The sequence below is a fragment of the Acartia tonsa genome, chromosome 8, assembly GCF_053477335.1.
Source record: "Acartia tonsa isolate MP-2025a chromosome 8, ASM5347733v1, whole genome shotgun sequence".
In the NCBI taxonomy this organism is placed as follows: Eukaryota; Metazoa; Arthropoda; class Copepoda; order Calanoida; family Acartiidae; genus Acartia; species Acartia tonsa.
The window spans coordinates 7,717,716-7,861,894 of record NC_137267.1 but is presented as its reverse complement, the minus strand read 5'-3'; the positions used below and the strand labels follow the sequence as shown (position 1 = coordinate 7,861,894).

The window sequence follows — 144,179 nt, the reverse complement described above, 5'->3', positions numbered from 1 at the left end:
CCCCCATAAAAATAGTATTAAATTATTGCTTGCCCTCCCCCTCACTCTTAAGCTACCCTCCATAAAATCTCACCACCTGTGTTTTACTCAGGAACCGCTAAAGCATTAAGGAGCAAACTTTGGAATAAAGCTTTTAGATTTCCAAATTGCTCTAAATGTATTACCTATTCAATGTTTGGGGAAGGAGCAATGGGTTGACAATATTTCTTTTATTAGTCCAATAGGTTGGAGGAGATTATGCAGCAAATAATTGTATTTGGAATAGATATTAGGGTTGTAGTTGAAATAGATATTTATCAAAGTAAATATGGGCCTATATAAGTTAAAATAATAACCCTGAATATCTCTAGAGGTTTCTAAATGATACAAAATATTATTTACCTATGCCACTAGCCACTATTTCCAACAGATAGAGGGGGTTGGTTGCATCAATATTTGTAAGAGATTTTGATGCCTACTAAAGTTTATGTACTAAAGCTTATATATTTCTTTAGTGATGTCTAAAGAACTCTGCCCCTTGACCCCCTTCCTATTAGATTTCATTAGGGGGGGGGGGGTGGGGGGTAGTCAACAATATTTCCAGAAACTTGGGGCCTAAGAATCTTACATATAAATTTTTCTCACAATACTTCAAGTAGTTTTGAGTAAAACATAATACTATTACTTTGCCCCCCCTGCCCCCTTCCCCGTTAAAATTATGGGCTGTATGGGGTGGGGTTGAAGGGGGGGAGGGGGTTGTGAGTATTTTAAAAACTAACTTTAGCTATATGTAAACTTGAACTGAGGTTTTTTCTACTGGTTCCAGGGTAACAGATTCTAGCTTAAAGTTATAAACTAGACATTGTACCTTTTTCATTACTCTTGTTAAAATAATTTTTTTAAAGTTTTAAAATTTTGTAAATGGGGAGGGACTGTGTATTTTACATATGCAGAGACATCTAAACTCCTCAAATGTTAAACTCACCTTTTTATTTGATGAATTAAGGTGTTCATGTATGCATATATCCTTGGAATTCTTGTAATTTTAGGCATTTTTACCGCAAAACTTCAAATTGCAATAACTGGCAAGAAGGAGCAGCTAAGATTTAATCTCCAACGGATTCTAACCACCACTGTGCCCTATTTGAAGGCCCCGTTGTCCATTTCTTTGGAGATTTTTTTTAATCTAAGGTTTTGTTAAGGAGACCTGTGTTTTATAATCAACTTTTCTTATTAGTTGGCTCAACATTAACAACTTTGGGGACTTTTATTGAAGTTTGATTTGTTGGTTCATTAAATTATGTGTCTAGACGTTTCAACCACTCAGAACTGCCCTAATTGTATAGTTGCTATGCTGCTAAAAAAAGGTGGATATAAAAATTTAATGATAGCTTTCATAACAAAGTAGCAGCCAAATGCGGAGCTCTGAAATTTATGTAAGCTAACAAAATAAAAATACTCATTGCAGGGATCTTAAGGGATAAGACAATTGACGAAAAAGGGAAAAGTAGGTTGCGGGTAAAATCCGTAAAAGTGTGTGTTTTAAGGCCTAAAAATAGTAGTAGAACGATAATATTCACTAAATATGAGTACTTCTTATTGAAAAAAACTATAAACATTTTTTTTAAGTTGACATAAATTTTTATCGTTCTACTACTGTTTTTAACTTAAAACTCACAACTTTTACGGATTTTACCAGCAACTTAATTTTTCCTTTAATTGCAGTAAAATGTACACAACTATTATGACTAACAAAATTTTTCTGTCTTCAGATTAGAATTTTGGAAAGGTTTAAGCACTTAAATTTTGTATATATATAATAAATATCCAATAAAGGTCCTCTAAGTTTTACAGAATAGTTTAATGTAGTATACTAGCGGCTATGCCCCTAGAAGCCTCTACGGCGGGAGGGGGAAAGTCGACCCTTCCCTCATTTTCATTTTGAGTTTTCAAAGTATAAAGAAGAAAAAATTTGGCTGGAAAAGCCTTTTTTATTGGGAGGGTTGAGATACCCTACCCCAAAATAGTTTTAAAACCCTCCTTGCACCTATAAGCTTCATTGTACTGGTTCAGCGGTTAGTGAGATCCTTCACTACAGACAAAAAAACTTACTACTTTATATAATAGAATGCCGGAAGGAAACCAGCATAATTGATTGTACAATGTCCTCTCCTTCTCTAGCTTAGTTTGCTATTTCCCCTGTCATTTATTGACCAGTTCGTTCATCCAGTAGGTGGGGGGGGGGGGGGGAGGACATAATAAGTAATAATAAATCCGTTGTTGTAAGATCAATTTTGATATTCATTAACTTAAAATCAGCTGACGACATAGTCAAAGCTTTCCTAAAAATTGAAGCCATAAATGAGATCCAGAGACGCTGCTCTGTCCCAATTTTGTATTGACATATTTGAAATCAGCCAAAAGCGTCGGAAATATAAACTCGGCCGAGTTCCTACAAAAGACGGGAAAGCAGACGAAAAAGGTCTCCACCACTTGGGCCAGGTAGTTGTCTAGATTACGCATTTATTGTTTAGTATCATGTAGAGGGAAAAAGTGTCTTAAAAATCAGCCATGTGACGTCATAAAAATAAGGGATTATCCATCTCTATTTTAGGGGTTTTCTTTCCCACATCTCCTCTCATCTCCCTCAATTTTATGACGTCACATGGTTGATTTTTGAGACACTTTGTCCCGCTACTAGTATCATAAACAAAAAATACTTGCACTTTTTTTATCATTTTTTACAATGAACATTTTTTTTCTTGTTTTAATAGATAAATTTGATATTATACTGATTATACTTTGGATGGATTAAGATAAGCAACCTTTAAAGGCATTCAATTATAACAAGGATGACAACATTCATAAGCAGCGATGTACAAACGGACAAAGAGAGTTGTAGGGTAGATATTCAATATAAAAAAGAGGAAGAAAAAGAAATATGTAGATAGAAGGAGTTATAATATTAGAAAATTATAATCAAAAATGTTTTTTTATTGGATGATTTTTTGTAAGGGGTTATCTTTTCAAAAATATGAATGTATCGTAAAAAGCATAATTAACCCAATGATATAGTGACAGACGAACAGACATAGTAAGTTATTGAGTAGCTGCGCTACTAAAAATCGAAGCTCTTCTATGAATAGTGTCGGTATGTCTCTACGTAATCTATTATAAAAGGGGCAATTAGGAATTTTGTATTATGAAATTTCATGTAGCTTTGCTTTTATGGAAGTTGTCATTCTACTGGTCCTGGGATAATTTTAAGCTATTTTTGGGGGGTTTGGACACCCTCAACCACCCCAAAAAATGAAAAATCCCCCCGCCACAAAATTTGTTTTCTTACTTTTTCTTTTTAAATCTAAATAACACAAAAATAGTTTGATTAAACCTCTTGGGTCAAAGCCCCTAGAGGCTAGGGGCGAAGCCGCTAGTGATGAATAGAATAGCTTGTTTGACATATTAGTTTACTAGATTCAGGCAGTTTTATATTTCATTTTTGATACTCTATTCAAATATCATATCTAGATTAAAAAGCAAGGCTTTTCTGAAATAATCGTCTTAACTATATACATTTAAAATATTATATATTAGATTTTTTCTTTCGAATAAAATTATTTTTCTAAACTCTACTCCCATAATATGATCTACAAAAGGCAGAATTTTGTATCTCCGAAATTGTTAAGATTAATCGATTACTCATGTATTTGATTTGATTATTCCTCTAACACTTAGGTACAATTTTCGAGCTTCGCTTTTATGGATGTTGTCATCCTTGTTTTCCTATTTTTTTACCTAATTTTTCTAATTATAGATGAACTAATAAAAATTTGTAAAGGCTTAAGTTGAATGTACTAGTTTATTTACGCCACATATATTTTCAATTTTATTGTAATAAAGTAAATACTTTGAATGAAACATGAAAGATAATATAAATACGGAGCGCACCACCAAAAAATTATGAATGGAAAACGGCAAAGTGCAGTTATATTTATCTTTTGTAGTGCTACCGACAGACCAACCGCTAATGCTGAAACAGGGACGTCATAGCTTTTTTTTGGCATGCCAAATTATAGTTACTACCCATCCAAAAAAACCTCCATGATCTGAAAATTGAAATAGCAGCCAAGAAATTCACATATCCGAAATACAATTTTTAACGGTAGAAAAGGTAAAAAAATACTTTTATTAATAACTTTGAAATAAGAAAACAGAAGTAAACAACCAATGGCCGCTTCTAAATTGAATACAATACTTTGATATTACAGTAGAATTTCTGGATTAGATAGCATCATATTATAATTATTGTAATATAATTGTGACTAAATGTCCTTAGAATCTAAATTTGTCAGTACTACTACAAAAGTATGGATGAGTAGGTTTTTAACCAACCAACCTTGCAACTCTACTAGAATACCTTAAACAAATGCGCGAATAAACCTACAGGCAATATAAATAAAGGATAAAAAACTAAGGCAGGGTATCTACAAGGGATGGGCGGATATCCGGCCATTTTAAATTTCCGGTCAGATGTCGAATGTTGAAACTTTCAGGATATTGTATATATAATGCCGGATATCTGGTTATCCGGCGTTGGCCAGATAACCGACCCGAAAGGGGTAGTCTAATGTATATCTTCAAATTTTGAGGGGGGGGGGGGGTAAAATAAAGTATTTTAAAGTTATAGGGGGGGGGGGCGTCCTGCTACGTTAAGTAAAATTTTATATAAGATACAAGTGGCTTCTCCTCTAGCACATTGGGACTCTGTATTTTATAGCCAAAATCTATAAATAAAATAGCCTAAAACCATACCAGGTCAAATTTAAGGCTTCCCTTGAAAGGAGAACTGAATCAGTTCAGTATATATTGAAATCTTTAGCTTCAGACAAAAAAACCTTACTACTTTATATAATAGGATAAGATTAGTTGTGTGGGAAATAATTTTTACTGTATTCATTAGAATCCGGTGGATAAGAACCGGTTCTCATCCATACGAAAAAACTATGTCTAGCATCGTATTATATCCAGCTTTCTACGAATATAAAAATGTACAATCATAAGATTAAAACCAGTATTTTTAGCCCGTGACTTCGGCACCTCGGGGCTAAAAAACTGGTTTTAATCTTATAATTGTACATTCTATATCCGCGGAAAACCGTTTATAATACGATGCGAGAAATAATTTTTACTGTTTGAATAATCATGCTTAATTGTATAAATACCAATACTTTAGGCTAAGAAATTCTAAAAGTTGATTTTCAACCATAAGATTATACACTTTTACATATTAATATAAAAATTTTTCGTTATCCTCTTAGAAATATTTTTTTTCAATTTAAAAATTTTAAAAATAACTTTGCATTCAAAACAAGGATGACAACATCCATAAAAGCGAACCTCTAAAAATCTAGAAAAGTTGTTGTCAAAAAGTTAAAAAAAACGAATGATTAAAATGGACGCACATACTTTCTCGTATCGATTATAGAGTTCCTACTCTTCATAACTTTTTGTTATAGGAAATTATAATGTAAAGATTAAAATCGATAAGACAATTTCAACGTTTCTAAATTAACTAAACGAGCTAACCGTTAGGGACAGACGGACTGACCGAGCCTAATAATAGAAAAGATTCGATTAAAAAAAATGTACGAAAATAGAAAGCTTTAAAAAGTAGGTCAACGAGGGTAGCATGCATGGTTTTCTACCATCGATATGTCAAATATTTATACAGTTTGATGTATGAAATATTGTAGTAGCGAAGCTGTACTATATGTCTTACTAGCCCCTAGCATCTAGGGGCTCTATATTCAAAGAGGCAAGGAAGGGCTAGAAAAAATATCCTTGAAGCAGCCCAAGACTTAGTCCGTCGGTCTGTCCGTAAAGAATAGATAAGACACGTTAAATTCTTAAGACTATTAAGTACAATAGTTATTTAAGCGAAGTAACTTCATCATCTATAAAAATGTAAGTATGTCCAAGTAATTTTCGAATAGATTTTTTGCTCAAACATACAGATGTACGTATAAACTTTTGTCATAGAGTTGCTGCGCTATGGAAAAAAAACTTTAGCTTTTTCATTTAAGTACTTTTACAAATGATATTAAAATGGATTTATTATTACCTGGATCTTACACCATATCATCATGTACTCTAATAACAAGAATCCCTCCCCTTCTACTGGGTGAAAACCAATAGATAATATCCATGTTAGCAACCTATATTGACGACAATTCTTCCCCTGTCATAATATCCACGTATTATATTCTACATCAATATTGAAGAAAATTAAACTAGAGAAGATTTCTAACTTTCTCTCTTAAATTAAAAAAATAAGTTCCAATAATGTTGTTCAATTTTGCTTATAGCTTACTTAGTTGATTAATAAAGGTTTTTATGATTATAACGCCCCTAGAGGCCACAAAGGGTACTTGGGGGAAAGGGAGGGTGACTCAACCCTCAACTTTATATTTTAGTTTTAAAAAGAAAAAGTACCCTCCCCCAAAATAGATAAAAACCTTTCCTGGACTTTTAGGGAGAACCAAATCGGCTCAGAGGTTGCGAGATTCTCCGCCACTGAAATAAAAACAAAGCTATCCTTAAAAAAATACATCTTGACATTGTCTAGTACTACCAGTGATCTTAAGGGATACAACAATGGACAATAAATTAATGACTATACTCCAGATATTGATCAACAGATTTCCACTTCAGTAAAATTTAAATTGGTGTAATAGTATCAAAAAGTAGAGAATGTGTTTTAAACTTTGGGGACCAGCATGATTTACAGTTCAATATCCCTTCTCTCCCTACTTTAATAAGGATGACAACATCCATAAGTAGCGAAGGTAAAAAATGATAAAGGGATATCTGGAATTTTTTTTATATAGAGCAGTGTCATACAATAAACAATAAACTTGATAAAATAGCGAAATAATGAAAACTTTAAAATCATGGAACCTTAAAAATCGAGGAATCGATCTAGCACCGCAATTAATAGACAGATGGAGAAAACAATGTATATATTAGATACATTGTTTTACGGACGGACGGACGGACTGACTGACTGACGGACAGACAAAGTGAATTATAGAGTAGCTTCGCAAATAAAAACTAATTCTATCATTTGTATTATTGTATCTGCACCATTTGAAGTGAATCTTTGGCCAGCTTTCTGCTTTCTAAATTACATTTTTGGAATGTAACCAATAAAATTCAAACCGGAAAATAGGAGTATTAAAAAAGCTTTAAATTTATCTTATCAAAGTTTAATAATAAAGTTTTTTTAATTATTTAGTTAAACAACTTTGGGGACTTTAACTTAATTTTGATTGGTTGGTTTATTAAGTTGAGTGTCCAAATATTTATTATAGTTTTAATCTAACGATTCTTTAGATTTAAATTATTGGTTGAAAAGTTGAAACTTTACTAATAGAAACCAACCAATCAATATTTAAAAAGTAACCAAAGTTTTAAGAATAAAAACAAACTTTTAAAACCTTGGGTACCAGTAAACAATTAACAATCCAATGTTAACTTCTTCCCTAACTTAAATTAGTATAAAATATACTTTGCAGATATAGTTATAAAGAAAATCTGCCAAATAAAATTACGTAAATTTCTGTCAGTTTTTAAAAGCGAAGCTTTTCTATATTTAGGGTCGGTCCGTCCGTTCGTACGTCCGTCCTAGATAGATAGCTTTTATTTGTTAATTCAGGCATGTTAGAATTGTCCTATCGATTTCAAACTTTGCATGATGATTCCTCTAGTAGTTAGGTACGATTAAGAAAGCGTTGCAACTCTATAATCATTACCAGAATGTCCGTACGTCCATTTTAAACATGTTGATTTTTCTACTTTTTAACAACAAATTTTTATGTGATCTAAATATCCGTTTGATCTGATTTTTGGTATATTGATTCCTGGGACAATATTATAATATTACAATATTATAAGCGAAGCAACATTATAATAAAGTCCTAAGAATGTAAGTATGTCCATAAACATTATCCTGTATCAAGCAGTTTTTCAATAAATTTACTTACAATTTTGCTTTGATCTTATACTTTTATATTCTGATTATTCAGTTCAGACACTATACAAGTGTTTTTGTCCGTTTGTCCTACCGTTTCAGTGCTTTGCTTTTATGGATGTTGTCATCCTTTTTTCTATTAATATACCTACAAAAATTGATCTTTTAAAATCCATTTAAATAAGACTATTTCCTAAGAATTATCCTATAAAAATAGTTTAGTTTAGTCCTAAAAATATATTTTAATTACCTCGTACCTACCTATAAAATGAATCATTATGCAAAGTTTGAAATTGATAGGGCAATTTTAACATGCTTAGATTAACGATTGTATCATTTAAGCACAGGTGGAGGTAAGGATTCAAGGACGTCCAGGGGGTGGGGTATCAGCATATATTTAATAAGAGTGATGTAAAGCTGTTTAGAACATGTTATGCCAGTACTTTAAAACACTGGAACCACAAAACCCATTTATTTACACAAGATATCGATTTATTCTAAAAATAATATTATACATTTTTTAAAAGCGAAGTTTTTCTATAATTAGAGGCGAACCGTCCGTCCGTACGTCCATCCGGAACGGATAGCTTTTTTAGTTAATTTAGGCATGATAGAGTTGTCCTTTCGATTTCAAACTTTGCATGGTAATTCCTGTAGTAGTTAGGTACAATTGAGAAATCGCAGCAATTCAATAATAATTACCAGAATGTCCGTACGTCCATTTTAAACATGTTGATTTTTAACAACAAATTTTTATGAGATATACTAAACCGATTCATCTGATTCTTGAATACTGATTCAAAAGACAACAAAATACGATGTTATAAGCGAAGTACCCCTATAATCAAGTCTAAAAATGTAAGTATGTCCTTGATGAACATTATCCTGTATTTAAGCAGTTTTTCAACTTACCTAAATCAATTTACTTACAATTTTGTTTCGAATTTTATACATTTATATTCTCATTATTCAGTTTTGACACTCTACAAGTGTTGATGTTCGTTTGTCCTTCGTTTTTAGAGCTTCGCATTTATGGATGTTGTCATCCTTGTTTATTAGATAAAGTTAGCAAACAAAATATAAAATATCATACATTAAAACAAATTACTATTAACATTGTAAACTTACTATCAAATATTTGGTTTACAGTAAGATTATGAAATGTTAAATAAAGCCAGACATAGTGAGAATAGATCAAGGACAGACACACGGACGGACACGACCCAATTATATGGTAGCTATACTATCAAAAGTCTCCGTAATAACATGTTTGTACTTTGTAGAATTGGATATATTGTTACTTGAATCTTACACTAGATTTTTATTTGCTCTAATAAAGTGAAACACGCAGCGGGCTAAAATAACGAATCCCCCCTCCCGCCCACTTTACCCTATCTATTCTATTCCTACTGGAAGGACGAACTGACCAATAAATAAGTTTCATGTTAGCAAGTTAAATTGACGACAATATATCCCTGTCATAATATCCACTTACATTTTACATCCAATTTTTGCAGAAAAGATACTCTCGTAGATGTACTGAATTTTAGTTTCCGAAAGTGTACCTAGCTTCCGCGTCCTATCTCAATATTTACTACTAGCTAAAAAAGCTTCAAACTTCAAAAAAAAAAATTTAAAAAATTAAAATTTTGAATGTATAATGTATAAATCGTTTATACATAATATCGCTTTTCCCTTTGACCGGAGTAGCTGAAAATAGCGTTTGCAATAATTGGGTTATCTGCTGTACAACTTTAGAAATTAGGGAAGTAATAGGCAATCCATTTTCAGCACATCCTCTCGTAACAATTGCCAGGGAATCAGGAATATGTCAATTGACAATAAATTAGCTCTCCACACTCCCAATTCTAGCTGCATAATTCACAGCTAGAACATATTAGAAGGGGGGGGGGGTATTGGCTTTAGAAATTTTTTTCTCGTATTTATTGTAAACCGATTAATATCCGGTGGAATAGCACCGGTTCTTATCCATGCGAAAAAACTATGTCTAGCATCGTATTATATCCAGTTTTCTACGAATATAAAATAGCCCGTGCCTTCGGCATCTTGGGGCTAAAACCTGGTTTTAATCTTATAATTGTACATTTTATATCCGCGGAAAGCTGTTTATAATATGATGTGAGAAATAACTATTCTCGTATTTATTGTATACCGATTAATATCCGGTGGATTAGCACCAGTTCTAAGAATGTAAAAATGTACAATCATAAGATTAAAATCAGTTTTTTGGCCCCGAGATGCTGAAGGCATTATAATTGTACATTTTATATCCGCGGAAAGCTGTTTAAAATACGTTGTGAGAAATTAATATACCCTCCTTTACCCCTGATTAATGATGGACAAGTGAAAACTAAGTTGAACGACCTTATTAATAACAAGTATGAAAACATCCATAAAAGCAAAGCACTGAAACGGTAGGACAAACGAACATTACACTTGTATAGTGTCAGAACTGAATAATCAGAATATAAATGTATAAGAGTCGAAGCAAAATTGTAAGTAAACTTGTTGAAAAAAGTAGAACATTCACATTTGTAGAGTGTCAGAACTGAAAAGTCAGGACATAAATGTATAAATGTCGAATCAAAATTGTAAGTAAATTTGTTGAAAAAAGTAGAACATTCACATTTGTAGAGTGTCAGAAATAAAAAAAAAAACAGGACATAAATGTATGAATGTCGAATCAAAATTGTAAGTAAATTTATTGAAAAAAGTAGAAAAATCAACATATGTTTATAATGGACGTACGGACCTTCTGGTAAAGATTATAGAGTTGCTATGCTTTCTAAATCGTACCTACATACTACAGGAAACACCATGCAGAGTTTGAAATCGATAGGACAATTCTAAACGAAATTAACGAAAAAACTATCCGTCTCGGACGAACGGAACGATCCTAATTATAGAAAAGCTTCGCTTTTAAAAATCAAATTGAGTCTTATACATAGTTGGTAGAAATCTGAGAGAAATCTGATAACTGATAGTAGGAATACAGGAATAAGTAAATAAAAGCTAAAAAATCCATAAAAAATTATTTTACAATTGTTTCTATAAATTGATTATAAAACGTACAATTTATTTGAGGGCGGCGAATGACTAATATATTTTCCATAAAATTAAAACCAGTTTTTTTTAGCTCTGGCCTTCGTCCAATGGAGCTAACAAAGATGGTGTTGATATTATAATTTTCCATTTTTATGTCCTCGAAAAGCTGTCTTCAACCTAATTTGTCGTAGTTTAGATATAAAAGAAATTTTAAAAAAATACTTGAGTGGGGGGGGGGGTGGGGGTATTTTTCATTTTTTGAGGGGGTTTGTGGTGTCCCACCCCCCCAAAAAAAATAGTTATAGACCTTCCTATGAGAAGCTACCCTGTAAAGGAGAACTCGATCGGTTCAGCGGTTAGCGAGATCCTTCGGGACAGACAAAAAACGCTTACTACTTTATATAATAGGATAATTAGACAATAAACATTGAAATTTGAACATTAATAATAATTTGATCATAATTTGTTTTAGATTTTTTTAATAGGTTTTTGAACACAGAAAGTTTATCAAACACAATAATTCGTCTAAACTAAAAAGAATTCATTTTGAAGATTTTTGGTTGTCTAGAAGACAAACTTGTACAATGTATATATTCATATTGGTTTAAGTCTCTACGCAAAAGCGAGAATATTAAAAAAATCATTTTTTTTTTATTTCTATTGGAAGGAGAACCCGATCGGTTCAGAGGTTAGCGAGATCCTTTGGTACAAACATAAAAACACACAGACAAACAGCCACCCTGTTACTTTATTATAAAGATTTGAAATTGAGAAGGCCAGCCTTCTTCTTTCCCACCCCCCCCCCCCCTACTAACGGTTTCATATCTTTCTGGTGAATCACTGTGCAGTGCACGCCATTGCTTTTAAAGATTCTAGTTTAAAATTGTTCTACTAAAGAGTCGTGCACTATAAAATTTTAATGGCTTATTTTAACAATTGTTTTAATAGTAAAACTACTCCATACTTTATTTGAAATTTTTTCTCTAACTAAAAAATGACACCTGAGCTAAACAAATTAGGGATCAGGGAAAGAAAACGAAGTAGTGGGTTTCGTCGTATTTTCACAGTAGCTTTTCTACTATTTCTAGCCCCTCCAGGCTTGAGTGGCAATCATTACCATTTACCTAACCTAAAATAACCTATCAAAAGCTGCTGTGAAAATACGATGAAATTCAATTTTTCGTTTTCTTTCCATGATCCCAAATAAGCTACCATCGGCCAATTAGCTAATTTTATTTCAACCATCTGCAACTGCAGTCAAACTTTGCTTCGATTTTTTTCAGAATACATGTTAATTCTTATACTATAATATTTTATATTAATGGTACATTGAGCTGTTAACAAACAAGGATGACAACATCCATAAAAGCGAAGCTCTGAAACGGTAGGACAAACGAACATTAATACTAGTAGATTGTCAAAACCGAAAAACCAAATTATAAATGTTGCAAAACTTTTAAATACAGAATATTGTTCAAGGACATATTTATATTTTGGGGACTTGATTGTAGAGATGTTTCGCTTAGAACTTTGTACCTTGTTGTAATAGGAATCAGTATTATAAAGTCTGATAACTAGGATATTCATATCACATAAAAAAATTGGCGCTAAAAAGTTTGGTGAGCAATTTGTTTTAATTGGACGCCCGGACTTTCTGGTAACGATTATAGATTTGCTACGCTTTTTAAATCGTACCTAACTGTTATAGGAATCATCATGTAAAGTTTGAAATTAAAAAGACAATTCTATCATGTCTAAATTAACGAAAAGAACTAACTGTTCCGGATAGACGGACCCTAATTATAGAAAAGCCCTGCTTTTATTAACAATAAGTGATTATTTCAAATTAATTGTATTAAAAGCACATCATAGAAAAAGGAATCATGATAAATATAAAAAATCGCAAACAGTTTAAGAGCATTCATGTATTTTACTTAATTTTATTTTTTTTTGTAGGGGGGGGGGGGAGGGATTTTAAAATAGTTGAGGATTGGAAGTTTAGGCAAACTACAATCTATTTTTAAAAAAATATGTAGTTATAGTTTTCTTTTGAATATTAATATTGGTTACAATGTCGACGCAAATCAACGCTTGGAATATCATCCTTTAAGTCACTAGCATTCAGGGCTCGGCAGCTGCGCGTCAGCAACCTATAAGCCTCAGGAATATCAATCATCAACAATTTAAAAAATTGGCTCTAATCTTATTCTGACTCAAATATGGAAATCCCTCTTAAAATTTTTTTTCTTCATATCATCCAAACTGATTTGAATTTGAGGCTTAGTCTTGGCTGACTCACGGCTTTCAATCTCTGCTATCATTCAGTGCCATATGGTAGACTTATTGCACATAGATCATTACAATTGTATGTCAATGTCAACACTTTGTGTCCCGACTTAACAAGAAAAAATCGGGTGCTTTCACAGAAAGTGTCTGTTGAGCACTGATAATTATCCCCCCTCCCCTCCTATTTTTTTTTTGTGAATGTTAAATATATATTGAATTTTCTGGTGGGCGGGGGCGGGAACACAGAGATAAGACACGACTTGCAAGAGAAAAGACAGAGGTTGTATTACAAGCTGTGCCCAATCTAACCTAAAGAAAACAAATTAAAAAATTTCCCTCTCTTTTTAGTAGCGAAGCTACTCTATAATTCGAAATGTCCGTCTGTCATGCTCACTTGGCATGGGTGAGCCGGGCTCTGGCCAAGGCCTTCCTGTACAAGGTTGGATGGTACAGGAACACTTGTGACATCGCATTCAGGGCTGCCCGGACACCTCCTTGTGCTGCTGCCAGAGAAATGATGGTCAGATCCCCCAACAGTTTGAGGATTAACAACAGCAGACACAGTATGGCTGCGCCATCTCCCCACTCGTGAATAGCTTGTCTGAACCCAGCCCAGACATCCAGGGCGGCCTCTCCTTCCTCCGCCAGTCGGTCGATGTTGTAGGACACTATCCCATAATCACCTGTGGCCGAACAGCTGCCTTGCTGAACGCATGAGCCATAGGACAGGCCGGTCAGCATGGCGCTTTTATATGCTGGGAACGCCAGCAGTTGCTGCCAGTCATTCAACTCAGCCTGCGAATACAAGCCCCCTGAACTGAAGTCATCCAGGGGTTCTGTCAACAGCTGCTTAGGCGTATCCAGCGGGGGTGGCCTCTTCTTAGGAGCGGGGGTTAACTCTATCCAGCCTTCCTCCGCGTGCACAGTCAGGGGGTATGTGGAGGAGCAGGGAATCTTGGTGGCGTGGCCGCTATACACTCGTGTCACGGCGTCTACAAACCCTGTGGGCTCTACTGGCACTTTGTCCCAACACTCCTTGTGTTCACGGACAACATATTTGTTGCGTTGGCAGGTAAGCTGGAGCAGGACATCTCCCCTCAGCACCGAGAACGTGCTCCCCTGGACACGCACCGGGTGGGCCGGGTCTAGTTGCTGGAGCTTCCAGCAGTTGGCCGCTACTTCTTCTGCTGCTGTGCTTTTCATGCGGGTCTCCAGAGTAAATCCAATATAACCTGCATGTATCTGGGCCTGCAGGGGGACATCAACATCCCTGGCCGATACTCTGGGTAGCGCTGCCGCGGCTGGGTCAGCTGCCACGAACAATGCTGGGTGGTTGGTGGCATGGGCCTCAAAGTCGCAGTTCACTATTGAGGTGGGGTTGGTCATGTTGATGAAAAACTGGGCCTGATGGTCAACCAGAAACGCATCCATCACTAGGCTGGGCTGGAGGCTGCGGATCAGCCTCAAGGGGCAATCTCTCCCCAGGTGATCCCACACGTAGGTTGCTTCCCCAGTGATGCAAGACAGCTCTGAATGGGGACACTCCAAGGTCAGGTGGTCAGATTGGGACTCCACCCGTCCATCCTCTACTACGTAGGTCTCTTCCTTAACCAGCAGCCGTCGCTCCTGGAGCACTAATTCATTGCGGTACAGCTGGCCCTCGAAGTGGACGTCCTCCCCTTCACAACCCACCCCCTCGGGGCTGTTGACGAGGGCGCCCACCATGTCAAGGGTGAAGAACAGGGGATGGTACAGCTGGAACGTCAGTGGCTGGGTCTTGCCTGGCAGCATGTAGACTCGGTTCCTGGCCAGGTCTCGGCACGTTTCTGGATCTATCTTGGTTGGCCTCATGAGGGTGGGGACCAAGGTCACCTTGAGGTGACCCCATACCCCACACCTGAATGTCCACTGGGACACAGTGAGCTGGCAACTGTATCCTGTTGTTTCCCTCACCTTGACTTGCTGCAGGACGTGTACTTCATGGCCCAGGGGCACCTCCTGGTGTAGAGGTTCCGTGTTGCACATCTTTTCTTTATTGTAGGCTGTGACGTGGGTGGGGTTGGCGCAGTCCCATCCCACCAGGACGTAGCTGGTTGTAGGCCACACGGCTGCCAGCAGGAGGCCCCACAGGACCATCCACCAGTGAGAGAAGCTTCCAGGCAGCCATCTACCTCGCACACGCGGCTGGGGATCTTCGGCTCGGGTCACGGCTGCTTCTTGGGGCTGGACACGGCTGGGCTGCTCCTGGCTAGATACAAGTTTCCATTGAGCGTTATCTTTGTGTGGCCGGGGCACCCTGATACCCTCCCCAATGACAGACTGGCAAGCGACTGGCACTTGCCTGGGTGTCGGCTCCCCTAGCCCCAAGTGGTCCCTTCCCTTGTCCAAGGCATGCCCAGTGGCATGGGGCTGAAGTGCGTGTGGCACAGGCTCGCCCTTACTCACGTCCCTCCCCTGCCCTAGGAACTCAGGTGCATGTGGCACAGGCAAGTCCTTATTTTCCCAAATTTCAATCTCCCCAGCCTCTGGTGCAGGGGGCACAGGCAAGGCTGGGGTTTTACAATGGCTTGGATACAACACATTTATCAAATTTAACTTATCCTGGCTCGACTGGGGTTGCTGGGCAGCTGGGTTCCTTCGGCTGGCAGGGGGCTCTGGATGGCATGTAGTTGGGCTCTTCCTGCAGGCTGGTGGCGCTGGCTGGCTGGGGGTGACGGGTGTCACTCCTTCCTCTGGGACTGCTGGCTCGTTCCAGGATCCAGGTCTCTCGGTGGCGGCGACGGTTGTCGCCCCAGGCACCAGGTTGGAGGCTGGCTCGTTCCAGGATCCAGGTATCTCAGTGGCGGCGACGGTTGTCGCCCCAGGCACCAGGTGGGAGGCGCTGGATAGCACCCCCCAGTCATCACAGGTGGCGGCGCCGGGTGGCGCCCCATACATCGATGTTGATGCGCTGGCTAGCGCCTCCTGCCTCTCTCGTTCAGCGGCCGCCAGGGCCTCCCCGTACATCGTCTCAGTGACGCTGGGTAGCGCCCCTCCACTCTTGCTGGGTAGGCTCGGCCGAGCAGGCTCCATCATGTTGAGGCTAAAAGGCTGGGGCCTCAGGACTTCTGGCTCGGCGATGTTGTAGGGTTGCACCAACTCCGGCCCCAGGTGGTTGAGACTGAAGCCCAGGCCAACCCGGTTGGGTTCAGCCGCGCCGCCCAGTACGTTGATCCTAGCTGGAACAGTCCCAAACTGCGGCATCCCGTCGGCTCGGTCCGCAGCTTTGGGGGCGGCTGCTTGCTGCGGTGGTGCTGGGGGCGCGCTCCCTTCCATGTGGGCCACTCTGCTGGGCTTCCCTGGAGGGGCACCCTTATCGGCGGTGCGCCTGCGGCTGGCTACCTGGGCCCAGTCAGCTCTGCACTCGGCCGCCGTGTGACCGTCATAGTGGCAACGCTCGCACTTGGCAGAACGGTCACGGCGTGGCTGGGTGCGTCTCTCCTCTAGGCTAACTTCCATAGGCGTCAGGCAGTCTCGAGCTCGGTGGCCTCTCCCCTGGCAGCGGAAGCAGCGACCTGGAACCTTGTCATCTGGAGCGACCCTCCCCATCTGGTGGAGACCCGGAGCCAAGGCGCCAATCTCCATTGGCTCCGACTCGTCATATTGGGGCAACTGGATGCAGGCAGATCCAGTCAGCCCGTCGGTAGAGTCCACTAGGCACACACCCTCCTTCAGCTGCTTGGTAATCATGGTGACGGTGAACATGGCTCTACGAGTGTACTCAGGTACACTCGTGATCTCATGTCCCATCATGACGCGTTTCACATTAGCGTTACGAATGCCACGATTTAATTCGTCCACCAACAACTCGAGATCCTCATGGCTGTAGGCGTCCCTATACAAGGCACACTTAGTTGATATGTAGGCTTGTATAGGTTCTGTCGAGTGTTGCTTGTAATCCCTAAACGCTTGTTTAAGCGTTTGGGATTCAAAAGCAGGACGAAATAGCATTTCACACTCGGCCTTGACCTGTTCGTAGGTCAAGGCTTGGCCTGCCTCGCCAAACAGATTGGACGCCATTTCCGCCGCTTGCCCTACCAGTGACAGTAAAAGGGCGTTGCGGTGGTTGAGGGAGTCATGGGGTGGCACGCGGTAAGCCGCCCATGACATCTCGAGTCTGCGGATATGTGAACTCCAGGATTGCTTGGGCGGTCCTCTAAACTCCGGCAGGTTACTCAGCATCAGCTTGCGGTACTCGGCTGGAGCCGGCTGAGGGTCATCCTGGAGCCATCCTGGGGCTTGGTCGCCTCCTGGCGCTTGCGGCTGTTCCATCGGGTCAACGGGTCAACGGTTCAACGGTGGGACGCAAAGTTATAAAGTAATAGAATAAATGGTTTGTCACTTGAGGCTTTCTAGCCTAACAGCCAACACTGTTTTTATCACTAGGTTGGTAGTTTAGTTACAAAGATATAACTTAGCTGTGCTTATCACTAGTTGGATTCTGAGGTTGTAGAGTAGGCTGGTAGGGGTAGATAGATGTTGAGGGTCTGAACTGCTGTCAGGAACTGATTTGGTTTTCCTTTATCACACTATAGATAGGAGGAGGGAGCTTGTAATTCCTTATTTTCTAAAAATACCTCTGTTAGATGCTATGGAGTAGCTCCGCTCCGGTGTGTGTGTGTGTGCGTGAAATCTCCTGCCCTTGCAACGCGCTTACGCACCGTCAAATCCGCGCACACAGGTAAAACGCGCACTTATCCCTCAACTTGCTCTCTCATTGGTCCGCTTTGTCCGTTGAATTTTATGATATTTCCGCACTCCGTTGCGTTACCCGTGAATGGCGCTCTGTGTTCCCGGTCACTAGCTCCACACCGTGGACGGACTTAGTCTGGTGTGGGTAGGAGGGGAGAAGCGCGTGAGGGGACGGGGGTAAATCCGTCCGTTCCCCCTGTGAGGAAGGGGGGAGTGCTGTGGGTTTGAGGTAACTGTGTGATGAGGTAATGATGCCTTTTCTCCTTAATCCTAGGCTTATCTATTATATCACCTTGATTGTATTTCCTTCAGTGGAGAGTGGGCTCCTCCCTTTCCTCTGGAATAAGGGGTGTATTGTTGTTGTGCTGTAGGCTTGAGGGGATTAGATTGTGTATCAGGGTCCTTGTTATATTACATCTAGCTTCTATTTTTGTCCTTATCACAATTACATAACAGATTTGTTTACCAACCCTGTTCTATTTTTAGTTGTTATCACAATACACAATAAATCCAAGCCTGTTCTATTTTTAGTTTTATCACAACACAACAAATTGTTTGCCAATCTTTGCTCATAAATCTATTGTTTAGCCATCACACCAGGGTGGTAATCCCTGCAATGTGATATAATATCTGTTTTTTCTAGATGGGTGGCTGCGTTGTAGCCTCTCAGGATACTTGGAGTTGACGTAGTTTTCTCTGTTTTGGTGCACTACACTCGTATGTTGGCTCGCAGCTCGCAGCTATGTGGCGTGTTTCAGCCTATCGGCGGCAGGGAATGTCCCGTCCTGCTAGCGCCGCTGATCCAAATCCGGCTGATGGCGGCAGGGAATGTCCCGTCCTGCTAGCACCACTGGTTCGGATCCTGCTATCTCTTGCAGTAAAATTGGCCTATTTTCAGCCGTTTACACTTATTTGGCTTGTTTCAGCCGGTCCGCAGGCCTGTTTCAGCCCTTTGAGCGCTCAATTCTCCGTTAGATGTCGGCGCTTCTCGCGGTTCTTTGTCAAGTTTCGCTGTGTCACTTCCACAACTGCCGGATGCAGAGTTAGACCTTGCTGTCCAGGGTGGGTAATTCAGGTTGCTTGTGTCAGTTTTGCCAGTTTCACTGCTGGGAGTACCTTAGCCTCAGCTGCGCGTCTGCTCTACACTTGTGGTTCGCCGTAATCTCACACAGCTGTCACCAAAAGTTGTGGTATCCGCCGAGGATAAAGGGCAGACACCGGAGTTCAATTAGATTACGGCAGTGTGACAGACGTGGACACCTGACTATAGAGAAGCTATGCTTCTCTAGCATTCACCAAATAATAATCAACATCTATTTCAGTTGTCACTTTATTGCAGGTCTAAAGGGTACTAAAGCTATATACAACAAACAATAACTACACAGATAGGAATAAATAATCATAACATAAAAGCATTATAATACATACACAATAGTCAGTTTGGGCAATAATGATCCCCCATCCCTGGAAAGGGTGGGGGGAATTAACAATACAGTTAACCATAATAAACTTGGCAGATTCAATCATTAATTTTAAGCATAGGGAGGGGGTCGTCAGACCCCTTCCCCAGGACTCGGGGGAGGGCCATTGACCCTCCACCGAACCCCGGTCAGGGGTGCCATAGGCAGGGCTCACGGTTGCCGAATACCACACTGCAACATAGTTTATTTTCGCCGGATATATATCCATAATTTTTGTGCTTCGCTACTTATGGGTGATGTCATTCTTGTTTTAATTTATTTCAAAATAAGTGAGGGGTGGTGGGGGAGGGTCACAAGTGTTCAAGTAGGAGTTTTTTTTTTGTAAAAGCAATAAAACTGGTTTCAAGATTTAGCTCCAAACTTCATAATTTTAAATACTAGTCCTTTTTTCAGCGAGACCAGTTTTTCTTATTTTCATGGCAATCACTTTATCAAAAACAAAACAATCTCTTCTTAACTCTGTAATCACGAAACCTAGTATTAAAGTTACAGCTGCTCTATAAGTGTTTTTGTCTGTCTGTCCTTCTGTCTACCTCGCTGTTTGTCTATTGATAACGTTCGAGGATTACTGACCCGATTCGTTTGTGTGTGTGTGTTTTTTTTTTGGGGGGGGGGATTTTTATTTTCTAGAAGCTATTTAGGCTATTTATTATTCCCTGGACCAATAATAAGATTACCAATAAAGGAAAACCATATCGGTTAAGAGATTAGCAAGATCCCTTGCCATGTACATGCATACATAGAATAGAAGGCCATAACAAAATATCGTCTTCTATACAAAAAATTACTAAAATCCTAAACAAACATTAATTTTACAAAATTTACAACAAGAAGCTAATTATCTTATCCAGAAATATTGTAGTATTTTTAGACGAAGCCCAATCTGTACCACTTTTGACGTCATATTCTCCATATCTTTTTTAAGGATTTTCTTTCCCACCTCTCCGCTCATCTTCCTCCTTGGAAGATTAAGTTATTAGGAATTAGACAGTGCATAATAACAGACCATTGCTTAACAGTTGCTTCGCTACTTAAGAAAGTTCTTGTACTTTTGAATTAATTCATCGTGTCCATCACGTGAGATAAATTTGTCAGAACTATTTTTATTAATTTATTACTATTTTATTACTTCAACAAATATTAAAAGATTAACTCTAAAAGCATACCTTTTCTGCTACTCTAGTTTATTCTTTAAACAACTTGATGCTAACATAGAACTTATTTATTGGCCAATTCGTTCATCCGGAAGGAGAGGAGGGGATGGTGTAAAGGTGGTGGAACGGGAGAATCGCTATTGTAGCCCGCTGCAAGTTTCACTTTATTAGATAACATGAATATTTGTTGTAATATCCAAGTAATAATATATCCATTTGTTTAGCCTTCCACCCAGGTTAAAGGGAATAATATTCTGACAAACAATTCTAATGGAAAATTTCCCCACCACCCCCTTCCCCCTTTTTCCTCCCCCCTCCTTACCCACCACTCTTCAGTAACATAAAAGAATATACCTCCACCTAACCTCCAAAGGTTTCGTGATTTTTTGTAGAATTGATTGTTAGAATAGCTAGGCCTGATCCTTCATCAACCCAATTAGAAAATAATGATTTTTCTCGTATTCATTCGAATCCGGTGGATAGGAACCGGTTCTCATCCATACGAAAAAACTATGTCTAGCATCGTATTATATCCAGTTTTCTACGAATATAGAAATGTACAATCATAAGATTAAAACCAGTTTTTTTAGCCGGTGCCTCCAGCAACTCGGGGCTAAAAAAAACTAGTTTTAATCTTATAATTGTACACTCTATATCCGCGGAAAGCCGTTTATAATACGATACGAGAAATAACTATTATATTCTTAACTATTTGGTGGAAAAAAGGCTGAAGATTTGTATATCTGTCATTTTTTCATTAGCTTTTATATTATAAAGTAAAATTTCTTCTTTTTATGAGTTTAACCTTGTGGATGTTGTCATACTTGTTTTAGTTAAGTTCATTACACCTTTATATATTCGGTGTTAATGATTTATTAAATATTTGTTCTGTTTATTGTAATTAAATTTTCCTTTTAGTAAAGTACAAAAATGACACAATTATATCATGCTGCTAAAGATCATGTTACTGGGCAGGTTTTGGGCTACTAGAAACCTTATAATACCCTTTTCAGAAGCTAGTAAAAGTGGCTGACTCAGATTATGACGTAAAAAAAAATTAACCAATGAGAGGCCACTATAAATTTTACCTTTGGTCAATTACAGTGTAAACTGGCCTCTAATGATTTGCAAGGAAGCTAAAATTTTAAAAAATTGTGTGGATTAATAAAATACAATAATGACCACAACTAATGAAGCAATGTTAAAAGTTCGAATAAGAGCTAAGTAGAACACAGTAAAAGTGTAATAGCCAATGAGAGGCCACTATAAATTTTACCATTGGTCAATAATGGCCTCTCATTGGCAAACATTTTTTTACGTCATAATCAGTCCGACACTAGTACTTAATTTTACTACAAAATTGAAATATTAGGGGGTGATTGATATAAGTACCCCAAGAAATTTTGGGAGATGTAATTCTTTGCCCTCTGCCTCCCTTCTATACCCTCATACAAATTTTTTTTTTTGGCCCAAGCTTTTTTTTAATCAGCTGAATTTTTTTACTTTTCATACACCAAAATATGGAGTTTTACACCCTCACTCCCTGACCAAAAATAAATTAAGTTGCATTGCCCACTAGCCAATCTTGATTTTTTACCCACCTCGAAATAAAACTTTTTGACCTCGTCATCTTCTTTCATCTTTGAAAACAAAATTATCTCTGAACAACAGTAAATTTAATTTTGATACTGAAATAAAAAAAATTTAAAATCGAACCAAAAATATGGGGAAATATGTGAAAATATAAAAGCATAGCTAGAAACCTGCCTGATGGATATTTTATACTTAATCATGCTCCATATTGATGGGAATATTGACAAGAAATTTCAACCGTCTATCTTTTACAGAAGCCGAGAAAATAACGTTTCCCCCCCAAAAAAAACGTTTCAGACATACGGACATTTCGAAGTATAGAGTTGCTTCACTAATAAAAACCTTGCAACAAACACTAAACTAACAACAATAGAAATTCTTCTCTTTTAATAAAAATAGACCAAGATATTATTTCTTGTAACCAAAACATATGTAGGAGTATTGCGCTTTAATTTTAAAAGCAAGGCTATTCCACACTCTATGTCTTTCATGATGACTCCTGTAACCATAAGGTACAATAGGAAAGTATGGTAACTCTTTGATCATTATCTAAAATTCAGCACTTCATTTTAACAAATTGATTTCTTACAATTTTGACATCAACTTTAACCTGATTTTTATAAAGGTGATTACTTAGACCATAAGGCACATTTTTATAAGCAATGTATCTCTATAAAGATAAAATATGCTCTAATTGAACATTTTGTACTCAAGCAATTTTGCTTCTTATTTCAGCCTACCAAATATTATTCTTATTCTTCAAGTACTGATATATGTTTGTTTGTATGATTTGTTGGGGTTCGCTTTTGGGGATGTTGTCATCCTTGTTTCTATTTTTTTTTACTTAGAATAATAATATTTGTCTATAAGATACTTATTATTGGGTAAACATAATATTTTGTTACCAAATTCATTTATTCAATTACTTGGGTTTTGTGAAACAAGGACAAAATAATCAGAAGCAGCGTTAAAATATTTTTTTTTACTTAGCATTACCTTACCTCGTGATGGTGGGATTCTCGTTCTATTTTTAGGTGATCATCTTGAGAATCCAGAGCATCATCCGCTTGTAATGGGATACAACTCGAACACCCAAGGATATTGGGTTAAGTAACATCCATCAGACAACCAACCCTTTGATTGCACGACCTTTGTCTGAGAAGTCCTACCTGGGCATGGTAAGAAGTTGAGCCTGTTTATGGACAAATGCATTCTCCCTACTATAACTATTTATGTCACGCACCTAATATAGCAGCAGTAGGAACTATTTTTAATGTCTTTAGTTATGACGCGGTGTCGGACCGATATTAGAGACTGTCACCTCTCCGACGACGAGCGGATGCGTTACGTCCAAGAGTTTTACATAGCAAATAATAACAAAAAAAAGAATTTAAAACCTGTGTAGGCCGGTTTTGTAGATGGAAAGTTCATAAGTTCATTATCTAACTGTACTGAATAATATATAATTAAGCTATGTTAGGATATGTTCAAGTATAGATTGACTTAAGGCGACGCCGCTATGCAAAGAAAGCTCCTCGTTATTTCTTTACCCTTTTGAAACTTTGAAGAAAGTTTGTGCTGACATAATCTGGATTGGATTGAACTAACTAGCAGTGTCCTAACTTTTCTAACAATATGTTTCAACTACAAAGGGGTGATTTTTCTTTCACTAATATTATAGGTTTATAATGGCGTCGTCGCCCCTAGCATTTTGTTCATTATTCTAAAAGATGAAAGATGAGGAAAAAGCTGAAAAATAGCCTGAAACCACACAAATCTAAAAATAAAAAAGCATAAAATCACCGTGGGACCTATGTTAGGCTTACCTTTTCTTTGTAGAGAACTCAATACATTTAGTAGTTATCAAAATCTTTAGCAAGACACAAAAAACGTTACTACTTTATATAACAGGACTAGCGGCTTCGCCCCCTAGCCTCTAGGGGCTATGCCCCAAGAGGTAATTTAAAAAAATAAAAACGAGTATTTCTGGTGCTGCCATTTTATGTGAAGTAGTTTCCCCAGAATTTTTTTTTTTTTGGGGGGGGGGAAATTTACATTTTTGGGGGGGTTAGGGGTGTCCCACCCCCAACAAAAAAAGCTTAAAACTACCACAGGACCAATAGTTATATACCCTGAAGAATAGAATCCGATCGGTTCAGTGGTTACCATGATCTTAAGGAACGGACGGACAGACATCAAGCTACTTTGTATTATAGATAATCAGATTCTTAAATTTTTTTTTATTTTGTCCATGTTGCTCTACATATAAATATTTTCACTTTTGTGCTTTTATTATTATTTTATATTATTCAATTCAAATATGCAAATTCTTTTATTTTCTCAACATTTATATTCAAGATATCTTTTTATTTAAAGCAAAGCTTTTCTATATTTAGGGTCCGTCTGTCCGTAACGGATAGCTTTTTTCATTAATTTAAGCATGTTAGAATTGTCCTATCGATTCTAAATTTTGCATGGTGATTCCTTTAGTAGTTAGGTACGATTTAGAAAGCGTAGCAACTCTATAATCATTACCAAAATGTCCGTACGTTCATTTTAAACATGTTGATTTTTTTACTTTTTTAACAACAAATTTTTATGTGAACTAATCATCTGATTGATCTGATTTTTGGTATATTGATTCCTGGAACAACAAAGTATAATGTAATAAGCGAAGCAACTCTATAATCAAGTCCTAAAAATGTAAGTATGTCCATAAACATTTTCCTTAATTAAGCAGTTTTTCAACAAATTTACTTACAATTTTGCTTTGACCCTTATACATTCATATTATGAATATTCAGTTCTGACACTATACAAGTGTTAATGTCCGTTTGTCCTTCCGTCTCAGTGCTTCGCTTTTATGGATGTTGTCATCCTTGTTATTTTGTATATTCTACATGTGTAAAGATTTTCAAGTGTATGGGTATGTATGTTAGGGACACCAATGAATTTTAAGCATGGTAAACCTATTTCATTTATTTGTAAGAAGCTTTGCAAAATTGTTGTTATAGCCAATTGTTGTCAATGCGAGATATTCTTGATACCTTGATAAAAGGTTTTCTCGTATTGATTCGAATCCGGTGGATAGGAACCGGTTCTCATCCATACGAAAAAACTATGTCTAGCATCGTATTATATCAAGCTTTCTACGAATATAAAAATGTACAATCATAAGATTAAAACCAGTTTTTTTTAGCCCGTGCCTTCGGCATCTTGGGTCTAAAAAAACTGGTTTTAATCTTATAATTGTACATTCTATATCCGCGGAAAGCCGTTTATAATACGATGAAAGAAATAACTATTCCCACCCCCCTTTATGAGTTTACCCGAACCCCTCGCCTGACCATGGAGGAAAGTATTGACCAATATCTGAGGACTACATATATTAGAGACCTTAATTTCCATGTCAAATATTCACGTAGTATTAATTTGCCACAATTAGGAAAATAAAAATTGGACAATGGGCAATAAAGGGGGGGGGGGGTAGGTTGTACTAAAATTCCGTAAAGGTGGGAGTTTTAAGACTTAAAAATAGTAATATTCCGATGATGTTATGTTAACTTTCAAAACATTTTTTGTCTATAGTTCTTTTCAATTAGGAATACCCATATTTAGTGAATATTATCGTTCTACTACTGTTTGTAAGCCTTTAAACTCACACCTTTACGGCACATTAGCACTTCCTAGCTCCCCCTTTAATTTTGGAGTTTTAACTTTATAATCTTCAAAACTATATTTAATAGATATATTGTCTCATCTCTATGTCCCTGGCCTCAATTTATCCAGCAAAACTGTTGGTACTTTCACTCATAACTATTTTTGGACAGTCTAGATTATTTTAATTTAGAAAGGAACATCTTTTAATAACTCTTCTAGGGTCTCTAGCTCACCAGGGCTTTTTATCAATGGGTTGTTTCAAAGGATTATTTAAAAGCAAAGTTTTTCAACATTTAATGTCGGTCCATCCATCCGTATGTAACATACAAATTTAACTAGTTTTACAATAAATGTATAAACCAGATAACTAACAGGATCCAGATAACTAACAGGATCCAGATAACTAACAGGATCCTGACAACTGCCTTGTCCAAGTTTTGGGAACCTTTTTTGTCTGCTAGCAAATTTCTTTCTACTCTTTTGTGGCGACTAGGCTGTGGTAATATTTCTGACGTTGATATTCAAAGATCGATTGAAAGCCGGCATAGGGTCCACGTGGTGGGGACATACAGTTATTAAACCCCTTAAGTAGTTATACATTAGCCGTGCTTCTTAATAGATACAAGGATGACAACATCCAAAAAAGCAAAGCACTGAAACGGTAGGACAAACGGTCGTTAACACTTGTATAGTAACAGAACTTAATAATCATAATATATATTTGTAAGAGTCAAAGCAAAATTGTAAGTAAATTTGTTGAAAAACTGCTTGATTCAGGATAATGTTTATGGACATTTTTAGGACTTGATTATAGAGTTGCTTCGTTTATTACATAATACTTTGTTGTCCCAGGAATCAATATACCAAAAATCAGATCAATCGGATGATTAGATCACATAAAAATTTGTTGTTAAAAAAGTAAAAAAAATCAACATGTTTAAAATGGACGTACGGACATTTTGGTGATGATTATAGAGTTGCTACGCTTTTTAAATCGTACCTAACTATTAAAGGAATCACCATGCAAAATTTGAAATCGAAAGGACAATTCTAACATGCCTAAATTAATGAAAAAAGCTATCCGTTACGGACGTACGGACGGACGTACGGACGGACCGACCCTAATTATAGAAAAGCTTCGCTTTTAATAACCTTTTTTCTTATTTAGTTAATGCGTTTTATTGTAAAATTAATTAATGCATTTTATCAGAGCAAATATTTGGTAGAAAAATATAGAATCCGAAAATAGAAAAATATTAACTTAAATGAATGTTTTTTCAAGTACTATAATTGCAAATACAATTCTATAATTATAAAGAAGGCAAAATCCATGAAAGCAAAGTTCAACGAATTAGAAAATAGACAAAACATACAATAAGAAAATTTACTTACAACGGCCAACCCCCTACAATATTTTTTTTAGGAGGGGGGGGGGGGGGTCTATAAAACGGTGGTACCCCCCAAAATAGTTACAAACCTTCCCAAGAACCATTTGAAGATATATTGTAAAGAATAATTTTGTAATTTGGTTTCAACATGTTTAATACTAACGGTCGTTTTGGTCAAGATTATAAAGCGTAAGCAATTAAAAATGCATACGTTTTTACAATTCATATTGCGCGGCTTGTGTTGATGGTAGAAAAAAGGTATGGATACCGTTAAAACCGCAATGAACTTTTTTTTGAAATATAAGAACCATTTATGTGCTGCGCATAGTTTAGGAGCTAGGTGTTAAAATTTCCCAACTAATTTAAAACCGGGAAATGGGATGGAAAACGTAGGAAAATATTTTTTTTCTTTTCTATTTCCAAAAACTAGAGTTCATATCGGTTTTAATGGTATGCATACCTTTTTTCTACCTTTAACACTAGCCACGCAGTTTGAATTTAAAAAATCTACGCATTATTTAATCGAACTTGCCAAAATTACTCCACACAATGATGAAATAAAAATCGTAGAATATGTATGATAGATTCCTTTTAACAATAGGTTAGTTCTAATACCATTCTTAACTAATATTAAAAAGGCCCTTTGATTGCATAACCTATTTATTTATAAAAGCTTTAACATGGCCAATCTGTATAATCATATCGTTCCTGGAATTATTTGGAACAGCATTATGAAAGCAGGTGACGTATATTTTTGTTAAAACAATGGATATATTAATACTTGGATCTTACACCAGTTTTTCATCTTTTCTAATATAGTCAAACTTGCAATGGGCTTAAATGACGATTCCCACTTTCACCCCCCTGTACCCCCATCCTTCCTCTTCTACTTAATGAACAAACTGACCAATAGACGAGTTCCATGATAGCAAGCTAAATTTCCCCTGTCATAATATCCACGTATATTTAACATCTATTGTTAAATCTTTAAATTATCTAACAGTCTAAGTTGACTCAATAAAAGTGTTTCGAAAATCTTTTCTTTGAGTCAGCAGAATTTTGATTTCTTATAACCAGGATGACAAATATATCCAAAGAAGCGAAGCTCCAAAATCATGCGACAGGACAAACGAACATAAATACTTGAAAAGAGTAAAAACTTAATAATCATTTCAAAAGTCTGAACAAAGTTATGCATAAATTTGTTGCAAAATTAAAAAATTATATTGATTAAGACATACTTACATTCTTAGGGCTTGATTATTGAGTTACTTCGCTTATAAAACTATACTCTGTTGTCCAAGGAATCAACGCTCCAGAAGTTAGATAATTATATCATACAAAATTGTTATATAAAAGTTATAAATCAATTTCTTTTAAATGGATGTTCGGACTTTATATTAACGATTATAGAGTTGCTACGATTTTTAGATTGTTCCTATCTGTTAAAGGAATGATTATGAAAGTTTTAAAATCAATAGAACAATTTTAATATGCTTAAATTAACGACAACTTTACATTACGCAAGGTCGTATAGACCAACTCTAATTATAACAAATTTTCCTTAGAAAAAGTTTTTGAGAAACAAACCATCTACACTACAGGTTTGTGCAGTTATGGAGAAACTGCCAAGTACATATACTATGTAGGATTTCAACAGTTTTTAGAATTGAACCCTATGCTAACAAACTGTTTAAATTTTGCACTTTCATATCCGGGAAAAGCTGTCTATAATACGATGCGATAAATAATGGTTTGAACATAATGGCTACTAAAGTTATTTTCAGTGTTGTGAAGCTGGAGCCCGAAGCTGCCATATTTTAATGAGGCCGGAGTCGGGGCCATTATTTTCAGAGTGGCTCCGGCTTAGGGGATAGCTAAAAGAAATATCTGGAAAAAAAATATTTTTTATACCTTGATTAAACTTAACGTTAAAATTTTATAATTTGGAAACCCTTTTAAGTGTTTTAAATCCATTTTTCTCAAAAATTTAACTTTAAAAACCTTCAAAGGTCAAAAATATTATCCATGAAAAAATATACCTTTGAGTTTTTCTTGATTTTAGGTAGAAGCCGGAGCCAGAGCTGGAGCCGCAACTAAATCTAACGGCTCCGGACCACTGGCTATATTGAACAAGGAAAAATATATGGGGAAAAATCTGTCAAAATAAAACTCAAAATTTGATTGACTACCTTATCGATATTCGTTATTTTAAAGTGAATTTTTTTTGGTTTAAGGCGTATTCGTTCGTAAAATACAGAATTAGTAAATTTTTGTTAGAATCGTCTTAATGAAATCAAACCTTACATGAAGATTCTTAGTTTTTTTTAATAGTAATGTAATTTTATCCCGCTGTGAATATCACTTTATTAGAGAACATGAAAATCTGTTGTAACATCCAAGTAATAATATATCATTACTAAGTATGGTTCTTGAAATTCTTTATATGAGTTAAGGCTCAAATTATATTTTTTAAAATCTAATATTTATCTTAGCGATTCTCCAAAACTCTGAATTAGAAGTATCTTATACGTTTCACGTTTCAAAGGAGTCAGGACGCACAGTATTATAAGGTAGCCTCGCTACCAGATAAATTGTTACGCTTCTACATAACTGCTTGACATTGCGGATTAAATAAATTTAAAAAATAACTCGACCTACAAGTTTTTTTTTGCACATTAAAACAACAATGAAAATATTAATAAAAAGGGAAGCAAAACAACATAGAAAAAAAGGTTTTTGGGGTAAAATGCAAAAAAATGTAAAAGTATAGAATTTTTATAACATCGATAAAATATCATATATCAAAAAAATATCTAAATATCGCTTTTATAGATGTTGTCATTCTTGTTTATATTTGTTAAACTCAACATCTAGACGCACTAATATATACTAGCGGCTACGCCCCTAGAGGCCTCTAGGGGGCACTTGAGGAGGAGAGAGTCGAATTTAATAACCCAATTTCTTATTTTAGATTTTAAAAGAAAAACTAAAAAAAAAATTTTTTTTTGTGGGGGGGGGCGAAATTTTTTTTATTTTTTTGGGGGGGGGTTGCCCCCCCTCATTTTTAATTTTAGTAAAAAAAAATTTAAAATTTTTTTTTCAGGGGGGGATTTTTCATTTTTTGGGGGGGGTTGGGTGTGTCCCACCCCCCAAGAAAATAGTTATAAACCTTCACGGGACCTATGAGAAGCTACCCTGTTAAGGAGAACCCGATCGGTTCAGCGGTTAGCGAGATCCTTCGGTACAGACACACAGACACACAAACACACAAACATACAAACACACAAACACACAGACAAACAGACATCCTGTTACTTTAGTATAAGGATTAATGGATTTTTCAACAGATTTTCATTTTCTCTAATAAAGTGAAACACGCGTTGGGCTAAAATAATGATTCCTACCTTCCACTCCCTTTACCCCATCCATCCCTTCCTACTGGATAAACAAACTGACCAATAAATGTTCCATGTTAGTAAGCTAAATAGACGACGATTCTTCTAATGTCATAATATCCATGTATATTCTACATCCATTACTATATTTGACAAATTTTCTCGAAAACTAAAATAATAATTAAAAGATTAATTTTACTATATTATTTTATTATTTACGACAAACTGCCTAAAATACGATTTGATTTATTTTATTGTTGAAATATATTTAAATTTTAATACAGTACCGAAAAGAAGTTATGTACGTTTAGACCTGACTTGCAGAGTTGCTGCGCTACTAGCAATATATATCTGTCAATCTAAATTACTCCGCTGTTACTAGGGTTCGAAAGGGATTAGACAATAAGCGATAAATTGATGTACATCCCCAATTATGATACACAAAATTCCCCCTACTGGAATTAAAATCATTGGTTAGATGTTTGGATACTCAATTAATTCAAAATTCTCCTAAAATCCCTAAAGTTATTAAGCCAACGAATTAGATAATGTTGTTGTAAAAATTTGGAGACTAGTGTAATAACCAGCCCAATGTCCCATACCTCACTGCCCGGTTGTCCATAGGAAATAGTATCATCTTACAGTACAAACAAAGACAACCAAACTCATTAAAAAAACAAGGATGACATTGACAACATCCATAAAAGCAAAGCTCTAAAACGGTATGACAGATGAACATTAACATTACAGTAGAGTGTCAGAACTGAATATACAAAATTTGAATATATAAGTTTTGACAAAATTATACGTAAATTTGTTACAAAACTTCTTAAATACAGAGCTGGATCTTTAAATCATTTTAGTGGTAAGCCCGATCGGGGTGTGCCAACTCTCCACCAATGAGAGCACAGCATTTTATGAAATGCCGCGCTGTAATTGGCTCACCCCGATCTGGCTCACCACTAAAATGATTTAAAGATCCAGCTTAGAATTCTGTTTAAAGACATACGGACATTTTTAGTACTTGCAGGATATATCAATGAGATAGAATTATTGTGGTCAGTAAATACACCCTTCATGTCATCAAATGTTTTGTTTAAATCAAAGTGTCATTAATTAATAAGCTTTTAGGGAAGTTTTCCGATAAACTGCTTACATTTAAGCAATAAAAAATGGCGTTGAAAATTAAACACAGTCGAGTCCCCAGAGAACAGCAGAAAGCAATTTGCCAGCAGACATAAAGGGTTTTTAACAATTTGGGCAGGTAGTTATTTACTTATAAATTCAGCTTAAAAACTTTTTGAGTTGAAATATAAGCTTTTACATGAATGAACATTCGCGAGTGTCAAACAATTGTCCACAGATGTTTTTTTCTGAAATGTTTTAGATAAAAAAATTGTAATTCTGCCCTAATGGCAAGTCTTCCAAAATAAAATTTGTAAAAAGCAGCATTTAAAATTTTAAAATAAATCCTCTTTTCTTAATATCATTAGGTAGTCTTCTATTTATAAAAATCTGAAATATTTTTGTGTATGTAAAAAAATTTTTATCAAGGATGACAACATACATAAAAAAAAGTAAGGTAAATTTTTTTTTCAAATATAAAGCTGTTTTACTGTTATAAATTTTTGCGATGCATGAATGGAAGCATAAAACCTGCGACTGTAACTTAACATAGGTCGTCGTCGGAAAGATTATAGGTTCAAATCTCGGCTTAACACTGTGTCATAACTAAAGACGTTAAAAATAGTTCTTACTTCTACCATGTCAGGTGCACGACATAAATAGTTAGAGTAGGGTTAATGCTTTGGCCTATAACAGGCGAAGCTCATTACCTTTCTAAGACAAGGGTCGTGCAATTGAAGGGTTGGTTGTCTATATGACAAATGGACGCTTTACATTTCAATTAGGACGCGTGGAGAGGTCATGAACTCGAAGCGACATTAAGCCCCCCTAGAGGTTATCACGAATGGAAGCCTATACTTATAAACGGATGCATATCATATACAATATGCATAGTAGCTGCGCTGTTAAAAATCAGAAAATTTGTGAATAAATACATAAAAAAATTGAAAGCTGCTTGCGTCAAATTTTGTCTCCAAGAAAGACTACTAAAATAATAAAGGTACTAAGAAAGAGGGGGAATGTCTGATTGAGCCAATAGGAGAATCACATCGGTACATACATTTAATTTCATTGGTTGAAATTTTGAACACATCTTGTTACGAATGCATGTTTTTTTTTCATTTCATACATAGATAAAAGTCAGCTGTAAACAGTAAATTTTCTTAGTAGAAAGCTTTGCGGAATCAGAATTAATTGCTCAAAAATTTCGTTTACATTTGAAAGCTTCGAAACGAGGTGGATTCTTAAAAAAAAGTTAGGCTGGCTACTCGCTGGTGAGGCAAAATTATTTTTGTGAAAAATCCCCCAAAATCGAATAAAAAAATTTACAAAAATTAAATAAAATCTTAAAAGGGTTATTAACATATGATTTTGTTTAATTTTTTGTAGATTTTTAATGTGCTTTTGGATGATTTTTCACAAAAATAATTTTGCCTCACTATCGAGTAGCGAGTCTATAATTTTTTAAGAATCCACATCAGCTTGAGTCGAAAGTAAACAATACTTTTGTCTGCTAGAAATGTTCCTTCTTAGATTGGACGAAAAAAGGGTTCAGAATATGCTTCTATTCTTCTATTTCTATTACTAAAATGTACTCACTGAATGTCGGTGTTTACAAAAACTAGCCAAAAACTTGCTAACTAAGAGGTGGGTAAAATAGTCAGAGTTTCTAGTCTTCTTAATTAATAATGTTTTCTCTAATGTTTCTGTATCAAAGTTTACTGTATTTTTCTAAACTATTAGATTATTCTTGTGACTGCTAGCAAATTGGTTTTTGCTCTTTTGTAGCAACTTGGCTGTGTTAATATTTCAGACGCTATTGGCTGTTATTCAAAAACCAAATTGAAAGTCGGCAAAGGGTCTCCACCCCGTGGGTAAAGTTTTATATATCTTTTGCCCCTTGTATTATTCTTTTACTTTAAAAAATCAGCTAATTATGCATTTTGGCGCTATATTGTCTAAACAATAGTATAAGCTTTCAACAATGTACTGAATTTTAGTTTCCGAAAGTGTGCGTAGCTTCCGCGTCCTATCTCAATATTTGCTACTAGCTAAAAAAGCTTCAAACTCCCCCCCCCCCAAAATCAAAATTTAAAAATTATATCGCTTTTCCCTTTGACCGGAGTAGCTGGAAATAGCGTTTGCAATAATTGGGTTATCTGCTGTACAAATTATTGAAGAAATAGGCAATCCATTTCAGCTCATCCTTTCAACGGTCTACAACTCCTACATGGATATATTATTACGTGGATCTTACACCAGGTTATCATATACTCTCATAGAGTAAAACTTTTAGGCGCAGCTAAAATAACTATCCCCCCAATCCACCCTCTTTATTCTATTATCTCATATCCTTCCTTCCTACTGGATGAACTGACCAGTCCATGTTAGCAACCTGAATTAATGACAATTTTTCCCCTGTCATAATATCCACTTTTCCTGTCATAATATCCACATATATTTATTCTATATCCATGGACATGATATAAATGGTAAAGTTAATGTTCCAACTCGGATCTTGGCGAACACACTCACACATACACACACTCACGCACACAAAATGGCTTTAGATGGCTTTAAATAAGAAATAGGAAATTAAGAGAGAGAGAGAGAGAGAGAGAGAGAGAGGAGAGAGAGAGAGAGAGAGAGAGAGAGAGAGAGAGAGAGAGAGAGAGAGAGAGAGAGAGAGAGAGAGAGAGAAAGAGAGAGAGAGAGAGAGAGAGAGAGAGAGAGAGAGAGAGAGAGAGAGAGAGAGAGAGAGAGAGAGAGAGATGAATAGAGGAGAATGCAATGGATTGAAGTCGATCACTTCACTTTTAGTTTTAAAAAAGTATAAGATTTTTTTTACTAGGGGCAATTTCTCTTGGGAGGGTGGTGCAGGTAACCTCCCACAAACTAGTTTTAAACTTTCCCATGACCTTAATAAGCTACACTGTGAATGAGAAACATATCGGTTCAGAGATTGTTTTCTTTAAAAGACGGGGAATTTAATTTTGATATCTATAACTGAAAAATTTTTGAAAATCGGACCATAAACACTGAAGATATGGAGAAAAATGTGAAAAAAATAAAAATAGCCTAAAACCTGCTAAAAAGGCAGTCTGGCCTTCATGGTTGTTCCTTTAAACGACGGGAAATTTAATTTTGATATCTGTAACAGAAAAAATTTTGAAAATCGGATCATAAACACTGAAGATATGGAGAAAAATGTGAAAAATATAAAAATAGCCTAAAACCTGCTAAAAATCGGTCCGAACGCCAATGATGTTTTATAGTCAATTGTGCTCCTTAATGATAGGAATGTTGTCAAAAAATTTCAGCATTATATCTTTTATAGGAGCTGAGTAAATCCCATTTCCCCCATAGCGTTACGGACTGACTGACGGACTGACTGATGGACGGACAAAGTGAATTATAGAGTAGCTTCGCTACTAAAAATATTATTGGGGGGTGGTTGTCATTTTAAAATAATAGTAAAACCTTCCCTGGTCCTATAAGAAGCTTCACTGTAAAGGAGAGCCATATCGGTTTAGTGGTTTGCGACATCCCACGCTACAGACAAAAAAAGCTTACTACTTTGTATATTAGGATTTATAATGATGTAATATATTATCTTTAAAAGTAATATTTTGATAATAGTTATTTCTCGCATCGTATTATAAACGGCTTTCCGCGGATATAGAATGTACAATTATGAGATTAAAACCAGTTTTTTAGCCCCGAGATGCCGTAGGCACGGGCTAAAAAAACTGGTTTTAATCTTATGATTGTACATCTTTATATTCGTAGAAAACTGGTTATAATACGGTGCTAGACATAGTTTTTTCGTATTGATGAGAACCGGTTTCTATCCACCGGATTCGAATGAATACGAAAATAGTTATTTCTCGCATCGTATTATAAACGGCTTTCCGCGGATATAAAATGTACAATTATAAGATTAAAACCAGTTTTTTAGCCCCGAGATGCCGTAGGCACGGGCTAAAAAAACTGGTTTTAATCTTATGATTGTACATCTTTATATTCGTAGAAAACTGGTTATAATACGGTGCTAGACATAGTTTTTTCGTATGGATGAGAACCGGTTCCTATCCACCGGATTCGAATGAATACGAGAAAAGAAATTAAGGAAATTGAGGCGAAAACAAGAGAGAAAAAACGAATCTTTTGGGTTTTATGAATGAACGCGAGAGATTATTAAACAGGGATCTCACATGAAATTTTTTTTACACGATTTTTTTCTTAAAAAGGGAAGGGGGGAAGAAAAAGGGGGAAAAGGGGAATTAAAAAGGGAAGGGGGTAAGGCAAGAAAATTTTAAAAATACACGACTTTTTGGCAAAAGTCGTGTAAAAAACACGACCTTGTGATCCCTGTTATTAAAGCATTTTTTGACAAACTTAAGGAGAAAGAAAGAGAAAAAAGAGAAAGATATAGGAATAGGGTAAAAAGGCAAATTTGAAAAAGGGGAAAAGGGGGTGTGAATTTTAGCCTAATTAAAGAAGAAGAAAGAGAGAGAGATAGAAAGATAGAGAGATTAGGCCTAAAACAGAGAATAAGAAAGAGAGGGAGGGGGGGGGGGTAAATTTCTAGAGAGATAAATGGACAGAGTAGGCCTAATAGAGGATGAGAGAGAGAGATAGAGAGATAGAGAAAGAGAGAGAGAAAGAGAGAGAGAGAGAGAGAGAGAGAGAGAGAGAGAGAGAGAGAGAGAGAGAGAGAGAGAGAGAGAGGAGAGAGGGAGAGAGAATAAGCAGTAAATTGCTAGAAAAGGGGAGAGAGAGATAGAGTAGGCATAATCGAGAATAAGAGAGAGAGAGAGAGAGAGGGGGGGTGGTAGGGATAGAAAAAGATGCAAATTGGCATACTAAAGAGAGAGTAGGCCTATAAAGAATGAGAGAGAGTGTGAGAGAGGGAGAGAGAGAGACAGAGAGAGAGAAAGACAGAGAGAGACAGAGAGGGGGGGGGGGGTGGGGATAGAAAAAGATGTAAATTGGCATGCTAAAGAGAGAGTAGGCCTATAAAGAATAAGAGAGAGAGTGTGAGAGAGGGAGGGAGAGACCGCTAGGCCTAATAAAGGGAGAGAAAGAGCGCAAGTAAAGAGAAATGGGGGCCTAAAAGAGTTAAAAAAATGAGGGAGAGAAAAAATTCGGAGACGGAGAAAAAATGCTTTTTCATTTAGTTGGAAAACTTTTCTGCTCATGAAGTGTAGTCATGAGTAAAATAAGGACTTTATAAAGTTATATTTTGTTATTAAAAAGTTATCAAGTTAATTGAAGAAGTTATTCTGTAATAGTTATTTATCGCATCGTATTATAGACAGCTTTCCGTGGATATTAATATGAAAAATTATAAGATTCAAACTAAGGCCCGGGCTAACAAAACTGGTATTAAAGTTAATATTTTAATTTTGATATTAGTAGAAAACTGATTGAAATACAATTCTATACATGAGTTTTCAGTATGGCCGAGAACCAGTTCTAATCCAGCGATATTAATCGGGTTCGAAGCCATACTGGAAAAGATGTTATCCGTCTGTCTTTTAACCGTTACGAATTTAGGGTATAACATATGCATATTTAGTATATACATTATTTTGTCTGTCTGTCCTTCAAAAAACATGAATTTTTATATTTTTTATAAAGGTTTCTTGATTTTCTTTACATAATCTCTTTCTTTTTAAAGGCAACTGAACGTATGCTTTATAACTCACTCAAGTGTCAAAACTTTTATAATAACGTTTTCTTCTTATTCGTTGACTTAATAGCTTTGGGAACTTTATTGAATTTTGATTGGTTGTTTCATTAAGTTGAGGGTCCTAACGATTCAACCACTAATTGTAATCTACAGTAGGGGTAATCTTGTGTATCATCATTGAGGTTACACATTAATTTACGGGCCATTGTCTTATCCCTTTAGATCCCTGATAATACTTACTATTGGATGAACGGACTGACCAATAATGTTCTATGTTAGCAGGCTAAATTCACGACAAATTTTCCCCTGTTATGATTTCCATGTATATTTTACATCCATTCATGGAAAAAATGTAAAATGAAATTAAAATTTTTAAAAGTGAAACTTTTCTATAATTATGGTCGGTCCATCCGTCCGTCCGTACGTAACGGGTAGCTCTTTTCGTTGATTTAGTCATGTTAGAACTGTCCTATCGATTTCAAGGTGATTCCTGTAGAAGTTAGGTACGAGGTAGAAAGCAAAGCAACTCTATAATCATTACCAGAATGTCCATTTAAAACATGTTTTTTTACAATTTTAACAACAAATTTGTATGTGAACTAATTTTCCGATGGGTCTGATTTTTTTGTATACTGATTCCTGGGACAACAAAGTACAATATTATAAGTGAAGCAACTCTATAATCAAGTCCTGAAAATGTAAGTATGTTCATAAACATTATCCTGTATCCAGTAGTTTTTCAACAAATCTACTTACATTTTTGGTTCGACTCTGATACATTTATTTTTTGATTTTTCAGTTCTGACACTATACAAATGTTAATGTCCGCTTGTCCTACCGTTTCAGTGCTTCGCTTTTATGGATGTTGTAATCCTTGTTTACGCACTGATTTACGCACTATTCTTCACAAGAAACACTATTGAAGTGAATTAGAGGCGAAGGGCGAAGCCACTAGTAAACTTGAATTGGACTATCTTTTCTCAACCATTCTAATAAATTATTAGAAACTAGCAGCTACGCCCCTAGAGGCCTCTAGTTGCACTTTAAATGTTTGGGTTTTTAAAAAAATGATATGTTGCGTAGAAGTCTCTATCAAGTTTCTACGATACCTTGCAATGTTACGTAGGAGTCTCTATTCGAGAAGAAAAAAAAATTTATTGTGATTTCTATTGGGAGGGTTATGGTACCCTCCCCTAAAATAGTTATAAACCTTCCCGGGACCTATGAGAAGCTACCCTGTTAAGGAGAGCCCTATCGGTTCAGCGGTTGACAAGATCCTTCGGTAAACATAAACAAGCAGACAAACAAACAGATAGACAGACAAACAGACATACTGTTACTTTGTAGCATGACCAACAGATTGACTAATTCATTCTGGATGCTCTTCCGAAAGGGCATTCTTCAACCAAAAAATTTATCAACAGTCTACCTTGATTCATAATGCAACGGACTGACTGACGAACGGAAGGACAGTAAAAGTAAATTATTGAGTAGCTTTACTATAAAAAATACAAATACATTGTATAAAAAAATGACGCAGCCTTTTTTTTTATCAATTTATTGTTTTTTCACTACATAAAAGTTTCAAAAAGAAATAATGTTTTTAGATAACAAGGATGACAATCTTAAAAAGTAGCATAGATTTATATGATAATTTAAAAGTTAGCGTTGGAGTTTGGAGTTAATATTTTCAACTGTTAACTTAGCACAATGTTGGTAAAAAAACAATATATTTTGTCCCCAAAATAAATGATTACTTTTTTATGACATACTGACATTTTTAAGACTTGATTATAGAGATGCTTCGCTCAAAATAATGGAACTTGTTGTCCTAGAAATCAGTATTCCAAAAATCAGACCAATTGGATGATTTTATCACATAAAAAATTGTTAAAAAATCAACATGTTGAAAATGAACGTATGGACATTCTGGTAACGATTATAGAGCTGCTACGCTTTCTAAATCGTACCTAACTACTACAGGAATCACCATGCAAAGTTTGAAATCAATAGGACAACATGCCTAAATTAACGAAAAAAGCTATCCGTTAGGGATGGACGGACTGACCGACCCTAATTATAAAAAAAACTTTGCCTTTAATAATAGATGTAGGGTGGGCAAAAACAACAATGTTGTGATACTATACCAAGAAATATAGCTGGAAACCTTCTAATATCCGAAAAGAGAATGATTTCTATTCTCTGATGAATAGAGGCAATTTATTGCCAATAATTTTAGAAGCGCAGCTACTCTATACACTATGGCGTGTCAGTGAACTTGAGGTATGGAAATTAATATTACTTCAGCAGGCTTTAAAAATTTTTTTAAAATGAGGTTTGAAGTTTTCTTCCCGAAAATAGTTAAAATCCTTCCCTGGACCCATGACAAGACATAGAAGTTGCGAGCAGTTACCGAGATTCTTTTCTACACGTAGATATCCTGTTACTTTAATATATGTATTTTCTTTAAAAAATTATCATTAAACATTTAAAACCAATACTCAATCAGCTGAAAAGTCAATGGAGGTCAGACTAAAAAAAACATCATTCTACTTTGTATTCTAACCACTGTAAAATGAAAATTTAGAGTGCTTCACAGGACATACCCAACTTTACTTAATACTCTAGAGAATTGATGTTAAATGTACATTGTTCGTGGATATTATGACAGGGGAAAATTATCGTCAATATAGGCTGCCTACATCTAATTCATTTATTGGTCAGTTCGTTCATCTAGTGAGAGGGGAAGGGGTGGGGTAAAGGTCGGGGATGTTAGGTAACGTTATGTTAGCCGGCTGCAAGTTTCACTTTATTAGAAAACATGAAAATCTGGTGTAACATCCAAATAATAAAAAAAAAACATTCTTTTGAGGATATTTTTTCATATAAGATTAAGTATGAGTACTATAAAAAAGCTTCAAACTTGACGTCATACTGCCATTCTATTGGTTGATTAAAATATAATCTGGCCTACCATAGGTAAGTCTGTGTAATTGTATTGACCTATCATTGGTCATTTGTATTGTATGATGAAGTGTTATAAATGAAAGGAAAGTAGATGATCTATAATTATCAAAGTTTTTTTCCTTTACAATGGTGAGATAAATTGATATTAGTTTTCGATCAACAAAGTTTTATATTGATTTATTAAACAAGGATGACAACATCCCTAAGAAGTGATGCCATAATAATACAATTGCAATAAATCAATTACAAACGGACAAACTTGAATAGTGTTAGAACTGAATAATCATAATATAAATGTATAATAGTTGAAGAAATTGTAAGTAAATTGGTTGAAAAACTGCTTGATATTGGATAATGTTTATGGATATACTTACATTTTTAGGACTTGATTATAGAGTAGCTTCTCTTATAACATTATACATTTTTGTCCCAGGAATCAATATACAAAAAATCAGATCAATCTGATAATTAGATCACATCAAAATTTATTGATAAAAAAGTAAAAAAATCAACATGTAAAAAATGGATAACCATGCAAAATTTGAAGTTGATAGGACAATTCTAACATGCCTAAATTAACGAAAAAAGCTATCCGTCTCAGACGGACGTACGGACCGACCCTAATTATAGAAAAGCTTTGCTTTTAAAAATAGCGGATGGACAGAGACACAATCCGTTATATGGTGTTTCTAGCCACACTGCTTTCCAAAAAAAACGGCAGAATTTAATTATTTGTGATCAATTAGTTGTTAACAAATACAAATTATTTTAAATTTTGTAATCGGACTTACATACAAAGAACTTTTATAATTAGCTTCGTGGGAAAAAAGTGAGGATTGATAAATGTGTAGATTAACAAGGAAAAGGCGTACATTTATTTTTGCTTGTCTTAATTAATATTTGCCAGCAGCTGCCATGAAACTGAATAAGTAGGCACAAGGATGATAATATAGCAAAGCTCAATAAATAGAACAAGCAGGCATCAAAAGAGGGTGCTGGAGAAATGTTATAGATGTAGAACGAGCGATTTTAATTACTGGATTGCCCACCAAGAGACTTTAATAATTGTTTCATAAATATAATTTGTGATTTATGTCATATTTATTAATAGAAATCGATTAAAGTATATTAATTAAAATATTAGAAAAGTGCTCAAATATTAGTAATTTCTTGTTTTTTAGTATATTTGATATACTTTATGCTCATTTTAAGGGCTGTACACATTTTTATGGTTAGTTTTATCTAGACCCCCAAACCGTGAACAATAAATTCAGGTACATTTAATAAATGTATTTGAATGGTTTAGTGCTATTTTATAGAAATTGTGTGCTGTATTATTTGTTTATATATTTTATCATAATTCTTTTATAATTTAGAATTGGCAAATTACGAGAGACAATAGAGTTATAACAATAGAGTCATCACTGGAGCTCTTTAATAGATTTTGTCCTTAGCTGTGGTCCATGTCCTAAGCTTAGCACATACTATTATTGATGTCTTATTCTACACCTTCAAATGCTTATAAATTGTATGTGAGGTAACCAGTGGTGATTTAAATAAATATTGTGTAATACAAACTATTGTTTATCATTGATCTTTTTTATGTCATTCAACTGAATATGGCTTTGGGAGGTTGTTGATGAAAACTCCACAATTCTGAATCTATTTTGTAACCTTTATTATATCTTATGTCCCTAACACAGGTCTATGTCCAAAGTTAGGCGCATAATGTAATAAAGTTGAATGAATTACTATTAAACCAAAACATTGTTTGTATTATGCATAATTAATTTGTTCACCCTTTATTTAGTACTATTCATCTAATTATCTAGTACTTTAAAGTGAAAGATTATGAAACAGTTTTATGGTTTATTGTGAAAACAGTTTTGTGTTAATTATTCTCACATTGTAATCTAATGTTACAATGAAATTATTCTCTCTTTGTAAACTAATGTTACATTGAAATCGCTGTCATTGTAAAATAATGTTACAATGAAATTATTCTCTCTTTGTAAACTAATGTTACATTGAAATCGCTGTCACATTGTAAAATAATGTTACAATGAAATTATTCTCACTTTGTAATCTAATGTTACATTGAAATTATGAAAGACATATTGCTTGTCCCTATCTAAAGCTAGGCCCAGTGTATTAGCTATGCTTTATTTCATGCAATCTAATATTACATGGTTCTAACTGTAGTTTAAATATAGAATGCTATTACATGTCCCTAACTAAAGTCAATATCTAAAGCTAGGCGCAGAGTATTAGCTATGCTGCTTTATTTCATGTAATCTAATATTACATGGTTCTAACTGTAGTTTGAATATAGAATGCTATTACATGTCCCTAACTAAAGTCAATATCTAAAGCTAGGCGCAGAGTATTAGCTATGCTGCTTTATTTCATGTAATCTAATATTACATGGTTCTAACTGTAGTTTAAATATAGAATGCTATTACATGTCCCTAACTAAAGTCAATATCTAAAGCTAGGTGCAGAGTATTAGCTATGCTGCTTTATTTCATGTAATCTAATATTACATGGTTCTAACTATAGTTTAAATAAAGAATGCTATTACATGTCCCTAATTAGTTAGTTAGTTAGTTAGTGTCCGTCAAGCGATACACATCTCATGTAGATCAGCTACCCTTTTTCTACCCCTTTTTTGAGTATTGCTACCACCCCCCTTCTCCCCCCCACTCCATCAACACTAGTGGAGGAGAACCTACGCGTCACTTACACACACACAACACACTTACACTGTTGGAAGCCTGTGATTGGTCAAGAAAATCTGGTGGCCACTGGTGATTGGCTGTGCTGGATGTCTGGCGTCTCCTCATTGGTCGCTCACATTGGTAACCCCTACGTCATTGGTCAGGTATTTCCCCCCGTCCGTATAACTCTCTCTAATCTCTTAGTTTAACTCTATCCTTGGAACGATGAGCACACGTGTCAATAAAGCAAAGGCTACTAAGGCTACTTTAGCCGATAGTGAAAACGATTTGGAGTCGGCAGATGGTGCCGGCGGCGTTAATCTAAACCCTGAAGCTTAGCTCAAGATGAGAGCCCTTATTGATGAAAGTGTTTCTTTGAAAATTAAGGAGCACACTAATCAGGCAGCGGAAAGTTTCAAGAACGTGAACAATCAGCTACAGTCTATAGGTAAGAGAATTGAGAGTTTACAGGGGAAATATCAATCAGACATTGACGACATTAGGGCCCAATTATCCGATCCCTCTCTTACTACCGACGAAGCCACTAATCTTAGGATCAAGTCCGTTGAAACACAGATTGACCTCTATCTCAAACTTAGGACTGAGGACAGAGAATGCGACAAATTTCTCACTTATCACCATTTAATTTCAGCGGTTAAGCGCGAACAGAGGCAACGCAGCTGGGCGATACGGATATACGGGTATCAATCCCCCTGGCGACAGAAGACCCCCGGATGTTGTAGAGGTATTTTCAGACGTAGTACAACCGGTACTACAGTCTATGATTGACTCTGGCCGCGCCGCGCCCTTCAACACTGATTTTTTCTCTTGCGTCGAGTACGCCCATCCCTTGGGGCCCGGCAAGAAGGGATCTGTCCCTCTGATGATTTTTCGTTTTTTTAGCCGCAGATGCATGTACTTGTTCATGCTGAACAAACGCGAGCATTTAGCTGTGCTTGAAAAGAGGGCTGCTGACCGTTCCCAATGGTCAAATGCAGCTGCGGCCTGCAAATTTGACAGCAATGTCCGTTTGAGAATCAGCCACGATCTCGCCGACGTCAATCGCCAAACAATGTCCTTCAATCATCAAGCGGGCATTGCCCATAAGTGCAAAACCACTAATGCGGGGGTTTCCTTCATGCCCAAGGGCTATAAAGGGAAATGGGTTAAAGTCTTTAACCCATTCGCCCCTACGCTCAACGGCTTGTTGGAGCCCCTGCCCGAGATTAATTCTCTGCTCTCTGCCAAATCTCTTGTGTTAAGCGCTTATGAATCAAACGTCCCCAACCTTAGTTTATTCAAAGATCTTAAAATTAATATCACGGATCTTATTCAGATTGCTGACCAGTATGTGTCCAAACAGGGTCCCATAGAGGAAGGAGGTGCTGACCCTGGGCTAGTCCCGCGTGCTGAGGAAGCTGGAGCCGGAGTAGGAGATTTCCCGCCACTTGGCGGCGCGGCAGCTGGAGCCAACGCAGTACCAGCCCCTACATCTTCAGCCCCCACCGAGCCAGCACGTCCTTCGCCTCCTACAGGTACCAGAGCGGCGACAGCAGCAGCAGCAGCAGCCAAGGATTCAGCGGGCACATCATCAGCACCTATATGAAGGACAGTATAGTTTGTCTTTTTATCAATTATAATCACTATATAGTGATATAGTAGTCAGCCTTCATCTTCACACCATGTTTTGAGAACATTTAAGTAGCAGTAATAGTTAGCAGTCGTTTTTTTTCATCATTTCCAACTTTTTGATAAACTCTATTAACACTATCTACTAACCCTTAATGTGAATATGAGCTAATAATTTTAATTCAATCTTTGATTACATTGTGTAAAGTGTAATAACGAATATAAAACTATAATAGGCTTTAATGGATTATTATAATACATTGTCATAAGTTTAGCCTAATAATGATAATAATTTAAAATAAAACGTTATGTAGGTAAAATCATACTCATAATAAGAATGGGTAGGACACTAACGTTATTTATTATGTATATGTATTTATATAATTGTGTTCTAGGGTGTGACTGGTACACGGGACGCTCAGGGAGGCCAATGTTGGAGGGAGAACCTTATCAGTTGTGGAACGGTTATTGGATGTATGCCTTTAAAGCATGGTTTGTCAGGTAGATAGTTCTATTGCAAGGATGAATGAGAATCCCAATTATGATATTACGTCACGCATTTATGGTGACCTTTTTTCGGAATTTGCCGAGGAGCTTAATTTTGAATCCTTTTATGCTAATGAAGAACAAGTTATAAGCAAAATAAATGAACTTAATAGGCCAACCTTTACTATTTTTAACCTTAACTGCAGATCTCTGCAGTCCTGTTTTACAGAAATTTGTACGTCAATGAACAATTATAGGAATAATGGCATTGAACCTGCCATACTAAGTATCCAGGAGTCCTGGCTATCAAGCAATAGCAATTTAAATTTAATTCAATTACAGGGTTATGAATTGTTTTCTAAGCCAAGGCCTATAGGAAAAGGGGGTGGGGTTGCCTTTTACATCCAGTCAAAATTTAAAGTTGTGGAAATGTTTCCAAATTTTTTTGAGCAATCAATCTTTGAATGTCTCATTTTAAAAATTAGTTACAAAAATTTCAAAGCCATTGTCATTAGTTTGTATAGGACCCCTGGTGAAGATAATGTCCAGCTATTTTTTGAGAAATTACTAGATTTGTTTGATAGGCTTGATGATCTTACCTGTCCCATCTTTTTGTTGGGCGATATGAATATAAATCTTTATCAGTCAGTAGTGTCGGGTAGCTCTGCCTCACAATTTTTAGACAATTTAATCATTTATGGATACATAAATGTTGTGTTACGTTCAACACGTATACAAAATCATAGTCATAGCTTATTGGACCTTATTTGCTGTAAAAATTTTATTCAAAACTTGGCTTTATCCATGATAGTACCCACAGACTACTCCGATCATTTTCTTACTGTAGCAACTTTTTTTGAAGATAATTTTAAAAAACCTAAAAAAGATCAAAATTTCACCAAACGATTACTTTCTGATGAAAATTATGATAATTTCTGCAATGCTTTAAACAATACTGATTGGTCTGTGGTTACAGATGTGGAGGATGTTGACCTTGCTTATGAAATATTTTTAAAAAAATATATATCTCTTTATGATGTGCATTGTCCCAAAGTTGTTATTAGAAATAATAAAAATAAGGTTCCTCAAGAGCCTTATATTAATAATCACATTTTGAAATGCAAGCAATTCAAAAACACTTTATATAAAATCAAAATAAATGACCCTTCTGAAACTAATAAAGCTAGGTACAATGCATATCGTAACGAGTATTTTAGAAGTATACGTCGTGCAAAGAAAATCTATTACCAAAATAAAATAAAGGATGCAGGGAGAGATGGGCGTAAGTTGTGGGGGGTTTTTAGGGAAGTATTGGGGGTTAAAAAACATACCAAGGAGATGGATTACCTTGAAATTAATGATACTCGTATTACTGACAAGCAAGAAATTGCTAATCAGTTTAATACCTTTTTTGGAAACCTTGGCACAAATTTAACCCCTAGTATACCTACAACTATTAGAAACTTTCGTGAATTCCTCCCCCCCCCGTATTGATGATAGTATTTTTATTGGACCTCTCTCACTGCAAAAAACCTTTGAACTAATTACAAGCATTAAACCTAAAGATTCTCAAGATTATTATGGCATCTCTATGAAATTAATCTGCAGGACAGCGGGGCCGATTACGGCCCCGCTGCAGCATATATATAACAGGGGCATCTTTCCTGATCTTATGAAGATCAGTAAAGTTGTCCTTGTTTATAAGAATGGCCCTATCTCATTGGTTGAAGCCTATAGAGGCGTTTCCATGATAGCGTCATTTTCAAAACCATTAGAACGGTATATCTACAGTTCTGTGTATGACTTTTTAGATGAGAGGCAATTTTTCAGCAGTAGGCAGTTTGGCTTCCATAGGAGGTTTAACACCAGCCATAATGTCTTAAATTTAATGAATCTTGTAGCGAAGGGCTTCATTGATAATCAAGTATGCAGTATTTTGCTGCTTGATATCAAGAAGGCCTTCGACTTAGTGGACCGCGACATATTATTGGCAAAGCTCTATCACTACGGAATCAGAGGTAATGTACTTAATTGGTTCCGCAGCTATTTCAGTGGTCGTAAGCAGAAAGTCTTTTTTGGAGGGGTGTACTCCTCCAGCCTGGTCGAGATATTGATTGGCATCCTGCAGGGCAGCTGCCTCGGGGTGTTGATGTTCCTAGTGTTCATCAACGACCTCGAGAGCAGCTGCCGCGATGCCATCTTTAATCTCTTCTGCGACGACACACTGTGTTTTCTAAAAAGTGATAATTTCATAAACTTAATACAAAAATTAAATGAAGTGCTACCCAAAGCCAATGATTGGTATGCAGCTAATAAGTTAATCATAAATTCTTTAAAAACAAAAATCATCTTATTCAAAACCCCAAGACAAAATATTTCTGAAAATGAACTTAATTTAATTGCTGATTTTCCTGTTTTCATAAATACCAACAATCATGGGGAGGATGTGGCAGATAAGATTATTAAGTTAGACAGGATTGACGAGGATAGTGATGACGAAAACAATAGGTGGGCAAAACATTTAGGTATAAGGCTAGATCCTAAGCTGAAATTTACCTACCACTGGGGTGAGATTCACAGGAGGTTACAGCGTGCAATCTTTTCCCTGCGCGTCATGAAACACGTCCTTGACATGCAGCATCTTAAGATGCTGTATTTCGCTTACATACATAGTATAATTGAGTAAAGCATTATCATTTTTACTGGTGTAACTGATGGTCAATGCAATATCATAAAAAAACTTCAAAAGAAGTGTGTTAGGATTATTACCAATAGCTCCAGCACTGCCAACAGTAGTCCTTTGTTCAAACAACTAAGAATTTTACCTTTTAAGGAGCTCAGGGATTTTCATATCATGCTTTTTATGCACAAATACTTACATGGTCAGCAACCTGACATTTTTGATGGAACATGGCAATATAGACATCAGTTGCACCAGTACAATACCCGTAATAGGGAGGATCTTAATGTGGATGTTACAACTAAAAATTATATCTTTAAATTACCCTTAATTCAATTTCCTTTAATTTTTAATTCCCTACCTGAGGAACTTAAATCAATTCAAGATTTTAAATTGTTTAAAAAAAGAACATTCAACTACTTGTTGAATAATATTGAGTAATTTTTGGTTGTGACATGCTAGCTCTGTTATACTATAATCTTAATATTTTTAACTTAGTGTTGACGCGTAGGGATCTGATTCGATTAGATTTGATTTCTAGACTTAATTCTGAGCTTATACTGTTGTGACTAGTCTTATACTAACTATGACTTCTTTATTAATCCTTTTTTATTAATCTTTATTAATCTTTGTTTTTTTACAGGATTTCGAGAATGATACTTAGTATGTTGAGGACGAAATGAGAAATGTTGGTATGTAGATTCTGTCCCGTTCTGCTCTATATACAAATCATCCCTGGTGGGATAGAGTGAGCTTGTGTTAATACACCAATCACACACTAAAATTCATCCAGAGAAGACAACCTATGTATGTCCTCCGTGGAAGGATAAAATTATTTTTTGTGTATTAATATTAGTCATACTTAAATTCATCCAGAGAAGACACCTTATTAAGGGCATGACGGGGCGGGGCTGCGGCCACGGTTACTCAATTCGTTGCCTTAATTGTCAAATTTTTTATTAAGTACCTAATTAACCTAACTTAACTTAACTTAATTAACAGCTTTGTTTGCTTTTATCTTTAAGATAGTTTATGCATAGGTACTTAGCTAGATTAATTCTATTAGCCTCTTACCAGGAATCATTTATTGACGATTAAGTATTTATTATTATTTTGATTGAGAAAATCCTAGAGTGAGTTTTTTTTTTTTTAATCTTTCCTCGTAAAATTCTTCTTCCTCGAAAACTCCTTCTCCACGCAAACTTTATCCTCGGAAAACTTAAATTTAAACTAAAAATTATTTTCTCCTCAGGGAAATTAATCTCTGCTCCTCGAAGAAACTTATTCTTGTCGCAAACACTTCATACGCTAAGTTTTAGTTTTGCTAACTTGTTTTAAGAAATTTAGACTGAGTTTTTTTAATACTTCCTCACAAACATTTATCCTCGAAAAAACTTAAACTCTTTCTCCTCGAAAAACTTAATCTCTGCTCCCTGAAGAAACTTATTCTCATCGCAAACATTCCTTACATTAAGTTTTTAGTTTTGCTTGCTTGTTCTAAGATGTTTTACTTAAGTTGTTTTACTTAAGTTATCTTATTTTTTAATTGTTGAGCTCCTCGGGTAAGCTCTTAATGGGTTTTTTAACGCTCCTTAACTTATTAAGTTCTAATATGGTTCTCGGAATGAATGTCTTAGTGTAGAGAATTTTCTTAAGATATTTATTCTAGAACAATTTTCCGTAATGTAGAATATCATAATAATGGGACTCATTCATCCAAGCGATCGTTCTTTCTTCTGATAACTTTTTTTATTGGTCCTAGGACCTTTAAATTGTATTAACCTGTTTTAGTATGCATCTGATGACGTTCCATGGCGGTGGGGGGATACCCAATGACGGCGGTTGACCTGAGAAAGCTGGGGGTATAGGGATCACTCTTGAACACAATAGCGGATTTTTATTGATTTATTTATAACAGCGCACGATCAAATCAATTCAAAGTCGGGATAATCGGCCAGCGATAGCGCCCTAATTCCATCAAGGGCGTGCACCAGACTCAGGGCTACGATTCTGCACCTGATTATTTCGACAGGGCAACATCCGCAAATTGATCATTTATATTTCATGTTATTTTAACCATTATTAAATATATGATGAATCGATGGGTAATAAATAATAAACCATCATGTTTTATTTAAATGTAATTGATATATGTACTATATATCTTGTATATTAATATATATTATTTATGCCCTGATGGCGGAGAATTGTCCAAGATCAGGGGTTTGTTGGATCTTATGGTAAAATAAAATTGAATTGAATTGAATTGAATTGAATTAAAGTCAATAACTAAAGCTAGGCGCAGAGTATTAGCTATGCTGCTTTATTTCATGTAATCTAATATTAAATGGTTCTAACTATAGTTTCAATAAAGAATGCTATTACATGTCCCTAACTAAAGTCAATATCTAAAGCTAGGCGCAGAGTATTAGCTATGCTGCTTTATTTCATGTAATCTAATATTACATGGTTCTAACTATAGTTTAAATAAAGAATGCTATTACATGTCCCTAACTAAAGTCAATATCTAAAGCTAGGCGCAGAGTATTAGCTATGCTGCTTTATTTCATGTAATCTAATATTACATGGTTCTAACTATAGTTTAAATAAAGAATGCTATTACATGTCCCTAACTAAAGTCAATATCTAAAGCTAGGCGCAGAGTATTAGCTATGCTGCTTTATTTCATGTAATCTAATATTACATGGTTCTAACTGTAGTTTGAATATAGAATGCTATTACATGTCCCTAACTAAAGTCAATATCTAAAGCTAGGCGCAGAGTATTAGCTATGCTGCTTTATTTCATGTAATCTAATATTACATGGTTCTAACTGTAGTTTAAATATAGAATGCTATTACATGTCCCTAACTGTAGTCAATTTCTAAAGATCCGCATATAGTCTTATTCTATTGCTTTATTCTTTGGATATTATTCCATGTTATTATTACATGTAGCTTTATGTTATATTGCCCCAATTGCTGTTTAACCCATTAGTTCGGCACTAATGGGTTAAATAAAGAAGGCTATTACATGTCCCTTACTTTTGTCAATTTCGAAAGCTAGGCACATAATCTTAGTCTATTGCTTTTTTTATTGGATATTATTTCATGTAATCTAATATTTCTTTGCCTAACTGTTGTTTAAATAAAGAAGGCTGTTGCACGTCCCTAACTTTTGTCAATTTCTGAAGCTAGGCACATAGTATTAGTCTTTTGCTTTATTTATTGGATATTATTCCATTTTTATTATTAAATGTAACTTTATGCTACATTGCCCTTACTGCTGTTGAAATAAAGAAGGCTATTGTATGTCCTTAACTTTTGTCCATTTTGAAAGCTAGGCATATAGTCTTAGTCTATTGCTTTATTTATTGGATATTATTCCATGTTATTATTACATGTAACATAATGTTACATTGCCCTTACTGCTGTTGAAATAAAGAAGGCTATTTCATGTTCCTATCTATTGTCAATTTCGAAAGCTAGGCACATAGTCTTAGTCTATTGCTTTATTTATTGGATATCATTCCATGAAATTTATGATTCACCATAATATAAAGCTTATATGCTATAATCAAACCAAGCTTCTAATCTATTTCCAAACTATTACCAATATTCTACGTTGTGATCATTATTATTAACTAGCATCTATGCTTTAATCAATATAACTATTGGTGTTAACAAGAAATAACTATCAACAAACTTCCCTAACATGGCTGAACGTAATTTGGATATCATACCAAATGCTGAGAAACATTTTTTTGATTTTAATTCACCAAACCTTTCTAGGGAATCAGGTCCTAGGAATAGTTATGAGTTTAACGACTCTGGTGACAGCAGTCATGAAGACAGGGATGAGAACAAAAATAGAATCAATCAAATGAAATCATGTATGTTTGAGATTGAAGCAGATTTATTAAAAGGCAAAATACTACCATACTGTAGTATACAAAAATATCACAAGGATCTTGAAAGAATGAATGATCAATTAAATGAGCTTTATGGTGTTATTACTGATCATAAAGTTTTAAAGAGTGCAAATGATTTAACCAAGAGTATCAATAACTGTTATCAACTTATTCAAGAACAACATAACAATAGTCCTAAACCTCGACAGTCTATTCCACCATTACCACCACTTGGAAACAGTATCAATCATAATGAATCTTCATCAAAGGTACTGTCTTGTGTAACTGTACAAGAATTTCAATCCTTCTTAGACCAGCGTATTGAGAAGCTCCAAGTGGAAGTCAGTAACCAGATTGCTAATTATATTGCTGATTCAGAAAAGAGAATAGTTGAGAAAGTTTTAAATTTTGTACGGAGCGATTATAACAGGTTGGAAGCTGAATGTTTAAAATCAAGAAATGATTTAAACAAAAATATTAGTAATCTTGAAAACAGGGATAGGATATATGATGAAAGATGGAATGCTACAAATAATAGATTTCAGTCATTGTCAGAGGAAATAAGTTTACTGAATGTCAAGTGTTCTTCTTTGTCAAGTTTTGCTGCAAGGGATGGCAGAACCAGCTTTTCTGATTCAGATGTTCAAGGCATTGACGAGACAAATAATAATCATCAAAGTCAGCCAAGGATAACTAGACAGGACAGAAACTATAATGATGATCATCTGATTCACCAGGACTGTCAACAAAGTTATCAACATAATATTCATCATGACAATGAAGAACTGTATCAGAACTTTCATCAAAGTTATAAACCCAATAATAAAGAAGACATTCATATTGAATACCAAGGTCATAACAATCATTGTTTTACAAGAAATAATCAGGATGACCAAGTGTCAGTCAATTCTCAAAATTCTGTCTCATCACATCAAGAAACTAGATTAATTCATAAAATTCATTCTTGTGGTGCAGAAATTGAAGAAATGCTAGAATTGGATTTTTCTACATTAACCACAAACAGTGCAGTCGTTGCAGTTGCTTCATATGATCTCCCTAGAATAGAAGAATTATTCACTAAACTAGAGAAATATGAAAAAGTTGCAATTGAGAGAGATCTGGATGATGAAATATATGATTACATTGAATCTTTGTTTGCATCAATTAGAGAATGGAAGGTTAAGCTTAATAATAAAAGGAAAGAATTTTACATGCATTTATCATCAGAGAAAAGCCTTTTCAAAAAAAATAGATCTGCCAAAGTTTACTGGTTCTCCTTATGAACAAACTATCTATTCATTTCTAACTACATTCTTTCGGTTTGCTGGAATGTCTTGTAGTCCTGAGGATCAAGCAACCCTTCTCTATAATACATATTTATCAGACTCTGTAAAGCAAGAAGTTCAAAGTTTTCAAACTGATATTGTAAAAATGAAATCTTATTTCATTGATACTTATGGTGATTTGAGAGATATTGCTGAAACAAGACTCCATTCTCTATCCCAACTTAGACATCCAGCATCAAATGATAAATCAGGAGAAGATTATTTCAAAAGAGTAAGTCAGACCCTTTTACAAGTTAAAAGCTTAAGTCAAACAAACTATGTCAATACTGAAGAGATAAGTGCAATTATATTTTCTTCTGGTTATGTTAAACAGTTAGTATCCTACTTACCTGATAACATTATCAATGAGTTTACAAAACAAATACATAAGAAAACTACTATGCAGGTCAAACCAGATGGTAAAACTCATTTTCATATTTTGAAGAATATCATTGAAATGTCAGGAAAACACAAAACATGCGGAGAAGTATTAAAGCTTATAAAGAAACTAGAGGTAACAATTCTTCATCAAACAGAAAAGTTATTAGAGTAAATGATGATCATGTAACTCAAGATGATACAGATTTAAGTGGTTCAGAATCATCAACTTCTTCAGAAAATACCTTTCAGTTTCCATGTGCAATCCATAAAAATTCCCATAAACTTGGAGAGTGTAGGATATTTCTAAGTGGATCAAATACTTACCGTAAACAGTTGTGTACCAGAAACAAACTTTGTTGGACTTGTCTGAAACCAAACTGTTTTGATACTGAAAACCCAGAAAAATCTTGCAAGTACCTACAGTCCCTACCTGAAGGTTTCATATGTTCAGAATGTACTGGAAGAAAACCCTGTAATATACTTACTTGTTCCAATATATCACATTGTACCCCTAATCTTAAAGAAGTACTTCCAATAATTGGATCATATCTTAAAGTATTAAGATATGATTTGTTACAAAGAAAAGAAACCTAAATAATGTCAATGATTCAGCTCTAGTTTATTAGAACATGGTCTTGACTGTGGAGTATTGCTGGAGCTTGCAAAGTTAAAATCACTGTTCTAAATATGTAATTGATGTATTTTTTCTTTCTTCTTTGTGGGGAGTGTAGAACGAGCGATTTTAATTACTGGATTGCCCACCAAGAGACTTTAATAATTGTTTCATAAATATAATTTGTGATTTATGTCATATTTATTAATAGAAATCGATTAAAGTATATTAATTAAAATATTAGAAAAGTGCTCAAATATTAGTAATTTCTTGTTTTTTAGTATATTTGATATACTTTATGCTCATTTTAAGGGCTGTACACATTTTTATGGTTAGTTTTATCTAGACCCCCAAACCGAGAACAATAAATTCAGGTACATTTAATAAATGTATTTGCATGGTTTAGTGCTATTTTATAGAAATTGTGTGCTGTATTATTTGTTTATATATTTTATCATAATTCTTTTATAATTTAGAATTGGCAAATTACGAGAGACAATAGAGTTATAACAATAGAGTCATCACTGGAGCTCTTTAATAGATTTTGTCCTTAGCTGTGGTCCATGTCCTAAGCTTAGCACATACTATTATTGATGTCTTATTCTACACCTTCAAATGCTTATAAATTGTATGTGAGGTAACCAGTGGTGATTTAAATAAATATTGTGTAATACAAACTATTGTTTATCATTGATCTTTTTTATGTCATTCAACTGAATATGGTTTTGGGAGGTTGTTGATGAAAACTCCACAATAGACTTGGTTAGTAATGTCAGTCAATAATTACTAAAATCAATGAAAATTTTGGTATTATATTATAATGGAAATAATAAAAGATTTAAACGGATAGAGTGACTCCTTTATGCATAAATTTACGATAAGGGCTATCCGTGATGACAGAATTGATGAACGGGTGGATATACGGGTACTCCCTAAATTTAGAAAGCTTTACTTTCAGAAAAATACTTAATAGGTCATGGCATTGAGTCAAAGTATATCTATTGATTTTCTATTTTACTTCAAAAGACAAGCAATTTTGTTTTTCAATATTTTATTTTATTTTTTAACAAAATTGAAATATCCGCGGCTCGGCAGCTGCGCGTATTACTTTTTTTTGCAGTATATTACTTCTATCAAACAGACTGACTAACCAATTCATCCGTTTATTAAGATTTCAAAATGTCGAATTATCTGCGACAAATGGGCGACTGCCGAACCCGTGAGATATCGTATGCATAGAAAATCTATTTTAAAATTCATGAATCCTAAAATTGTAAACAAAATTTATTTTCTAACACAGATCAAACAAGAATGACATTATTGAAAGGTTCTATCGGCCTTCAATTTTTAACCAAAGAAATTTTTAGAAATTTTATGCACCACTCTGTAACCCTAATTTTAAAAATTAAAAAAAATCTATCCAATTGATCTGATTTTTGGAATACTGATTTCTAGGACAACAAAGTAAATTGTTATAAGCAAAGCATCTCTATAATCAAGTCCTAAAAATGTAAGTACGTCCTTCAACAAAATCCTGTGTTTAAGCAGTTTTTCAGCAAATTTACTTACAATTTGGTTTCGTTCAACTTTTATGCATTTTTATTATGATTATTCAGTTCTAACACTGTACATTTACAAGTATACACACAAACCCATACTTACACACATGTAAATAATTTACGCAAAAGATATTGGTCTTCTGTAATACCATTTACCAAGGAGGAGGGGACAGTAGGCTGACAATATTTTGATTGGTTCATTAAGTTGAGTGTACTATCTAATTGGTAATCTACTACACAGAAGGGGTAATTTTGTGAATCATCATTGGAGATGTACATCAAAATATTGGCCACTGTCTTATCCCAATATATCCCTGACAATTTACTGTCTTTTTATCCTAGAAATATTTTTTTTTATGCTGTGCTTCCTATATGATAACAAGGATGACAACATCCATAAAAGCGAAGCACTGAAACGGTAGGACTAACGGACATTAACACTTGTATAGTGTCTGAACTGAATAATCAGAATATAAAAGTATCGAAAGAGTCGAAGCAAAATTTAAGTAAATTTGTTCAAAAACTGCTTGATACAGGATAATGTTTCTGGACATACTTACATTTTTAGGACTTGATTATAGAGTTGCTTTGCTTATACTATTGTTCTTTGGAATCAATATACAAAAAAATCAGATCAAACGGATAGCTAGATCACATAAAAATTTGTTGTTAAAAAAGTAGAAAAATCAACATGTTTAAAATGGACGTACGGACATTCTGGTAATGATTATAGAGCTGCTACGCTTTCTAAATCGTACCTAACTACTACAGGAATCATCATACAAAATTTGAAATCGATAGGACAATTCTAACCTGCCTAAATTAACGAATAAAAGCTATCTATCTCGGACGGACGTACGGACGGACGGACGGACCGACCCTAATTATAGAAAAGCTTCGCTTAAAAAAAATGTATACTAGGTTCATATTTGTGTGAAATTAACTCTTTGTCTGTCTCTGTTTGTTGATATGATAACAGCACAAAAATTTTATAGCAGGCAATAAAGGAAAAAGTATAAAAACAAGGATGACAACATCCATAAGCAGCTTAGCACAAAAAAATCAAGGAAAATCGCGAAACCTTAAAAAAATACATCAAATGTCATCAAATGCAGGGAGGAAGGGGATATTGGGCTGTTTATTTCAAAAAGTCCCAAAAGTCTATTAATAACGTTTTCTTATTCGTTGGCTTAACAACCTTGGGAAGTTTTATTGAAATTATAAGCTCATTTAGGTCAGTGTCTAAACGTTTCAATCAGCAATTGAATCTACAGAAGGAGTAATTTGTGTATTATCATTGGGGATGTACATAAAATTTTTCGACCATTGTCTTATCCCTTTAGATCACTGCATTAACATGTATGAATACTAGTACGTGTTCATGTAAATGTGTGGTAATAATTGTCATTTGGGAATGCACCAAACCAATGGATATATTATTACATGGATCTTACACCAGATTATCAGGTACTCTGGTAAAGTGAAACTTTTAGCTGGCTATAATAACGAACTCCCCCCCCCCTCCCACATCTACCCCCTTTACCCCATCCCCTCCTCTTTCATTTGATGAACGAACTGACAAATAAGTGATGTCAATATTAGCAACCTAATTTGAAGACAATTTTTCTCCTGTCATAATATCCATACTTATTTTATATCCATTACCAAACAGATGTTACCGGATGTTACTGTTCATGTAAAAATACATTTTTTTTTATCATATAGGAAGCACAGCATAAAAAAAAATCCCCGAACACCTGAACCTGGTTAATTATACCGCATTTTTATCCAGGGATCTAAAGGGATACGACAATGGTCAATAAATTGATGTACACCCAATGATGATACACAAAAATATCCAATCTACAGATTACATTCAGTGGTTGAGATCAGCTGAATTTTAGTTGCCGATTGTGTACACAGTTTCAACGGTGTTTCCTCATCCCCAATATGTACTACCAGCTAAAAAAGATTCAGACTTCCAAAAACAAAATCAAAATTTAGAAAATTAAAATTTTGAATGTATAATGTATAAATAGTTTTTAAAAGCGAAGCTTTTCTATAATTAGGGTCGGTCCGTCCGTCCGTCCGTACGTCCGTCCGAGATAGTTTGCTTTTATTCGTTAATTTAGGTATGTTAGAATTGTCCTATCGATTTCAAACTTTGCATGGTGATTCCTGTAGTAGTTAGGTACGATTTAGAAAGCGTAGCAACTCTATAATCGTTACCAGAATGTCCGTACGTCCATTTTAAACATGTTGATTTTTTTACTTTTTTAATAACAATTTTTTATGTGATAAAATCATCCGATTGATCTGATTTTTTTATTACTGATTCCTATTACTATAAGGTACAATATTATGAGCGAAGCATCTCTATAATCAAGTATTAAAAATGTCAGTATGTCCTTAAACAGAATTCTGTATTTAAGAAGTTTTGCAACAAATTTACGTATAATTTTGTCAAACCTTATATTTTCATATTTTGTATATTCAGTTCTGACACTCAACAAAAGTTAATGTTCGTCTGTCATATCGTTTCAGAGCTTCGCTTTTATGGATGTCGTCATCCTTGTTACATTTAAATTTAGATTTTTTTGGAGTTTGAACTTTTTTAGGTAGTAGTAAATATTGAGATAGGATGTGGAAACTGTGTACACAATTGGCAACTCAAATTTAACTGACCGTAGTTGAAACGTTTGGACACTCAAATTAATTAAGCAAGCAATCAAAATTCAGTATAATCCTCAAAGTTGTTCAGCCAACGAACAATAACACGTTATTGCAAAACTTTGGGGACTAGTGTAATAAACAGCCCAATGTTCCCTTCCTCCCCGATTTTTATTCTTCACACCACAACCGAGGTATTTTTGCTTTATTGCACAAAAGAACAGGGAAGATTATTTCAGATAAATATGAAGCTTTTATCCTTATACTAGCGTCTAGGGGCTTTGCCCCAAGAGGTGATCAAAAAAAAATTTAGGCGAAATTCGTAAAAGGACTAAGGAAATCTTCTGCATAAAAAAAGGACAAAGGAAATCTTCTGCAAAAAAAGGACCAAGGAAAAATGGGGGGGGGGGATTTTCATTTTTTGGGGGGTTGGGGGTGGCCCACCCCCCAAGAAAATAGCTTAAAACCACAACAGGACCGATAGGTATATACCCTAAAGAGTAGAATCCAATCGGTTCAGTGGTTACCGAGATCTTAAGCTTCAGACGGACGGACGGACATACATACAGACAGACATCAAGCTACTTTGTATTATAGATAAAAGTAACAGGATGTCTGTCTGTTTATAGCTATTTTGGTGGTGGACACCACCACCCCCCTGAAAAAAATAGCCACAAGAAAAAATATCACCCAAATTGTATTTATAGACATTCTTTTAAAAAAATTTAAATTGAAAATGTACGTGGTCGACCTCCCCCCTCCCAACTCAAGTACTACTAGAGACCTTTAGGGGCGTGGTCTCTAGTGTTTTTATGATTCAAATATTAGAGTAAAACACTAGAGGGATAAAGGGTTTAATAGCTGTATCTCCCAATCGATACCGCCTTGTGCAACCCTTCTATTGGTTCATTAAAATCAACCAATGTTATCGCTAGTATTAACACATCCAAGTAGCAGAAAATAATTTCGAAGCAGACGAAAGAGGTCTTTGAAAAAGAAAGGAAGGTAGTACATCTGTACATCTATACTTAAGGTTACCACTTGTCTGCTCAAACACCCGTAATTCCGAACCCCCAAGGCTACAGCGGGGTCACTCCCACAATATCATTGAACTAACTCAGGAAAGTTTAAGTTGCAAAACTATTTATTTTTAGTAGCGAAGCTACTATATAATTCACTATGTCTGTCCGTCAGTCCGTAACGCTATGGGGGAAATGAGATTTACTCAGCCCCTATAAAAGATAGAATGTTGAAACTTTTTGACAACATTCCCATCATTAAGGAGCACAATTAACTCAACATCAATAGCAGTCGGACCGCTTTTTAGCAGGTTTTAGGCTATTTTTATATTTTTCACATTTTTCTCCATATCTTTTGTGTTTATGGTCCGATTTTTAAATTTTTTCAGTTATAGATAACAAAATTAAATTGGCCGTTGTTTTAAGAAATAACCATGACGGTCAGACTGCCTTTTTGCAGGTTTTTAGTTATCTTTAAATTTTTCATGTATTTCTCCATATATCTGGTGTATATGGTCCGATTTTCCAAATTTTTTAAGTTAATGATATAAAAATTAAATTTTCTGTCGTTTTATGAAAACAGCCATGTCAGTCAAACTGCCTTTTAGCAGGTTTTTGGCTATTTTTATATGTTTTACATATTTCCCCATATTTTTGGTATTTTTTGTCCAATTTTCAAACTTCTTTGGATACTAGTATCAAAATGATTTTTTTCATTGTTATGAGCATCTTTTATGTAATATACTTTCATCGTCATCATCATACAAAATAAAACAAGGTTTCATGTTTATTTTCTCAAATAAATCTATTCTCCATTTTGATGAATACACTTTTAATCTTCTTGTATGTATATCCATCCAGGATTTTTTGTGCTTCGCTACTTATGGATGTTGTCATCCTTGTTTAATATTCAATTTAACATTTATTTGTTTTATCAAATTAGTTTTTGAATAAATTGTAAGTGGCTAGGAAAATTGTATTTTTAGTATAAAAAACCTATTATGGACCTTTAGAAAGCTTGTCAGAAATGCAGAAATGTAGAGTTCAGACCGAAATCTAAATCTTAGAATACATTTTACTTTCAGGAAACTTTTCAAATAAACATTATTGAGAAAGAAAAACATTTTGATATTTTCTTAATCATGTACTTTAAATAAAACATGTAAGAACACATCAGTATTCAACATAAAAAGCTGTAAAAAGTAGCTGTCTATAGTGCAAAATGGGGATATATGTCACTGCTTTTGGCCTACCTATTCTATTATCATAGTTGAGGAAAAGAGAAAGGGATGTGAAAAGAAACCCCCTAGAAAGGAGATGGGGTATAGGGAATTTCCTGACGTCAATAAAATAGGTAGGACAAAATCTGTGACATCTATCCCCATTTTTCTAGGGCACTAAACACAGCTACCTGTAAAAAACTTTTAATTGGGCATTTAAAACCAAAATCTTGGTAAACGTTTTGAATATACGTTCGATTATCCTATAATATAAAGTATGTATTAAGGTCTTTATGTCTGAAGCTAAAGATCTCAAAAATTACTGGTCCGTATTGATTGCACTTTTCTGTCTTTTGGTTGTATTTTCCACAGAGGCTAGGGGCGAAGCAACTTGTATGTACAGATGTAGAATTTAAAGTATGATTTTTATTCCACCACCTAAAGTTTTTTTCATATTAAAGGACAAAACTGATGGACATACCTTAATTACTTGCAGCTTCGCTATTAACATGTGAATATCTGTTTCAGCATAACCCTAATATTTACTTAACTCTACAGGGTGCCTCAAAGTTTAATTAACGTTTAGAAACATTAATTATTTAATAGTTTCCAAACAATTATGTTAATAGAAAATTTTATTTTTTGATTGTTGCAACGTGTTATATACCCTAAAATATACCAGTTTTATAAAGATAAGCTTTCTAATTCTTTTTTAAAAATTATAATTAATATAGAATATACGTGGATATTATGATAGGGCAAAATTGTCGTCATGTTGGTCATTTGGTTCATCCAGTAGAAGGGGAGGGGATCGGGTAAAGCGGTTGGATGAAGGTTATCATTATTTTAGCCCGCTGCGAGTTTCACTTTATTAGAGAGCACGGAAATCTGGTGTAACATCTAAGTAATAATATTTTCATTGTGTGTATATATGTGAGTCTAGTAAAACTAAGGATTGACTAATGGAAAGAGAGGGGGGGGGGCGGGGTGTCGGAGCCCTCTAGAGGCTGAAGGCGGACATAAATTAACATAACATAATTTGGGACAACCTGTCATAATTACACAGCCATATTTGTTCAAATAAGGTAACTCAGTTTTATTTCTATAAAACAAGTAATAAATTTTATACTAGAAGTTAATGTATTTTTTTCTTTATAATATATATTTATAATATTTTATATAATTACTAGCGGCTACGCCCCCTAGAAGCCTCTAGGGGCACTGGAGAGGAGGGGAGAAAGTCGACCTCATTCCATTATAAATTTGAGTTTCAAGGGAGTTACCAAAAATTTTTCGGGGGGGGGGGATGGAAGAGAGGGGCGAAGACACCCTCTCCAAAAATAGTTTAAAACCTTCCCAGGACCTATAAGAAGCTCAACTGTAGAGGAGAACAATATCGGTTCAGCGGTTAGCGAGATACTTCGGGACAGACAAAAAACGCTTATTACTTTATATAATAGGATAGTATGACAACTTGTTGAATGATTGTGAAATAGGGTAGTTTAGGTAGGGGGAAAGTCGACCCCTTCCCTCCAACGTTTATATGTTATTTTAAAAGAAGAAAATGTAGAGATTATTTTTTGTTAGGGGTGATTTCTATTCGAAGGTTGGTGGTACCCTCCACCAAAGAAGTTTTAAACCATTCCAGGACCAATGGGAAGCTATCCTGTAAAGGAGAACCATATAGGTTCTGTGATTATCGAGATCCTTCAGTACACACACACAGACACACATTCTATTGTTTCTAATGTACAAATGGCACAACAAACTAATTCCTAAATGTTATTTTTAAAAGCGAAGCTTTGCTATAATTAGGGTCGGTCCATCCATACGTCCGAGACGTATAGCTCTTTTCATTAATATAGGCATGTTAGAATTGTCCTATCGATTTCAAACTTTGCATGGCGATTTCTGTAGTTGTTAGGTACGATTTAGAAAGCGTAGCGACTCTATAATCATTACCAGAATGTCCGTACGTATATTTTAAACATGTTGATTTTTTTACTTTTTTGACAACAAATTTTTATGTGATCTAATTATCTGATTGTTCTGATTTTTGGTATATTGATTCCTGGGACATCAAAGTACAATATCATAAGCAAAGCAACTCTATAATTAAGTCCTAAAATTGTAAGTATGTCCATAAACATTATTCTGTATCAGGAAGTTTTTCAAGAAATGTACTCACAATTTTGCTTTGGCTCTTATTCATTTATATTCTGATTATTCAGTTCTGACAGTTCACTGCTAATGTACGTTTGTCCTACCGTTTCAGAGCTTCGCTTTTATGGATGTTGCCATCATTATTTTTTTCCAGAAACTAATAAAATCATATTAAAAAGTGTATGATGAGCTTTAAAAATGTTGTTGATATGTCTTCATATGCAGCCCTGTCTTGAACAAATCATGGCAGATACTTCTCAACTAGGGTAAGTACATTGTACTAGTATCAAAGTATAGATAGACTAGCGGCTACGCCCCCCTAGAAGCCTCTAGTGGCACTTTAAATGTTTGGTTTTGTTTAAAAATAATACGAACCTTATCTATGTTGCAATTCAAGTTTCTACGATGCCTTGTTATGTTGCGTAGGAGTCTCTATACGTAAAAAAATTCGACTTTTGTGATTTATTTATAAACCTTCCCGTGAAGCTATGAGAAGCTACCTTGTTAAGGAGAACCAGATCGGTTCTGCGGTTAGCGAGATCCTTCGGTACAAGCTAATAAACTCACAGACAAACAGAAAGACATCCTGTTACTTTATAATAAGGATTGCAGGGACTTAAAAACAGAAAGGGTAATGGGGATAGGGGAATGGAGAATAATTTGTCGTTCATTGTTCTTTCCCTGCATCTATGATAATGTTTTAGGGATGCTGTAAGTATTGGTGCAAAAAATGGGGAAGAATTTCAAATTTATTTGACGGGGCTGATTTTTTTACATCACAATAGAAAGGGAAAGAAAAGGGAAGGGGGAAAGAAACCCCTAGAAAAGAGATGGGATTTACCCTTCACTTGTGACGTAAAAAAACAGCCCCGTCAAATCAATTTGAAATTCGTCCCCATTTTTTGCACCAATACTTACATCATCATGTTTAAGGTTACAAGACAATGAAGAGGAAATGCTGCTGAATCTGTTGGAAAATTATGACATAGATTTTATTGATAATTTGGTATGTACTTTTTTTTAGTACCGAAGCTGCTCAATTATTCGATATATTCGCCTGTTTGTATGTTTTCTATTCTTGGAGAAAACTTGATTTCCACGGCTCCTATTTAAGATATACAGCAGGATTATTTTTTAACAGGATAACGCCGAATAATCCAAAAAAAAAAATTTGTCAAAAAAATTTAAAATCATCATATTTTAATAGTTATTTCTCGCATCGTATTATAAACGGCTTTCCGCGGATATAGAAAGTACAATTATGAGATTAAAACTGGTTTTAATCTTATGATTGTACATTTCTATATTCGTAGAAAGCTCGATATAATACGATGCTAGACATAGTTTTTTCGTATGGATGAGAACCGGTTCCTATCCACCAGATTCGAATGAATACGAGAAATAGACTTACTGACTTTCTGGTAATGGTTATAGAGTTGCTACACTTTCTAAATTGTACTTAACTGTTATAGGCAGTACAAACTTATCCATCTATATATATATATTAATCTATGCAGAATATTTTTTTGCTATCTGAATTGCTGTCAACATTTCAATATATTTCATCAAATATTTTAAACACTTTTTTTTTCTTTAGACAAGAATAATAATGCTCTTAATGTAGCAAAGCAAAGAAATCCTTATACTAAAGTAACAGGATGTTTGTCTGTTTTTCTGTACCGAAGGATCTCGCTAACCGCTGAACCGATCGTGTTCTCATTAACAGGGTAGCTTCTCATAGTTCCCGGGAAGGTTTATAACTATTTTGGGGGAGGGTACCACCACCCTCCCAAGAGAAATCACAATAAAATCGAAAAAATTGAAATATTTCCGCCGCATAGTGTCGCTAGCGTAGTCGCGCTGCGTAGAGACATGAATTTAACAGCTGATAACATAGACAAATTATTTCTTAAATTAAATATTTAAAATAAAAAAAAACATTTAAATGCCACTAGAGGCCTCTAGGGGCGTAGCCGCTAGTTAATAAATATTATAGCAAAGATAGAAAAGCAACTAATAACCAACAATGTAAATATATAAATATATAAACAGATCTAAAGTATAAATGTATATACATATAACTACCTTCCTCCCTTTTCCAATGACCTTTTTCGTCTGCTAGAATTTTTTTCTTCTACTTGGCTGTGTTAATAATCCCAAAACAATTGGTGGGTTTTTAAACACCTAATTGAGAGTCGGCAAAAGGTCATTGCGACGGGGAGATACAGTTATTTAACACCTTCCCCCTCTAGTGTTTTACTCTAATCATATATATATTACTAGCGGCTACGCCCACTAGAAGCCTCTAGGGGCACTTGTAGGAAGGGAAAAAGTCAACCGCAACCCATTTTAAGTTTGAGTTTCAAAAGAGTTTTAAAAAATATTTTTTGGGGGGGAGGGTGGTGAAGACACCCTCTCCAAAAATAGTTTAAACCTTCCCAGGACCTATAAGAAGCTTCACTGTAAAGGAGAACAATATCGGTTAAGGGGTTAGCGAGATCCTTCGGGACAGACAAAAAACACTTACTACTTTATAAATATAATAGGATATATATGTGTGTACATACATAATACATGCAAATTATAGATGAGCTGCGTTTACATTCATAAACATTTTTAAAAGCGAAGCTTTTCTATGATTAGGGTCGGTCCGTCCGTACGTCCATAACGGATAGCTTTTTTCGGTAATTTAGGCATGTTAGAATTGTCCTATCGATTTCAAATTTTGCATGATGATTCTATTAATATTTAGGTAGCGTAGCAACTCTATAATTATCACCAAAATGTCCGTACGTCCATTTTAAACTTGTTGATTTTTTTACTTTTTTAACAACAAAATTTTATGTGATCTAATCATACGATTGATCTGATTTTTGGTATATTGATTTCTGGGACAATAAAGTATAATGTAGTAAGCGAAGCAACTCTATAATCAAGTCCTAAAAATGTAAGTATGTCCGTAAACATTATCCTGAATCAAGCTTTACTTTCAATTTTGCTTTGACTCTTACACATTTATGTTATGATTATTCAGTTCTGACACTATACAAGTGTTAATGTCCGTTTTCATACCGTTTCAGTGCTTCGCTTTTATGGATGTTGTCATCCTTGTTTTCTCAAAATACATTTCAGCATCTCTGTTTTTTATTTCAAAATTTAAATAACTTTTTGTTGCATTCCATTACATCAAAATTCATAAACAATTTAAAAGGCATTCACATATAAACAAGGATGACAACATCCATTAAAGCGAAGAACTGAAACGGTAGGACCAATGGACATTAACACTTGTATGTGTGTGCGAATGGGGCGTTTGTCCATATTTAGGTATGGAGACCGCTCTTCTATGAGTACTACTAAAACCTAATTTTAATGCAATACACATAGACATTCTCATCGTCGGTTCGTTTGTTTAGAATGCTTAACCCTCTATTCCCACAAGTATAATACGAATTTGGTTGAGCTGGTGGAAGCTCAACGAAAGACCCACGCGAAGTATTATGTTGCTTTAACCTAAGAATAAATGGTTGGTTTTGATATTCGATCAGAATTATATAAGCATATTAAGTATTAAGGAAGGAAAATGTTTTTGTAAAGTGTATTTATATTACAAGTGCATAAGTTAAGTATGAAAATATTTACAGGATAAGTGTTAAAATTATAAGTAGAGTAGGACAGAAATGTGCCCTAAGTCCCAAGCAGTGAATTGTGCTAAGTGTTAGAGTTCTAACATAAGGCCTGAGCTCAATTCATGCTAAGTACTAAGGGGCCTAAATTTAAACTACAATGCATGCCAAACAACTAAGTCATTACCTTTTAAAGCCAGAAAGAGAAGTTGATGGTAGGAGAGTTAATAAATAACTGAATAAATTCAAGAGGTACATGCTATAACATTAGCTCTGGACCAGGATTTTAGTGTTTGTCTGTGCAATTAAATATCTGTGTGTTAATATGTGACGTAAATCAGGCATGGTTGTAGGCATACATATATGTACTGGTTGTTTATATGATTACATTAACTATAAACATAATATCTTTAATAAACATATACTATTAGCAAATCACATACAGATTACCATTAATAGGCTAGCGTTACCCATATATGGTGTCATATAGGTAAAGATAGGCCTATGAATGCATAAATTGATACAAATAATGCCTTGGGCCTAGCTAAAGTAATTGTGTCTTGCCCCTGAGTGCTACTAGATAATTGCAGGGCACGTGTCAATCAAGTATTCATAATATGCTCTATAAAGTGTTGACTTTATATCAAGCATAGATAGATAGTTGTGGATGCGAAGCATTTCTGTAAAAGTCTCATATGTACGTTCAAAGAATTTGAAAATTGAGGGTCGCATCTCCAATGGGGGTAAGTTGTTAAAAAAGAAAAAAGAGAAAAAGAAAAAGTTTAGTAGTCCCAGTATATAGGCATATATAATAAACTATAAATGTATTCCAAGCTAAGTTAAATACGCTTTCCATTAAGAAAGTAAGCTTTGCTTATTTTCATAGCTGGGTATACAAGATGATAAACCTCCCAAATAGAATACATTCTTTTCTTGAGGGGTTTAGTTTTATCTAACATTGTCACATCAATAAATGTTTTTGCGTTGGTTGATCTGGATAGTTCAGCTTCTTCTGATGATGAACTAGGTGGTGAAATGCTCTCTTTCGAAGTGTAGGTTGAGGTTGGGGGTGAGGTAGATATGTAGCCAAGGGCGTCCACTTGTGCTACCTCGTTACCATTCTCGTCCAAGGTGATTGAGTGATTTTCCAGGTCATAGTAGAGTTGGTTGAGGTCATTTGTAGAGAGGGATAGTGTGCTGCTGGAGCTAGTGTCACTATCGGTCTCCACTCTACTATCTTCTCTGGTATTCAGGGCTGTATTTAACAAGAAATTCCTGATGGTGATGGACAGGTTCTCCGAGAATCCATCGTACTCTGGTGTGGTGATAATGTTGTTGTTCTCGTCTATAGTGTCAAGGTGTTGACAGGAACACAACCGCAATCCGTCCAAGGTAGGGTGGTGGTAGGGCTCCAATACTCCATGATCATCTAGGTTATCTCCAGGCTGGTCCATGGTAGATCCTAAAAAGAGTTAGTGCGCGTGCTCCAACCGGTTCCTTGGGGTATCCTGGCTATGGTAATCTAAACAAAAGAAATTTTAATAATCTTTTATTAATCATTTTATCCCTGGGATATTATAGAAATTCTTTTCGTTACAGATAGACCTATAATGGATTGATTAGTTATCTCTATTTCTGTTAAATATAACTGTTTCCTGAATTTAAACAATATTTTATATAAAAATGTATAAGTACAATTAGTATTTACATATCGTATTAAGTTCTTTGGTTACATTACTCGTATATATGTATAAATATAAGATTTTACTAACAATAGTTGGTAACCCTTGTTTGTATATTTTGTATATGTACATATGGTTTATACCATTGTTGGCATTAGCTGTATTTATTTTATTTTTAATACGAATAAATTTTAATCATTTTAAAGCCTAATATCTTACATTACATCGCTGTCAAGTGTACCTTTTAGACTTAATATCTACAAAATATATCGTTCGACGTCCGTAATTAAATTTTACGTAACAATAAGTTGTCAACCCTTTGTTTATGTTTGGGCGGTCAAAAGTGATAGGGGTTGGATTTGAGCGAGGTTATAAAAAGCTGGCGGCCCAGTAATTATGCTCATTTTATTAATAATTGTCTTTGCGAGCGGAGCTTGCGTTCAAGTGTTTAATTTTACCGCTAAATTCCAAGAGAATTTATATAAAAGTGATAAAATATAGTAACCCGTTTGTTTTATATGAATGTTTTTATGTTATAGATTGTTGATATGCCCATTATTGCATTCGTTAGCCTCTATTTAAGACTCAAGAATCTTATTTTCTTCGTCGATAAGGCCTTTATCACTATATTTTTGATCAAAAGTGGGTTAGAAGCAATATGGGTATATCTTCAATCTATGACAATTTTTGTTGTATATAATATTTGTAGTTTTGATGGGACATATCTGAATCATCAGGTAAATTGACGTACCTTGTTTTGTTTACGTTTTCCGTCTGCAAAAGTTAAATTCGTTCGTCGTAAGCAAAACTTATATTGACACAGATATGTTCCATCATTTTATTCGTTTTAACTTTTGATTACAGCGTCCCCTTTTTTTTATAATCAAAATTTATTGAGTCCTGACTCAAATCTTCTAAAACAATTTTACTATAGGTTTTAAAATAAGATTTTCTTTTTACTTAATTCAATTATAATGACGCTAATTGATAGGTTATTTACGTTACGAGTAACTCAACCATATTTATTTTAAAATGGTCGCTTACAAAAATTATATTTAGCTAGCTTTATCGAAAGTGCTTTTAAAACATCATTGAAAATATTCAGATTTAGCTAGTACATAAGTTTTTATTGCTTGATACATCATAATGAAGATGTTTTTGATAGCTCAGCGATAGCTATTTTTAAGCGTTGAATCATGTAAAATTAATTACATATTCTTTAACTTAATTGAATCTGATATAAAACAAAGTTTTAATGTTTGGATAGCTTAACGATAGCTATTTTTAAGCGTTGAATCATGTAAGATTAATTACATATTCTTTAACTTAAAGAATTTTATTTTTAAATGATAAATCAAGGTTTTAATGGTTAGGAAGCTCAACCATAGTTGCTTAGAATACTAAAAAAAAATATTCGTGTGTACAGTCTTTTTCATAAAATTAACTTTACTATATTGCCTTTCAGAATCACTAGTCCTCTATTTTAAATTTACATCCGCTCATAATGTATATTCCTGACAGCCTGGACGCGCATCAGAATATTAAGGAAAGATTCGAGGAATCGATGAGAGCGGCTGCGGCCACTCTTGCTAATTCCTCGCTTCTTGAAACATCCTTAGACGACTCGAGTTCAGTGTACAGCGACGCGTCTGGGATGCCAAGCCTTGCTGATGTCGATGACTATGGGAGTACAAGTACTTTTGATACTGTAGAGTCCGAAAGGGATCAAGGGGAGATGTTTGGCAACGAGCATCTCTCACTGATGCTTAGTAGAACGATACAAATCATCTGGTCTCTCCTCAATTCGGTGATGCAGAACTCCTGCGGTGACATTGGTGACGATGTTGCCGGAGGTGATTCTGGGTCTGCCGAGTCGAGGAGAGACCAGAAGACGAGTCTGGACGCACTCAACATGGATGGCTTAATTAACATGTTGTTGGGTTTAGGCTTGTTTTCATGTGCTCTCATAGTGGTCTTCTTCGGTGCTGTAGGGCTTGAGACTCTAACACGTTTAGACAACACCTCAGACAGGTCGCTGGCTCGCTGGATAAGAGATGTATGTACGCGCCTCCGTAATATAGGCGTCAGGACCATTGAGCTTCTTCACTGCGGTAACAGGACCAACAGGACTAGATCAGGAGTTACGTCGCCAACTGTGGAGCCGTCGGATACAGGCATGTATGAAGCCGCGTCCTCTGTGATGGATGATATTCTGTCAGATACACAGGTAAGTTTTCTTTTGTTGTATATTTCTTTTCTGTTTTGTATATTTTTTTCTTTTGTAGCCACCCGTTTTGTTTAATAAAGCATCATGATGTTGCAGGGTTGTTCTGTCCTATTCTCACTTCCTCAACGTTGACTTTCGGCTCTTCCATATATATCGCTCACCGTTTGTCGTCGTTTTATGTCGCCAGAGAAATCCGCTCGGTTACCGCAATTAAATTGAGATACCAGTTAACATTTACTAAAATCTTATTTAGTAACCTAATGTTATTTCCCTCTGGGAGGGTTGAGAGTTTGCTCGTGCCGCACGTTTCTCATTGGGATTTTAAGTGTTAGATCAAGACTTTAATGTTTCCTTTTTGTTTTAGGCTCCCTCTGCTAGTCCATCGACTCCAGCCGAAGTGAGATCCAGAGTTGGGCTGTTTGCTGTACACCGCCTGTCCGCCACTGAGGATCGAGCTACTGGAAGTAATGTGCCTGCGGGATTGGACACCCCGTCGGGAAGTCCTGGCTTCCGTCCGTTGATCTTTGATCAAACAGAGCGTCTACATGTAAGTATCCATGCTTTAGTTTTCTATTAATTTTCAGAAAGAGGCCGTACATTTGTACACGTATCTAGAGGTATTTGCAACTAAAATTCTTTTATTGGTAGAATATTAATCTTAAAATGTATGGTTGCATAAGCATTTTTGAACCGATCTAAGATTTTAATTCTATTATAAAGTGGGTCGAATCGCTACCTAATCATATAGCTTTACAGGATTTTAGGCATTCTCATTTCCTGATTTTCCTAGATTCTTTGTTGGTGTTGCTAATAAAATCTATTATATTTTAGGCAACCAACTCAATCAATCTGGAGGAGCATTATACAAACATGCTAAGGTTTAGCCCGCCCAGTACTGGAGGGTCTGCAGAAGGATCCAGCTATAGTTCATCTCTATGCCTTAGTCGCATTGATTCCCCATCTGCAGCGGACCTTTCAGCGGTAAGTTTGCTAAATTCGTTTAATATTATTAGTCGCCAAAACTACGTGACTTGAGGTGAAGAATTTGGTGACTTTAGCTATGCGTATATATAATAAGTTATTTTAACCATAGTGCTTATCCCTTTCCAATGGTTAGCATTATGACTTTAGCGGATTTAATAAAAATTTTCTAAAAGTATCAGGGCTGCTCAATTATCTATATGGGTAAACATTATTATATTTCTCCCTGATTATTTGTTAAGATGTTCTGTTTTAACTAATATTTACTTCCCTATTTTAGGAAGCGGAAAATACACTTCCTCTGGTGGACGTGTTCGAGATCGATATACCATCCAGCCAGTTCGGTTCTATGGGTAGTGAGATTCGGTTCCCATTGCCAGAGAGAATTGTTGGAGGTTTAGAGCGGCTGTGTCTTACAGTTGAGACGCCCACCCCATCTCTTCCGCCAGAGACTGCCTCAGAGACGGCTAGCCTGACTTCAGTTGCGCGTTCGTCGGATAATAGCAGGGAGGAGTCCGATGCTGAAGGTGTCCCTCGGAGACGGGGTTCTGCCGGCCCTAAGCGTACGCGTTGAAGTGGCGAATGTTAGCTTGGTCATAGACATTGTAATTTTTATTAGACAAAAACTGCTCAGACACGTGTGACAAAATTCTTAATCTATGTAACTAGTCAAAATAGTGATTACTATTTAGTAAAATATTAGACGTTATGACTTTCATACTGTACAAGACCAAATAATTTACACCAATGTTATTTTGTTATATCATTACATGTTAGCTTGTAAGGAACTTAGTATGTAAGGAAATAATGGTATAAGGTTGTATTTTCTTTTCCCCTAATTTAAAACTTCGTGTAATCTCAATTACTTTCGTCATAGTTGAACTAAATTTCTTTTCTCAATATTATATTAACAATTTTAATTTCAGCCTTATATCACAATTTATTTCATTCTTGTTAGCTTTTAAGGGTTATGTATATAGATAGTTAGTCGAACTTGCGCCTCAGTACCTTTTCTCTGATCTTTCATTTATATCCATCCCTGTGCATTAATCGTGAATCTTAATTGTGCTGTGATATATATAGAGGACCTGTAAATAGCATATATTTTTTTTTGTAACCGATATCTAAGTAGACTGAAAGACTGACGTTAGACAAAGTTATTTAAATATGCTTATTCAAGTACTTATAAGAGAGATATGTAAAGACTGTTTGTAAATTTTAATATTTGAGCAATTAAAGTAGCATCATTGATCGGGTAATTTCATTAAGGAAGAATTGTTTAACTTATTAAGGTTTAGAGTATATATCATTCTTCTTCAAAGCTATAGATCTTTACATCCCTGTAATTCTTACTACAACAGCCGCAAAGCTTAAGTTTCGGGGTAAAATTTTCTTAGGCCTGTCATTAAAGCTAAATCTAAATTTTATTTCCACCAAATAGAATTTTCCTGATTCGAGTAGAGTCGTTGATAGGCTATGTGCCTATATATATATATAAGTTTTTACATTTATTGCTCAATTATTTTTAATGATCTCGGAATTTTTCTTATGTGCCAGTATACAGCTTAAGTCCAAAAAAAATATTAACTAAATTTGTTAAAACTTGTCAGAAATTTTTTCTATTATCACAATTTTGTTTCCAAAGGTTTGTTAAATGGGAGTTTATATCCTGTTTTAGAAATTGTCTTAACTTTATAATTTTCACCAAAAAAGAAATATTTGTCAAAAAAAAATTTTTATACCTTTTCTAAAGATTATCTACTTTTGTTAAAATAAATATAGAGATTTTTAAGTAACATACATACTTTGTTAATTACTGGTTTAACATATGTTGTGTAAAATTACGTAGCTACTCTATAAGCGTTACTTGCTCGTTTGTCACGTTAGTAATGATAATAATTAGATAAAATTGTTACCTTTATGAAGTGTTTTAACTTAGTTTTGAAATTTGCTCATTTTACAATGATTAAATAAGTAATATCATTACCTGCTATGTTCTTTTGGTATCATAGTTACTTATATATGCGATTTATTTTCTTGCCGTTTCTATCACTACTTTTTAGGGTAAATCCTTCAATAATAACGTAGATTTTTATAAAAACGTACAAGAGTATAAGTATGATATTGTATAGGTAAGTACGAGAGTATTATATTTTTCCGATTGGCAAAATCTTTTATATCATTGGGAATGTTCGTAAGTCTTTCCATCCGGATGCATTAGAAGTCAAGTCATAGGAATCATGTTAACTTGTATATTTATCTGACTATTCTGTTTGAGTTTCTAGGTCGATAACTAGCGGTAGTTGCGGCGGGGTGACCTCTCCTGCCGTAGATTACCGTTAGGTTATGATGATGTGCATCTGGTCGTTGAGGGATAAGCGTTCTACCGCGTATACGCAAACTCCTCTGAAATACTCTTAATATTCTTTTCAAGAGTCTGACTAGGAATGTAGTGATCCTGTCTAATATTATGACCATGATAATTGTTATCGACACGTATATAGCTATTTCTTCTATATGAGCGAAGATAGTTCTAATGGTCAATGGTTCTTTAGGTTTAGGTGGGCACAGTGATTCTGACGCAAATGGTAAAGTTCGTGCCGTGGTCTGTCGGTCATATCCTAGTGCGAATTGTGTGATCGTATCTCCCAATGTGAGATTATATGATCCTCCTGTTATAATAAAAGGAGTGGATGTAATAGTTATTGATGCATTCTCTAAACTGCGATTAGTATTCTCACTCAAGCTAGTAAAGACAATTCCATCTTGCACATGAGCGTAGGGATAAGTCTGTTTTGCCAAAGGGCAGTGCTTGGTTATCAATGTTTCATTAACGCTAAGTAGTCCCTTAAGGCACTGGTCAGCCTCAACTGGTAGATAAGCGTTATAGTAAGATTGTCTATATACTCTTTTGGTTTTATCCAAGTAATAAATGGAATCGATATAGCATTCATCAAAAGGAATTGGTGCGTATCTGTAGATTTTTATTGGCTCAGAACTTAATTCCATGGATAGGATAGTGGTGAATGATGTTGTACCACCACTTAAACGGCTTTGGACTTCCAATCCAAGATTATGAGTGTAGTCCAAGTTAAGTTCTTGCCTTACAAAAGTTTTAATAGAGTCTGTGATATCCGTCTTTGCAAGATCTTGAATTAGAGTAAGTCTGAAGTTTAGGTCTGCTTTAAGCTCTTCTAAGTTCGTGATGGCTAAGTTGCTCAAGCTATCAACATAAGAGTATTCTGCTGTTTGCACAAAGTTAGCTGCTTTGGCATGAAGAGTTATACCACTTACAATTTGTGGTACTATCTCCGCAAGCAATAACTGTGTAAAATCAAACTTATCATGATCTAGCTTATAAGAAAGTTTATTTACGTTATTAGTCACTTCAATGCGGTTAGAACTTATTAAGGGAGTTACTGTTTCAATAGCTTCCTTGATTTTGCGGATAAGTTTTATTACTTCAATAAGCAAGTCCTTAATCTTTTTGGTATATAACTTGCCTATAAGTTTAGTTTGTGCTGAAGTGAATGTGCGTCCATCGTAGCTAATGTCTAATTGAGTCTTCAGGCCATCATAGATTGCTATTTCAGGCGCTGTATTGCCTACAGATATATCAACTTGAATGGATTGAATTGCTACAGCTGTGTAGCCTATATACTCTCCACTTTGATAGTGAGTGGGTATCAAGTCTGTCATTGTGTTTGCTGTTGTACTATAGTAGTACGTACTTAGTATTATTAATATTATCTTAGGATACATTGTTAAACAGTTAAGTTTATTTAGTAAATGCTTATATCCAAAATCAAAAGTTACTTTTCTGACTGATACACTTACACTAATAGATAAGGTCTTCACTGCTTGGAGTTCTATGATAAACTAACTTATTTTTCCAAAATCTATTTATTATCCCACTTTCGCTACTGCTAGATCCTGAGTGGGCGTTTCCGGTTTCTAACTATAATTAAAGTTTTTGACATATTTTTTTTGTATGTAGATTGGTTATAAGCTTAATAACTAATCAAGTTCATCTCAATTCAAGGCCTATATATATAGGTTGTCTAATAATATTTTTATGCTTGTGTGATTTACATAGTTTGTATTAGATATTTTAACTTTTAACTCAATTTTGTATATATTGGGTTACGCAGTGACATGCGTATTTTTGTACAGTTTGTATTACTCGTTTGACTCTGTTTAGATTATACAGATTCAAAACTTATACATATACAATTTTCCTTTTATATATTTTTGTGTATAAATATTTTTGAAGGGATCGACTTATTTAGTCGACGTGTATTGTATATGGTTGGTCTCCCCCTGTCAAGAGAGAAGACGTAAATTTTACCACTGGCTATACAACCTTGAGTGGGAAAATTCTACATAAATTATGATATCTCTGTTATCAGATTAGAATAACATATTATTATATATCCCGAGTTTACAGGGTAAACGGAAATGTAAGTGATTGTTATTGGAATGGATTTATATCTCTTGAAATCTGATATTATAATTTATGTTCAATGTTTTATAGATATGAATTCTGTACGTGTCCAGAATTATAGGTTTTGTATTAATTAAATTTGCATTTTGTTATAATGGTAATCATTCCGCTGCTTATTTGTGCATAAAGAGATGACTGTGCACATATTTCTGGTTGCAGATTTTGCTTTGGCCAGAATTATAAGCGGAAATGTATCGTTTAGTTAATTATCTTTTAGTCCATGACTTTATTGTAAGACTTTATAATTACTCTTTTGTATTCTCTATGAAAGTGTCAAAATATTAGTCAATTGGTTTGAAACTCTTTGATTTTGAAAGGGTATTTAACTTGTCTGTATTATATCAGATCTCCTTTCAACCATGTTTATTTTGAAAACTTGCAATTTATTAATACTGTGAGAGGATATGTGTGATGTTAGGATTGGTCTTATGTGGAAAGTATTGCTTTAATTAATTCCATGAACCTTCTGTAAGTTTACCTCTTATCTTTATGTGATTTTAGTTGTAATTTTATCTTTAATTAGCAATTAAAGCAGGTTTTGGCATCTTTAAAGGAGATATAGAGGAGTTTTATTATTTAAGCTTTTAAATATCCCTGTTTTATCAAAAATTGCGTACAGCATATAATATCGCATAAGGAAAGAAGAGCAAAATTGTTCCCTTCTTATAGTATGAGCTATAATTAGTTCATATGGTTTATAACTTAAATATTTTATGGCATTATTATTAGTTGTGTTGTTGTTATAGCAGTTCAAATCTAATTTGGTTAGAACTGTAATATACCTGTCATTCATTTGTTGACAAGATGCATTGGTATTTGGGTTATATTATAGTTTTGAAGGAGTTTTCGCTTGAAGTTTTAAAGTTTTAGAGAAGTCTGAGTACAATATGCAAGAAAAACTTAATTTTGTCTTGGCTGAAATTTTCTTTGAGAGTAGGCAATGGATTTTGCCTAATTACTAGATCTTTAAATAAAATCATTGATGGGTGAAAGTGTGTATTACAATATATACTGTTGCTGTGTTTTCATAATAAAAGCATAAAAAGTATAGTTTTGTTCACACAGGTCCTAATCAATAGTTTTGGCTTTATCACTATTATGTACAAATTAGATATGCTTTTGTCACAATACGGTTTTGGGCGTATATTTCAGGCATTATTATGGGCTGATAGGTTAAGTATCCGGAATATTTTCTTAGACCTAATGTTAACCACAAGGTTACTTAAGGATTATAATTCATAGGGTTTTTAGGCTAACAAAAATCTTAAGTTCGGGTGGTCCAATACTACTTTCCTTAGCTTGCAAATGCAACGATAAGTGTGGTATTTTATTACCAGGAACGATATAGTGTTGTATGATCATGTAAGAGTTAGATCAGGTGGTAAAAGTGGTTTATGAGTTCTGGCAATGCAACTTATAATAAGACTATTGCATAAAAGCTAGAAGTGGTCCCAGCTTCATTTGACAGGTTATTTTACATGTCAATATGCTAATTAAACTACTAAAATTGGTCCGGCTGCCAAAACTCTATTAATTTCCTCTAAGTTTCACCCTTGTGCTAGTATTGAGACAAAAGCCTTATTCAACCTGAGAATATGAGTGAGATCGAATATGCTATTGGTTCGTTTACGCATACTGTTGTGAATATGCTCATAAAAAGTCTTATTTCAGTGTGAGCTGTAAGTCCAGATATCTCTTGAAAACCTCTATGTTCGCTTTCAATTTATACTGTGATAGGCGTGTAAACTTAGAACCAAGGAAAAGTTACAACTTTTCTTAAGCAAGTGAAATTTTCTTAAACTAGTTTTCTCTCTTTTATGTGCGTATTTCTCAGAATATTTAAAATGTATGCTCAACGATTCAGATTTCGATCTTAGATAGTTCAATCAATTTAATGATATTCCCTAAGTATACTGGCTCCTGGGGTGGAGGAGTGTACTATCTAAGTCATGTCCTATATATATTTTTGTTTTATACAATTTTGTCTTGTCTGTCTTAGGTTGAGTTTTAGTGTAATATTTGTTTCACAAGTAATAATAGTCTTTAGGCAAAGTCCCAGTGGTATTTTGGCACTGTTGACTGTTCAGGATTTTTCTGTCTACATGTGAATGTATGAAGATTTTAGAATTATGCCATAAAACATTAGCTATATTGCTATTCAAGTTTTTTTTTTTTTTTTTTTTTGAAATAGTAGTGTGTGAAATTTTCAATCTTGACCATACACCTTAACCTAATTTCTACAACATCATCTATGTTTTCAACGAATTTACTGTATTCAGGAATAGACGAGACTGGAAATTTTATTAGTATTAAGATGATAATTAGATTAAGATCACTCATGATATGTGAGTGCCCTGTTCGATAGCTGTATGATTTAAAGTGTATCTATCAGCCTAATAAGTTAATCAAGGTAATTATTGATTTTGTGTTTCAAACTGGTATAAGAGTATTATTGGGTTGGTTACTAGTAATTAGAGTGATCTAATTAATAGCTGGCGTGTTTCGGGCTATGGCAAGTTGATCCAATTCGTCATCAGATTCGTCTATTTCTGGTAGCATAGGTAGTCCATATATGAATGATCCTGAGAAGTCAAAATCAACGACTACCTCTCTGACAATAGATTGGTCGCTGGACTCTATGTAACCAGTGATAACTGTGTTGGTGATAGTGTGATTGGAGTTGTTGATTATTAGAGCTCTGCCACTGAGTTGTCCATCATCATTGATAATGAGTTGTGTTTGTCCAGGTAAGATCTTAATTCCTGCATTTTCGTTTGAAATATGATCGTCGCTGAGGATCACTTGTGTTCCAGGTGCTAGGTTGAAAAAGTGGTTGATATTCATTACTATCACTTGGGTTTCTTTAGCTTTGATCTTTTTAACTACTCCTGTACAGAGCTGGAGCTCAAGTTCAGAACAGAAAATACTGCTCAGCGGTCCTTCAGGGTGAAGAATAGAATACAAACACGGTGCTAACCGGTATTTGTCTGTGACAGGCGTCCACGTTAGCTGTAGGCTTCTAATACCATTCAGTCCAATTATCATAGGTGCGACATCCTCATGGTCTTCAGCTACAATTGAAAAGAGAATTGGGTAATGACGGCTTGAAAATGATGTGGGGCGAATCATGAGAGTTACTTCTCTGGGTTCGGGGATCTTGTGATCTGCACATGTGACTGGTAGCTCATGACTTTCTTCCAGCTGATTTTTATCATCGTTCATTACTATGCCAAACAACTTGCTATAGTACCTGGCTGATATGATGTTTTTATCTGTTGCTGAGTCAAGTAAAGCTGTCATGCGTACGTCATAGTCATATTTACAATCTATTTCTTCTGGCATACAACCAGAGCAATGAAGGTACAATTTTCTTTCTTCCTCCTTTGCTGGTGTAATGTTATCTTTTACTTGATCTTTAGGCTCATTGGGAATTATTTTTGCTGTGGCAGCTTTGATTCCACTGATGTTACAATCTTTAGACGATTCCTCAGCATTGGCTTTAGCCCAGTCTTCATATGTTTGCCTGAAGACACCACTAGGTTTCACCTTACCACTATGGTATAATTCCATCATGGCTGGCCTTCCAGGACATAAGTGTCGAGAATGGTATAACTCTTTACCATATAACTTATAACAGTTTGTGCAGAAAGCTGAGGTCAATACAGTTGGGTATAACCTCCCTGTATCGTCACATAATAATCTACATCCATCAGATATGTTGTGAGAATATTGTCCACATGCTACACAGTAGCGTCCAGGTGATAGCCTATAAGAAGCCTGATAATCCCGCTTGGTATTCCTTTGAAAATGCCTGTCCCTGTTATCCCTGTGATAAGGTTTGGGATTGGGTGATTTTGTAGCCATTTCTCTAACGGTGGATTTTCTTCTATGATAATTTGAGATGGCCTCTATTTTGGCAATTTGTCTGTCTCTGTAGTTAGCTCTTCTCTCTTTAGATTTCGAAGTGTTGGTGTTGTGGGTTCTCTTGTGTTCTACACTCGTAGTACAGTTTGTGCAGAGATTCCTTCCAACTTCAAGTGAGCCACTCGTGTTAGGTCTACCAAGTTGTATTGTGTTCAGTTTCTGTGAGAGTAGAAGTTCTTCTGCTGGATCTGCTACTTTTGTCCGCCTGCGGGAAACAGTTTTCCACGAGTCTGATAAGTTAGCTTGAGTTGATAGTGAGGCCAGAGATATCGCATTCAATTCAGGGCTCATATTCCTCTTGCCAATTTGTTCCGATTCTTCTAGATTGGATATTTGTATTTCCTCATAAGCATCGGAGTCTCTAGTGTCTGTATTAGCTGAAGGGGTTTTTATACCAGGTGTTGTCGAGCGTCCCCGACAAGGAGTGGTTTCCTTATCAGCTTCATCATCCTGCTGGCTTTGCTTGCGGGCAGATGACATGATAATAGTTGTAAAGTCTTAGAACTAATTGTAAGTTCTTTTAAATGCCTGTGAAATGTTGTACTATTTTTAAGATAAAAATAGCGGAAGTTCGAGAGGAGTACAAATAATGGATATAGTTTAAAACAGTCAAGAATCTGTTTAAGTTAACAATTCTTTGCTTTAAAATGTGTTTAGCTATAGATGGGTGTGATATCTGCTTCACCTATAGTTGTTTCTACGTCGTATATACGTATGTGTGAGCTTTTGATTGATATTCTAAAAAAAAGAAATGTGCGCTAATGCACCCTTATTCTTAATTAAGCTCAACTGTAGAAACACTCTTACTTAACTTTTATATAGGTTTATTTATGGATTCAATTTGAGCTAGTTAGCTATTCAAATTGGTTATCAAGTTAAGTAATGTTTGCAGCGGAGTTAATTTGGGTATGCTTATATACTATCTCAAATTAACTTTTAGTTTGCTCAGGAGTCGACTTTCCTAGCAAATTATGGTTGTCGAGAAAAGAAACAGCAATTTATAATCCTTGTTGAACTCTTACTTCACTCTAAGGATATGTGTTTATAGCCTACGATCTACTTATTCCTGTAAGGCTATTATGAATATAACTTACTAAGGTTCACTCCCAAAGGATCGTCTATATTCTAATAATATTGCAACAATTTTGCCTGAATGTCAAAGATCTCGCCACCTCTTACTTATAGTTGTATTAGGGGTTTCCTTCCAATCCTATAACGTAATTTGCGCAAAATTGGGGCTTCACTTATGACTTCAATTCTTATAACTTTAGTAAGATATACAATTTAGATATACCTATATTTATATACATAAAGATTGTTTTCAAAATTATAAAACCGGATGTAATCTAATTATAATTAGCAGTAATACAATATTCAAGTGCAAGTTTACTCTGAGGAAGTGTGAGATCCTACACTAGGTGGCCAACCTATAATGTGGAGGTTGTCAATCAAACTTCAAAGGAGCCTATCAACTTTGAATTAAACAATACTTATACTTTTTGAAAACTAATCTAACTGATTTTAGTGCACTTTTTTTTCTAACTTATCTAAAAGTAATCTGTTAGGTTATAAAAACTCTGGGCTATATGTAGACACACTTTTATGTTACTTGGTTATAGTCTATGTGCTAGTAAGCCTAAGTAAACATACGTTTCTCGATATGTAAAAAAAATTATGATTCCGGATATTTAAAGACAGTAGGGTACTTTTCCGTAGTACTTCTGCTACTTCTTTTAGAGACGTCCTACTCTCCCAAGGTAGGCTGCTGCAACCTCCTGCTGCGTTTGGTTTATAGAACTTTGTCTCTTAAAGTGTGCTATTCAGTACATATAGGGCCTATATTGTTGACTATACTTTTATATCACTAATGGTCACTATCACTAGTAATTAACTTGTCTTCACTTTCACTGCTGAATCCTGGTGGTACATGAAATAGAAATGTTAGCATTAACAAAGTAAGTAAAAATTTAGTTTTCATGTCCTACTTATTGTTGAGTGAACTGTTTATTGTATTTATGTATATGTTTGTAAGGAGCATACAAACAAAAGAAAATTTTCTAAGTTAAGATTGAATTAAAAACTTTCTAAGTCAAAATAAAATAGAATCACTCTAAGTCCAAAGTTGGAAAATTTTGACTAAGTCCGAAAAGTTTCTAATGAAATTATTCTAAGTACAAAATCAAAAAAAAAATTTTTCTGCTTAGGAAAAAATTCTGAAAATATCTTAAGTACAAAATTAATAAATTTTGACTAAGTCCAAAACTTTTCAATGAAATTATGCTAAGTACAAAGATAGTGAATTTATCTTGAGACAAAAGAAATAGAATTACTCTAAGTCCAGACGTGGAATATTTTGTCCGAGAAGAAATTTCCTAACAGTTCATTCACAAAGCTACTTTAGAGATTGCCTATAAGTCAAAAGAAATAGAATCACTCTAAGTCCACTGTTGGAGTATTTTGACTAAATGCAAATCTCGCTAAGTTAAGGATTTTAAAATTATAAAGTATTAGAGTGTTAGAATTATCCTTCACCAAAAGAAATAGAATCTCTCTAAGTCCATAATTGGAATATTTTGGCTAAGACAGAAATACTCTAAGACAAAATTTTCTTTTAAGTGTGGAAAATGAAATTTGTTAATCTAGTTGGAAAAATCGTAATTATTACAAGTCCGAATTTTGGTAAATTTCCAACCAAGTTCACAATTTCATAAAAATTACTATAAGTCCAGAAATTCAAGATTCTCTCTGTAACAAAAGAAATAGAACGGTGCTAAGTCCAAAAGTGGAGTATTTTGCTCAGAGCATCAGGAAATCTCTGGAATTATTGCTGATTGCATACAGTAATTTGTTTATACTTATATCATTCCAACCGATCGATGTTGAGAATATCTTTGAGACTTTGAAATATTTTGTTTAACTCAAAATTTTAGAGGCAATAGTTATTTTGATACATCCGCATATAAATCAGAATTGCATTAAGAATATAAGTCCTAGGCATGTATAAGTAAGTGCAAATCTCAGAAAATCGGTTCTAACGGCACCAAAGTATTAGTACAGTTTAACTTGAGTATAAACATAAACATAAACATAAACATAAACATATTTATTTGGGCATAAAAATTAAACAAAAAAAAGTCATGAAATCAAAAAAATATAATATACAATACAATTAAAATTACTATAACAATAAACAACCTAAATCCTAATCAGTTCTGCCCGGGTAACCATGAATAGATCACTATGGATCTGTCTACTTTGCCCAAAATATATCAAACAAAGGTATCCTGGATCCCTTTAAACTTATAGAACCTAGGTAGTATCGCCAAAATAAAGATAACATAAAAAAGATTGCAAAATTTACAGAGCTGGAGATTTAGATTATTTGATAAAAATAGCTATTGCAAGGCATTAATTAGTTTGGACTTGATAGATTTAGCAAAAAGGTTTCTATCTTCAATAGATTTAAGCTCATCACTTAGATTATTCCAAAGGATGCCAAAGTTAAAAATTGGATGTTTTTTAAGATATTCATATCTATGAGGCCTTATATGAATATCATTGCCATTTCTAAGATTGTAATTACCATTTAGGTGATTATTTCTAATCCAGGTTGGATAAAAAGAAGGAGATAGAGTTTCATTTAAATAGTCATGCATAATCATAAGAGATGAATATTCTATTTGTTGCATTATTGGAAGGATATTATGTTCCTTAAATAGAGGTGTAGTGTGTTCATTATACTTTACTTTTGAGACTAATCTTATAGCTTTCTTCTGTATTTTAATAATAGGATCAAGTGTAGTTTTAGTACACATAGACAGAATATTTGAACAATAATTGATATGAGATTGGAAATTAGCATTATATACCAGTTTTAATATTGGTGTAGGAAATAGATTACTTATTTGTCTAAGTGAGTATAAATTTCTGGATAATTTTGAGTGTAGTGATTTAACATGTTCTACTAGAGTGAGATCTTGATCTAATAGAACCCCTAGTGCACGTACACTTTTTTCATCAGAATTAGGAACATGCTTTATCATTTTAATTTTAGTTATGTTACATTCATTAGTGTCATTCATGTTAAGGTAAAGGGGAAAATATGGGCTTGCATTGTTAATAGACAATTGTTCCAAATTGTCATATTTGGATTTAAATAAAATAAATTTAGATTTATCTGGATGCAGTGCAAGCTTATTAGCACTATACCAGTCACAGATTTTACTAAGTTCTTTATTTACTAATACATTTAGTTCATTTAAATTGCTATGTGAAAACAGTGGTGTTGCATCATCAGCAAACAATACAGTTAGGGCTTTATCAGAGGCTCTATGTAAATCGTTAATGAATATTATAAACAGGATTACGCCTAAAATGCTACCTTGAAGAACGGAAATGTTAATGTTTTGTAATTCAGACCAAGATTCTCCAACTTTTACTTTCTGGTTTCTGCCACTCAGATAGCTTTTGAACCAGTTAAGAGCATTACCTCGTATACCAGCATTATCAAGCTTACTTAAAAGTATATCATGATTTACAGAATCAAAAGCTTTCATTGCATCAAGGAATACTCCAACAACATAGTCTCCATGATTAATAGATTCAGTAATATAATTAACTATTTTAAGAATTGCATGGTTAGTTGACCTATCTTTGAGAAAACCGAATTGATTCTCATCAAAGAAATCATTAGTGTACAAAAAATTTAGTAACCTCCTACAAATTAATTTTTCAAAAACTTTTGATACTTGATTAACTATTGCTATTCCTCTATGGTAGTTAACATCAAGTGGAGAGCCAGAATTTTTATATATTGCCACAACTTTTGAGGTCTTTAGATTTGCAGGAAAAATGCCTTTTTCAATTGACAAATTAAAAATATGTGTTAAAGGTTTTAATAATTCTAACACTACAAATTGTAACAAAGGGAAAGGAATGTCATTCACATCTTGTGATGTTTTTTTTCCCATGTTCATAATGACTTCAAGAATTTCTCCAGGACTAACAGGAGCTAAAAAAAGTGAGGGAATTGTTGGGTTAGGTAGGTATTGTCTAAAATCAATATCTTTATTAGGTATAAAAGCTGAAACTTTTTCCCCAATTTGAGAAAAATGATTATTAAAAGCATTAGCTATTTCAGTTTCATCATTAATTATTACACCATTTACATCTAATTTATCAGTCTTATTTGATTTATTGGTCTTATTACACGCTTCATTGATAGTTCTCCAAATTTTCTTGCTGTCCCCATTTGCATTTTCAATTGCTTCTCTATAGTAAATGGCTTTTGCTTTTTTTAATATAGAGTTGTATAAGTTACGATAAGAAATATACTTTAGTTTGTCATCATTTGACCTTTTAGCTTTGGCTGAAAGATTAAGTTTAGTTTTCCTAGATTTCATTAAACCTTTGGTCATAAATTTATTCAAGCAATGTTTATTACGATTAATCTTTACTTTTTTCTTAGGAAAGCTAAGTTCAAAAATATTATAAAAATCATCCCAAAAAATATCATAAGCTTCGTTGGGACAGCTGCTTGCAATGACATTATTCCATGTTAAAGTACTTATGTAATTTTTAAAGACCTCTTTATTATGAACATCAAAATTTCTTTTGTAAACAAAGCTAGGGCCTTTTGAATGTTTTGCTTTGTTTTGTTTAATACTACAAAATGTTATAAAATGATCAGAGAGAGAATCAATAATAACGCCAGAGTATAAATGCTACAAGTTTGTAATAATCTTTTGGCCCTTTACTACGACTCAAGAGTACTAACTGCTTTCGGCATATTGTTTCAGAAACATGGCTCCAAAGACAATATGTATCCCAACTAACAGCGTTTCCCGTGTTCTATAGGATTTGCTCCTAAGTTTTCATTTAATAAGACAGTTCAAAATGGTCCTTTACAAATAGTATTTTGATAGCTTATAAATGAAAAGTTACTCCATGCTTGATTCTTAATAAGTTCTGGTTTAAGTATCAAAGATTCAAGTATTTCAACACTTAGAGAATTTCCGAATAAGTAAAAATCATACTAAGTCCGAAGATTTATATATACTCCGCCACCTAGCACAACTCCTAAATTTCAAAATTCTGACTAAGTCCAAAAAAATCAAAATTTTGCACATAGCTCAATCATAGATTATTCCAACCCAAGTGTTTTACTAAAGAGAGGCGGACATGGAGGTGCCGGTGTGCTGGTATTCTCTAGGGCCTCTAGAGTGTCAACCAGTGCGAGTGTCCTTATAGGGCGGCGACCAATGGCCACAAATATGCTAGCATTCTCTAGGGCCTCTAGAGTGTCAGCTAGTGCAACTGCTCGTACACGAGGCTCTCAATTGCATTTGTGTCGTGCCTTTCAGTCCCTATCTCTTCAAACGCCTCATAGTCCTAACCTTGCTCTCAAATAGTTTCACAGGTTTTGGAAAATCCGATTTTGCCATAACTACAATTATTCGATTTTGGTAAAAATACCTGCCTTAGGCGGTTCGGGTACGGTAAGGAAAAAAAGAAAAAAAAATTTATGAAGTAAAATTTTACCAAGATACAACCGGTAAGTTGCACCATTGTGTGTGCGAATGGGGCGTTTGTCCATATTTAGGTATGGAGACCGCTCTTCTATGAGTACTACTAAAACCTAATTTTAATGCAATACACATAGACATTCTCATCGTCGGTTCGTTTGTTTAGAATGCTTAACCCTCTATTCCCACAAGTATAATACGAATTTGGTTGAGCTGGTGGAAGCTCAACGAAAGACCCACGCGAAGTATTATGTTGCTTTAACCTAAGAATAAATGGTTGGTTTTGATATTCGATCAGAATTATATAAGCATATTAAGTATTAAGGAAGGAAAATGTTTTTGTAAAGTGTATTTATATTACAAGTGCATAAGTTAAGTATGAAAATATTTACAGGATAAGTGTTAAAATTATAAGTAGAGTAGGACAGAAATGTGCCCTAAGTCCCAAGCAGTGAATTGTGCTAAGTGTTAGAGTTCTAACATAAGGCCTGAGCTCAATTCATGCTAAGTACTAAGGGGCCTAAATTTAAACTACAATGCATGCCAAACAACTAAGTCATTACCTTTTAAAGCCAGAAAGAGAAGTTGATGGTAGGAGAGTTAATAAATAACTGAATAAATTCAAGAGGTACATGCTATAACATTAGCTCTGGACCAGGATTTTAGTGTTTGTCTGTGCAATTAAATATCTGTGTGTTAATATGTGACGTAAATCAGGCATGGTTGTAGGCATACATATATGTACTGGTTGTTTATATGATTACATTAACTATAAACATAATATCTTTAATAAACATATACTATTAGCAAATCACATACAGATTACCATTAATAGGCTAGCGTTACCCATATATGGTGTCATATAGGTAAAGATAGGCCTATGAATGCATAAATTGATACAAATAATGCCTTGGGCCTAGCTAAAGTAATTGTGTCTTGCCCCTGAGTGCTACTAGATAATTGCAGGGCACGTGTCAATCAAGTATTCATAATATGCTCTATAAAGTGTTGACTTTATATCAAGCATAGATAGATAGTTGTGGATGCGAAGCATTTCTGTAAAAGTCTCATATGTACGTTCAAAGAATTTGAAAATTGAGGGTCGCATCTCCATGTATAGTGTCAGAATTGAATAATCATAATATAAATGTATAAGAGTCAAAGCAAAATTGTAAGTAAATTTGTTGAAAAACTGCTTGATTCAGGAAAATGTTAATGGACATACTTACATTTCTAGGACTTGATTATAAAGTTGCTTCGCTTATTACATTATACTTTGTTGTCCTAGGAATCAATATACCAAAAATCAGATGAATCGGATGATTAGATCACATAAAAATTTGTTGTTAAAAAGTAAAAAAATCAACATGTTTAAAATGGACGTACGGACATTTTGGTGATGATCATAGAGTTGCTATGCTTTCTAAATCGTACCTAACTATTAAAGGAATCACCATGCAAAATTTGAAATCGATTGGACAATTCTAACATGCCTAAATTAACGAAAAAAGCTATCCGTTACGGACGGAAAGTCGGATGGACGGACCGACCCTACTTATAGAAAAGCTTCGCTTTTAAAAAACACTATGTCTGTCTTCAAATTATTTTTTTATAACAAGATCTAACTATTAACTATTGAAACGATAGGGCTCTAATTGCAATGAAAGTTTTATTTTTCTAAAATTATATCATAGTATTTTGTTTAAAGGCGGAGAATTTGACAGTTTTACCCAACATAAACATAAAGAATGAAACTACTTTGCAATCCTGGCTTAATAGAAAGGTAATTCTTTAATATTAATTGGTAAGCCTTCAGTAGCCTAAAACCTGCTTGGAACCTAAATTAAACTTTCAGGCAAATTTTTGAACACACTGTTGAGCCGTTTAAGAGATTTAACTTGATACACAGCAATATTTATTAAATTTGATATTTAAAATTTTGGGTGGGGTTTCCTTAGATTTCAAAATAGCATATCCTTATACTAAAGTAACAGGATGTTTGTGTGTCTGTCTGTGTGTTTGTTTGTACCGAAGGATCTCGCTAACCGCTGAACCGATCGGGTTCTTCTTAACAGGGTAGCTTCTCATAGGTCCCGGGAAGGTTTATAACTATTTTCTTGGGGGGTAGGACACCCCCAACCCCCCCCCCCCAAAAAAAAATTAAAATTTTTTGTAACTAAAATCTAAAAAAAGAAATTGGGTTATTAAATTCGATTCTTTCCGCCTGAAGTGCCCCTAGAGGCCTCTATGGGGGCGTAGCCGCTAGTATATTATATAGTACAAAATTGCATCATATACTTGTAATGTGATTTGATACTCTAACGCCCAGTATAGGATATTAGGTAAATAACATCCAACTGACAACCCATCCTTTGATGACCCCGAACCCGACACCTCCCCGACAGCATTTTTGTTAAGGATTTTTTCCTGGTTGTGGAGGGACTACTGACCCTGGGAGTTGGAACTGCTGGCATTTTCCTCAATCTTCTATCCATAGTATTCTTTGTTAGACAAAGGACTCAACAAACATTTCATAGGTAATGTAATGCAGTATATTCTTTTCAGTAGCGAAGCTTTTCTATAATTAGGGTCGGTCCGTCCGTCCGTCCGTCCGTAGCGGATAGCTTCTTTCGTTTATTTAGGCATGTTAGAATTGCCCTATCGATTTCAAATTTTGCATGGTGATTCCTTTAGTAATAAGGTACGATTTAGAAAGCGTAGCAACTCTATAATCTTTACCAAAATGTCCGTACGTTCATTTTAAACATGTTGATTTTTTTAACTTTTTTAATAACAAATTTTTATGTGTTCTAATCATCCGATTGATCTGATTTTTAGTATATTGATTCCTGGGACAACAAAGTATGATATTATTAGCGAAGCAACTCTATAATCAAGTCCTAAAAATGTAAGTATGTCCATAAACATAATCCTGTATAAAGCAGTTTTTCAACAAATTTACTTACAACTTTGCTTTGACTCTTATACATTTATATTCTGATTATTTAGTTCTAACACTACATATATATAAGTCCGTTTGTCCTACTGTTTCAGTGCTTCGCTTTTATGGATGTTGTCATCCTTGTTTATTCTATGTTGAAATATTTTTCTGAGGAACAGGAAACTCTAGAACTATGGATTATACGCAAGTCCAACAGTCACTTATTATCACTATATGTAGTAAAGCTGCTCTATAACTATGGTCATGTTCTTATGATTGCCACAGCACTTCAAAGTTTTTTCCTGCATGGCTTCGAAACCGATTAATATCCGCTGGATAAAAATCGGTTCATATTGTATCGTATTATAGACAATTTGCCATGAAAAAATCATACATTTTACTCCATTTTTGTTGACCTTGGCTTATTTCAGCCTCTCGGGACCGACAAAACGTTTTACTATCTAAGCTGTCTATAATACGATGCCGGAAAGTCATGAAAACTACCCCAAAACTATTTATAAAGCTTCCCTAAAGATAACAAAAAATTGACTAGTATTTTCAGAGATCTTTAGCTTCAGATTAAAAAAAAAACGGGAATAGTCCCTTTCGTGGCAACGCTCCTTAAGGGGCGATTCATCGTATTTTTAAAATGGCCTTTTATAGGTTTTTAGGTTAGGTTAGGTGATACCCCCACAGGGGTAGGCAATTGGCCCCGCAGGGGCTAGAAATAGGAGAAAAGCTATTGTAAAAAAGTTGCGGTGTCACAAAAGGGACTATACCCCAAAAAACTTACTAATTTATATAAAACGTTCTTCTTATCTAATTTAGATTACTGGTGCTACTAGCTTTATCCGACACAGTTCATATTATTTGTTCACTGTTATCATTCTCCATACCTACCATAAGCTCAGGAATGTCTCTAGCTATCTAGGTGTTACCCTATCTCGGTGTTATAATCCTCGAGTAATAGACATAATAACTTTTTTGAAGATGATTGGTTTGGAGGTTCTTAGAGGAAAAGGAATTCAGAAAAAACTAATTGATGAATTATTTGCAGTTTTTTCAAAAGGCATTCAATACTAGTTCAAAAAAGATAATAATTCATTACAGACCATTCGACATGAATATGCTAATAGAACAGATTCGCTGCTAAGAGGAAAACATAAGAAAAAAACCTTTCCCAATAAGAAAAGGTTGAGATAATGTTTTTAGTAACTTTTTTCTTCACCAGAGTCAATATAATTATAAGAACCACGTTTTTGTGCATTTGGAACTTAGTAACAGTAAAGGGATAAGAGATAGTGCATTAGAAGAAAAATTATATAACCTCAACTTTTCACTTTTTAAATTTCAATATCAGTAAATATCAGGGCTAGAGGATAAAATGTACTGTTTATTACACTAGTCCCCAAAGTCTTTAAATAACGTTTTCCTATTCGTTGGCTTAACCTTGGGAACTTTTATTGAATATTAATTGATAGATTCATTCAGTTGAGTGTTCAAACGTTTCAACCACTAATTGTAATCTACAAATAGGATAATTTTTGGTAAATGGAAATGTACATCAGCAATTGTCTAATCCCTTTAGATCCAGGTAAATATTTACAGCTTGTCATTGTAAAATAGAATGCTGTTTAAAGCAATAGTTTTAGTTTTATTATTTAATTTGATTAGGGTATATGCATTATCCATTTCCCCTGAGATGGGTTCTTAAAAGATAATGCCGCGTTTTTTCGACTTTTTTTACGCTATGAATAACAAGCGTTTATAGTAATATTTGCTTTTAAAGCATGTTTTTAAACACTGAATTCTAGAAAAATATATTAAGGGATCTAAAGGGATAAGACAATGGCCGATAAATTGTTGTACATCCACTTTGATAGTACACAAAATTACCCCTTCTTTAGATTAAAATAAATAGTTAAAACTTTTGAACACACAACTTAAATTATCAACTAATTAAAATTCCCTTAGTCTTCAAATTTGTTAAGCCAACATATAAGAAACGTATTATAAAACTTAGGGGACTAGTGTAATAAACAGCCCATTGTCCCCTCACTCTCTGAAATATGTTAGTACTTTTAATTTGTGTAAAAACTATTTCTTTTTCTTACATCATCTAATTTTAAGTACGTATTTAAAAGTTCGTAATCCTTATTTAAGTAGTACCAGACTTAAAAATAAATATTTTTAACAACCAGACTTAAAAATAAATATTATAACAACTTAATTGGACATCGAGAGCCTTGACTGTCAAATTAAAATTAATTTAATGAATAATTGATATTTTGGCATATTTGCTCTTCAATTATATTTCCAAGGATTTGCCTGGTCCTTAAATGGACAATCTTAATTTTATATTTATTTGTTTCGAAAAATTTCAATCATAAATCCGCAAACTAATGAAAAAGCTAGAAAGAGTATCTTTGCTGAGTGTTATAATATTTGTTAATCTGTTCATAATAAGTTTTTATGCATTTGTTTTATATCTTTGAAAGACAGAATTATATAAAAAGTAATATATATATAAGCAAAAGGAATAAAAGAAGGGGGGGAGGGGGAGGCATAAGAAAGGTGCAAGCAATAATATTTAGACAAAGACTGTGCTGCCAGCCATTTAGGAGTAAGCTGTATTAAGGTTATTTTGTTAAAACAAATACCTTGTAAATTTGTAAGGATTCATTAAAATTTCAAAAGTAAATTTCTTTTTAAGGGCATAGTCAGTTTAAAATCAAAAACTATTTTGCTATCATAAAACTTCCAATGCCAATGAAGAAAATAAGATATTAATTATTAATTTTTGTCAGGTGTTAGTGGCTTAAATCAAGCAATACTTTCAATTTAACAAATTAAACACAATGTAGTTAGGCAACGTTTATAAGAATTGTAAAAAATATATTTTTTTTACATTTTGTTTTATAAATGTTGCATATCTATATCTATGTTATGTTTATATTTCCTGTTTCAAAAATTGTTTAACATTTAGTAATACTTGTGTATGTTGTCATCCTGGTTTATCTTGTGTTGTAAAATGGAAAAAGGAGCAAAAACTTGAGGCTCTCAACTAAATTTTTGCTAATTCCATTTCCTAATATTTGGTGAACAAACAGACTGGAGAGGCAATACAAACACAATTTACTTACCTATCTACTTGTAACAAATATTCATCAGCATAAATCGTGTATGTAGTGAAGGATCTTGCTAACAGCTGAACCAATGTATTACCATACAATTTTATATTACTCAGGAAGGAATTAAATATTTGAGGGAAAGATATTTACTCCCTACCATAAGAACTTGCAAATGCAATCAAGCAGCAAAATATTTCACAACTATTAATGTAACATATATCATCCAAATGAAGTTATATCAAAAAAATATTCAACAAATAATACGATATTTAAATCCATCAATCGTATGATCTATACTATCTCAATTTTATCTTCCTTATAGAGCTTATCAAACTATGAATCCTTTTGTCTGTGACCAATAGAAAAACAGGGAAATAACAATCTAGCCTTATTATTGGTTTGAAAGTTTACTGTTTTTGATAAAAAGATATTTTTTTCCTTTTTTTCATATTTTCAGTCAGGTATAAAGAGTTAAAGCTTTTCTTGGACTAATTTAATCGTGTACAATTTCTTTTCTAAAATTGATGTAAAACATATATTATAATTACACCTTATGAAATGCTAGAGATACATGAATTCAGAGTATAATGATAAAATCTACCAGTCCAGCCTGCCAGTTACTTTACCAATTGCACAGGTTAGTTTCAAAATTTAAGGGGGGAGTTGGGGTGTGGATTTTTTCTTGACCCACCTCTTGGCTATATTAGGGTGTAACAGAGATGTTTGAGGTGTTGCGGGTTAGGGGGTGGACACCTAGGAGGGTTTTCTCCTCCCCTCAACTTTTGTCATGGGGGTGGATACACCTCTTCTTCACATCTCTGTTGAAAAAACAATTAAACCTCTGCAATGATATCAACTCTTCTTAAAACATGAAAGCTTCACTAAGTCCTTCCATGATAAATATGTAATTTTCTAGCAAATCTAACAAACATAAGACTAATTGATGTGGGATTATACTAGGGGTGTCATCCTATATTAGTGAAATTATAAAGAATTTATATGACTATTATAGAGGTATAAAATGTTTTATTCAATATCTCTACAAAAAATGTATAATAGTTCATTATAATAATGTACCTAACTTTTGATGATCAATATTTTGCATATTTCTAAAATGAAAAAAATACATACCTAGGAAAAGTAAAATTGAACAAATAAAAATAATTTATTATTTTTAAAGTTAATATTTATTTTCAGACAACCATAGTGATCTCTGTTTACCTGACCATATCTTTGTCTCTGGAGAGATACATATCAATAGTCTACCCTCTCCTTTCATTCAGAACTAGGTGGGAATTGTTATTTATCACATCGTTTTATGGACAGCTTTCCGCTGTTATCGAAATCTGGTATTAATTTCATGAATTTTTTTTGATATTTCTGGAGAATTGTCTAGAGTAATATGCTATCTATAATTCTTTAGGAGGGCTGAGACCTGGTTCTTAATCAGCAGATATTAATCTGTTTAAAGCCAAACTGGAAAATGCTTTTCATTTTTTTTATCAGCTGAAAATTATTTTTAGTTCATATTATTAAGAATTACAAATCAAAGATGTCTGTTTGTGACTAAAACAGGATGACTGCTTGCTTGTCTTTCTATCCGTGGGTACTTAAGGACTAAGAGTTTAAGCAATGTTTATAATGTACCTTCCCATAGGTCCAGGAAAGTTTTATGGAGTAGGTTAACACAACCCTGCAAAGAGAAATTGCACCTACAAAAAATCCCGCTTCCTATTTCTTTCTCCTTTTAAAACTAAAATTATACATACCCCACCACCTCTCAAGTGCCCCTAGAGGTGTCTAGAGGGCATTGTCATTAGTGTAGAATATAGTACACAAAGCAAAGCAGATATATGTGCATGTAAAGGTTTGGCTGGATATCTGGCCGGTTATTGGATATTGAAACTATAAGGATACCAGATATCTGGCTGATTTTTAATGCTGGTTATCCGGTAATTTTTCGGATATCAAATGTTGGCCAGATATCCGGGCGAAACCGGATATCCAGCATTAGAAATCAGCTGGATATCCGGTATCTGGCCAAAAAAGTATCCGGCAAAACCCTAGTGCGTGTGTGACTGGAAGACGGATAATGAACACACCTACATAACTAAAAGTAGCTGCCCTACTAGAAATAAAAAACAAATATAAATTTTAAACCTTAAAAATATAGAAACAACATTTTCAGAATTTAAATTATTTCCGATTTTTTTTTTGGTTGATAAAATATCTAAATTAAGTAATGTCCTTTTAAATGCGCAAATATAAATTGAGCAAGACCACTTAGAAAATTTTATATCATATATAACTTTAAACGTCATATGTAATTCAAGTAAATTTGTACATTAATTTTAATTAATTTTTAAAGATTTAATCTTATATTTCCAACCAGACTTTTAAATAAACTGACTTCAATCATACCGTTTTTTGACAGATTTGAAAAAGATATTTTTCTATGGTTTTTTTTATAACCCGCGACTGTTGCGTAAGATTTATTGTTAAAAGTGTCATATTGTTATGTTGTGCTTCTAATGATCATGTTCTTGTTAATATAATGAGAAGTATATAATGCTACATGTTTGCACATGTCAGACGTCATAAGTAGGAGAAGAAATATTTAAATTGGCAAACATAGCATTCATTTGTCTTTTCATTTTTCCTTAAAAATGTAGGGTTTCGTTCATTTTTAGTAGCAAAGCAACGCTATAATTTACTTTGTCAGTCTGTCACGCTATGGAGCTAATTTTCTCGTCTTCTATCCTATTATATAAAGTAATAAGCTTTTTTTTGTCTGTAGCGAAGGATCTCGCTAACCGCTGAACCAGTATGGTTCTCCTTCACAGTGAAGCTTCTAATATTTCCAGGGAAGGTTTTTAAGTATTTTGTGGGAGGGTATTAATTAAAATTTAAATCAATAAAAAATTACCCATCCCCCCCAAACAAAAATATATTTTGTTCGTTTTCTTTAAAATTTCAAATAATTCAAAGGGGGGGGGGGGGAGAAGTTCGATTTTCCCCTCTCACCTTAAAGACCCCTAGAGTCTAACAGTTTAAATTTCCAATGAATGTGCATCTAGTCTTTTCAATAGTTTGTCCTTTTGTCTGTAGGTTTTGCTTGAAAAGACATAAACCTTATTTTAAAAAGGTTTCGTGATTTTTGCCTATTTTCTTTTCATTCTTTTCTTTATTATGACAACTGAACAACTGCTCTATAACTCACTTTGTCCATTTGTCATTACCATGATTTTTTCTAATGCTTGGCTATGGGTGTTGTCATCCTTGTGCTTCTATTACATTACCCAATTCTATTGACGTGGCTGCCTTATATCTAGTTATGTCTCTAGTCCATGACTGTTAGCAAAATTAACAATACTTCAAACTAGTTGCTTCGTCTCTAGCCTCTGGGATAGGGTGGGATATTTCTGGATTATCGATTTAGACCACCCTAAAACATTCTTAAAGCTTCTCTGAAAATGGCAACTATTTGGGCGAATAATTAGTTTACTTTTTTTACATTACTTTTTATTTCGAGTTTACATGCACACTTGACTTATATATGTAATTTAATGCATTTTCTAAGAAGACAAATATATATTCAAATCTGAATAAAAATCTGAGGCGGATTCACAGTGGCATTCACAGAGCTATGTCAAGGGGATGCTCGAAGCACCATATTTAATATTGACATCCCCCTCAAATCGGTGTGAGTTTTAGGGGGTGGTTTGCAGTTAAAAAGAGTGGTATATTTTTAGTTTCATCACCCTACGCACTCACTAGAAAGTCAAAGAAGCGTCACTGAATTGGAAATTTTTTTTTACATCCACCTTAAATTTAAGGAGGGTGTGAGTTTTTTACGTTGACAACCCTTGGCTATATTAGGAATGAAGATCATCCAAGAGAGTTGTAGTGGGGTGACACTTAAGGTGGTGCATCCACCCCCTTTATTTTACACCCCCCTTCTCCATGCATTCTATCAAATCTATATAAGAAATAAATTAAGAAAAGATAAAAAAAATATCTTCAAATAAACATTATCTTGTAATGATATTATATGCACTAAAATATTTGTCAATTCTGAAAGTTTTTTGTGTTTCTTATTCATCTCTTTCCCACGCTTTCAAAATGTAATTTATTGCATTTTTTTGACAAGACAAGTTTATTTGTGACGCATGGAATTTTGGGATAGTTTGTGTCATTTTGAATTCAGCAAAACATTTGATGTAAAAATCAAGTATAACATCGCAATACGGAACATTTTTCAAGAATTAAAAAATAAAAATTTTAAATGAATACCAGATTTGTTAGCCCAGGCCTTTGGCCCCTCACGATAACAAAACTAGTTTTAATCATATAATTTATCATTTTTGAATCCGCGGAAAGCTGTCTATAATACGATGCGATGAATAACTATTAATATAAAAAAAATAGATTATTTTTCATAAAGTATTTATAAGCATAAATAGAATAACTACTTCGTTATCCATGTATGCTTGTCTTATATTATACATTTACTAAAATCGAACGTACTTACTAGTTTTAAAAAAAAGGTTTTTGCAACTTTTTAGATAGATTTTTACGATTACTCGTTGATTTAGCTATTTTTGGCTATTGTTTGTAAAAAAGAAAAGAAAATAATGTTCAACTTTGAAAATTTAGATCTTTCTAGTATCAAAAACATTCAATTTGTTAAAAAAAATCATATGAAAAATTTATTTTTTGCTGAATTACATAAACGTCTCTAGCAACTAAAAATAATTATTCATGTAACTATTTGTTTTGTCATATTCTCCCATTCTCTCCAGTGGATATAGAATATACTTGGATATTATGACAGGAGAAAAATTGTCGTCAACTTAGATTGCTCATATAAACATTTATTTGGCAGTTCGTCTAACCCATAAGAAAGGAGGGGATGGATGGGTGATTGTTATTTTAGCCAGCTACAAGTTGCACTTTATTAAAGTACATGATAATCTGATGTATGATCCAAGTAATAATAATTAGGCTTGGACCGGATATCGGATATCCAACTGATTTCTTATGCTGGATACCCGGCCGGATATCCGGCCAATCTCTAATAATAATACATTATCTCTCCCCCCCCATTGTCTTATTGTCCTATGATTAATTGGTCTGTGTGCTCTGGTCTTGCATTGTTCATCAAATAGGCCTTAAAAATTTTCATTCTTTTTTTCCTACTAGCGGCTTCGCCCCTAGCATCTAAGGGCTTTGCCCCAAGAAGTATAATTACATCTTTTATTACCTGGAGATGCCCCCACTCCACCACTATTTTAATTCTAAATAAAATGGTGAGGGATTTTTTGTTTTTGTGAGGGTTGTGGGTGTCCCACCCCCCAAGAAAATAGCCTAAAACCACCACAGGACCAGTAGGTATATTCCCTGAAAAGTAGAATCCGATCGGTTTAGTGGTTACCGAGATCTTAAGGGACAGACAGACGGATGGACAGAAATCACTCTACTTTGTATTATAGATATGTGTTATGATGTTTAAAAGTGGCAGGATACTTGTCTATCTGTCTGTGAATGTGTTTTTTTTGCTAACCACTGGGACGATTAATTCTCATTTATATGGTGCAGCCTTTTAAAAATAACAATATTGGTTATAATATCCTTTTTTTAGTTCTAAATTTAAAGGGGAGGGTCGACATCCCCAATCAATTCCTTTTTGTTCCTCTAAAGGCCTCTAAAGTCATTGTTGCTAGTATAAAAAGTAATATACTGTCTACAATTAACTAAAAGAATTTCAAATAATCAATATAATGCTTTTAAAAATATTTAGAAAATGTTTAAAGGATATTTGTTATTTTTTTTATTTTTGAAAAATTGAAGTTGATTGCCCATGGTTCTATATGAATAACAGATCCATAGTATAGATGTATATACAGACAACTACCTCCCTTTCTTCTTCAAAGACCTCTTTCGCCTGCTTCTATATTATTTTCTGCTACTTAGCTGTGTTAATTAATATAAGCGACATCATTGGTTGCACAAGGTGGTTGTGATGGGGAGATACATTTATTTAACCCCTTCTCCCTCTAGTGTTTTACTCTTATACATGAATCTAAAATGATATTATTTTCAGGACAACCCGAGCATTTCTGTGTCTGTCCCTACCCAGCGTACTCTTTTCTGTCTTATTTACCCTACCAAACTATTTTGTTATCAACACAGAGAAGCGAACACCTGAGAAAATGTTGATGGAAAAAGGCACCTCGTCTTTCAATAAACCCAAGGTGATGTTTTATATAGAAATTTTAGAAGTGAAACTACTCTATAACTAAATTTCTTTGGGTATAGTCTCCTTAAGGGGCGATTCTTCTTTTTTTCTCAGCTGCTTTTCTCCTATTTCTAGCCCCTGCGTGGGGCTCTAACCCTGTGGGGCCAATTACCTAACCCTGTGGGGCAATCACAAAACCCAATATATCCTAATCTAAAATAACCTATCAAAAGTCATTTTAAAAATACGATGAATCGTCCCTTAATGGGCGTGCCACCAAAGTGACTATTCCCCTTTCTTTTTCCGTCCGTCCGTTCGTCTGTCAGTCCGAAACGCTCTGGAGGGTTGTTTATTAATACAGCTGATATTTAAGTAAAGATTCTTGTGGCCTATCTATATATGCAACTCTAGTCTATAAAACATTTGTCGGTCATGCATGCTTTAAAAAAAACGTACTTTTAAAAAGATTTTCGTGATTTTTTTTGGCTTATCTCTCTTTTCCTTTTCTTTGTTGCGGCAACTGAACATCTGCTTTTTCCGTTTATCCAAAACGTTGTTTGCATATTTCTAATTCATAAAATTTCAAATTACATTTATAATTATTATCATAAATTTGTAATTTACAATTTATCTTTTCTGTAAAACGTAGAGGGACAAAGGGACTCAAAAATCAGCCATGTGACGTCATATCCATCTCTTTTTTAGGCGTTTTCTTTCCTATTTCTCCTCTCATCTCCCTCATTTTTATGACGTCACATGGCTGATTTTTGAGTCACTTTGTCCCCCTCTACATGTAAAATATATAAGTTGGAAAGAATTTTAATGTTAGAGGTAGATTTGAAATCTGCATCAAATTTTAAGGATTTTTTGAAAAATCCATTTTTTTTATAATTCTTTAACTAAAACCGCAAATACAATTTAAGTTAATTAATTTTGACATCTGTGATTGGTGGTTTGAAAATTATCTGCGCTCTGATTGGAGAAGCTTAAGTGGCGTACATCATTCAACCAATTAGAGCGCAGGTAGTTTTTAATCCACCTATCACGGATATCAAAATTATTTAACTTAAATTGTATTTGCGCTTTTAAATATAGAATTTTACAAAAAACGAATTTTATAAAAAAAATCCTTAAAATTTGATGCAGATTTCAAATCTACCTCTAACATTAAAATTCTTTTCATCTTCTATAATCATACTCTACATATAAAATATGTAGTTAATGTAAGCTTGATATTAGCAAAGTATTTGACAACACAGAAATTCCTTTTCTCTGCTCTCTATGACCCATTAACAATTAATTGTCCTTGCTTAAATTCTAATAGCAAAAGAAAATTGTACACAATTTATTTTCAAAGGCTAAGCTTTTCTATATTCAGGGTCGGTCCGTCCGTCTGTCCGTAACGGTTAGCTCTTTTCGTTAATATAGGCATGTTAGAATTGTCTTATCGATATCAAAGTTTGCAATTAGGTACGATTTAGGAAGCGTAGCAACTCTATAGCGGTTACCAGAAAGTCCGTATGTCAATTTAGGACATTTTTTATGACAACCAATTTGTTCTTGATATATTTATCCTATTCATCTGATTCCTATTACAACAAGGTGAAACGTTAAAAGAGAAGCATCTCTATATTTAAGTCCTATAAAATGTATGTATGTCCATAAAAATTATCTTGTATTTTAGCAGTTTTGCATCAAATTTACTTACAATTTTGCTTAGACATTTATATTCTGTTTATTCAGTTCTGACACTCTACAAGTTTTAATGTTCGTTTGTCCTACCGTTTTAGAGCTTCGCTTTTATGGATGTCGTCATCCTTGTTTATGTGTGTTTTGATATTTGCTGAAAAAAAAGAACCAAAATTAAATTGAACAAGGAATACGATGTACAAAAATAGCCAATAGTCTCAATAAGATTTGTCCATTAATTGTGATGCAAGATTGATTCATAGATTTTTCAGTTTTTGTGATTTTAAAGCTTTTATGATTTATTTTATCAAGTTTATGGATGTTGTCATCCTTGTTTCTATTAGTAATCTTATTATGCAATGTAATGTCTATAATAGAAGTGAAAATAGCTTTGTAATACTAATATAAATACAAAAGTATCATTGATAATTAATGTATTTATTGCATATACTTATTTATTTTAGACTTTTATTTTTCTTTTTAAAAGCGAAGCTTTTCTATAATTAGGGTCGGTCCGTCCGTACGTCCGTCCGTCCGTCCGTCCGTCCGTACGTCCGTAACGGATAGCTTTTTCCGTTAATTTAGGCATGTTGGAATTGTCCTATCGATTTCAAATTTTGCATGGTGATTCCTTTAGTAGTTAGGTACGATTTAGAAAGCGTAGCAACTCTATAATTATTACCAAAATGTCCGTACGTCCATTTTAAACATATTGATTTTTTACTTTTTTAACAACAAATTTTTATGTGATCAAATCATCGGATTGATCTGATTGTTGGTATATTGATTCCTGGGACAACAAAGTATAATGTAATAAGCGAAGCAACTCTATAATCAAGACCTAAAAATGTAAGTATGTCCATAAAAATCAAGCAGTTTTACAACAAATTTACTTACAATTTTGCTTTGACTCTTATAAATTTATATTATGATAATTAAGTTCTAACACTATACAAGTGTTAATGTCCGTTTGTCCTCCCGTTTCAGTGCTTCGCTTTTATGGATGTTGTCATCCTTGTTTAATACAAAATAAATGAAGAATATGACCTAAAATATTCATACTTTTATAATTACATAGTGATATTTGGATATACCAGGGATCTAGAGGGATAAGACAATGTCCGATAAAATGATGTACATCCCCAATGATGATACACAAAATTACCCCTTCTGTACATTCCAATTAGTGGTTGAAATGTTTTGACACTCAACTTAATAATCCAACCAATTGTGAAACCAACGAATAATAAAACTTTTTAAAAACTTTGGGGACTAGTGTAAAAAACAGCCATATATCCTCTTCCTCCCTTTTTTCTAAAAAATCCATTTAACTTGAAAATAATTATGTTTTTTTTCTAATTCTCAGGATCAAGAAATAAGATGGGCTGATTTTAGAAATAATGAAGCTTACATCACGGTAATAAATTTACTCGTATTCATTCGAATCCGGTGGATAGGAACCGGTTCTCATGAATACGAAAAAACTATGTCTAGCATCGTATTATATCCAGCTTTCTACGAATATAAAAATGTACAATCATAAGATTAAAACCAGTTTTTTTAGCCGGTGCCTTCGGCACCACGGGGCTAAAAAAACTAGTTTTAATCTCATAATTGTACATTCTATATCCGCGGAAAGCCGTTTATAATACGATGCGAGAAATAACTATTATTTACTTTAATTAATAGAAAAGAAGTTAGGTACTAATATAATTAAGTTTTTGTCTGACAGTTTATATCAATAAATAGTTAATATGAAAAAAAAATATATCTTTAGCATTTTCTGATTATTATCGATAAATAATATGATATGGTTTTACTCGCGGCTACGCCCCTAGAGGACTCTAGGTTCATTTGAGAGATGTAGGGAGAAAGGGGGGGGGGGCCGGGGGGGTAGTTGACCCTACACTTTCAATTTTCGTCTTAGAATAAAAAAACCTTTTCTCTTGGAGGGTGCAGCCAGGTACCCTCCTCCCAAATATTGATAAACTTTCTCTATACCAATAAGAAGCTTCACTGGAAAAGAAAAACCAAATCGGTCCAGAGATATTTCAAAACAGACTGATAGACATCCTTTTACTTTTAAATAGGATCATCTAATTTAACAGCAGATCTATAGTATAGATGCATATACAGACAACTATCTCCCTTCCTTTTCAATGGCCTTTTTCGTCTGCTTCTGAATTATTTTCTCTAACTTGGCTGTGTTAATGTAAGCGACACCATTAGTTGATTTTCAATGACCTATTAGAAAGGTTGCACAAGGTTGATGCGATGGGGAGATACAGTTATATAACCCTTTCTTCCTCTAATGTTTTACTCTAATAATTTAACAGACTTTTTTCTAGTTTCGTAATCATTTTTCTAGTGTGGCTTAGAAACCAATTTAATATCATCCATACTGAAAAATCATGTATAGCATTGTATTACAGACAATTTTCTACGAATATTAAAATTAAAAATCATAACAACACTAACAAACCTGGTTTTAATCTAATATTTTTTTTATTTTAATATTCGCAGAAAGCTATCTATAATACGATGCTAGAAATAACTATTATTTTTAGGTGTATGTGCTGTGGTTGCATTTAATCTTTATAACCATCATTCCCTTTATACTTCTGCTTTGTCTTAATAAAGTTATATACAACAAACTTTCAGAGGTAACTTTTAGGAAGACGAAGAATGTCCCTCAAAAAATCGGCATGTTACGTCATAAATCCGAGGGATTATCCATATAATTTCTAGGGGTTTTCTTTCCCACTCCTCCTCTCCTCATCCCTTATTTTTATGACGTCATTGAGAGACTTTCTACGTCTTCAACTTTTAGTTTTAAATCATTCAGTATCTATCCTATAATATGAATTATTAAGTTTCCTGTCTGTTGCTTAAAATCTCGGAAACTGCCGGACTAAACTTGTACTTTTCAGGGAAGCTTTAGAAAGTCTCGGGGGTGGTTTAAGATTTTTTCTTGTCCTCCCCTCCCATCCCCTAAAGGCTGGGGGTCGGGGCGAAGCAACTAGGCGAAATATATAAAGTTGTAAGTTTTTTTGTTTCTAGCTTAAGATTTTAACAATTACTGAACCAATTGGGTTCTCCAGTTTAAAGACGCTTCATTTTGATACAGGGTTGGTTTTAGATTATTTAATTGTTGAAAAAGGATAAATTGCTTCCATAGACGCTAGTTTAAAAAAAATTAGGCTTTTTTATAACAAACGAAGGCTGTAAATTGTAAAAAAAAAAACTAGGAAGCTAACTAATTGGCTATTGATTAACAACTTACGCATAGGGTTGGCAATCAGTATCCGAATCCGGGATCCAAAATCCGCCCATTTTTTAGCCAATTTTGTAATCCGGATCAGGAATCCGTTTTTTAATAGCGGATTCGGATTCTTAATTGGTAAACTAAATTAGCGTCTTGGGTTTTTTTTCTTTCAACTCCGCCTTTTTGAAGATTATCATTATTATATTGTATAATATCTTTTAATCTGGTTCGATTCTCGGAAGTGAATTATAAAGAACACTGAGAACATTAATTTTTAGGAATTATGTAGCACTTAATTTTTTTTTAATTGCCTTAAAATATTGCTCGAATTCGGAATCCGAATCCGGAATCTTTCAAAAATAAGAATCCGGAATCCGCGGGAATCCGCATTTTTTTGGCAGATTTTTGTAAGAATTCGAATCCGTATTCGGTCAAAAAATTTGACGGATTGCCATCCCTACGTTACGCATATCATAATGTTAAAAAAATGGATATAGGATATAGGTGGATATATTGACAGAGTAAAACTTGTGTTAGATTTAGCTTTCTAATATGGAATCCATTTATTGGTCAGTTCGTTCGTCCAGTAAGTTTGGAGGGGATTGAGTGAAGGGGTTAGCTGCTGGGGGTATCGTTATAATAGCCATCTATAAGCATAACTTTATCAGAGTACATGAAAATCTGTTGCAACATCCAAGTAATAATATATATCGATTTTAGACGCGGTCAGCCCTCCGCAGATCATCAGAGAACATTGTCCGCAAACGGGAGATGCGGATGGCGAGAATTTCGATACTAATAGTCATAATATTTCTTCTCTGTCACACCCCAAAGGTAATCAATAATACAAAGTGGATTGATGTCTGTCCGTCTGAAGCTTAAGATCTCGGTAACCACTGAACCGATCGGATTCTACTCTTCAGGGTATATACCTATTGGTCCGGTGGTGGTTTTAAGCTATTTTCTTGGGGGGGGGGTGGGGTGGGACACCCCCAATCCCCCCAAAAATGAAATTACCCCCCCCCCTCAAAAAAAAAATTGGGGGGGGGGGAGAGTATGGTTCGGGGCACCCGAATTTTTTTTATATTTTTTATCTTTTTAAAAACTTCCTCATGGGGCAAAGCCCCTAGAGGCTAGAAGCGAAGCCGCTAGTTAATTAAAAATTAAATCTTTAGTTGACTTCCTATCATATAAAGGTTTTATGTTTGTTCACTAAGATCTTGTCAACGACTTAACCGATCAAGTTCTACATTTCGGGGGGAGGCTTGATATAGGACAAGGGATGGTTTTAGGCTGTTTTTTTTTGTAAAGGTTGTAAATATAAAAGTAAAGAATAGGAGGCAAATTCTAATAAAGTAGTTAAAGCATGACAAAAAGCACGAGAAAAACGTAGAAAAATAAGGATTATTTTTGAATGTACACTTTGTTAGAAATAATCAATTTAATTTTATCCTTTGGTAAAAGTAACAGGATGTCTAACTGTTTATGTGTGTGTATTTCGAAGGATCTCGCTAACCGTTGAACTGATATGGTTTTCATTTACAGTGTAGATACTTATAGGTCCTGGGAAGATTTACTACAATTTTGGGGGGGGAAGGTTCACCACCCTCCCTAAACGTTATACCCCCCCCCCCCCATTAAGTGTCCTTAGAGAACTCTTATCGCTTAGCCGCTAGTAATTGATATAAAAATAACGATTTTATAAGAAAACCCATATACTAAATTGCCTTTAAAAGTATAAAAATCATTTATTTGTTTTCAATAAACCAAATATAATTGGAACATAATTAATAAGATATCGTTTTTGTATTCATCCAAAATAATGAATCAAGGGTACAATGAAATAAATCTTAATGATCTAGAAAAAAAACCTTTAGCAGGTATTGCCATTTATTCACTTAATTTAATTAAGCAATTTAGGTTTTTGAAATATCTATAATACAAAGTAGAACGATGTCTGTCTGTTTGTCTGTCTGTCTGTTTGTTTGTAGCGAAGGATCTCGCTAACCGCTGAACCGATCGGGTTCTCCTTTACAGGGTAGCTTCTCATAGGTCCCGGGAAGGTTTAGAACTATTTTCTTGGGGGGTGGGACACCCCCAACCCCCCCAAAAAATAAAAATATCCCCCCCCAAAAAAATATTTTTTCTTTCTTTTTAAAACTAAAATTGAAATAGTAGGGTCGACTACCCCCCCCCAAATTAAAAAAAAAAAATTCCTTTAAATATAAAATACGAAAAATTGGTTTGATCAAACCTTTAGGTAATATTAGATTTAACAACTTTATTGTCTGTGTGTAATAATTCGGATTTTAATTCAATGCAAAAACTGTTATGCCCCCTTTTTTTCATTAAACAAGGATGTCAACATCCACAAAAGCGAAGCACTGAAACGGTAGGACGAACGGACATTAACACTAGTATAGGGTCAGAAGAACTGAATAATCAGAATATAAAAGTATAAAGAGTCGTAGCAAAATTGTAAGTAAATTTGTTGAAAAACTGCTTGATACAGGATAATGTTTATGGACATACTTACATTTTTAGGACTTGATTATAGAGTTGCTTCGCTTATAATATTGTACTTTGTTGTCCCAGAAATCAATATACCAAAAATAATATTAAACGGATAATTAGTTCACATAAAAATTTGTTGTTAAAAAAGAAAAATCAACATGGAATGGACGTACGGACATTCTGGTAATTATTATAGAGTTGCTACGCTTTCTAAATTGTACCTAACTACTACAGGAATCACCATGCAAAGTTTGAAATCGATAGGACAATTCTAACATGCCTAAATTAACAAAACAAAGATATCTGTCTCGGACGTACGGACGGACCGACCCTAATTATAGAAAAGCTTCGCTCATTAAAAAAAAAACATGCAAAAAATCCACAAATAAAACACTAATGTACTTTTAAAAACACTGTCGAACCTCAAAAAAAATATTTAGTCTTGATTATAGATATGCTTTGCTCATAAGTTTAAAATTGATAAGCCGATTTGAACATATCTTATTTAGGGAAGACAGACCGACTCTATAATAAAAGAGAGAACACAGGCATAGACGAAATTAAAAGAAGTAAAAATATGCAATGTTTTTTTTCAAAATTCTTTTAATTTAATAAAATGTTGTATTATTCGGCTTTGAACACAGTAAAAGTGTCTGACTGATTATGACGTAACAAAAAAAATTAGCCAATGAGAGGACACTATAAATTTTACCACTCGTCAATAATGGCCTCTCATTGGCTAATTTTTTTTGTTACGTCATAATCAGTCAGACACTTTTACTGTGTTCTTCGGCTTTAAAAAACTTGAATTTCAAGCTCAAGATAATTAGTGCAATATTAGCTACTTGTAATTTCATCAGTCATTTTTTTTGTTTTTGATTAATCATATTTTTTTCTAGATGATTCCTAGCATTTGTGAAATTATAACGAGTAATGCTGGTAAGTTTAAAATCGATAGCATAATTCTAACCTGTCTGTTTCAACGAAAAGAGCTAACCGTTACAGCCAGATCTACGGACGGACCGACCCTAATTGCAGAAATAATTTATTTTATTATAGTTTATTCATTAAAAAATGCATTAATTCGTACTAAATGTAATTGAATAAAAGTGTGTTACAAAATTGCTTTAAATACAGGATATTGTTTTTTGACTTATGTACATTTTTAGGAAATAAATATTGATATTCTTCATTTATTATATTGTACCTTGTTGTCCCAGGAATCAATACTCCAATAATAATATGAATAGGATAACTAAGTCATACAAAATATTTCTGTCAAAAACTTTCAAAATCAGCATGTTTTGGATGACTTTTTTTTGCCTAAATTAATGAAATGAGCTGTCCGTCACATACAGACTTATGAACGGACAGGCCGACCCTAATTATAGAAAATCTTAGCTCTTCTAAAACAGGTAACGTTATGAGTTGGAAAGGAATAAGTTTTAAATAGTTTATTTTAAGAATACACGGCCCCCCCTCCATACTCTTTTTCACTCATCTCACCACCACCTCTCTTTTTAAAGGCAGACGATAGGGAAATGGAAATTGGAGGTGGGGGCAAGGGACAAAGGATATAAACAGGGAGAAAAGGGGAAGGTAGGCGCGCTGGGCCATAGAATTGTTAATAATAGTTGCCAACTAAAAATGAAAATAAGAGGAACAATTTTCTAATATTTTTTATAATCTACTTTCTAATCCTTCTAGCTTTTTTTTACTATTATATCTTACAAGTAATATTTTAATACCACATCCTTTTACATTATTAGAAAATTGCACTTTTTAATTCTTAGTTGGCAACTGTTGAATGATTGCCCCTTTTCTTCTTGTTCATATTCCTTGCTCCTTGCTCCCACCTCCCTTCTCCATTTCCCTATCGTCATATGGCCCAACACGCCTGCCTGCCTGGCAAGAATATGACATGGCATGTCTGCCTGCCCCTTTTCTCCCTCTTCATATCCCTTGCTCCTTGCCTCCACCTCTCTTCTCCCTTTCCCTGTCCTCTGCCTTTAAAAAGTGAGGTGGGGGTGAAGGGAGTGAAAAAGAGTATGGGGGGGGGCGTGAATTCTTAAAATAAACTATTTAAAAACCCCCCTCAGCACACTAAGAGGAGCAAGTATTTTTGCTACAATAGACAGATAGACCAACTTGTAGAGTAGCAACAAGGACTAATTATGAATCATTAAGGACTAATTATAAATTAGTAATGACTAATTATGAATAATGAAGGACTAATTATTAGTTATTAAAGAATAATTATTAATTATCAAGGACTAATTATTAATTATTAAGGACTAATTATTATTTATTAAGGACTAGTTATTAATTATTTATGACTAGTTATTAAGGACTAATTATTAATTATTAAGGACTAATTATGAATTATTAAGGACTTATTATTAATTATTAAGGACTAATTATCAATTATCTAGGACTAATTATTAATTATAATGGTCTAATTATTAATTATTAAGGACTAATTCCTGGAATGGTTGAAATATCACATCTACTTCTAATCATAAATGGGAGGTAAGTTGTTTAGATTTGAGGTTACAGTGACAGGTTAATTATTTTTTCTCGTATTCATTCAAATCCGGTGGATAGGAACCGGTTCTCATCCATATGAAAAAATTATGTGTAGCATCGTATTATATCCAGTTTTCTACGAATGTAAAAATGTACAATCATAAGATTAAAACCAGTTTTTTTAGAACGTGCCTTCGGCACCTCGGGGCTAAAAAACTGGTTTTAATCTTATAATTGTACATTCTATATCCGCGGAAAGCTGTTTATAATACAATGCGAGAAATAACTATTCTTGCATGTAGCTCGACAGCCACAGCTGCCAAATATAGCAGCAGCGCCCCAAGTTGCACTAAATAGTTATGAAATACTAGCGGCTACGCACCATGTGGTCTCTAGTGAAACTTGAGGTGGGTATGGGGAGGGGTGGGATTTTTTAAAATTAAGGGTAGGTATGCATTTGTAAAAAAAATAGTTATACACCTTTCCAGGACCCATAAGAAACTATATTGTTATTGAGAACCTTATCGGTTTAGCGGTAAGTGAGGTCCTTCAGTACAAACAAAAAGACACACTGACAGGACACACAGAAAACTGTCTCGAATTTGTATTAATTTTGAGGAACAAGACTCCAGTGACGTCATATTTTTCTTTTCCGAAAAAGGGAAGGGGGGAAGAAAATCTCTTCAAAAGAGATGCGGAAAACCCCCTTTTCTCCCATCTCTTTTTTCTTCCCCCCTTCCCTTTTTTTTCTTTCCCCCTTCCCTTTTTCGGGAAAGAAAAATATGACATAACTGGAGTCTTGTTCCTCAAAATTAATACAAATTCGGGACAGTTTTCTGTGTGTCCACTGACAGACATACACTCATACTTAAAGACATCCTGTAACTTTTTAAAAAGAATCCATACTTTAACGTTCAACTCGTAATATTATTCTCAAAGAACTGTATTTTTTGTTCCCAAGAAAGCAATACTGAAAAAATAATATTTTTCATAGTTATTTTTTACCAGAAAAAAGGGATATGTAAATATTTTTTTCAGCTATACAGCAAATAAAAAAAGTACCTTTACTTTTTTTTCATATTAAAAACATTTTTGCGCAATTTCTCAATACGTGTTTTCACAAAAAAAAACACTCTTATTTTTAATTTATTAAATATTATTTTAATTTATGAAAAATAAGGGAGGAGGGTTACCAGTACTCAACAAGTTATTTTTTTTGTGAAATTGCCTCCCAATCCCTTTATTCCATGGTTATTTCCGAGCTATTGAGTTCAATAAAGTTGTATATATAACTTAGATAAATATTAATAAAGAAATTATAAAAAAGAATATATACATTATACATATTCTTCAATATAAAGTGATGCGATATCTATCTATTTATCTATCTTTCTAACTATCTATCTATCTATCTATCTATCTATCTATCTATCTATCTATCTATCTATCTATCTATCTATCTATCTATCTATCTATCTATCTATCTATCTATCTATCTATCTATCTATCTATCTATCTATCTATCTATCTATCTATCTATCTATCTATCTATCTATCTATCTATCTATCTATCTATCTATCTATCTATCTATCTATCTATCTATCTATCTATCTATCTATCTATCTATCTATCTATCTATCTATCTATCTATCTATCTATCTAATAATAATTATTTAGTGTAAACTTCTTGATATACTCGTGTTCAAGTGGAACTAATATAATTGATCTATTAAGAAGAAGGTAAATATAATATATAGTGCTAGCGGCTACGCCCCCTAGAGGCCTCTAGTGACACTTTAAATGTTTGTTGTAAAAAAATAATACGAAACCTTGCAATGTTGCGAAGGAGTCTCTATCAAATTATAAACAGTTATAAACCTTCCAGGGACCTATGAGAATCTACCCTGTTAAGAAGAACCCGATCGGTTTAGCGGTTTGCGAGATTCTTCGGTACAGCCACACAGACAAACAAACAGACATCCTGTTACTTTAGTATAAGGATATAAATTAGAATAGGCTGACTGATTGTCTGTATGTTTGATTCTTAAGATCACGCAATTCACTGGACTTATATAATAAGATTTATATAGGTCCTGGGAAGGTTTTTATCTGTTTTGGGGTGTGACTCTTTGTACCTTGAACCGCCACACTTGACCCCCTTAGTTTTGCTTGGGGGTGCCTAAACCCCCGTACGCACGCCTCTGATCAACACACTTTTATACATGCTGGATTGTTTAAAGTAAACAATGATTACATACGTCAAACGCTATTAGTAAGTCAAACAATCGTAAAAAAACACACTGTACACAAAGTCAATCAAAAAAATATATTAGCCTGTCCCCATAACAGATAAATTTCCATAGTTTTAGTCTAATTGTGGTAATACGACAACCAGACGGACAGGCAGTTTACAGAGTTTTGGTAGAATAATTAAAGGCTAGGGCTCGTTGAATCCGAACTCGTTACCCTGTGGGCCGAGAACGCTCGGCTTACCAGATAATAATGCCAACACGATGGCCATATTTTTATTAGTAAAATATTTTAATGTAGTGAATATAGGTTTTTAGTATTAATATTTGAAGCTTTTATAGCGCCTATAAAAATGCCGTCATATTGGCCTTCCATTGGTCAATTAAAATGTATACTGGCCTACCAATGGTAATTTAATCTGTGTATTGACCTATTTTTTGTCCTTTGTATTGCATGACGTCTATTTTTAATGGACAGAATAAAGATCTTCTTGATATTAGTAATACTATTGAAGTATTTTAGTATCCACCCCTCTTCAAAAAAATATAAAGCTTCTCTGAAACTGAAACATACTATTACTCATACACATAGAACAAAAAAATGCTAAAAGAATATTTTGAGAAAGGCTAACGTACAGTGTAATAGCAAAACAAGCAACTATAAAGTAATTAATTAGCCTGCAAATCTTTTATATCCAGTTAGTAACAATTAAACATAAAGATAAAGAATAGTCAAATAAGAAATAAGAACAATTAAAGGGTGTTCAAAAAAACAATCGCTCACAGTTTGAACCACCATAAGTACTTCAAATCTTGGAGATAGACCCCATATAATTTAAAGTTTTTTTATGGAGCATATAAAAAATAGACACCAGATTTCTAAGTCAATCTATGCCAATTTGGCATAAGAAAGACAGACACATCCAACATTGAGACATGACGGCTCTGTCTATTTCTATTTCTTGATGTTTGCCAGGTCTTTCTTTTTTAAGCCAAAATGGCTAAGATTGTGTCAAAAACCTTGTTAAGGTGTCTATAGAAAGGTCTTTAAATACCCCATCAAATAATTCAAACCTTATGGGGTCTATCTACAAGATTTCAATTACTTAAGACGGTTTGTTCTTTTTTTTAAAAAAGACAAATTTGTCTTAATTTGTAATAAAATATGCACTTTTGGCGTAGATCAAATTTCTCTGCAAGGGCTAGGTCTCAAGCTCTAGTACTCAATAATAATTCAATATTGTTTGTTCATTGTCATTGCTTGGGCATAAATTGTATTATTTTTTATTAGTTTTGTACCAAAACTGTAAGGTTTATATTGAAAAAAGTGAACCGATTGGTTTTTTTTCAACGCTCTTTTAATTAGGGCACAATTCTTAAAATTCTTGAAAACAGATGTCGTCTTTGTTTAAGGGGTCACCGGTCTGGCAACCAGATGTCACCAACCAATTCCAGAACAAATATTCATGTAAGTGCTACGCTTTTCAAATGGATGTAGAATATACGTGGATTTTATGACAGGAGAAAAATTGTCGTCAATTTAGGTTGCTAACATGGGACGCATTCATGGTCAGTTTATTTATCGGTAGAAGGGGAGGGGATAGGGTAAAGGGGGTGGATGGGGGTTATTTATCTTTTAGCCTGCTGCAAGTTTCACTTTAGAAAACATTAGGGAATTATGTTGATAATTAATATTAGATTCATAGTTTTTAAGTAGTAAACCTATTATTTGATTTAAAAGAAATTGTAGAAAAAAATTCAATATTGAAAAAAATATTCTCTGACGTTTGGGACTCCTGTGTTCGCCACTCTGACGTTTTGGACTCCTGTGTTTGTCCACTCAGACGTTTGTCACACTCCTGCTTAAGTCCCACTCTGACGTTTGGGAATTCTGCGTTTGTCCCACTCCTACGTTTGTCGTGGAACCCCATTTTCAACATGTTGTTTTTTACTTTTTTTAACAAAATTTTTTATTTAATTTAATTATCCGATTGTTCTGATATTTGGTATACTGATTCCTGGGACAACAAAGTACAATATTATAAGCGAAGCAACTCTATAATGAAGTCCTAAAAATATCCTAACAATTTTGATTTGACTCTTATTCATTTATATTTAGATTATTCAGTTCTGACACTATAAAAGTGTTAATGTCCGTTTGTCCTACCGTCTCAGAGTCTCGCTCTTAAGGATGTTGTCATCCTTGTTTTTATATTTATCATGTTAAAAAGCAAAGTCGCCAATATAAAAAAGTAGAAAAACACGTTAAATAAAACAACATATACGTACTTTATAATCATACTAGCGGCTTCGCCCCTAGCCTCTAGGGGCTTTGCCCCAAGAGGTTATCAAAAAAAAATTAAGGTGAAATTCGTAAAAGATCCAAGGAAATCTCCTGCAAAAAAAAAAAAAAAAAAATGGGGGGGATTTTTTTGTTTTTTGGGGGGTTGAGGGTGTCCCACCCCCCAAGAAAATATCTTAAAACCACCACAGGACCAGTAGGTATATTCCCTGAAGAGTAGAGCTCATTCGGTTCAGCGGTTACCGAGATCTTAAGCTTCAGACGGATAGACGGACAGACAGACGGACAGACATCGTTCTACTTTGTATTATAGATATAGTTTTTTTTATAATCCCAATAATAATTATAATAATATTTACATTTACAAGTACAAATTACATAGGTGCTGTAAGTACAACATTTATGCTTTATTTGGTTAAAGATTATTGCTTTGTATGAGCTAAGCTATTCTATACTTTATTATTCCGTAGTCATTATAAAAAAATCTCGTATTCATTCGAATCCGGTGGATAAGAACCGTTTCTCAGCCATACGAAAAAACTATGTCTAGCATCGTATTATATCCAGCTTTCTACGAATATAAAAATGTTCAATTATATGATTAAAACCTTTTTTTAGCCCGTGCCTTCGGCACCTCGGGGCTAAGATAACTGGTTTTAATCTTATAATTGTACATTCTATATCCGCGGAAAGCTGTTTATAATACGATGCGATAAATAACTATTATTAATTACCTCCCTCAATCCCTCCTAAGAATTTGTGGCGCTTCGTGCAATGATATAAAGTCCTTTGGTTTTAAAATTTTAGCATTGTAAAAAAGCTTGGACGTCCTGGTATGAAGCTTTCTTAAAATGTAAAACCAACTGATTTTATTGTTTGTTAGATTTTAAAGGACTGACAAAGTAAATAACAACCAATTTGGTCTAGAATGACTGAATGGGGTAAAGTAAAATATAAAAACAAAGCTCTGAAACGGTAGGACAAACGAATATTAACACTTGTAGTGTGTAAAAACTGTACAATCAGAATATAAATGTATAAAATTGAACAAAATTATAAGTAAAATTGCTGAAAGACTGCTTAGTCAGGATAATGTATAAGGACATACTTAAATTTCTTGATTACAAAGAGGCTTCGCTTATAACATTGTACTTTGTTGTCCTAGGAATCAGAATTCCAAAAATCAGATCATTCGGATAATTATAGAACATTTGTTATATTTTTAAATCAAATTTGCTGTCAAAAAGTTAAAAATCAACATTTTTTAAATGGACACGCGGACATTCTGGTAACGATTATAGAGTTGATCCGCTTTCAAAATAGTACCTTACTATTACAGGAATCACCAAATGGAAATTAACATTAAAGAAAAGCTTCGTTATTCAAAAGTATAAATTGTGCCACTTTTGCAACTAAATATATCCTTGTTATCTTGCTTATTCCAGGTATTTTTATGATTATTCTATTTGCTTAGAATATGTTTTTATATGGAGGAATTAGTTTAGCTAATCGTTAAGCTTGCTTGGTGATAACAATTTTTTAGTAGGGAAGCTACTTTATAATTCACTTTGTATGTCCGTCAGTCCGTCCGTAACGCTATGGAAGAAACGTGATTTTCTCTGCTCCTATTCAAGATAGACAGCTTAAATTTTTATTATAGATTCTTATGACATATGCCCATCTAATCTATACATTGTTTTGTCCATCTGTCTGTTTTTTTGGGGTGCTAGATTGATTCCTAGATTTTGAAGTTTTCGTGATTTTCACAATTCCTATTCAAGATAGGAGGCTGAAACTTTCAGAGAGTAATTTATATTAAATTCTTATTTTCACCAAGTTTTATTAAGATTTGTTTATTAATTGGGGTGCTAGATCGATTCCTAGATTTTCAAGTTTTCGTGGTTTTCTCTATTCCTATTCAGGATTGACGGCGGAAACTATCAGTGATTGAATATGCTCATATTCTATATATTTCCCTAAAGTTTCATCAAGATCTGTCTATTAATTGCGGTGCTAGATCGATTCCTAGTTTTTTTAGGTTTTCGTGATTTAAAGGTTGCGTGATTTTAAAGTGTTTGTGATTTTCCTATTTAATCAAGTTTAATGATTATTGTATGACACTGCTTTATAGTTAATGTTTTCCCGATATCCATTCATAATTTTTGAGCTTCACTACTTATGGATGTTGTCATCCTTGTTTGTAGCTATGTACTTACTTTATTCATTACATATATGTACTATTCAATATTCATATAACTTTTAGATTATTACTGATACCCTTTACAATGATCTGAAGGGACAAAACAATGGCCGATAAATTGATGGACATTCCCAATGATGATACAAAAAATTACTTCTTGTGCAGATTAAAATTGATAGTTGAAACGTTTGGACACTCAACTTAATGAACTAACCTATAAAAAATTCACTAAAGTCCCCAAAGTTGTTAATCCAAAGACTTAGAAAACGTTATTATAAAACTTTGGGGACTAGTGTAATAAACTGCCCAATGTCCCCTATTTATCTGGGCCCTTTTACACTTTCCTACAGCTATTTATAAACACAAGGATGACAACATCCACTTTTGTAGAGTGTCAGAGCTTAAAAAGAACAACATTAATCTGTAAGTCTAAACAAAATTGTACTTATATGTGTTGCAAAAGTGCGTATATACAGGATACATACTTTCATTTTTCAGGATTTGATAGAGGTGCCTTGCTTATAATATTATACTTGTTTTCCTAGGAATCATTAACTCCTTATTAGAAAACAGTACCAGTTTTGTTCGCCCGGGCCTTCAATAAAATTAGTTTTAATTTTAAAAATTTTAATTCTGCGGAAAGCTGTCTATAATACGATGCGCTAATTAACTATTATATTTCAGGTGTTAAGCCGTTATACAGCGCAGTCGTCGGTGCAATTACTGAGATGCTTAAAATCTGCAGAGAGAGACACTAGCATTGAAGAATCTATAAACATGTGAAAACAATGATGACGCTCAGGACTATCAATTAAAAGACATCAAAAGAAATTAAAAAGTGATTACAGGGTATTTTAAACAATACAAATATCAAATAATGCAAAATTATTGTCTTTTTTTGGTTGCATATGATACCATGATTAAATTTAAAATACTTTTTTTAGGGGGGAGAGTGGATTTTCTATTAATAGAAGGTCATATGTTGGAGGGGGGGGGGGGGATTTTTTAAATTACAAATTGTTTCATGGACAGTTATGTATCATCTCCAGATGCTTATAATAATAGAGTATAGGTGAAATATATCAATAATACAAAGTAGAACGATGTCTGTCTGTCTCTTAAGCTTAAGATCTCAGTAACCACTGAACCGATTGGGCTCTAAACTATAGGGAATATACCTAATGGTCCTGTGATGGTTTTAAGCTATTTTATGAGGGTTGAGACACTCCCACCTCCCGAAAAAAAGGCTAGAGGCTAGGTGCGAAACCGCTAGTATGAAATATAATAAAAAATATGTTGTTTAAGACACAGAAAAACTAAAGTACAATAAAATACAATCATAATATTGTATATATCAATGTAAAAAATACATTTTTATATTTTTTTTAGACATTTAAGACAAAAAGTATTTTGTTTGCCAAAAATCTAAATTTGCATAAATTTTCTACCTCAAACCAAAATATTTTATTTTATAAAAGTTACTTATTAGAAAAATCCCTAGGATATTTGGATATTTTTCTATAATATTATAAATATATGTAAATACAAATATTGTAATAGCATCAATTATAAACAGCTTTCCGCGGATATAAAATGAACAATCATAAGATTAAAACGAGTTTTTTAACCCCGAGATGCCGAAGGCACGGACTAAAAAACTGTTTTTAATCTTATTATTGTACATTTTTATTCGCAGAAACTGGATATAATACTATGCTAGACATAGTTAATTCGAAACCGAGTAATATCCGGTGGATTAGAACCGGTTCTCATCTATACGAGAATAGTTATTTCTCGCATCGTATTATAAACGGCTTTCCGCGGATATAGAATGTACAATTATAAGATTAAAACTAGTTTTTTTAGCCCCGAGGTGCCGGAGGCACCGGTTAAAAAACTGGTTTAAATCTTATGATTGTACATTTTTATATTCGTAGAAAGCTGGATATAATACGGTGCTAGACATAGTTTTTTCGTATGGATGAGAACCGGTTCCTATCCACCGGATTCGAATGAATACGAGAAAATGTATTATTTGTCAAATGATGTGAATTAAACAGTACCTTACATATTTGTAAATTTGTAAGCTTCTTCATGTATATAATATTAAATTCAGAGTTCAGCAGCCGCGCGTCTTCATCGACCAAGCCTCAAATTTGAACCCATTGTCATATTTGGGTCAGGTTAATAATTCCAGCTGATTTTTGACATTGTAAAAGGTTGATTTCTCTGATGCATAAAGGCGGCTTAGACGCGGCTCCTGAGCCCTGATTAAAATTTATAAAAGAATACATTCAATTTAAGTTTTAATTTACAAAAGAAATAAATGTCAGAAGTAATATTTTATTAAACATTTGTAGCTGCGAGATCTTTACCGACAGATAAAAACCATACTACTGCCATTGTAGAAAAGTAACAGTATGTTTGTCTCTGTGTCTGCAATGAAGGATCTCGCTAACTGCTAGATTGACATTTGTCTCATTTTCAGTGAAGATTCTTATAGGTCCAGAAATTTGAAAGCTTTGTGCCGTAATTTACCAAATCTTGGACGTTTTAAAAATCGAAGCTTTCCTAATATTAGGGTTGGTCCATACATCCGTCCGTACGTAACGGATAGCTTTTATAGTTAATTTAGGCATGTTAGAATTATCATATCAATTTCAAACTTAGCATGGTGGTCAATGTAGTAGTTAGGTACGACTTAGAAAGCGTAGCAACTCTATAGTCATTACCAGAATGTTCGTATGACCATGTTAATCATGTTGATTTTTGAACTTTTTTAACAGTAATTTTTTATGTGATATAATTGTGCGATTAATATGATTTTGAGAGTACTGATTCCTAATACAATAAGGTACAATATTGTAAGCGAAGCATCTCTATAATCAAGTCTTAGTAAATATCGGTATGTCCTTGAACAAAATTCTGTATTTAAAAAGTTTTGCAACAAAGTTATGTATAATTTTGCCATAACTTATATATATATATTTTATATATTAATTGTACTCTACAAGAGTTAATGTTCGTCTGTCATACCGTTTCAGAGCTTTGCTTTTATGGATGTTGTCATCCTTGTTTTTATTTTCAGTGGGTTGATAAACTCCAAAATAAAAATACACCCTTCTGTTATCTTTAATACACCCCCCTTAAAGAACACACCGCCCTCCACGATTTTGGATCCAGTTTAGTTCCTCTGCACGCCATAGCTAGGCCCTTTATACATAAATTAGTGGCTTCGCCCCTAGCCTCTAGGGGCTTCGCCCCATGAGGTAATGGAAAGTCAACCCTCCAGAATAATTTTATAGTTATATTTTCAAAAAAGTTATTCTTTGCCGAATTACTCTTTGGTAAAATTAAACCCAGGTTGTGCGCCGTATGCACAAAAATTTCAATTCGTAAAAATTAAACCCAGGTTTGTTCACCGTATATCATGTACGGGGTGAGCATGTACCCTGTACCCTGTACCCTGTATGCGGCGCAAGCTCTGATAGACCCTCTGATTGGACCACATATCTATAATACAAAGTAGAACGATGTCTGTCTGTTTGTTTGTGTGTTTGTGTGTTTGTGTGTTTGTGTGTTTGTGTGTTTGTCTGTTTGTAGCGAAGGATCTCGCTAACCGCTGAACCGATCGGGTTCTCCTTTACAGGGTAGCTTCTCATAGTTCCCGGGAAGGTTTATAACTATTTTGGGGGAGGGTACCACCACCCTCCCTAGAGAAATTAAATTTTTTAAAAATAACTCAATTTTAGAAAGAGAGTTCAACGAAAAACAAACATCAAACGTAAATTTTTTTTACTTTTTCTTTTAAAATCTAAAATAAGAAATTGAATTACTAAATTCGACTCTCTCCTCCTCAAGTGCCCCTAGAGGCCTCTAGGGGCGTAGCCGCTAGTACACAAAAATTGAAAACTCTCCTTTGCAAATTTTATTTAATACCTATAATTGCAACAACTTTTTAAAGATGTCAATTTTTAAAAGTTACAAAAAGCCCGAAAAAATTTTTTGGTGAAATATTTTTTTTTTTTTTTGGGGGGGGGTTCATGGGGGCTTCGCCCCATGGTGCAGTAGGTTCCCCCAACCCAATTACTGGTTTTTGTTTACAAACATAAAAAAAAATAAAAAAAATTGGAAATAGGGATTTTTTTTTATTTTTAGGGGGGTTGGGGTGTCCCACCCTCCTAGAAAATAGCCTAAAACCACCAGAGGACCAGTAGGTATATTCCCAGAAGAGTAGAGCCCAATTTAAAAAGAAAATTTTGGGGTGGTGGTTTTTTTAGTTTTTGGGGGGGTTGGGGGTGTCCTACCCCCCAGGAAAATAGCTTAAAACCATCACAGGACCAGTAGGTATAATCCCTAAACAGCAGAGCCCAATCGGTTCAGCGGTTACTGATATCTTAAGCTTCAGACGGACAGACGGACAGAGGGTCAGACGGACAGACATCAAGCTACTTTGTATTATAGATATTCTATAAATATTGAAACCTGAATACTAAATCTATATTTTAAATGTTTTATAAATCCCATCTTTGCAATAAATAAGATAAAAGAACTATAAAAAGCGTAAAATGTACATCTTTATCACAAACAGTGATATATTTTCAGAAAAATGTATTATACTTAATGATTTCCTCGCTAATACCATGCTAAAATAAGATTATTGGGTATTATTCTCTTAGAAATTTTTTTTCATTTTTGAAAATTTGTGGAAAGATGTTTTTCGTTTGTTGGTTATACCTTAATAATGTTAATGACCCGCAGATATGGCTCAGTAGTTTAACGTCCGCTTATCTGTTGGGGAGGTGTCGGGTTCGAGTCCCCAGACCGCATCAATACTAAAGATGTAAAAATTAGTACCTACTGCTGCTCTTTCAGGCGTAAGATTTGGAGTAAGAGTAGAGGGGAAGCCTTAGTCCTAAATCAGGTATGCATGGGTGGTCCTTGGTAAGGTACACTAGTGATCAAAAAACTTTGCCCAGTCATAGGTTGACTGAAAAGTCCCTGTGGACTAGCATTGTGTAGTAACTAGCTAGTGTGTTAGTGGCGTTTGTTAGTTCATCTACTGGGAGTCATCCTTGAATACTAGGTTGACTGAAAAGTCCCTAGAATTTGGTGTGAGTTCATTGTGTCGTTGTCAAAACAGTGCCACGTCCTGTGGTTGGTTGCATTAAAAGTCACAATACTATCGTGACAAAAATCACGAAACCTTTACTAACCATCTATAAGGTTGAAGTGTAAATTACCCACAAGCCCTAATTAAAGTGTCAAGGGAAATGATGGGAAGGATGCAAACTCGAATCCGCGTCATACCAAAGACGTTACAAATGGTACCTACCTGCTCTGTTCGGCACAGGACATCAAAGAGTTTGAGTAGGAGGAATGCCTTGGCCCCAAACAGGCGAAACTCACTACCATGCACAGTTAGGATCTCCAGACAAAGATGGTGCAATCAAAGGGTTGGTTGTTTGTAATGTACTTTACCACGGGTATGAGGTAAAGGACCAAGAGTCTGGCCTTGAGTTGACAAGTTGACTGTTCAGTCCAGGTGCAACTCACCCACACGACATTAACATTTGGTTATACCTTATTCCTGGTATTAAATACGGTTTCGAGATATAGTATCTATTGTCCATGGATGTCATTATGCAACTTTGTTTTTTTTTCTATGTCAATTTTTTTATACCTTTAATGTTTGGAATAGAATATTCTCTTACTTTTACATGAACTAGCGACTTCGCCCCCAAGATTTTTGATCAACCATATCTTTTGTATTTTAGATTTAAAAGAAAAATTTGGATTTTTTTGGAGGGGGGGGGGGGGGTTAGTCTACCCCACTTTTTAATTTTTGGTTTCAAAATTAAAAAAAGTCTAAATGGGAGGGGGGGTATTTTTCATTTTTTTGGGGGTTGGGGGTGTCCCACCCCAAGAAAATAGTTATAAACCTTTTGGGACCTATGAAAAGCTACCCTGTAAAGGAGAACCCGATCGGTTCAGCTGTTAGCGAGATCCTCCGGTACAAATAAACAGACAGACAGACATCGTTCTATTTACTTTGTGTGTCGGAATGATTTTTCTTGTATTCCCTGGCAAGTTCGAACCCATTAATTCCTTTTTCCTTACACCAGAGAATGAGTGTGTTACGCGGCATTCCTAACTATCTCCGCGCGTCGCTTGTAAACAAACAAGAAGCCGCGCATTTTTCCTTTAATGATTCCCATGTGAAGAGCTACGTGAATAAAAATAATGTATTGGTTGAATATACATGCGCTCTAATCCGTGGAAGATCTCAAATAAGCCTTCCTGCTTAGTTTGACATCATATGTGGTAAGAATTTATCTTTAATTCTTAATAATAAGTGTAGTATGGTATATTTTTACGAAGAAATTTAAAACATTAATTTTTCAACAAATAGACCATTTAACTGCTAACTTTTGACATACGAATATTTTCCTTAATTTTATTGATCATTTGAATCTAAAATTATCAATTTCTGATGCTATTTAATATGTTTCGTGCCAATTTAAAGTTTTTTAGAAATTTTATATTTTTAATTAAATTGAAATCACGCAACCTCGATCTTACAAAAATAATAAACCATTAATATTATGTAATTAATTTTTATATTTTTGTTTTAGATTCACTGTTTTCATGGTAATAAATACACATTTGTAAACTTCGCTATGTTGGTCATTCGGAGGGCTTGGAGATAAGATTTCGAGAACGGCTAGGCAAGCGTTCCGAAACAATGAAAACAAGACAGAACAGATGCGGCTAAGAAAATATCTGTGAAGTTTTGTGAATGTGTTGGTTGTGATACCTTACCACGCATTATTATAATCGTAATCAGTACAGTTAATTATTGTGACAATCATGGGTCCTAAAAAGAATAAAGGCGCTCAACTGGGATTGCGGCTGCGCCCAGCCGTCGAGGCCCTAACCAGTGAACTAAATAAAGTGATGAAGTTGGTCAGTGAATCTTCAGAGCTTGATGTTAGACATTTCACTAAGGAGTCAATCCTTGTCCATGACAAGTTCGAGACATTCGATAGCATTATGGTTGGTTTTAGCAAGCTTGGTGTGAGAATCCAAGAGCTTGAGGAGTTTAGTGACATTTATTCTAATATAATTACTGTGCAAAAGGATTATAACGCTCTGAAAGATGCTCTAGATGCTATGGAGGAGCTTAGTGACATTCAAAGTGTTGTTGATTTAGTTGGTGATAATTTGCCTGACCATAAGGCTGAACTATATGATCGATGCTTAAAGATTGTGAAAGTTATTAAAGGGTCATACTTTCCCTTACCAGAACCAATTATAAACACTTTGTCTGCTTTGATGAAACGGCTGGCCGAGGTTAAGCTTGAACCTGTGAAGCCGCCTACAACGACGGCGGGTGCTTCGACAGCATCGCCATTTGTGTCGCCATTCGGCACACCACAGTTCGGCACCGGTTCTATATTCACGCCAGGATATATGAATCGTGTCGACGAACGCCTTCTTCCAAGCTTTGACGGCTCAGAGTCAGCCTACGTAAGTTTCAAGGACAATTTTAAAAAGCTTACCGTAGGACAGGACCCGTCATATTTACAGTTATTGTTGAGCAGTGAAAAGGTTTGCAAAAATAAAGAGTTGAGACTTCAGTTAATTCAGATTCAATCGCATGAATCTCAATGGGCTTACCTCGACGCACGTTTTAAGTCCAAAACACGTCAGATGCTCTGCCTTTTCAACCAATGGGAGAATAAGCCTAAACCGTCGGACTCCAATCAGATTGTGACAGTCTTAGCAGAGTTTGGTGGTGCAGTTAGCCAGCTCGAGCAGCTGACTAAAGATGATGATGATGAGGAAGTCACCACAAGCCAGTGGTTGACTGTGATCCTTCTGGAAATGTTATCCAAGAAGTTGCCACGTGATTTTCAAGACAAGCTCAACCTGGCGTTGGGCTCGATGGATACCCCAAATATTCCTAAGCTGTTGAAGATTATAGAGGAACAGCGTGGCGCCATTTTGATGAGGTGTTCAATCGATGTAGACACCCCCTCCAAGAAGAAAGGTAATCCTGCGGCCGCAGCTACAGCCGTTGGTAAACCTGGGTCTCCAGCTAAGACCAAGAAGAAACAGCCTTGCCCGTCGGAAGGTTGTAACTCTGATCACCTGTTGTTTAAGTGCTCCAAGTTTAGGGATATGTCTGTTCCTGAACGCAAAGTCTTCATCAAGAAGATAGGCGCCTGTTTGCTCTGCTTACAAAAAGGGCATCGGGTGGCCGATTGTCCCAGAGCCGATAAACTTGGCAGCTGTACCATAGACAGTTGCAACCAGCCTCATAATTCATTGTTACACGAATCTGTTGCTGGTGGACAAGTTGCGGCAGTGTATGAATCACAATTGTTTAGCAAGAACAATTTTATGCTGATGTTGCAGCAGCTCACTGCGTTGGCGGCTGACAAACGTCAAGTCACCGTCAGCGCCATGTGGGACTCTGGAGCAAATTTGACGTTGATTTCTAGAAGTATTGCCAAGAAGTTAGAGTTGCCATCAACTGGTCGCACAGCTACTATTTCTCTGGCAGATGGAAAGAGCCAAGCATGTCCTACAGTCAAGATTTGTTTGGTTGACCGCAACCGGAATTCACATATTCTGGAAGCGGCGGTAGTGCCCAGCATTGGTACTGAAGAAGGGTTGCGTTCTATTGATCCTACAGCCGCCGCCGACATTTTCAACATGAAGCCTGATAATTTTTCTATGGTCGACGGTAAGATTGATATTCTTATCGGCCATTTAACACCAGCTATGTTCCCGTGTGCAGATAAAATGGTTGGTGATTCTAGACTGTACAGAAGCTTATTTGGTACAGGCTATTTAGTTGTGTCTGCAGATGGCAGGACTGTTGCTAATCCTGTCGCCTGTAAAGCTGTGAAGTTGGAGGTCAGCAAGATGGAGTTCCTGAGTACTGAAAGTTTGGGAATACAGCCGCCATCAATGTGCAGCGGTTGTAAGAACTGCCGTCATTGCGCCGCCATAGCCGCCGGGCAGTCTGCCTTGGACGTGCGTAAGCGGCAGCTGATTGAAGAAGGTCTAACATTAGATCTTGAGAACCATATTTGGACGGCCTCATATCCTTACAAGCAGCCGCCAAGTGTGTTGTTTGATAATTCTGAGCAGGCGTACAAAATCTGCTTACGTGACCGGCAGAGGATGGTCAAAAGAGGTGAATATGACACCTTCTGCCAGGTGTTCCAAGAAGCTGTGTCTCGTGGAGTGTATCAGAAAGCTTCGCCAGAAGACCTAGCTTATACTAAGCCCGTGTATTATTCGAGCCTAGTCTGCGCATATAAAGAGTCTATTTCCACGCCGTTGAGGATATGCGCCAATTCTAGCCTCTGCTGCAAGGGGCTAAGCCTCAATAGTATTATGATGGACGGCCCAGTTCCATTATATACTCTGATGCACAATCTTATCCGGTTCAGAAGTTATAAGTGTGCATTCGTGGCTGATATTCAGAAGTTCTACAATTCATTATTAGCTACCTATGAAGATTCTCAGCTGAAACGTGTTTTTTTCGCTGATACAGTTGATGGAGAGCCGGAAGTTTACCTCACCAAAACCATCAACTTAGGTGAGGCCTTGGCCAGCGATATGGCCGTGACCGCCCTCAGACTCACTGGTCGTATTTTTGGTGGACGTTCCCAGCAGGATGTTCATGATGTTTATGGATCTGAGAAGATTAGAGGTTGTGACGTTGTAGCCCAGCAGGATGTGTGGAGAGATGTTCAGCAACCACTCAGTTCTGAATTTATTTTGTATCAAGATCCTCCATCGGTCAAATTGGAGACTTGTACTTACGTGGATGACTGTTTGAGCGGTCATAACAGTAAACCTGAAGCTGTCCAGCTGGTCCAAGAGCTGGAAGATATGATTGCACCTGGCAATTTCAAGTTTAAATCTGTTGTTTATTCTGGAGATGATGTTGACAGTGTAAAAGTTCTGGGCCTTGTTTGGGACCCTAAACAGGATAAGTTGTTCCTACCTGTCAGAGCCAACCACGGCGAGAAGGTTAAGGGTAGAAAGTTACTAGAGGATCTGGACCTGGAGGACCTCTGGAGAAGTCTACCTGAGTTGATAACTAAACGTGAAGTTTGGAGAATTGTGCAACAACAACCCAATGGGTCTAGCAGCGCCATTGCTGCTTAAATCCAAGCTTTGTCTGCGCTCAGTTTGCATACATGGATGCAACTGGGATGATGTTATACCTGGAGAGTTGAGGTCGGAGCTTGTGTCCAGCCTCCAGGACCGTTCGGCACTTGGAAATGTGTCGTTCAGACGTTCGATGGTTCCTGATAAGCCGTTGGGGCTTCCAATGCTTGTTGGTTTCTGCGATGCATCTAACCAGGCCTATGCAGCCATCACCTACCTGAGATGGCCAGTTCCTGGAGGATATGATGTAATTTTGTGTTGCGCCAAGTCACGTGTCGCACCAGTGAAGATAGAGTCTATACCAAGGTTAGAAATGCTTAGTTGTCTAATTTTGGCAAGGCTTGTGGATACTGTTGTCAGAGCCCTACCTTTCAACATCTCTGGCAAAGTATTTTTTAGTGATAGCAGCTGTGCCCTGGCTCAATTATCCAGTGACAGTGTCATGCTAAATGTTTTCAACAGTCATCGTGTTTCCGAGATACAACAGTTGACGAGCCCTGAAGATTGGAGATGGGTTCCAACCCAACACAACATCGCCGACCTGGCGACGCGTGGTTTGTGTACGATTGAGGATGTACAACCTGGATCTACATACCAGGAAGGTCCAAGCTGGTTGCGCCTGGAACAGGACCAGTGGCCCGTTAAGACGGCGGGTGAGGTAAATGCATCCATTCCCGAGAGCGAGCTAAATCCCAAGATGGCGAAACTCAAGGTAATGTTCACACAGGTGGTGGACAATGATTTCTGGAGGTCCCTGGCAAGAAGGACCTACAGGCAGGCAAGGAGGACTGTGGCCGCAGTTCTTAAGGCTGCCAACTGCTTTAAAACGCTGCTTGTCAAGAAACGTGGCGTTGCAACAATTGAGGATGGTGTTAGCAACGATGATAGTTCTAGGTATTATGAGAACTATACTTTCACAAATACATACATGGATTCTGTTTGTGACTTGTTTTTGACTTCCTTCAACCAAGAGAAGGAGATGACCATGGACGCTGAGGGGAAATTCGACTCCCTTCAACCCTATCATCACAAGGTCCAGGTTTGTTGGCCCATAGTGGGTCATGATGGATGTTTTCCTCTTAGGACATTTACAATATTAAAAATGTCCGGGAGAGGAGATGAGGCTCTTGAGGCCGCTGCTGGAGGCCCCAGGAAGATTATGAAGGACAGCCCAGGTGTTGTCTTGCTCAGCCGCCACAACAGGCTGGCGCGGCTCATCCTTCAACAGTCCCACGATGAATTGGGGCATGGAGGCCATCGTAAGACGTTGGCGCAAAGCCGCAGGTATGCATGGATCACACATGGTCGCATGGAGGCTATGAAAGTGGTCAAGAGTTGTGCTGCATGTTCCATTGAATATGCCAAGCGTTCGAGTCCCGCAATTGCTAATATTCTGCCAGATCGTGTCGAGCCCTCTGTGCCCTTCAAGGAGGTGCATATGGACCTTGCGGGGCCGATAGAAGTTACGAAGCCTGGCGTTGGCACCAGGAGTTCCAAGACTAAGTACAAAGTCTGGTTGTTGATTGTGGCCTGTAGATTCACACAGGCTGTGTTTGTTGATGTGTTGACCGATTATTCAACTGAAGCCGTGCTGGTCGGCTTAAGAAAACTTCAGGCGTTTTACAATATGCCTAGAAGGGTTACTACAGACAGAGGCACCAATATGGCTGGTGCCAAACGAATCATGGATGAACTTTTGAAGGATACCAGGATGCATTTTGAATGGCATCTTGTGCCCACTGCAGCACACTCGTTCGTAGGTACTGTGGAGAGGCAGGTTGGGCTGGTCAAGCGTGTGTTGAACAAGAAGTTGGCTGGTGCTACTGTAACCTTCAATGATTTATTGGTGTTGTGTGCTGAGACTGCAAGAGTCTTGAATTCTAAGCCATTGACCTATGCCACCCAAGGAGATGACGTCAATTGCTGGAGAATAATTTCACCTGCTGATCTGTTAGGCGGCAGGACCAACGATGCAATCTGCACCTTCGAGACAGGTTGTAAAGAGCCCATCACCAGGAGGCTGGAGAACTTGGAGGAGTTGACCCGTCAGTTCCATCAGGTGTACAAGGAGCAGCTCATGCCTGAGCTACTCAAGTCCGTCAAGTGGCGCAGCAACAAGGTGCTGCTCGAGCCGGGAGACGTGGTGCTGATCGACGATAGCACAAATTTGATGAAGAAGTTCAGATTGGGGCGTGTGGAAGAAGTGCGCCCAGGTGGGAGGACCGTGGTTTGCAAGTTCAAATTATCAGATGACGCAGCCGCCACGAGTAACGAGACTTCCGCAAGACGTCTGCTCAAGATCAATCTACCCAAAGTTTAGTATAAGTATCGTTCTTGTTTAACTTTGAATTTTATTTTTACGGTAGATTTATCAGATATTTTTTTTTCGAAAGACAAAAAACGCAAATTTTGACGCATTTTCGTTTAAACTTTCAAATCGACGCAAGATTTTTTTCATTTGAAATGCAAACTTAAGTTATTTATACGTTTACGCAAGTTTTTTCAATGATTTAAGTCTTTCCGGGACCAGGGATTTTTTTCGCGGAAATTTTCCTAGGTACCTACGCAAATACGAACATTTTTATCCTTGTTTAATTGAAATTCGATATGATAAAAAATTAACACAATGAGATTTTTACATCATACAAATATTTTTAAGATTTATTATAATCACATAGATAATTTAATATTACATATATTAAAATTATTTCTATTTACCTTTTAACCGATGTACCTAAAGAAAAATGCAGAAATTTTTTTCGCCTTGAATTAAGTAGATTCTTTGAGTTCGAAGATTTAAGCTTAATAAGACCGCTCTATAGTGTATCTTAGCTCTGTTACCTCGGCCAGACATACTACAGAACGGCAAAACTAAAGCATAAGATAATTTTATTTCGATTGCTTTGATTGATGATTTTAAAGTTTCTTGAATTATTCATGATTCTTTTAATTTTTGATTTGATTTAAACATCACTAATTATGTTTATTTTCAGTTGATGGAGCCCTGCGCCAGAAATCCTGTCGGAAATTATGCAGTATCAAAAAATTGTGATGGAAAGACATAACGTCCGTCAGGATAGCTGGAACATGGCATTATTAATATTTGAAAGATTGGTTAGTTTGTATCTTGAGGGGTTCATTCTAACTGAGGCCCCAAATTGCCTTAATTTTGACTGTATGAATATGTACAAGTTGCTTTCTTCTTAAAACAGAGAGAAATTGCAAACTCAGCATTTAGAGAAGTTCTTTTCTTATAATTGAGCTTTTGTTTTATTTTGGTAATTTAATTTGCATATTTCAATTGCAATTTTATTTACGCAATTTTAATTCACGAAGATTTAAAATTATGAAATTTTAATTTTCCGATGTTTGATGATTTTTTTTACAGTCATATTTTATTTAGATTTAAGTATCTATTTTATTAAAACATGTTAGATTTAAGGATCTTACCTATCTTATCTAAGAATGTCTAGATGTAAGCCCGAGTATTTTTCCGCTGGAGAAAATGCTAATTTTTGAGAAGTTTTTCATGAAATTTTACTTTTCTTTTCTAGCAAAAAGATTTAGTAGAAAAAATGTCATTATTTAATCTTTCTTTCTTTTGATTTAAAAGTTTGAGTTGATTATTTAATTATTGATGCGATTTTTAATATAAAAATCATTTGCCTATTATTATGTAGGTACCTAATCAAAGTTTAGGTATTATTGATTATTAATTCATGTATTCGCAATTACATGGTCTGTAATTCTAACTTTAATTGAGATTATGAGGCCATGATATAATGAGATGTGTGAGTGGTAAATGTGCATTTCATGAATGTTGAATGCTTTTCCCATTCCTTATTCCTATCCTTATGTGGTAGTGGAGTCGGTTTGAGTTATTGTGGTGTTCGTAAGTTACCATAATTAATTTTAGGCCTGATGGCCATGCCATTTTAAATTCTTGTAATTTATGCGTTATGAGATTGTGATTTTGTGGACACTGTCTGCACGCATGATGTTAAGATGAGTTATTGTGTTCGATTCCCAGTGACTAGACGGGTGTGTGTCGGAATGATTTTTCTTGTATTCCCTGGCAAGTTCGAACCCATTAATTCCTTTTTCCTTACACCAGAGAATGAGTGTGTTACGCGGCATTCCTAACTATCTCCGCGTGTCGCTTGTAAACAAACAAGAAGCCGCGCATTTTTCCTTTAATGATTCCCATGTGAAGAGCTACGTGAATAAAAATAATGTATTGGTTGAATATACATGCGCTCTAATCCGTGGAAGATCTCAAATAAGCCTTCCTGCTTAGTTTGACATCATATGTGGTAAGAATTTATCTTTAATTCTTAATAATAAGTGTAGTATGGTATATTTTTACGAAGAAATTTAAAACATTAATTTTTCAACAAATAGACCATTTAACTGCTAACTTTTGACATACGAATATTTTCCTTAATTTTATTGATCATTTGAATCTAAAATTATCAATTTCTGATGCTATTTAATATGTTTCGTGCCAATTTAAAGTTTTTTAGAAATTTTATATTTTTAATTAAATTGAAATCACGCAACCTCGATCTTACAAAAATAATAAACCATTAATATTATGTAATTAATTTTTATATTTTTGTTTTAGATTCACTGTTTTCATGGTAATAAATACACATTTGTAAACTTCGCTATGTTGGTCATTCGGAGGGCTTGGAGATAAGATTTCGAGAACGGCTAGGCAAGCGTTCCGAAACACTTTGTATTAAAGATATTTTCTCTTTCTTCTTTCTGTAAATCTCTCATTGCAGGTATAATCTAAGATACAAAGTAGTACGATGTCCGTTTGTCCGTCTCTCCGTCCGTCTGTCTGTCTGAAGCTTAAGATCTCAGTAACCACTGAACCGATTGAGCTCTACTCTTCAGGGAATAAACCTACTGGTCCTGTGATGGTTTTAAGCTATTTTATTGGGGGGGTGGGACATCCCCAACCCCCCCCCCCAAAAAAAAAAAAAAAAAATTTATTTTTAAATTTAAATAACACAAAATTAGGTTGATCAAACCTTTTGGGGCAAAGCCCCTAGAGGCTAGGGGCAAAGCCGCTAGTTATATTTATACAGTATAATTAAATTTTTAAACAGATGCTATTGAACAAAATCGTCATTGTTTATTTAAAAGAAAACATTAACCGGTCCTGATTCTTATAAAGAGCCATTTATCTCAGATTTTCTTTTTAATGTTCATACTACGTGTGCGATGAAAATAAAAAGTCAGAGAGAAAATGTTCTAAACTTTTGATTTTATTTGTTCCTGGATTTTTTTTGCAAATCACTTTGAAATATTTTTAAAAGCGAAGCTTTTCCATAATTAGGGTCGGTCAGTCCGTCCGTAACGGATAGCTTTTTTCGTTAATTTAGGCATGTTAGAATTGTCCTATCGATTTCAAACTTTGTATTATGATTCCTGTAGTAGTTGGGTATTATTTAGAAAGCATAGCAACTCCATAATCGTTTCCAGAATGTCCGTACGTCCATTTTAAACATGTTGATTTTTTACTTTTTTAACAACAATTTTTATGTGTTAAAATCATCCAATTGGCAGGGAGTAAGGGAGGGGACAATGGATCGAATATTCAATCTTTAGGAGTCTCAGACTTTGGGGACTGGCTTAAAGGGAATGTGCAAGAATTAAGCAGTTTCTGACTGAGTTTGGGGACTTGCGCAAGAAATGCCGTTACTCGTTTTGTTAGTTTTGAATATATATAGTTTTGCATGAGACAGAGAGTAGTTCAAATATAAATACACGGCCCCCCTCCCATACTATATTTCACTCCCTTCATCCCCACCTCCTTTTTAAAAGTAGACGAGAAAGGGAAATGGAGAAGTGAGGTGGGGGAAATAAACAGGATAAAAAGGGGCAGGAAGGCGTGCGGGTCATATACTTGCCCATCTCCAGCTACACGCCTGCCTGTCCCTTTTTTCCGTGTTCACATCACTTGCCCCCAAATCTCTTTTCTCTTTCCCTGTCATTTGGAGAGTTCCAGGGAGATATTTCTAGTAATTAATTACAGAATGGTTATGTCAGTCTGTAATACTGGTAATCTAATTTTCAAATGATTGCTTTTTTTCTTGGAACTTTTTTCTTAGTTTATGGTTTTCTAGATTTAATCAACAATCACTTTACAATTTCAACCATATTTTCGGGATTATTCTGGTTTTCATGGCCTTTCTTCAAAAACTCTTAAATTGAATTAATTGCCCATTGTCCCCTCCCTTACTCCCTGTCCAATTGGTCTGATTTTTGGATTACTTATTCCTCTTACAATAAAGTAAAATATTTTGAGCGAAGCCTCTCTATAATTAAGTCCAAAAAATGTCAGTATGTCCTTAAACAGAATTCTGTATTTAAAAAGTTTTGTAACAAATTTACGTATAATTTTGTCAAAACTTATACATTCAAATTTTGTATTTTCATTTCTGACACTCTACAAGAGTTAATGTTCGTCTGTCATACCTTTTCAGAGCTTTGCTTTTTTGGATGTTGTCATCCTTGTTTTTCTTCAAATTACTTTTAAAGATTTTTATTTTTATATTTAAGATTACAAGATTCATTAAAGCGAAGCTCTCAAATCAGACGGCGGTGGGACTAACCAACATTGATACTTGTAGATTGTCAGAACTTAATAAGCAGAATATTAATTTATAAGTTTAAACAAAGTTGTAACAAAATTGCATAAATACAGGATTCTGTTGATATTGTTGATTGATATTGTTGTCCAAGAAATCATTAATCCAAAAATATAATATAAATAGGAAAAGTAAATTATACAAATACTAGCGGCTTCGCCCATAGCCTTTAAGGCTTTGCCCCATAAGGTAATTAAAAAAAATAAAAAAATAAAGGTGCACCCACTATTTTCGTATTATTCAAAAAAATTGAGGGTTTTTTTTTTTTTTTGGGGGGGGGTGTCTCACATCGTGTGTATCTAACTGTTACAAGAATCATTAGGCAAAGTTTAATATCGATACAAAAAAAGTCAACGGTCAAGCAATCAAAGGGGATGGTTGTCTTGTTAATGTTACTTAACCTTATACCCTGGGTGTTTTGACAGAAAAAGTAGATATTTGGCTCCCCTTAGTTATCCTTGGTTGTTGGACCTGACACGTATCATGTTGTTGTTGTAGCCATGATTCTCTGAAGTTAAGACTCAGATGCACACGGAGACTGGAAGTGAGAATCCTTTGGCTAATCTTAGATTGGTAAGCTTCGCGCACAGCTGATTGCATTCTATGCTACATTACAAGCTGACCCGCAATTCTCGTGGAAGCTACTCAATTATTACATCACCCTGGCCTAGAGTTTTGGCAGGTGTTCCATATTAAGCCACCCTAATTAATGGCACTCTCATACGAGGAGTATGGATGAGGGAAAGCATGGTTAGAGCTGCTTGATTTGTAGAATCCTAACTTCCTACAAATCTCCCCCCTTACAACCCTAGGGCATCTTAGGGAAGGTTGCGTGATCATAATCTGACAAATTGCGACAGCATTTGTCAACCAAGTGCAAAGTCTATGTGGGGACTTGAACTTGGTTTCTCCCAACCACAGCGTAGTGCGCTAACCACTACACTATGGGACACCCCATAATGGGACACGTATCATGGACAGCAGCCTCAACTGTATGAGGTAATTGATAGGAAATAGATAAATAACACTTTGTTAGGATTTTGACCTATATATACAATTTAAAAGGATACACATTTAATCAGATTGACAAGAGTTAATTGTAAGCTTAAAATTAAAAAGAAAACAGTACACTGTAGCAATAACAAAATGGCCTAATGTTTGAAACAACAAAAAGCCGAATTTAATAAAAAGTACCCATGGTATTTGAGCCAACAAATAAGAATGTGGTTATAAAACCTTGGGTACCAGTGTAAATTACAGTCCAAAGTCCCTTAATTTACTGAAAAGTTACCTCTTTTGTTACAAGGTTGTGTTTTCTTTCCTTCGGAGGATTAATGTTCAATTTTGTGTAATATTTGTGTTTGTATGTGTGTGTGTGTGTGTGTATGTGTATGTTTGTGTGTATGTGTGTGTGTGTGAGTGTGTGTATATGTGTGTGTGTTTGTGTGTGTGTATGTGTGTGTATGTGTGTGTGAGTGTTTGTGTGTTTGTATCTGTATGTTTGTGTTTGTGAGTGTGTAAGATTTGTGTGTGTGTGTTTGTGTGTGTGTTTGTGTGTGTGTATGTGTGTGTGTATGTGTATGTTTGTGAATGTGTGTGTGTGTGTGTGTAATGTTTTTAGTTTAAGGAAATCCTGATTAATAGCAACATCATTAGCAATGTCTATCTTTGTAACTTTTTATTTTCGGAGCATCTTTTCATTTAGTTTATATCTTTCTATCTATCTATCTAATCCGCGACGGCGGCGTAACACACAGCTCATACGCTTGTTGTCGGGGAAGGTGGTAGGTTCGAATCTCGGCTCCACTTCATAATTAAGACATTAAAATTGGTTCCTAATTTCAGAGTTGCCTTGGCCCAAAACAGGCGCAACTCATTACTATGCCCCCAAGAAGTCAAGATTTGTCTATCTATCTATTTACCTATCTATCTATTTATCTATCTGTCCATCTATCTATCTTTCTACTTTGTACACAGAAAATAATATTACTTGTAGCCAAGAAAATTACGTCAATATATGTGTATCGATCCCTAGGTTCAAAGAAAATTATATAAATGTACAAAAATCATCCTTTTTAATATTTACATTTACATATTTATAAAGTAATACGGTAATCCTCATTTAAAATATAGGTGTTCAAGTCGATTTCAGGTTCCAGGTATGATCCTGCAGGTCCTGAGCCTCCAGGTCTCTATTAATCTTTAAATAGCTTATTTGACAGAAATTTTTGACTTAGAAATTTCAAATTTTAAACTTAAGCTTTTCTAACATGCCTACATGACATATTAAAATTTCAGACTGAAGACTGCGGAGGCTGGCAGATGCCAAGTGCAACTGCCAGAAGCTTTCACTGCTACGCTACTTATAGATTTAAATATCTTAAAATTATCAAAAATTTCGAGCTTTTGGCAAATCTAAGCACTTTTGCAATAAAAGGTTGATAATGGTGTGAAAGATAAAAATAGGTAGATATTAAACAAAAACAATTATATCCAATAATTGCAAAGCTTTATCTATAATACAAAGTAGCTTGATGTCTGTCCGTCCGTCCTTCTGTCTGTCTGACCCTTAAGATTTCGGTAACCACTGAACCGATTGGATTCTACTTTTCAGGGAATACACCTACTGGTCCTGTGGTGGTTTTAGGTTATTTTCTTTGAGGGTCGGACAGGGGCGAAACCGCTAGATTTTAAAAAAAGTATATACTTTTAAAAAGATTTTACAAGAGTTTTACAAATCTGGTAGATAAAATATTTAGAATATATATAGTGGTATTTTTAGAATTAGTTTGCTTAAAAACTTTGGGGACTATATTGATTTGATCTTGGTACAAACTTGGTGTAAACATTTCCATTGTAGGGGTAATTTTGTTTGTCATAACTGGTGTGTGTAGATATAAAATAGCGAAGCAAAGGATATAAGGGTAATCAATATCTTATTTCTTGGATGTTGTACCAGATTTTCATGTACTCTCATAAAGTGATGCTCGCAGCAGGCTAAAATAACACAACCCCTTGGGCCTTAACCCCATTCCCTACTACTTGATGAACAAACTGATCAATAAATAAGGTACATATTAGCAAGTTAAGTTGACAACATAGTTTCCACTATCAATACATCCACGTACATATATCCTATATCCATTAAAAGGGTTAGGAAATTAATTATTGGTTGAACCAGTGATTCTTGCAACTAACAATCAAAGGTAATAAAAAGCTGTACTATAATTAAATACAAATCCACTTAGTTTTTCCTTATCACGGAGACCTATTGCAGAGTTCGGCAGCTATCCTTTTAAAGACGGCTCGGCAGCTTTCCTTTTAAAGACAGCTCGGCAGCTGTCCTTTTAAAGACGGCTCGGCCACCAATTATTGGAAAATGTTTAAGATTAGGAAATAGAGCGGTTTGGTTAGAAAACTATGACGAATACCAAACTCTGCATTACTTTTGTGTCACTTTTTATTCCTGTGACGTCATAAAATGAGGAAGATGAGAGGAGAAGTGTGAAAGAAAACCCCTAAAAAAGAGATGGAGAATATGACGTCAAAAGTGGTGCAAAAGTAATGCAGTTTGGTCTTCGTCGAAAACTATTGAAAAAAAGAATCAATGATCTTTATAATCGCCATTTCTGAAAACTGCTGTTTCATTCGCGGCTGTAAAATTGGATTGTGGACGCACTACCGACTGTGGCTTTAACTGAAGATTAAATCAAAATGGATCAAGTGAGGGGTTGTGACTTGTAAAAACAACTGCAATGTCTAGACCTCAATTGTGAAATATAAAATCTAGTCTACTCAACAATTCATCAAACTGTTCTAACATTCTAAGTTTGCTTTGGGATGTTATATGGTTGCATAATAAAGATTTGTCAAAAAAAAATATTTTAATTAGAGGAAATTTAGATATGAAATAAAAAATCCATTAAACTCAAATTGAACTTGCTCATGGATATTCTTGTCCTTTTTTTCGTAAAAGCTGAGATAAATTAGATTTCAAAACTTTTGCAGAAATACAAAAGGTACATTAGTTTAGAAAGTAAAAATCTTACCAAAGCATTTTTGCTATATTCATATTAGTAACTAAGTAGTCTTTTTTAATTATCTGACATCTGGAATTAGACAAAGCCCAAATTGTGTCAAAAATTATCCACGTGACTTAATGAAATGAGGGAGATGAGAGGAGAAGTGAGAAAGAAAACTTATAAAAAAGAGATGGATAATCCCTCATTTTTTTTACGTCACATTGCTAATTTTTGACATAATTTTAACACAATTTGGGCTTTGTCCTGGAATTAGAGTAAATAGTAATGTGTCGGCTTACTGTCAAGTTTAAATCTGAATCAGCGATTTTAGTAGGGGGTTGGGAGGAGAGGATAATCTTTAATTATTCCCCTTCTAAATTTTTTATTTGTGGTATACTTTATATATAAGGATAGAGGTAATTACCACTCTAGATTGAAACAGATTATAGTTATAATCTAACAACAAAAAAAAACTATTATGATGAAATAGGTTTCCTCTTTTCACCCAGAGATTAGTAACTACTTTAACCTTTACTAGCGGCTACGCCTCTAAAGGCCTCTAGTGGCATTTTGAATGTGTTTTTTTATTTAAAATATTTAATTAGAGAAATAATTGGTTTATGTTTCGTTCAAGTCTCTTTTTCGGGAGGGGTAATTTTTTTCTAGGGGCGATTTCTTTTGGGAGGGTGGTGGTACCCTCCCCCAAAATAGTTATAAACCTTCCCGAGACCTATGAGAAGCTACCCTGTTAAGGAGATCCCGATCGGTTCAGCGGTTAGCGAGATCCTTCGGTACAAACACACAGACATCCTGTTACTTTAGTATAAGGATAAAAATAATTATATCTAAAGTAAAGTAAATCTATTTATCATTTTCATCAAGGTTATTCATTTATTGTACCTCAGAGTAAAATTATAGAATTTACTCATTATAAAACTGTACAAAAATCTGTCTGCAGATGCAGAGGGGGGGGGGGGGCTTATCCTTACCTGACCTTAATTAAAACAAGATGACAACATCCATAAGTAGCGAAGCTTAAAAATTATGAATGGCTACAGGGAAAGATTTACTATAGAGGAGTGTCATACAATAAACATTGAACTTGATAAAATAGTGTAATCATAAAACCTTTAAAATCTCACAAACTTTAAAATCATGAAACCTTAAAAATTTAGGAATCGATCTAGCAGTGTAATTAATAGACAAATCTTATTGAAACCTAATGGAAATATGTAGAATATGGGCATATTTAATCCTGAACAAATAGAACTTGGTAAAAACATGTAGAATGTAAAATTTATTGATTAAATTTCATCCCTCTATCTTGAAAAGGAGTTGAGAAAATCACAAAAAAGGTAAAAATCTAGGAATCGATCTAGCCCCCCAAATGACAGACAGATGGACAAGACAATGTATAGATTAGATGGGCAAATGTCATAGAAATCTTCAAGAAAATTTTCAGATGTCTATCTTGAATAGGAGCCGAAAAAATCACGTTTCCTCCTTTCCGTGTCGGACGGACATTTGAAATTATAGAGTGATTTCGCTACTGATAAACATACGAAAAGCTAACCCTCCCCCACTTAATTTAATTTTATTTTGACTATGAACTTTGCGAGAAACTGTCGATTCCTAAATCTACACCCTTGGATATTTGCATTTTTAAAAATAGTGTTAACATTTTTGCTCTTTTTAAATTTTCGTAGAATATAAAGCTGGAGTAAAATTTAAAGTAAACATATGAGATAAATTGATTTTACAAAATAACCACAACAAATAACTATGATAAAATCCATAAAAGCAAAGCTAAAGAAATACAAATTGTTAAAATTATTAGTAGTTTATCCTATCGATTTAAAATTTTGCATGATGATTCCTATATCAGTAAGGTACGATTTTAGAAGCTCATAAGGTACAATGCACAACTTTATGAGCGAATAATCACTATAATTAAGTCCTAAAAAAAGTAAGTAAGTCCTTAAACAGTATCCTGTATTAAAGTAGTTTTGAAACAAATTTACTTACAATTTTGTTTACACTAATTATACACTACATTTTGCTTATTAAGTTCTGACACTCTACAAGTGTTAATGCTCGTTTGTCCTACGGATTCAGAGCTTCGCCTTTTTAGATGTTGTCATCCTTGTTTTATGATGTACTGACGTGTAAACACAAACAAAGAAGAGTTTTATATTTTAATAATATTTTCAAAGCATGCAACATTAATAACAGGTCATTTTCCTCACTTTTTCATAAGCTTTATGAAACAAGGATGACAACATCCATAAAAGAGAATCTCTAAAATCGGAAGAACAAACGAACAATAACTCTTGTAGAGTGTCAGATCTTGATAAGCAAAACATTAATTTGTTGGTCTAAACATAATTGTACATAATTTTTTTGCAAAACTGCAACAATCCTTATAATAAAGTAACAGGATATGTGTTTGTCTGTCTGTTTGTCTGTAACGAAGGATCTCGCTAACCGCGTAGCTAACAGAGTAGCTTTTCATAGGTCCCGGGAAGGTTTATAACTATTTTGGGGGAGGGTACAACAACCCTCCCAAGAGAAATCACCCCTAGAAAGAAATTCCTTCCCCCCAAAATTTTTATTTTATTTTTATAACTAAAATTAAAAATGGGGGGGGGGGGGTGGGTAAAATGAAAATGTTTACCCGGGTGCAAAATAACACAGAAATAATAATTACCTCCTGATTGAAAAAAAAATATAGCAATAAATTGCAAATACTAAAAAGCTATTGTGATTATACATTATAGAACTCTTCTAGAAACCTGGGTACAGTGCGTACAACTTGTATGTTTTGAATTATTGAAATCAGCTGATATTTTTGGTTTCATTTGTTTTGATTTAGGAATGTTTGTTTTATCAAGTGATTTTAGGAAATTTTACTCTAACGATTGATAAAAGTTAGTAAACTAGTTAAAAATGCGTTTATTAAAAGCAAAGCTTTTTAAAAACGAAGCTTGTCTATAATTAATTAGGGCCGGTCCGTACGTCCGTCCGAAACAGATAGCTTTTTTCGTTAATTTAGGCATGTTAGAATTGTCCTATCGATTTCAAACTTTGCATGGTGATTCCTTTAGTAGTTAGGTACGATTTAGAAAGCCTAGCAACTCTATAATCATTATCAGAATGTCCGTACGTCCATTCATGGTGCATTTGAGCTGAGTATAACTGAGTACTTCTGCCCCATAACTCAAAGTTACAAATATTTCCAGGGTTGCCACATATTGTCGACATATTTTTCTAAAGTTTGGAGGGATGTTTTTACATGTGATAAAACGATTTTTGAAATTAAATTATAGTCTAAGATAGACAAAACTACTTTAGTTCTTAATATTAATCCCTAAATTAACTGCTTTATAAATAAAATTTTTCAAAAATGACAACTCAAGTTTATGAATTTTAATAGAGCTTTTACACTCAATTTTTAAAAGTTGTTGAAAGAAAATACATTTTTATGCACACCCTAGCGATTTCTTTTCATTTTAATCACAAGAACACACTGTCTGTAATTTTTATAAAAAGGGGGGTCATTATTCTTCGTTAATGTATGTGTTTTAAGACTGTAATACAGGAGTAGAATTGAGAAGAGGAGAGTTGAATTCCAAAGGCCAACTTTAAAAGTAAAAAAATTGTGCGATTTCAAGTCTCTACGATTATTTTTTAAAAATTCGATTTTTTTGTGATTTCTCTTGGGAGGGTGGTGGTACCCTCCTCCAAAAGAGTTATAAACCTTCCTGAGACCTATGAGAAGCTACCCTGTTAAAGAGAACCCAATCACCTCAGCGGTTAGCGAGAGCCTTCGGTACAAACAAACAGACAGACGAGACAAACATCCTTTTACTTTATTATAAGGATTACAATTTTAAAGATTAGTTTTGTTAATTTCAGGTGATTAGCAAGTGAAAATGGAAACAAAAACGTTTCTGCGAATCCATCTTGGTATTCAAATGTATTTGGTTTTAGTAGGTATGTTATTTTAAAAGGGGTAGTTGCACGAAGAGCATTTAAACTTGAATTTAGTGAACTGCCAATTTTTTTCTATTCCATAGTTTAAACTACATCTACAGGACATATGTTTTAAAGAATTTAAATTTTCAACCACGTAGTGAAAATATCAATACTTGAAAATCATATTTTTTGGATATATGCAACTTACATGGCTGTCTTTTTTCATAAAACCAACATAATGACTATTTTGGTGGTGCCTAATTGAATGCTCTATGTTTTGTAAAACAAATTATATATGTTAGATGGAATTCTTGTAAATGTATTTGGTTTTAGTGGTTATGTTTATTTTATTTTAGTAAATCTTTGATAATAGAATATTATTTCACTGGCGGCTAGGGGTGCTGCCACTTTTACCACTAGCAAAAATACAGCCACTGTGTTTTTGACAAAAAGTGGGTGTGTTTTTGTCAATTTCGTTTTTAGCTGTATTTTTGGCAATATTTTTTAATCCACTCTGTTAAAATTACACCTTCACTGCTGTCATTTTCACACCCATGCAATTAAATGAGGCTGTCAAATTCACAGTTTTGATGACAAAAATACACCTAAATATTTTTACATTAATATGAGTATTTTAACCAAGTTGTAATAACTTATAACTGTTAATGCTTATAGTTAAATTAATCTACACAACAATAAATCTAAACTTACCAAAAGAAGGTAACAGACGAATATTGAATATTATAGAGTAGGTAAACTAATTTATAAAAAATATTGTTGTTAATTAACAGATTTATTAAATATTGAATTTATTCAATACAATTAGATTAAATCCATTTTTATCGAAGCAGAAATATAATATATATATGTAAAAAACGTAGTGTATGATTCCATTTTTGCCTCTCTTGGTAATGCTATCATTAAGGCCTATTCAGTTTTTGTAATGTACCATTCCACTTTCAAGAGAGGCAAAACTTGAATGGTGGTTGACATTAACTTAATAGATATCATACATACTATTTTTGAATTATGTTAGTTGAAAAATGCATAAAATATTATGTAAAATTATAAAAATTGTAAGTAAAACTGAAAAAATAACTACTATATTACACTATTATGTTGATTTAAAAAAGGAAATCAATGTTTATGAATACGCTGGTATGTAAACGTGAATGTACCATTCTAGTTTCGCCTCTTTTGAAAGTGGAATGGTTCATTACAAAAATCATATTAGCTGTGATGATATCATTACCAAGAGAGGGTAAAAATGGATTATACATTACCTTTTTTATAGGGACAAAACCATAAACATAGATTATATCATGTATTAAACATTATGGATAAATAAGTATAAATTTAATAGATGTATATTTGTCAATAAGTAGGTGTTTAATTGACAAATCATAAATTAAATGGATGAATTTTTATCAAAATATGTAGGTGTATAATTGACAGCAAAACTGTGAATATGACAGTGCAATAACTGTATTTTTGTCATACCACCTAAAAATGCAGGTGTGAATTTGACAGTAAAACTGTGTTTATGACATCAAATCACTGTGTTTATGACAGTATTATCACTGTACTTTTGCTAGTGGTAAATCTGCCATGTAACCGGCGGCTACGCCCCCTAGAGGCCTTTAGGAGCACTTTAGGAAGGGGGAGTAGAATTTAACCCAATTTCTTATTTTAGATTTTTTTTTAGTAAAAAAAATTGTTTTCTCACCCCCTTCCTTTTTTCATTTTTGGGGGGGTTGGGGGTGTCCCATCCCCATAGAAAATAGTTATAAACCTTCCCGGGACCTTTGAGAAGGAGAACCCGATCGGTTCAGTGGTTAGCGAGATCCTTCGGTACAAACAAACACACAGACACACATCCTGTTACTTTAGTATAAGGATGTATGGCTAAAAACCGATTGATATCCACTGTATTAAAAATTATGTGTAGCATCTTAATACAGACAATTTTTCACGAATATTAAAATATAAATAACAAAATTAACACCATTTTTGGTAACTCAGGCCTCCGGCCTCTCTGGTCTAACAAAACTGATTTTAGTCTTATTATTTTTTATTTTAATATCTATAGAAAGCTGTAAATGATACGATGCAATAACTATTTGTTCTTAGATTATCCTTTTAGCGGCTGCGACCGTAGCCTCAAGCGGTTCGCCAAAATTAGACCTAACAGTATTGTAAAATTGTATTGTAGAATTTTAACAGAAGGTTCGATTACATGTATGACATAGTTTTTGTTAAATGCGAAGCTTTTCTATAACAAATGTCGGTTCGTCCGTCTGTCCTTAACGGTTTGATTAGACAAGTTAGAATTGTCCTATCGATTTCAAACTTTTCGTAATGATTCCTTTAACAGTTAGGTTCGATTAAGGAAGCTTATCAACTCCATAATTGTAACCAGAAAGTCCGTACGTCCAGCCATTTTTTATGTGTTATAATTATCCTCTAATTTATCTGATTTTGGAATAATGACACTGTACTAGTGTTAATGTTCGTTTGTCCTTCGCTTTTATGGATGTTGTCATCCACAAAGCTGAAAAGTTTTGGTTGGATAATCTAATTCTTATTCCGGCAGAGATCCTTAAAACTGGGATTAGATTTGCATTCATGATTCCTGTAAAAATATTCTTTTTAAATGGGACTACAATATCCAAAATTAGAAAAAATCTGTAGGTTTACAAGAGAAGGAAAATATACCTACGTTAAGCTAGGTTTCAATATTAATAAGATCGAACAAGAAATAGAAATTTAACGAGTATTTTGACTTCCCCTTAAACCTAAATCGAGGGGTGTGTAAGCTTCTGAAGGGGATAATTATACATACAATAAGAGAGGTGTTATTATATTGTCAGGGCGGTGAATGCACCCCCTAAGTGGAAAAAATTACTCTTTCCTCTAAATAAAAAAAAGTTCTTGGATGTCTTGTATAATTTTGCTATGCATTAAATATGATGGCTTCTTTGAACTTCTAGGTATTGGCTGTGGATTAGTGGCAAAACTTTTGTTTGATATGACTCAGATGCAAGATTTTGAACCAACCTACTGCATCCAAGCTGGCAAGGTGAGTTTCAAAGAATTTGGGGGCCTAGGGGCGAGAATTTGAACTATTATCTAAATAAGGGTGGCAACAATTGTAAGAAGCGAAGCTCAAAAAACTTGGTTGAAATACGGACAAAGCATAACTGACAAACCGATGGTCCAGGTATATAATATACCAGATGCACATTGGGACACGTACATCTTCATAAAAAATCTCACGTCTATATCCTAAATAGCCGCTGAGAAAATAAAATTTCACCCATAGCGTTACTAAATGACGGACGTAAGGACATACCGACAGAGTTAATTATGGAGTTGCGTGGCGACCAAAGAATAGCTTAAACCTGCACTCAAGGTTAGTGTGAAGAAGTCCCCGAATAGATCTTTAAAATAACCTATTAAGACATGCAATTTGCTGTATCTATAATACAAAGTAGAACGATGTCTGTCTGTTTGTGTGTTTGTTTGTGTGTTTGTCTGTTTGTCTGTCTGTCTGTTTGTAGCGAAGGATCTCGCTAACCGCTGAACCGATCGGGTTCTCCTTTACAGGGTAGCTTCTCATAGGTCCAGGGAAGGTTTATAACTATTTTTTCGGGGGGTGGGACACCCCCAACCTAGAGGCTAGGGGCGAAGCCGCTAGTTTTATATAAAGGCACCGGCTAAAAAAAACTAGTTTTAATCTTATGATTGTACATTTCTATATTCGTAGAAAACTGGATATAATGCGATGCTAGACATAGTTTTTTTCGTATTCATGAGAACCGGTTCCTATCCACCGGATTCAAATGAATACGAGAAAATGTATTATTTGTCAAATGATG

The 144,179-nt window shown here is 34.6% G+C and overlaps 1 protein-coding gene across 1 annotated transcript; it reads left to right on the top strand.

The window, feature by feature from the left end:
• The first annotated feature begins 63,078 nt into the window (after positions 1-63,078).
• Positions 63,079-116,368, top strand: LOC145325913 (FMRFamide receptor-like). Its single transcript, XM_080168916.1, has 16 exons — positions 63,079-63,190; positions 63,858-63,930; positions 88,101-88,175; positions 88,811-88,929; positions 90,162-90,244; positions 93,046-93,101; positions 93,662-93,753; positions 98,568-98,718; positions 101,758-101,808; positions 102,959-103,054; positions 104,377-104,490; positions 107,070-107,109; positions 108,645-108,699; positions 110,375-110,437; positions 112,360-112,414; positions 116,133-116,368. The coding sequence occupies exons 1-16, from the start codon at positions 63,123-63,125 to the stop codon at positions 116,229-116,231; spliced, it is 1,290 nt and encodes a 429-aa protein (XP_080025042.1). The 5' UTR covers positions 63,079-63,122; the 3' UTR covers positions 116,232-116,368.
• Positions 116,369-144,179: the final 27,811 nt, after the last annotated feature.

Excerpts from the sequence above, each read along its gene's own strand:
- LOC145325913 (XM_080168916.1), top strand. The coding sequence starts at position 63,123 with ATGTTGTTGATATGTCTTCATATGCAGCCCTGTCTTGAACAAATCATG. Across the intron at positions 93,754-98,567 it reads CTCCTTTCATTCAGAACTAG|GACAACCCGAGCATTTCTGT; the intron begins GTGGGAATTGTT and ends TATTATTTTCAG. Across the intron at positions 108,700-110,374 it reads CTTCTAATCATAAATGGGAG|TGTAAACTTCTTGATATACT; the intron begins GTAAGTTGTTTA and ends ATAATTATTTAG.